This window comes from Hemicordylus capensis, chromosome 11 (assembly GCF_027244095.1).
Source record: "Hemicordylus capensis ecotype Gifberg chromosome 11, rHemCap1.1.pri, whole genome shotgun sequence".
NCBI classification, from domain to species: Eukaryota; Metazoa; Chordata; class Lepidosauria; order Squamata; family Cordylidae; genus Hemicordylus; species Hemicordylus capensis.
Window position 1 is genome coordinate 15,151,104 of NC_069667.1, and position 140,567 is coordinate 15,291,670.

The 140,567-nt window shown below is 52.1% G+C and overlaps 2 protein-coding genes, 1 long non-coding RNA gene and 1 other non-coding gene across 8 annotated transcripts; 2 read left to right on the top strand and 2 right to left on the bottom strand.

Annotated features, from left to right (window-relative positions):
• The first annotated feature begins 9,104 nt into the window (after positions 1-9,104).
• KLF8 (KLF transcription factor 8) lies at positions 9,105-71,509 on the top strand. Of its 5 annotated transcripts, none has more exons than XM_053274323.1 (5): positions 9,105-9,236; positions 60,391-60,958; positions 63,017-63,119; positions 65,588-65,724; positions 68,772-71,509. In XM_053274323.1, exons 2-5 carry the CDS (start codon positions 60,427-60,429, stop codon positions 69,005-69,007), a joined length of 1,008 nt encoding a protein of 335 aa, XP_053130298.1. In that variant the 5' UTR covers positions 9,105-9,236; positions 60,391-60,426; the 3' UTR covers positions 69,008-71,509. The 5 variants fall into 5 exon arrangements, with proteins under 5 accessions (XP_053130298.1, XP_053130299.1, XP_053130296.1 ...); XM_053274324.1 differs by lacking the exon at positions 9,105-9,236 and adding an exon at positions 9,397-9,721; XM_053274321.1 differs by lacking the exon at positions 9,105-9,236 and adding an exon at positions 49,190-49,438.
• TRNAA-GGC (transfer RNA alanine (anticodon GGC)) lies at positions 45,493-45,567 on the top strand. Its single transcript has one exon. It is a non-coding gene; the product is annotated as a tRNA-Ala (tRNA).
• Positions 52,551-58,524, bottom strand: LOC128335685 (uncharacterized). Its single transcript, XR_008311678.1, has 4 exons — positions 58,385-58,524; positions 58,050-58,144; positions 53,258-53,652; positions 52,551-53,023 (listed from the first exon to the last, which is right to left on the bottom strand). It is a non-coding gene; the product is annotated as an uncharacterized LOC128335685 (long non-coding RNA).
• A 3,630-nt stretch (positions 71,510-75,139) lies between the features above and the next one.
• On the bottom strand, positions 75,140-104,133 carry LOC128335308 (Krueppel-like factor 5). Its single transcript, XM_053273328.1, has 4 exons — positions 103,868-104,133; positions 86,870-87,788; positions 85,742-85,801; positions 75,140-79,558 (listed from the first exon to the last, which is right to left on the bottom strand). Exons 1-4 carry the CDS (start codon positions 104,033-104,035, stop codon positions 79,380-79,382), a joined length of 1,326 nt encoding a protein of 441 aa, XP_053129303.1. The 5' UTR covers positions 104,036-104,133; the 3' UTR covers positions 75,140-79,379.
• Positions 104,134-140,567: the final 36,434 nt, after the last annotated feature.

The window sequence follows — 140,567 nt, forward strand, 5'->3', positions numbered from 1 at the left end:
AATGGCAGGGCATGAAAGCAGATCACCTGGGTGCATTTGGGAGGGTGGGCTGCAGAGAAACGCTGGCTCCCCGCAAGCACCTGCATGACACACCCTCTGCAGGGAGGCCGAGGCTGCTGCCCTCACATGGTTAAAGCCATAGCCGTCACCCATTCTCAAATCTGGTTTCAAAAGCACTCTTGCTTCATGCATTTGCTGGGCCTACTCTGGTGCCCCTGAGCATGTGCAGAATGCCTTTCCAGATACAGCTGAGTATCTGGCCGGGCTTCCAGGACGCTTTCCCGATGACACACGACAGCATTGTCACTACTGTCCGCTAAGTGTGCTTCCATTACATACTGCCTGTGTTTCAACATCACTGTCCCTGTGCTGTCAGCAACAGGAGGGAGGGTGGGTTCACATTTCCGGTGCCTTCTTTCGGGTTGTATCCTTGTGTTTTAGTCCTACAACGTTGCATGTGCGTTGCAAATAAATAGTGGCCTTGCACAAGCTATTTACGTTTTCCAAAACAATCCTGCCCAGCAGAAGCATTATACTGGGGCACAGCGTGTCATGGGGAAAGCGCCCAGGAGGCCTCAGTGCCTCTCCAACCAGTGGACATGCATCCCCAGTCCACAGCAGCAGCCACATAGCTAAACCGAAGCAGCTCAGTTGTCAGGATGCCTCCTGGCCTGCCGGGGAGTGCACAGACCCTCAGTGGCTGCCGGCCCCCTCCAGAGCCAAGGCCCACTCTGGCTCTCTGCTTCCCATGACCCTCCTTGGGTCCCGGCAGCTGTGGTGCATCTGGTGTGATCAGCTCTTTGATGGGAAGACTGTCGAGCTACAAAAGGAGGATTCTTGCTGGCCGCTCCCTGGCCCATCCCCCTGTCAGCCTTAAGCCTGGGCTGGGGCAAAGCAAGAGGGTGGATTGCAGCAGGGTGTGGTAGCAGCTGCCGGTCCCCCTCCCTCCCTCCCCTCGCTTAGGGCAGGAGCAAAGGCCAAACCAGAACCCAACCCATTCTCTGGGCCACCCCACCCTCCCAAATACCAGCCTGAGCAGGGAATTTTCCCCTGAGGAGGCCAGAACCCTGGGACGTTGGAGAGGGAGTATTGCAACCAAGGCTGAACTCAACGCCGCCGAGGCCAACCATATCTCCACCCCACCCTCACAGAGGTGCACCTAGGTAATTTGGGAACCTGGACCTAAAGGCCTTTGGAGGCCCTGCTCCCCTGCAAATTAAGTATCATCATGTTCCACTGGGTGACCACGCCACCCGGGACAGGCTAAAGAGGATTCGGTCGGGGCAGGCGTTGTGGAGGCCCTGGACTTCAGCCCCAAAGTCCAGGGGTAAGAGCACCTCTGTACCCTGTGAACCTGCTCAATGTTTAAGGTCTGCATCAGAGGCCCCAGCTCTGGTCGAACGACACCCTCTCTGAATGGTCCTCTTAGAGCGGAACAATCTACCATGGCTCTTTGCATTTGTCTGTTATTGTTTTGTCTCTTGCTGTGCTTGAAGTTTTAAAATAAGGGTGCGCAAACTCAGCTCTCCAGCTGTTATTGAACTACAACTCCCATTTTCTCTACACACACACACTCTCTCTCTCTCTCTGGTGTTGTTCTAAACTGCTTAGAACATCTTGGCTGTTCTACACCCTTTTCATTGTCCACATATTGGGCACTACTTGGAGAGGCTATTCCCACGGTCATCCGAAATCGGGCTAGGGGAGCCCAATTTCGGATGATCGTGGGAGCCACTGGGCTTGCAGCCGAGCCTGGTTGCCGCCTGGTGGTTAACCCACCTAAGTCCCCCTCCCCTTGAACCAGGTTTGCAGAGCGAGCGCTCCGCAAACCCAGTTTTTCTGACCGTGAGTAGCTGCGGTGTGGCTCCGTGCCGCGGCTACCCATGAGTACACCCCCAGAAGGGAGGCGAAAAGCTGCCTCCTGGCTCTGGGGGTCTCTCCAGTATGCCTTGTGCGCTTGCACAGGGCATACTGGAGCTTCCGGGGGCCGTGCAGCCCCTGAACTCCCCAGCTCCTGCTGGCTCCGTCATGGAGCCGGCAATCGTGTGGGCGGCCAAGCTGGACGTCCAGGGCTCCTGCCCTGCTCACGTGCGGGGAGAGCAGGCTTAGCCCGCTGTCCCCGCTTCCCTTCCCAAACCGGGTCTCACTGATCATGAGACCCGGCTCGGAATGTTTTAATAGGAAGGTGGCTTGTAAGTGGTGCTAGCTAAAATACATGCCTCTGCTGAGCTGTCGGTCTGCAGGGTACCTCGGCTTTCCCAGCCCAGCTGCAGAATGCTAACTGGGGTGGGGCCAGGATCCATGTGAAGCCCCTATGAGAGATGCCTGTTCCATGGCTCAGAGCCCTCCTGCGGTGTGTTCCCATTCCTGTTGTAGGAACTGTGGCAGGAAAGGCAGTGCCAAAGCACGCAGCTGGACCGGAAAGTCAAGGCCTGGGTGGGAAGAAGAACTCTGGCATCCATCTAGGTCAGGGGATCCCAACTTTGAAATCTCAGATGTTGGGAACCCTTCGGCCACTGTGGGCAAATGCAGGAGTGAATCCACCTTTTCAGGGGGAAACAAAGACTTTTTGTGCCACATAGTTCTTCTCTGGTCTTCTGAAAAGGCCTCAGGCTTCATCTCCATCTCAGCAAAAAAAAAAAAAAAAAAAGAGCCACCTGAAGCACAGAAGCTACAGAATCCTGGAGCCAGCAAGACCAAGATTTCTTTGCATTGAGTTTGATAAAGATGCTTCATGATATTGGCCGTGGTTAACCAACAGCATCGGTTGTATGAATTGATTAAGAGCATTTTGATGAAAAGGTTGCCCCCAATTTAGTAAGGCAATAGATTTCATTTTTTTAATACTATGTTTAATACAAGTACTTATAAAAACTGCATAAGACAAAGCACCTCCCTCCAGAAGAGGCATTCCCTCCATTGTGTGAAAGAGGGATGCCTCTCCAGCACTGCCAGTGCTGCAAGCTGTGCATCCATCATTTTAAAAATGTGCTCTTACAAAACACTGGCTTTTCCTTGCACGCAAATATGGGCAAATTTAACCAATCTACTGAAACATGGCTCAGAAAGGTTTATTGAATCGGATGACAGATGTGGGGCCAGAAAGGGAAAAGTAACCCACTTGTAGTCACTTTCTCCGTTGCCTTTTGGCCTGTGCCATCTCCAGCCCTCCAAGGCCTCAGTTTTCCTTGCTGCAGAATGGGGTTGAGAACAGGACATGAAAGAAAGTCTCACAGCTGAGAGCTGGTTCGTGGGGAGGAGAGAGGAAGGGAAGGCTCCTCACTATGCTGGTCTCCTTTGCAGCAACAAGGTCTGACACGGCCCTCCAAGGGGCTTTTCCTTCTCCAAGTCAACCATCCCAGCCGCCTCCCTTGCTGGGCAAGTGCTGGTTGTGCTAACCCTGCAAAAACAGCAGCTGGAAATCAATACGAGTCTCTCAGGCTGAGCTGAAGCACCTTGAAGAGCCCATTCTTCTGACAAACTTCCTTGAGAAGAGCAGCTGAGCAAGCAGGAAGTAAGGAGTTGGAGGAGGGAGCCTGCCTGTCCGGCTGGTTCCTCTGCTGTGGCAGATTACAGGCCTTGCAAGGGGTGGCGGAAAATGCGGGAAACACCCAGGCAGCCAAGTGTAACACGTCGACACCACCCTTCTGTCATCCAGGCTCAGGCCAGATCCTATAAAGAGGCCAGATGGGCCCCCAGGGTGGATCCCGGCGTTCTGCGGTCCCAAAGAGTGTGCTAGGGAGGTCGGTGTGGTTCTAGTCCATATTGAGGCCTGGGGGAGGGGAGGCTGGTTGCTACAACTGAGTAAATGTGGCCTTTGGCTCTGTGTGCATCCAGCTCTTTGGTGTGTGCTTACGTAAACCTTTAGCACTGCGCGTGAATGTTTTCTTTTTTTTCTTAAACTCACTGGTTCTGATGATAAAGGAAATTGTGGGCAAGGGAAGCAAAGATTACAGCAGTGAGACAGAAGATGCAGCTGTTCCAGGAACAGGGAGGTGGCGGCAGCTGGGGGCCTCTTGCCTCCAGAAGCTTCAGGCAGGGCCATCGCCATGGGTCAGCAGAGGGCCCTGCCCCACTGCTGCCACTACAGAGCTGGTCTTGTGGTAGCAAGCATGGCTTCTCCCCTTAGCTAAGCAGGGTCCACCCTGGTTGCACATGAATGGGAGACGTGATGTGTGAGCCCTGGAAGAGATTCCCCTAAGGGGACGGAGCCACTCTGGGAAGAGCCTCTAGGTTCCAAGTTCCCTCCCTGGCAGCATCCCCAAGATAGGGCTGAGAGAGATCCCTGCCTGCACCCTTGGAGAAGCCGCTGCCAGTCTGTGAAGACAATACTGAGCTAGATAGACCAAGGGTCTGACTCAGTATATGGCAGCTTCCTATGCACTATCCGGTGGCTGCCCTCTCCATCTTGGGAAGGTGGAGGGGATGAAGGGGAGCTCGGTGGGGGCATCTTGCCCCAAACCCCACCCCAGATCTGGAGCTGGCACTGGAGAGGTCACAAAATACGGAGATCTTGCTTTCTGTAAAGAGTTGGGTTAGCAACTGGCTGGGAGACTTTTGGTGCAAGTGGCCATTCACACATCACGAATGTCTTTGGGGTGTGCGCATATTCATGCAAATAACTGTGCAAGAGTCCATGTCCAAAGTCAACACTGGACTGGACCCCTTGAAAATGTAAGAGTGCCAATCATGTATCCCGCAGCACACACATTGAACATAAGGCATTAATCAGCGTATATGCGAGAGACCAAGGATCATGGGTAGACTGTAGAACAAGGGTTCTCCAACTTGGGTCCCGAGATGTTGTTGCACTACAACTCCCATCGTCCTCAGTAACAATGGCCCGGCCACCCCCCTGTAGATCACTGTAGGAGTAGGACACAAGTTTGAGAGCCTCCTGCTCTACAGAGATCACACAGGTGTTGATTCTTACATGTGAACAGAGCTTGATCTGGGTAACGACAAACGCTACAATTCTGCCTCAAGGGTGCTGGACTCCCCAAAGCAAAGAGCACCGAGAGGACTCCGTGGGGAGCAATGGGGGAGAGCCGAGAGGAGCCATTCTGACAGAGCCAACCACCCCTTTCTCAGAGACACTCAGGGCAAGGACAGTCTGCCAGGACCAAGTGCCCCAGTCCCTGGCTTCCTCCCAGTCCCTGCTGGGCGAGGAGGGCATCCTGCCCTTTCCCAAGCATCTTCTTCTGCATGCGCTGCAGGCAGATATGAAGCCGGGCAGTGGGAGGGTTGGTTTCCATGGGGAAGCTTGGAGCTGCTTCCTCTGGCGTTGCCATGGAGAAGTGGGCAGGATCAGAACGGTGGTGGCCGTGCTGAATGGCATGGGGTAGCAGGTGCTGGGGGAGGGATGATGGGGGAGCAGACCTCACAGTGGGGCTGAGCCCCCCCTCCCACACCCGCCAGTTGGCTGTGCTACTGCCACTCACTGTTTCCTGCCCCGTGTGCCCAGGTGGAGCCGTAGCTCAGTGGAAGAGCATCCTGGACTGCGCGTGCAGAGAAGTCAGGTTTAGTCCCTGGCAGCATCTCCAGGGAGGGCTGGGAAAGACTCCTGCCTGGAATCGTGTTAGGAGGAGCGCTGGTTCTTGTGGCAGCAAGCACAAATTGTCCCCTTTGCTAAGCCTTTGCATTTGAATGGGAGACCACAGGTGTGAGCACTGTGAGATCTTCCCCTGAGGGGATGGAGCTGCTCTGGGGATGAGCACCCACTGCCTGATTGCATGCAGAAGGTTCCCACAGTTCCCTCCCTGGCTGAGAGAGACTCCTGCCTCTCTCAGCACGAAGAAGGCACTGCCAGTCTGTGTAGACCAGCCCGGCTCAACTTAGCTCCCCCCCGCAGCTGTTTTTGGACTACAACTCCCATAATCCCCAGCCACAGTGGCCAGGGATTATGGGGGTGTTAGGCCAACATCTGCAGGAAGGCCCAAGTTGAACAGACAATACTGAGCTAGATGGACCAATGGTCTGACTCGGTAGAAGGCAGCTTCCTATGTTCCTTCCCTCTCCTCCTAGTTGCAGCCCCAACCCTGCCCAGACATTCAAAGAGATCCTGCCTTCTTGCCTACTCCCACAGTGACATGCATGGCGGTGGTCCCATTTCAAACAACAACCCTGCAAAGTTGACCGGGGAAGCAGTGCTTTGACCAGGGATGTGGAGGTGCTTCGCGGGATTCCTGTCCCCCATCCAAAACCAACGCAAAATGATTGCTTGGCTGCATGAGGACAGAAGTCTGCTTGAACCAGGGCTAGGGCCCTCACAGACAACCAGCTGCTGCCCAGATGCTCCTAAGCAGAGCATGGAGGAGAAAACAATCTCCTTTACTATTATTTATTTTATTTAAAATGTTTATATCCCACCCTTCCAGCGCAATACTGCTTGCGATGGCTCACAAGAAGAGTGAAAGAACCCACCATGTAATGTGAGTAAAATAACTAAAAACAGGACCCCATTAAAGCCAAATTTAAAAGCTGAGAATTAAAAACCCACCGGATGTAGTTGTCGATAACACACTAAAAAGCCTCTTTAAAAATGTGGGGTTTCAAATTCTTTTTGAAATCCCTGAGGGAGGGTGCATGGCAAAGCTCTTTTGGGAGGGCATTCCAAAGCTGGAGAGGTCACAGCCGAAAAGACTGTCTCTAATGTGAACCATCTAGTGTGGTGTAGTGGTTAGTATGTTGGTTAGTGTCGACTCAATGTGCGGCAGCTGTGAAAAAGGCCAATTCCATGCTAGGGATCATTAGGAAGGGGGCTGAAAATAAAATGGCTAATATTATCATGCCCTTATACAAAACTATGGTGCGGCCACACCTAGAGTACTGTGCACAATTCTGGTCACCACATCTCAAAAAGGACATTGTAGAACTGGAAAAGGTGCAGAAGAGGGCAACCAGGATGATCAGGGTCTAGAGCACCTTTCTTATGAGGCAAGGCTACAACACCTGGGGCTATTGAGTTTAGAAAAAAGACAACTGCGGAGTGGACATGATAGAGGTCTATAAAATCATGCATGGAGTGGAGAAAGAGGATAGAGAAAAATTCTTCTCCCTTTCACATAAGACACTAGAACCTGGGGTCATCCCATGACACTGATTGCCAGGGAAGTTAGGACCAACATGTGGAAGTACTTTTTTCACACAGCACATCATCAACTTGTGGAATTCTCTACTATGAGATGTTTTGAAAGGGTTTTTAATGGTCAAGACTAGCACCTTGAATCTAGCCCGGAAGCCAACTGGCAACCCACAAAGCTGCTGCAAAGTGACTGGGCACTCACGGACATCTTTGCTGCGGCGTTTTGAACCAGCTGAAGATTCCGAGACATCTTCAAGGCCAGCCCCACAGAGAGGGCACTGCAGTAATCCAATCTGGATGTGACCAAAGCATGAGCGGCAAAGGTCAGGTCCCACTTCTCCAAGTAGGGTCGCAGCTGGCATGTCAGCCACAGCTTGCAAAAGGCACTCTTGCAGCAATCTGACATACTGCACCTGAATATGGAGGTGCCATTCAGTTAATAGCAGTTGAGAGACCTATGTTACATTGCAGGGATGAACTGATTAAATCATGCAGCTGTCTCGGGTTCCCTACAGCGCAATTTCACCTATGTCTCCCATCCTGCCCTGTCCCCGCGTTAATGAAAGCCAGGTTGCCTGCAGGCTGGCCATTCATCTGGTAGAGCTGTGCAAGCTGACATAGCTCTACTGGATGAATGGCCAGCCTGCAAGCAGCATGGCTTTCATTAATGCGGGGGCAGGGTGGGATGGGAGAAACAGGTGCAATGGGACTGCTGGGAAACAGAGACAGCAGCCCCTCATTGGGTGCCCCCTTGACTTGTTAGGACAAGCCATTGCTGAATTTTTATTTATTTATTTATTTAAACACCTTTTGATTAATAAAAAGTATTCTTGGGGGGAGTGTCTTTTATTGTTTGACTTGTTATTTTTGTGGCAGGCTCCATTATATAGAAGAGGTATTCTCCCCAATCCTCACAGATGAGAATGCCTCTTCCGAGGGATGCAGCCTTCTGTGACACATGGATGCATCCCGTAAACAAAATAGAGCAATTTTTACCTTCAAAACTATTCATATGCAGATTCATAGCAAGATTTCTTTAGGTAGAGAATAGTCCTTGGCAATTGTGCAACATTCACACATGATGCATCTCATGCGCTTGCGTGCGTTTCCACGAGGAATGCTGGAATCAAACACTCAAAAGGGTAAAGTGTGTGGTCAAGTCAATTTTGACTCCTGGCTGCCAGAGTCCTGTGGTTGTCTCTGGTAGCATACAGGAGGGGTTTACCATTGCTGCCTCCAGTGCAATCTGAGAAGATGCCTTTCAGCATCTTCTATATCGCTGCTGCCCAACATAGGTGTGTCCCATAGCCTGGGGAACATACCAGCGGGGATTCGAACCGGCCACCTTCTTGTTAGGCAAGCATTTCCCCTCCGCGTCATTCACGAGCCTGAAAAGTTTAAGGGCAGCTCCACCTTTTAAGTGGCAGCTCCGAGCGGGGAACCTGCTAGCCTAACTCCGTTCCCAGCTGCTGCAAACACGTGAAGAGCGCGACACGCGTCTGCTGCTTTGTCCGGGGACGCTTTGGGCGCAGCTAGCCTGGGACAAGACGCGGGTTTTTGCCAACACCGCTCTCCTGCGCCAGATCCCCCACGGCCCGTTTGCTCTGAAGCCGGCCCTGCAGCTGCTTTCAGGGCCGGGGCAGGGAGGCGCCCTCACCTGGCTGGGCGTCACGCCCGCCTTGCTCGAGGGGCTCCACTGGCGAGGCGAGGGAGTCTGCCGAAGGCTGGGGAGGGGGGTGGGGCCGGGCGGGCGGGCGGGCGAGCGCTCCCGGCCCCCTCCCAGTCCAAGAGGCTCGTCGGCGGCCCCTTCTCCAGGCAGCCGGGTGGGGCTTCGCCGCCGCCGCCCACCCCTCGGGCGAGGGCGGCAGCAGGGACCGCGCGGCTCCCTCCCTCGCTCCCTCCCAGCTGGCGCAAGGACCGGCCACTGCAGCTCTCGCAGGCCGCTGCTGATTGACAGCCCGCGGAGAAGCCGCGGCTGGGTGGAGCCGCTGGGTGGGGTCAGGGACTGCCGGGCGGCTCCGGGCGGAGCGGAGGCGAGGCGCGGAGCGGAGAGGAGGCGGAGAAGGCGGCGGCGAGGCAGGACGGAGGAGCCCGGCTGGGGGCGCAGCCCTCCCTCGGTCCGACAGCCGGTCGGGGGTCCCGCGCAGAGACCGTGAGTGCCCCGTCCCCCTCGGCGACAGCCTGGGTGGGTCGCTGCGTGGCTGGCGGAGGAGGCGCCTCCTTCCCCGCCTGCCCAGGAAGCCGAGGGAGGGGGAGAGGGCGAGGGCGGGCGGGCGGGCAGAGCGCTCTCTGGAGGGAGGCGCCGGGGTGTGCCCAGCCTCCACCCTTGGCCTGCAGGGACAGCGATGGCGGGGCGGCGGTTGCCCGCTCCCCGTCCAGGCGCTATCTCGCTCGCCGCCCTAAGGAGGCAGCGTCCGCGCCAGCCTAGCCCCGCCGCCGGCCGGGAGCCTCCTCAGGCGTCTCCAAGCCCCTGACCCCCTCTGGACTCCCGGCGAGGCTGCCTAGTGCCCAGCCACAAAGGCGGCCCCCGCCTCTCCTCCCAGCTCCCGCTCGCGCTTCTGCGCTGTGGATTTGGCGCACCTGACCCGCGCTGGGCGACTGCAGAGAGGCGGCTGGCAAAGTAGCGGCGGACTCGGGGTAGGGGACTCCGGCGTGGGCTGCTGCTGCTGAGGCGCCGCTTCCTGCCTGCGCGCCACTCCCACCCCTGGGGGGCGGGCCGGGCCGCCGGAGCTGCTGCTGCTGCAGAGCTGACAGCTGGGACGTGGAGGAGGGCTGGGGGAGGAAGAAGGGGCGGGCGGGCAGGCAGGCAGGCAGAGGGGGCTCCCGAGGTGGAGCATTCAGGAGTAAGTGCCTCGATCCCCTGTAGCAACTCAGTAGGAGAGGTCGTGCTTTCCTCTTCTTCTTTATAATGCATTGCAGCATTTTTCTGTTTGGGGTCCTAAAAGGCTAAACTCTGGTGAGGAGGCAGTGAGCATGATGAGGCTGTTCTCTTTGTACCCCGGGATATGTGTGTGTGTATATATGTGTGTGTGTCTGGAGTGGGGCTGCTCGATAGTCCGTGGCCTTTGGGCAGGGGGAGACCTCTTGGAAACCAAGGACCCTTCCTGGGCTGTGTGCATCCACTGCTTTCAGGGCCCTTCCCTTCCCTTCCTCTTGCCTGGCCCCATTCCTTGGTCGTGGGCTCAGGGTTTGGCTGCCCTGCTGGATCTCCAGCTCACCAGCTGGGTTGGGTTTGGGGGCCAAGATGTGGCTGAGACATGCTGTGGAAGAGGTCCAGGTTTGGGCTCACAAACCTCAGAATCCACAGATCATTCTGTGTGTGCCTGGAGGTGCTCTTGGGCTCACAAACCTCGGAATCCACAGATCACTCTGTACATGCCTGGAGGTGCTCTTGTTGTCTTGGGTGTGCTTCACACGGCCTATGATGCTGAGTTCAGCCATAAGGGCAAGGCAGCAGCTGTCTCTCTCGCAGGCCTAAGGGTACATTCAGCGAGGAGAAAGAAAGGCGAGCTGAGCTGCTGCAACTCCTGGACCTGTTGGTCTCGCATTCTGCCACTTTCCGGGCCTGCCGGTGGCTGCTTCCTCTGCCTCGGGGTCTCTCCCGGTGCAGTGCCCCTGGCTGTTTGGGTGTGCTGGAATCAGGATACTTTGTGTGTTAGAGCTGCAACCTGGAGATGCTGAAAGTTTGCTCTTAAAGCATCTGAACTTGGTGGAGCATTGGCCAGGACAGGAGCCTACGTAGCAGCTGCCAATGGAGAGCTTTCCTCTTTGGGGAGTGGGGCTGATCACAGCCTTGGTATCAGGTTTGGAGGCAGCCTTTGGCGGTCTGTCTGTGCCAGGCATCTGATCAGCATTGGGGCAAGTCATCAGTTTCCCCTGTCGCTTTTCTTGTGGGGTGGACTCTTCTTTTTTCCCTGCAACCTGTTCCTGTCTCCTGCTTAAGCGTGCCCCAGGGGACTGCCTGCCACTGTGGAGAAAGCTCAGCTGTGACCCCTCTGGCGGCTGTGGTGAGAGCTTCCGCCTCCCCTGTGCCAGGATTTACTACAGTCCAAGGGAACAGGCTGTGGGTTTGGGCCATTCTGGAAAAAGGCGTGCCCAGAGGTACACCTAGATAGTTTTGGAGCCTGGACCTAAAGGCCTTTGGAGGCCCCCTGTTGCAAGTTAAGCATCATTTTCAACATGTAGTTTCTTGAGGGCACAAACTACACCACCCAAGACAGACTAAAGAGGATTTCGGGAGGGGGGCAGGGTGTGTGGAGGCCCCTGGACTTTGGCCCCAAAGTCCAGGGGTAAGAGCACCTCTGCCAGTGGCTAGCAAATCCATGGCTGAGCAAAGCTTCCAGCCTGGAGCCGGTTGATTCTCTGGCTGCTGCCCCAGAGGCTGTTTGGGGGCCCCTTGGAGGTGGCACACGGCTTTGCCGCCTTGCGCCTTGTAGAAAGGCCGCTGTTTCCAGGAGGTTGGGGAGTCCTTGGCCTTAAATCTGTGTATCTGAAGGTTGCCATCTGCGGAGCAGGCTGGGGTTGCTTGGCTGGCTCAGTGGCTTTTGGGATGCTCTCATGTTTTGGCTTCCAGAGACCACCCCTAGGTGGATCACTTGTGGGGTCTGCTTGGCTGAGGAAGTGGCGGAAAGGGAGGAGGTGGCTCTGAACTGCCCCAGTGTCAGAGAGGCTTGCAGAGGAGCCTGTGGTCGGTCTCCGGGGTCAGGAAGGCAGCAGGAGCATTGGGTGACTGGTGTGCCAGGAATTGGAACCCTGCTGGTTTGTTTAGGTACTGCTCTTCATCCTAAGACCCCCGGGCGGTCAACAGCAAAGTGAAAACAATAATAAAGTTTCAATAAAAGCAACATAAAAATAGAACAAACCCAGCTAAGATTAAGAGAGGAGGGGCAACTCCTTGGCCAGAAGCCTGAATAAAAAGGGCATCTTCACTTTCCTCTTAAAGGCTGGCAGAGAAGGAACCATGTGGATCTCAGCTGAGATCGAGTTCTGCAACCTGGGGGCAATCACTGAGAAGGCACATCCCGTATGCTTGACAAAGGGGCCTCAGCAGGTGTCGGCAGGCCCAGCAGAGCCCTCCCAGCAGATCTAGTTAGATGGGTAGAGTCTGGAAAAGATGGGTAGAGTCTGGAAAGTTGGCAACTTAAGGTTTCTTTCTAGAATTCCTGCACTTGGGCATCCTGATGGGAGGAGAGCTGGTTTAGCGATAGCAAGCATGAATTGTTCCCTCTGCTAAGCTGGGTCTCCCTTGGCTTGCGTTTGGATGGGAGACTGCATGTGAGCGCGGTAAGATATTCCCCTTGTGGCAGGGGTGGGCAGCCTTGGATCTCCAGCTGTTGTTGAATGACCACTCCCATCATCAGTGGCTGGGAATGATGGGAGTTGTAGTTCAACAGCTGGAGAGTCAAGGTTGCCTACCCCTGCCTTAGGGGACGGGGCAATAGCTTAGTGGAAGAACATCTGCTTTTCATACAGAAGCGCCCAGATTCAATCCTTTGCAGTCTCTCCAGGTAGGACTGGGGAAGACTGCTGCCTGAAACCTTGGAGAGCTACTGCCAGTCAGTGTAGAAGACAGTGCTGAGCTGGGTGGACCAAGGGCCTGACTCAGTATATGGCAGCTCTCTCTGTTCCTCCAGCGGAGAAATTTGAGACTTCCTCTTTCTGATGCTCTGAACTGTGAAGGTGCTCTTTTGCTGCATGTTCACCGTGTGTCTGTCTGTATTCGGTTTTTAAAAAATAGGTCTGGATTCTGTTTGGAGAATTATTGTATGCCCGTGTAGGCCAGCTGTCACGGAGGTGGGCTACAGCTTCCTTTCGTATTGCTTGGGAAAGGACAGGCCAGTTTCTCTTGGACTTGGTGTTAAGAGAGCCATGGGGTCAGCAGCATCGGAGGCTGTGTACTTCAGCCGGCAAGGCCCTTAGCTAAAAACCCGGGATGAGCCCTGTTGAGTCCAGCCAAACCTCTAGCTGCCTCCCGTGGCCAACCTGCTGGGTGCTTGGTTATGCCCTGGATAAGGGGTGCCTTGGACTTCGGGGTGCTGCAGGAACTTTAAGCTGCCCTCATTTGTCGTTACCAACCCTGGCAGATGAACCGTTGAGCTGAGTTTGTAGCTCCAGCTAGATTTTGGATAACTCCGCAGAGCTGAGGACAGGATGAAAACAATGCTGTGCCCTCTGCTCCTGAGGCCCCGACTTCCCTGCCTAACCCTCTTGGACCGGGGCGTGGCGATTGTTGTTGCCCGAGGGCTAAAACTGCCAGCCTCGGCAAAGGATTTCTTCCAGACTGGGCTGGCTCCTTGTTTACTGTGCAATGCAGGCACCTGCTAGGTAGTGCCTGATTTTGACGTCTCTTAAAAAGGTTTTGGGTTGACTCCTCAGCCGTGACTTTCGGGTGCACTTTCAGTTGCTGGTGGCGGACGGCGGGGGGCAAAGAGACCAAGCGCTGAACCACAAAGTCCCCAGTTCACTTCTCGCCTCGCGTGTGCCGTGAATGGCTGGCCACTTCTGGAAGGCATGAGAGAAAGACAAGGAGTGGTCTGTGTTTAACACTGAAGGATGGGGAATGAATGTGGGAAAGAGAATGATAGTCATGCGGTGGCTCTGTAGAGCCTCCATGTTGAGAGGCAGTATGCCACCAAAGACCATTTGCTGTGGGGTTAACATAACAATGAGGGAGAGCAATGGTGTGCTTTTGGGCTCCTGCATGGCCCCTGTGGGAAGCAGGAGGCTGGACTGGATAGGTTCTCCCTCCCCCATCTTCTGGTCCGATTTGGGAGGGCTGTTCTTTGGTTCCAGTTTACTCGGCCCCTAAGGCCACTCTGCTAGTTATGAGGAAATGTGGGGTTCCCAATCTCTGGAAGCTCCCTTTCAGGGTGGCTTGAGAACTGCATGCGAAGCAGTTTGGAAGCTCGCAAGCACCATATACATGCAAGTTATCCAGGGGCGGCCCTTTCATGAGGCAGGGCGAGGTGGTCTCAGGTGGCAGATCAGGGAGCCTGCAGAGGATTGGAGCAGCTCGTTGGGACCGACGGGACCCTTGGCCAGCTCTGCATGGAGTGCCCCTCCCCACACGCTTAGCAAAGCCTGCAAGAAGCACAAGGAGAGGCGAGGAGGCTTCTGGCACCCCACCCTCCTCCCTACCCTCTGCACCACTTTCGGAGCTAGCAAGCGTCCGTTTTGAAAGGGGGCTGCCCCTCCCCAGGTGTGTGGGGCAAGGCAGCATCCGTTGCCTCACCTCAGGTGCCGCATTTTCTTGTGCCACCCCTGAAATTATCCTTTAATTGGTGGCAATTATCCCCAGCTAGCATTTGGCCTGTGTGATTCCCTCGTGGAAAGGGGCTCTGGGCATATTTCTTGCAAAGCTGGGTGAAGCGTTTGGGGTGTTTGGAGCGGAGCTGGTGTGTGGAGCAGGCTATAAAAGCGTCTGTAGCTGCTTTGATCAAAAAGTGTGTTAAACGGTGCTTTAAACGGTGGTCTTTAGAAAAACAGCAACAAACTAACTGTCTTATTTTGAACAATAGCTGAGTCGAATTCCTTGCTTCCAAGCAGGAGAGAAGTGGGAGAGAGCTGGTAGTGGGATGCCTTGGGGAAGGTGCTTTGCTTGCCACCCAGCTGGGCTTTTAGCCCCTTCTGGCAGTGATGTAGCTGCAAACTCAGAAGTGCAGGCGCTCTCCATGACAGCCCCCATAGCCATGGCCACTCTGACAGCCACACCCCATGCCCATCCCAATGGCCACACCCCTCACATAGACTGATACAGTAATTTGGTGGGTTCTTGTTACAAGAAGCCAAGGAACGTACAGACTCTTGCAGGCTGGCTCAATTTAGGCCCCCCCCCAGCTGTTTTTGGACCACAACTCCCATGATCCTCAACCACAGTGACCATTAGCCAGGGGTTATGGGAGTTGTAGGCCAACATCTGCAGGAGGGCCAAAGTTGAGCAGCCCTGCTCTAGGGCGTGTACTAGAATGCTTGACTGGGTATGCCCACTTAAATGCCCTGGTTCCTGGCCATAGGAATGCATGGAATTTCCAAAGGGCCGATGGCCATTTGGAAATTCAGTGCATTCTGAAGGCTTCCTATGTTCCAAGAATAATGATAAATGGCTGGAATAGCAAGAGCAGTGCATGATTTCCATGTAGAAAGCCAAAGGCTTTGTGTCCCTGCTGAGACCCTGAGGAGGGGGGAGTACTGGGGCTGCGTCCCTGCCCATCCCAGCAGCAACACCCCACTGCCCTCTGGGCCCCTGCAGGAAACATTCACCTCCTAAATGTTGGCTTATGCTGTTGGTGGCAGAGGGGGCCGCCTGTCTGAGTTGAATGGCACCACTTTTCTAGGTTGCCTGTTTCCAGGTCATGCGTTTTGGGCCAGGCTGCCTTTGAAAAGTATCCAGGAATTGCTGTTAGTGCAAATTGCAGCTGTTGACAGGAACTGTTGACAGGAACTGTTGACAGGAACTCATCTTTAGGATGACATGATGTGTTCAGTGAATACAGGAGGGGTTTACCATTGTCATTTCCTGCACAGTAGGTGATGATGCCTTTCAGCATCTTCCTATATCACTGCTGCCCTATATAGGTCTTTCCCATAATCTGGGAAACATACGAGTGGGGATTCGAACCAGCAACTTCTTGCTCCCTAGGCAGGTTACTTCTCTGCGGTGCCATTAGGTGGCTTGTGTTCAATGTAGATACTTCTTTTTGTTTCTGGGCCCAGTTCACAGTGCTGGTTTTAGCCTCTGAGACCCGGAATGGTTTGGAATCCAGATACCTGCTGGTGGAATCCCACCTCCATCTTGGGTATGGTTGGTGGGTCACAAGGCTTTTTTTTGGGGTGTGGTTGGTGGGTCACAAGGCTTTCTTTTCTGGTATCGAAACTGTGGGCCATCTTACCTTGAGAAATCCAGGTAGAAATTCATTCATTTTCTCGCTGAGTGCCCAATATAATATTCTTTAAAATTCAAATTTGCATTCTGGTAATGTTGATTTTTATTTCTACAAAGGGCTCTGATGGCTACTTGCTATTTTTGGTTGGTTTGTTGTTAGATTTTCATACTGCGTTTCATTAAAATAATCCCAAGAATATTTTTAATATTCTTGGTGCTGCCACTTGTTGTGTGGCCTTAAAAAAAAATTATTCCTAAAACTTGTTTTTGTTAATGCTGTGTTTGCTGCCTTGGGGGTTCGACTGAGGATCTGGAAGGGGAGAAATGTACATTTCAGGGGTGGGTGGGGTGGTGGTGGTGGGGTAGCCCTGCACCATAGAGATGACATAGCTGCTTTCTCTCTTTGTGCTTGGTGTTTCTGTAGGCCACTCAGAGGTGCACTTAGGTAATTTTGGAGCCTTGACCTTAAGGCCTTTGGAGATCTTCCCCTCTCCCTAGTTGCAAGTTAAGCATCATCCCCACCACCACACCCCACATCCATTTGACTCATGGGTTCTTGAGGGCACAAACAGCAAGTGAACTCACAAGAGTGTAAGACGGGTGGGGAACCTTGGCCCTCCAGCTGTTTTTGGTGTCGTGGTTAGAGTGCTGGACTAGGACCGGGGAGACCTGGGTTCAAATCCCCGTTCAGCCATGAGACTAGCTGGGTGACTCTGAGCCAGTCACTTCTCTCTCAGCCTAACCTACTTCACAGGGTTGTTGTGAAAGAGAAACTCAAGTATGTAGTACACCATTCTGGGCTCCTTGGAGGAAGAGCAGGATATAAATGTAATCATCATCATCATCATCATGCCCAGCCACAGAGGCCAATAGCTACGGATTATGGGAGTTGTAGGCCAACATCTACAATAGTATAAACATCTACAGTATAAAACAGGTATATTTATACAAATATGCATTAGCAAAAACAGTTCAACACGCAACTTAACATATTTCCATCCCACACATTTCTTTCCCCACTCCCTGCGCAACCCCCCCCCCCGTTTCAAAAGCACCCAGCGCAGGTCACAATCACACTTAACCGCCTGGCGCAGCGTGGGCCAGCAGTGCAGCATGGCGGCCACACCACTCAAGACTAAGAGGGGCCCCAAGGGGTGTGGGGACTTTAGCTCTGAAGTCCAGAGGTAAGAGCTCTTTCAGGTGCCGAGCAAACTCGGACGCGGCTCATCTTCCTGCAGGCTGGCCATTCGTCAGGTAGAGCTCTGCAGCTCTACCTGATGAATGGCCATCCTGCAAGCAGTGTGGCAGGAAAGAGAGGAGCAGCCCAAGCTCCTGGGAAGCAGAGGCAGCTGTGCCTCCTTTGGTGCCCCCTTGCTCATGAAGACAAGCTGTTGCTGCATGGATTTAGTTTTGCTAGAGGTTGCTGCTGCTTCAGTCTGTCTCTTAACTTATGGGATCCAGGCGTCTTCTTTTGTGCACGCCGGCCTTTTCTTAGACATCCCTGCTACCACACGGCTCCTTGCTGAAAATATCCAGATGTCCAAAACAAAAAATTACCAGGTCTGTTTATTTTAAAACAAATGATGCAAACCTGAATGCAGTTGATGCAAAATGTACCCTGAGTGTGAAAGTGGGCGGTCTGAGCATCTGAGTAGCGCCAGCACTGTCCTTCTACTCTTTATAAAGTGCCTGATGCATGCTAGGTGAAGTGTGGACACTCTTCTAAAAGAAAGACCCAAGACCTTGTCTGCAGACTCTCAGCTTTAAAAGGGATACGGCGTTTGGGGTTGGATGTTTTGTATGGGTCTTGCACAGTGTGCAAACGGTCTTACTTAAGCCTTAGGTGATTAGGTTGGTTCTCAGTGTGCGTGCATGCGCGCACACCTGTCAGTTTGCTGAATCCCACCCTACAGAGCCTGCCTTTGCCACCCGGAGTTGCTCTGTAATTATTTAGCAGTTTGACTAGTAGAGATTTCTGAAGGGAGTTGGCTTTCGGTGCGGGGAGAGATCCCTGCAGCATTACAGAGAGGACTCTTCTGTTTGTCTGCCTGGGGCTGTGCTGTGCCCTGTTCTCCTGGCATATCCAGGGCCTCCTGGAAAGGTTCCACAGGAGCTGCTATATAAGAGAAGTCCTCCTTGACGTTGAGGAGTCAGACTTTCAGGACTTGGCTGCCGTCCTTGGCATCTGTGCTGGGTGACCTCCTCGTTTCTGTCCGGTTCAAGGCATGCCAGTTCTATTCTCTGCCTTCAGAAAAGAGGGGAAGGCAAGCTGCTCTGGTCTCTGCATGTCATGGAACAGAGGCTTCCAAAGGGACGGGGCGAGACTCTAGTCCTCATTGAAAGGTTGCTGGGGAGAAACGAAAAACTTTAGGCAGTGTATGATGGAAGGCCAAGAGATCTGAGGGAGAAGAGCAAGGTAGCATTAAAAGTGAGTGCAGACACACCCCTCAGAAGTGGGGCAAGCCCTACATTCTTCTTGATTCTTGGCTGCAGTAACAAGCAGCAGCAAATCAAAGATTGGCTCAACCTCCCCCCACCCCCACCCCCCCGCCAAGGTGGGGAGGGAGGAAGCTCTGCGTGGACGTGACGGTCATTTATTCCTTGCCTTATTTTTCATTTTGAAAAAGTTTTTCTTTTCCCCAATGTTGTGCAAAGCTGCTGCGGGAATTAAGGAGGAAATTCCTTGGGGATGTCACAGGGGGAGGGGGAGCAGCCGGCTCCATGTGCAGACTCCCCCCACCCCGCCCCCCGCCTCAGACTCGCAGAACTGGTTTCTTTAGAGCTCAGCCCAAGGCTGAATGCAGGGAGGGCACCAGAGCCTGGCTGGATGAGGCCAAGGGAGGTCCAGCATCCTGTTACCCCAGAGCCAGCCAGATGGAGCAGAGTTTGAAGGCAACACACACACCCCCCCACTGCTGCACCCCTGCAGCTCCTGACTGGGGCTTCAGTGCAGTGGATGGCCAAGCACTGGAGTACCCTCCCCACTCTCCACGAGAAGCCCAGCTGACCCCCTCTCTCATTCCCTCTACAGATACCCAGCTCTTCTGTACGGTCACGAGGAGAAGAAACATGCATTTTTATGATTCAAGTGGAAGGTGGAATTACCAGGATCACTGGTCCTCTGCTGGACTGGTGCACCCTTGGGAGTGGGGTGTGTGATAGAAATACATGCACACATGGTTGCTGAATTGTCCTGGGCTGACCCGAGTGCTGGATCCCCTTTCGTGTCATGTGTTGGGAGAGGCAAATGCGGCTTCCTCAGGCTGAGCCCTGGGCCCCGGTGATGCCCAGCCTTCCTCTCCGCCTGCTAGTGCTGGTCTCCCCAGGGGCGGGTGTGGAGGTGGGTGCTCCCACTCGGCAGGCTGGACGCTGCCCTTCTCCCAGCCTTGCTGCAGCAGAGCAGCTGCCAGGGCTGGGGGTGGGTGAGTTCCAGGCCGGAGAGACCTTACATTCACTTGGCCCCGGCCTCTGCAGCCGTCACGGGATGCTGGAGGTGGTGCTGAGCATTCGTGGAGGGCTGTGCTGGCTGGCTGGCTGGCTGGCTTTTCCCTCCTGGCCCCACGTAAGCCTCTCCCAGATGGCCAGGGCAAGGTGCAGCACTGCCTGCCGTCACCCCACCTGGGGCTGGGCCAGCCGCTCTCCCAGGCTTGCTCTTGCAGCTTGCGGCTCCTTCCTGCTTGGGTTCCTCCCACAGGCCCAGCCTCCCGCCCTGCACACCTCTGGTCCAGTGGGAGCTGCAGGGCACCCTCGCCTCCTTTGGTCTGCGCCCGGCTGCTGCCTCTCTAGCCCCACAGGCTCCCCCTTTTTGCACCACTGCCCCCAGATCCCCTCTGGGTGCCAGTTCTAGAGCCCTTTCTCTGCGCAGCCCTCCTGCTGGGGATTTGGCCTCCTGCCTTCCTGGCTTGGCAGAGACCTACGGATTTCTGCCTGGTAACCACATCAGATCCCGGCAAGGCCAGGGTTGTGCAAGGCACCCTCTGCCCCTCCCAGCACCGGGCAGGTTAGAGGATGAGCCAAGCAGGCACAATCCACTCCCTCTCTTGGCTTGGCTTCCCTCCCCTCCCGTCTCAGTGATCTTGCAATTGCAGCTGCCTCTTGCTCTGCCAGCCTGGAGTGAGGTAGGGGTGTGTGTGTGTGTGTGTTTGTGTGTGTGTGTGTGTGTGTGTGTGTATGTGGGCTGGGCTGGGCTGGGCTGGGCTGCCGTCCTCAGCCTCCTCCCAGTTCCCCACCAACCTGCTCCCTCCAGATCTCTGCCGCAAGGCGCTCTGGTTATTTATTTGATTTGTAGGCTGCCTTGCACACACAATGCCTCAAGATGGCTAATATTGGGGTGTCCTGGAACAGCATCCCAATAAAGGTGAACACTGCAGAACCCGAGAGGCCAATCCGAAGGCAGAGCAGAACCTCCAAAGGCCCAGGAACTGAGTGGATCGGGCCGCTCTTGGGGTGCCACAGGCGCTCTGCCACTTCTTCCAAGACCCCAAGCACCAGCGCTGCATGGTCAGAATTAAACCCCATCCCCTGACATGGTAGGAGATGATGAGAGGGCCTCTTGGCTGGTACTTGGTTCCGTCTGGAAAACCCGCCCTCCCCTCCCCAAATGATTGCATGCTGCTTGTGTGTGGTGTGGCTGGCCCTCCTGTGCTCCAAGGCCCAACTCTGGTTTCTCTTCTTCTGTTCCTCGAAATCCTCCGCCTTTGCTGATTCTGGTCTCTGTTTCCCCCACAACTGATTCTCACTGTAGAAGACCCTCCTGCCTTCACCTTCCTCCAGGCTGCTGGCTTGGGAGGTTTCCCCACCTCTGCTGAGCTCCCATCCCACCAGTGAGAGAAAATCTGACACCGGAGCTAGCAAGTTGCACAGAGAAGGATTTGGAGCGCTTGGCTTGTCCTGTTGTTGACCCCGCAGTGCAATTCCCTTTTGGGGGGGGACGACAGCATGCACTCACTGCCGGGGGGGGGGGTCCTTTGACAACAGGCCGCCTCTGCGCTTAAAGGGCAAGGCGGGTGTCCTGGGAGAGCTTCAGATGACCAAACATGGCTTTCCATTTGTGAGGCTTCAGTCTCTAGGCCAAGATGGGCGCATTGTCCCTCTTGAGGAGGAGCCCAGGGCTGGCTCTTCCTTTTGGGTTGTGCCTGTATTACTCAAGCTGTGCCTTCTGCTGAGGCCTTCCTGCAGATGTTGCCTGCCTGGGCTGGCTGACCTTCTTGAGGACAGCAGCTCCCTGCCCTGCTGGCTCTGTTAAATCTTCGGAAGCTGCCTCGAATGGCAGGAGCCAGAGATCTTGTGCTACAAAAGTTTGCTCCGCTGCAGACTTGGATGTGTGTTGCTGCCTGTCGCACCGCATCACACTCTCCAACAGTTAAAAAAGAGAGACGAAGATGTATCTTTTTGACACTTTTAATATTTGGAGACCAAGACATTTATTCTCTTTTTCAGCACATTTTAATACCAACCTGTAAATAAGTCTCTGGGTGGTTCTAAAAATCTAAAAACACAGTTAAAACATTAACGCAATTTAAAAAATTTAAAATACAGATAAAAACTTTTAAAATGTAATACTATAAACTAAAAGCACAATTAAGCAGGCATGTTTTCAAATCGTTCTAAAAAATATTCAGAGAAAGGGAGGCATGTTCTAAAGTCCCGGGGCAACTCTAGAAAAGGCCCGATTTTGAGTCGCCACCAATTGAACTGGTGGTCACTACAGCCAGCCCTGCCCTGACGATCTTAGTCAGGCCTACTCAACTTTGGCCTTCCAGTTGTTTTTGGACTACAACTCCCATAATCCCCAGCCACAGAAGTCAATAGCCGGGGATTATGGAAACTGTAGGCCAACATCTGCAGGAGGGCCGAAGTTGAGCAGCCCTGATCTTAGTAGACAGTGGGGTTCATGAAGAAGGCGGCGTTCTCTTACGTAAGGAAGGATGTGACCGTAAAAATGTAGGCATCTGTAGCAGAGAATTATGAAAGTTGATTCTTCTTCTTAGCATTCTGAATGGAATGGAAGAAGCCGTTGGAGGGGCGGAGAGAAAAGCATCCCCTGAAGTTCATGTGATGTTAAAAGAAAGCTGCCCCATCTTCCATGGGCTTCACTAGGCTTCTTTGTCGTTCTTGTTAATCTGACATGAAACAAGCTCACCTGACATGAAACAAGTTGTGCAATTTTGCATGGTTGGATCTTCGTCCTGTCCTCCTTGCAGTGAAAGGGTAAGAGAACAGCAAGCTCCCCTCTTGTGTGTTGTGTGTGTGTTGCGTCTTGATCCTCTGGCCGCTGGCCTGCTGTCCCTGGCGTGCCATTCCCACCTGGGGGAGTGCAGACTCCCGGCCCCCCTCCCCAGCCCCGCTCTTGCCCCTCTCCTTTAAGAGCGGGCCTGCTTCCCTGTGGCGCAAGGAGGCAGAGCAGAGCGGGTGACATGCTTGGAAGGTCACAGCTGTGAGCAGCGAGGGGGTGTGTGCGTGTAGGGGGAAGGTGGGGGGGCTCCCGAGGGCCGCCGCTCTGGAGGTGCTCGGCTTGGGAGGAAGGACAGGCAAGGGGCCCACGGAGGGAGGCTGCCATCCAGGTCTAGGGCTCTTGAGCTGGGCTGTCGGGAGGTGTTCTTATGGCGGTGTGTGTGTGTGTGGGGGGGGCTCCCTGCTTTGTGGGTCGCTTCCCAGAACCCTCTGCTGCTTCTAGGCGCCCCAGTCCAAGGGTGGAGAGGCTCTCTGGGGTCAGGCTGGAGAAGCATGCTGGCAGGGCCCAGCCTGCCTCCTTGTGTGGGGTGCTGCTTTGCACGTGCGTGCTGCTCCCTCCCCTGTGGGGTGCCATGGCCCCCTCCCCCGGCACTGAGGTGGAGAGCTGGAGGGGGCCAGGACAGCGGGCGAGGGCAAGTGTTTGGGTTTGTCCTCCTCCTCCAGCTAAGGTTGCCCTATTTTGGCTTTCCAAATCCGGGTGCCTAATTTGTGTATTATGTACATTGGCTGGAAAATAATTTCTGAGCAGAAGAGTGACGGCACGTTTTGTTCCACAACTCCGCTTCTACAAGGGCTAGAGCTTAGCTTTAAGAAAAAAAGAAAGCTGGAATCCGGGCGAATCTGGGTGGGCTAAGCAATCTGGGTGAGATGCTTAAAATCCGGGTGCAACCCGGAATTCCAGGGGCATGGCAACTCTCCCTCCAGCATCCTCTTGCTCTGCAGGCTCACCCTGCGACAGCCTCTGCACCCAGCCTGGTGGGTGGCCTCCTCTGGCCCATTGGCAGTCCACTAGCGACTCTCCTTTTACGGTGGGGAAATCATCAGCGGCAAGGGAGCTCCGGCTTCCAGGCTGGGGGAGGCTTGCCTCTGGCTGCCATCTCTCCACAACTTGTGTGACCTCTGCCTGGGCAAAAAGGGGGCCGAAGGGGCCCGAGGACGGGCTCTGCTCCAGGGCTCCTTCTCCGTGCCAGTGTTCACTCAGCTGCCCTGGAACATTTGAAACGGGATCTTGAATGTGTTCGTGTCGGCGTTGCCGCCTCATGCGGGCAGCCTCCTGGCCTTCATTTGCACCCTTTCCCGATGCTGCTACTCCTTCTTAGCAGGACTGCCGCTGCAGCAGCATCCGCCCAGCAACGCCCATGGGGGGACCAATTTGAGCACCAGCCCCCAGGGGATGTGCTTGCTGCTGCTGGCCTCTGGCCTGAGAGAGTGTGAGTGTGAGCAGCTGTCACGAGACTAGAGGAGGAGACTGTGGCCTCTGCCTTGGATGGGATCTCTGACCATGTGCAGAGTGTTCTTCCTGTTCTTTCTGGAGAACTTTTAAGCAGGTTTCTTTGAAGGGAGGTAGCAAGTTGGGCTCTGCGGACTTGCCTCTTCAGCCCCCTCTTCTCTGCTGGGCCTCTGAGCTTGAATCGGCTGTCATTGATGGCTTCTCTGTCCCCATAACTTCACGCACACCTCGCCTTCTGGGGTCCTTCCCCTTCACCACTGACTAGTTGGCATTGATCCCCACTCCTGCCCCCTAAGTTGTGCTACAGGCAGCCTCATAGCCTCCCTCGTTCTCTAGGAGCTCTTCCCTCACCAGCAGATCGCTTTCAGCCATGAATATTTCAGACAGGCGAGCAATATCTGAGTGGGCCACCTGGCACATTCCGTATGCTTGCCATGCAAACCAAAAGGAGGCCTGGAAGCTTGCCAGTTCCCTCCTTCCCAATTTCTGTTTTAAAATGAATATAGGGCTATTGCGTATTCATTTTGTGAAATAGCTGTGTGTTGCACAAGTGATTTGCACATGCAGGCATTTCCCAAGCAGTGCATACGATACAGCCAAGCACTTGGAATGATCTGGATGTGGGTCTTGCAGCAAACACACAGAACTTTGTGTGTGTAATGTGGTTCCCACAGATGCCTTGGCTAACAGGGCTTGGTGTCTTATGTCAAGGGTTCCCAACCTGGAGGCCTCCAGATGTTGCTGAACTACAAATCCCATCACCCCAGCTGCAATTAATTGTGGCTGGGGATGATGGGAGTCGTAGTCCAGCAGTATCTGAACATGGCGCTAGCCTATAGCCATGAGGACTAGTAGCCATTCAGAAACCTGACCTCGGTGGATTTGCCTAAGCCCCACTTAAGGCCATCCGAACGGCTGGTCATCAGCACATCCCATGGCACAAAATTGCATTGATATCTCCCTTGGAAAAACCAAATCTTTAGCAATGGATTTATTTGGACAGGCGGCACGCTGAGGAATTCATGAAAAACCGTGTGTTGGATTCCTCTGCATGCCTCCTCAGTCCAAATAAATCTATTGCTAAAGATTTGGCTTTTCCTCCAGTGGAGATATATCTGCCTGTTGGAAAAGGCACCTGACTGGGTTCGGATCTTGCCCTGCAGCAGTCCTGACCAAGTGTAACCCCTTGTTTCCCCTGCAGCGCAGGCGGGTAGCTGGGTTGAGTAGCTCCCTTGCAGGGCGCAAGCTCCGCGTGGCTTAGAATAGCTCCTGGCACCTGGGCGCCCTCCTCCACCCCAGCCTGTCCAAGCCTGGAAACTGGTCATTATATTGTGCATTCTGGGCACAGAGGAGGTGGCTCTGCACCTGGGATGTGGGTGTTAGGGGTGCAACTAGGACCCCCTTGGGACTTCTGCTGAGCTGCTGCTTTTGCATTTAGTTTCCTCTCACCTGCTTCTGGCAAGCGCACCTCCCTCCTTCGACCAAGGGCAAGAGAGGTGCCCATCAGGGATGTGTTTGAAGGGACCCTGCACAATGGAGAACGGATCTCTCTTTGCAGCCCCAGAAAGGCCTGCATTTTAATGGATCCATTTGATTTTAAAATAGCGGCCCTGCCTCTTAATCAAAACTGATTCATGAGACAGTGAACAATTTAAAGAGAGAAATTTAGCCGTTAAAAGAAACCGAATGTGATAAAGTAGTAAAACAGAACAAAACTGGGCACAACAGCATCCTCTTAAAAGCTGAGCAAAAGCCTTTGGCTTCCAGTCCCTTTTGACAAGGCAACAGAGTTGGACCCTGCCTGGTGTGGTGAATGGGTGGAGGGAGGGCAGTCCAGAGACAGGGCACCATCACCGAGAAGGCCCTGCTCTGTGCCCGTTGCTTCGGGAAGTGAAGGCACTAGGCACAGGGCCTCTGAAAGGGATCGGTTTGTGCTCATGTGAGAGGTAGGATCGAGGGCTCCAGAGTAAACACCCCCACGCCTTGGGGCTACTTCAAGTGGACACCACAGCCACTGGCGTTGATGAGCAGGTGCTGGGAGCAGCAGCCACCTGGGCTTGGACCGGGGATCTGCTCCTTCCCTCTATTAGTACTGTAAGAAGAGAAGCGCTTTCAGTCCACTGATCTTTTGTGGGGGAGAGTTGGAAGAAAGAGATCTGAAGAGGGCTTGATCTATTTAAAGGGCAACGTTGTTGTTGTTACATTTATATCCCGCTCTTCCTCCAAGGAGCCCAGAGCGGTGTACTACATACTTGAGTTTCTCTTTCACAACAACCCTGTGAAGTAGGTTAGGCGGAGAGAGAAGTGACTGGCCCAGAGTCACCCAGCTAGTTTCATGGCTGAATGGGGATTTGAACTCGAGTCTCCCCGGTCCTAGTCCAGCCCTCTAACCACTACACCACGCTGGCTCTGGTTGTTGGGGAGGGGGGCACCCTTGTTTTCCTGGAGCAGTGTCCCATCCAGTATTCCAAGTAACAGGGATTCCCAGATGCTGTTGACTACAACTCCCATCATCCTCAGCCAGGCCATCGCAGCTGGGGTGCTGGAGTTGTAGTCAACAACATCCATGTTATAGGGACTGACATGGTCCCATTCCGTTTCTTGGTCAATGTCCCTGAAGTGCCGGCAGCTCTGATGAGAAGGCAGCTCTTCTCCACCGAGGTGGGCTTGGCCTCCTGTCTCTCTTGGGCCGAAAGCGACCAGCTCCCCTCTCCTGCTTCATCTGAGCATCCTTCTGCCTTCCTTGCTACCCCTGCTCCTCTGTCCCCTTGTGGGGTTCCCAAGGAATCGTGCGTTTCCCCTCGCCCAGGCTGCCTTATTGAGGGACCTCAAAATGTGGCTGGTGGTGGGCCTGGCCAGCCCAGCCATTTGGGGCGGGGCGGGGTGAACAGCAGTCTAGCAGATGCTCAGCTGTGCATGCTGGGAGTGAGCGAGCCGGCCCACCCAGGACGAGGCGCCTTGGGAACCTGGCAGGGATTCCAGCTGCCCCGTTGGAAGGAGGCTCTGGTGGGATGGTGAGGCTTGGAGGAAGCCTTTGCAAAGCCCGTCTGCCTTTGCCACGCTGGCCTGTCTGCCCGCCTTCCTCCTGTCCTTTTACGAGGGGCACCTGTGGCGGGGGTGGGATGGGGTCTCTTATGGACCTCGATAGTGGGGGCAAGTGCTTGCAGTGCAAGAGAGCTGGCCTCCTCCCATCTGGAGGGCGTATATGCTGCAGATTTGGGACCCTACAGTGGAGGAATAGATGTGCTCATAATATGTCAAGCACGTTTCTGGCAGCAGTGTTTGCTGCCAGCATCTTGCCTAAGAGTTCCTTCACCCTGGGCTTTCTTAATGGAATGGAGCTCCCATGTACAAGAAGAGTGTACCTCTGAATACTGGATCTTGCTCTCGGACAACTTGGGATGACCACTGCCAGCATGCTTCCCAGAGAGACCTGGCTGGCCGCTCTTGGAAACAGGATGCTGGGTTTGATCTGGTCTAGCAGGGCACTTGCTGTCCTTGAGCAATGGGTGTATTTGCATCATGTCGTGTGTTGTCAGTGGCCGCGTGCAGAATGCAGGTTGCTAGGCTGTTGTGGGTCGGTGTGGGTTTGGAAGCTCCAGCCACATGTGCTTTCACCTGTTGCTGAGTTCTCTTGCCTGCTGCTTCACCAAATTTCGGGTGATGTCAGTGAACTCTTGCCCTGCACTGAGCTGAAGCTGGCGGGCGGGGGAGAGAAGAACGTGGCTACAGAGAAACCATGTAAATTGGATCTGGAGCTGCCTGCCTGTGGCCAGAACCTCCTGTGGATTCATGCAGGGCTCCCTTTGGGCTTGGGAAGTGAGTTTTTTCTTTCCTTTTCCTTTTCTTTTCTTTCGATCATGCTTCAGAAATCATGCTCCTGCTCAGTGGTGCTGATTTGCTCATCCTCTGCTGATGTCTGGGAAGAGAAGTCACAACATGGTGAAAGGTGCTTATTCGCAGGCCGGTGTGATGCCCCCTGCGGAGGCATAGCAGCACAGAAGCCCTGGCAGATTGCACCCCTGCACCCTCTTGAGGCCTCTCGGTTGCCTCAGATGAGCTCTTCCATGCGGAATCATAGAGGCATGCTGGAGGAAGCAGGCCACTGCCTATAAATACATGGGAAGCAAATGTGAACTGAAGGGTGTGTATGATGAGAGAGCAAGGCATGTGCAAATGCTGCTAGGCCTTAGCAGGATGGAGGGAGGAGAGCTGGTCTTGTGGTAGCAAGCATGAATGGGCCCCTTTGCTAAGCAGGGTTTGCCTTCGTTTGCAGTTGGATGGGAGACTACCTGTGAGTGCTGAGAGAGCATCTTCTTGGGGGTTGGAGCCATAGATCAGTGGATTAGGATGCAGAAGGTCCCAGGTGCACTCCTGGGCAGTATCTCCAGGGAGGGCTGGGAGAGACCCGTGCCTGAAACCTTGGAGAGACGCTGCCAGTCAGTGTAGGCAGTACTGAGCTGGATGGACCAATGGTGGAGGAGAACTGGTCTTGTGGTAGCAAGCATGACTTGTCCCCTTAGCTAAGCAGAGTCTGCCCTGGTTGCATCTGAAAGGGAGACTTGATGTGTGAGCACTGTAAGATCTTACCTACAGGGGATGGAGCCACTCTGGGAAGAGCATCTAGGAAGCATCTAGGTTCCACGTTCCCTCCCTGGCAGCATCTGCAAGATAGGGCTGAGAGAGACTCCTGCCTGCAACCTTGGAGAAGCCGTTGCCAGTCTGTGTAGACAATGCTGAGCTAGATGGACCAATGGTCTGATTCTGTATATGGCAGCTTACTATGTCCCTGATGGCCTGACTTGGTTATAGCAGCTTCCTATGTTTCTGTGCTAGGAGGCTGAATTGTCAAGGCCACAGTCTTTAGGGTGTGTGAATATTCACTCGAATCCAGGAGACTCCCTTGCGTTTTGTGTCCTTCCGATTGAGGTGCCATGCTCCTGGACCAAAGGCCTCTGCCCAGCTGTCCTCTCCCCCACCTTTCTCTCCCCCCCCCCCAAGTCTCTCTGCCTTTCTGCACATGAGCGGCTTCTTCCCTTCTCCACAGATGGCGTTGCCAGCTGGAGGGCTCTGCCCACACAGCCAGCCACGTGCCACATGCGGCGGCTCCAGCCCGGTCGTGCAAGGCCTGGCATGCAGAGGCAGCCCTGGGGAGCGCACCCTGCCTGGAGCAGCAGCAGGGCGGTGTTTTTCCACTCTTGGCAGGGGCTGGGCATGGGGTCATGGAGAGGTTGCGAGGAAGGTGGGTGTTGCCACACCTCGGGCTTGACTCCTGCCTGCCTCCGCTTCTGCTTTCCTGGCTTGCCTCTTCCCAGTCCTTCCCCAGGCCAAGACAGCTGAAGCTGGGTGTGGGAGTGGGGAGGGAGAGCAGATTGCTGGCATGCCGCAGGGGAGGGGGGTGGCAGGCAGGCAGGCAGGATGGGTCCAGGACGGAGAGCAAGCAGAGCTCTGCCCTCGCTCGCACCGCGGGCCTGGAGCTTTCCCCTTTCTCCTTTGTGCTTGCAACACAAGAATGGCCAAACTACCCCTTTCCAAGGCTGGTGGGGCAGCAGGAGCATTGGCTGCTGCTTGCCCAGAGCCGAGTGGGGGCCAAAGGGTTTGGGGCCCAAAGGGTTTAGGGCCCAGCTCTGCCTGGACTCCTGCCTGCCCTCCTCTGGGCCGCATGGCCACCTCCTATGCGAGAAGGCTGAAGGGCGCGGTGGTGCCACGAGGTTCTGGGCCTCGGTGAGGGTGGGGAGGGGGGCGTGTCAGCTGGCCCAGGGCGCTGGAGCAACAGGCTCATCTGTTCGCGGTGGTTGGCCGTTCAGCCCCAGGGAAGGGCGAAGTGCGGCCTGATGGCCAAAGCAGCACTTGGGTGGGCTGGAGACCTGGGGCGTGGGTGGAGAGTTGGGATGCCGGCCCTGAGCTGGCTCCAAGGGCAGGGAGGGCCTTGCGCGAAGCACCACACCCCAGGACCAGCCCTTTCTCTGGTCTGTCGTTGAAGCCCCAGGCCTGCCTTCTACGGATATTTTCGTACCTGGGTAGCAGGGCTAGTGCGGGGAAAGGACGGAGGTTTCCTTCTTCTTCCACGCTAGAACTTGGGCTCATTGGGTGCAGCAGATGGGCAGTTAAACTCATGACATTTTCAGACGATGCTGGATAACTTTGTGATAATGAAAGTAGTAAAGAAATTGCACTTTCTCTCCATGCCAGGACTTTGCCTAAGTGTGTATGGGATTCTGCATTGGGCTGGGCCGTTCCCTGGCTTTCTGTTCTAATCTCTCAGCTCTTCTTCCTTCAAAACCCAGATGGTAAGGCAGTTCACACACGTGCTGAGGGTAGAACAAGTATCCTATCCAGCTTTGGGAGCTGAGTGCTGGGTAGGACAGCACCATCCTACCAGCTCACAGACTGTCGCTTCCTCCCCCTCAAAGGTGTTTGCTAGCAGATTGTCAAAAATGGAAGCGTGCACAGCTCCTGAAGCCGAGTAGGATGCTTGTCCTACCCTTTTGGCAATCCATGTGAGCTGCCGGGGTGTTTTTTCAAGGTTCCCCTGACCACTGGGCACACAAGCCCTTCTGGTCCCACAGCTCCATACTGGAGCTCCCAGATTCAGTTGCCGGCATCCCCAGCCAAAGTTCCGCAGGGTGTGACGGGGAATGCCCGAGACTTCAGAGGGCTGCTTCTCTCTGATCAGAGCAGGAAAAGCTGAGTGTGATGGGCACAGTGGTGGGACTCAGAGGCAGTTTTTGTTGTGACCTTGATGCTCCCCCGCCCTGCCAGCCACTGGTCATCCAGCCTCGTGATCTCTTAGATCAGGGGTGGGGAACCTTGGCCCTCCAGGAGTTGTAGTTCAACAACAGCTGGAGGGCCAAGGTTCCCCACCCCTGTCTTAGACAGAGGGGAAGGGAGCAGGTTCTGCTTTGCTATGCTGTTCGTGGGCTACATTCCGCAGCCAGCCAGCAACTGCAACTTGCTTGCTCACCCCACCACCACCACCTGCCCCAGAATACTTTGCCCCTGGCAAAATGAGCGGGGAGGCAGCATGACTGGGAATGTGGCATCTCCTCTCCAGGAGGCAGAGCCGAGCCAAGGCCAGGCCTGCTGTGGGTCTCTTGCTCCCTCTTCCCTGCCGGGCTGCTTCCTCACTAGCTGCCCGCCCCCATCATGGTGTCTTGGAGGTGGCTGTGGAGCATGTCCTTCCGTTGCTGAGCAACAGACAACTTGTACACACCTCTTCCACCATTGCAAAAGTGGCTGATCAGCTGGAAGAAGGTGGAAGTAGCCATGGGGCGGGAGGGGGAGAATGCCCCGCTCCCTTGAGTGCCTCTTGGGCTCATCTCTGCACGGGCAGTGATGGCATGCTCCGCTTCCCTGGTTATCCACCTGACCCCTGCCTCAAAATGTCTCAGGAACTTGGCACTTCAGTTCTATGATCTATTTTAAAAGAAGGCGGATCGGGCAAGTCTGTGCAAGCCCCTCCCTCTCCCAGAGGGCTGCCCCCAGCCCCAAGTTCCCATTGCCTAAGCCTTCTGCCAGCTGATAGCTTTGTGCCTCGGTGCCATGACCTCTGCCCTTCCACTCCCTCTGGGTTTTGGATGGCTAAGCAGAGGTGACAGCCATGCTTAGAATGGGTGGAGCCGAATGGGGTTGGGTCAGGTGATGGTAGTATTCCAGAGTGGGGCGGGCAAGCAACCAGAGCAGGTGGAGGCCTTCAGCAGCGTGTGGAACTCCTTGGCACAGGATTTGGGTTTCCTTTGGTGTGCCCCAATATTTTCCCCATTAAAATCTCCAGACTTGCTTGCCGTAAAGTTGTGCGCTCGAATCGGTGTCGACTCCTGGCAACCACAGAGCCCTGTGGTTGTCCTTGGTACCATACAGGAGGGGTTTACCATTGCCATCTCCCTCACAGTATGAGATGTTGCATTTCAGCACCTTCCTACATTGCTGCTGCCCGATATAAGTGTTTCCCCATATTCTGGGAATTATACCAGCGGGGATTCAAAACGGCAACCTCTTGCTCACAAGGCAACTCCTGGATCAGGGCTGCTCAACTTTGGCCCACCTGCAGATGTTGGCCTTCAACTCCCATAATCCCTGGCTATTGGCCACTGTGGCTGGGGATTATGGGAGTTGTAGGCCAAAAATAGCTGGGGGGAGGGTTGGGCCGAAGTTGAGCAGGCCTGAAATAGATGCTGGCTCCTGGCAACCACAGGCCAGTCCTAGATAGATGGCAGCTCTCCCCCCAAAGTCTGTGGCTTGCCTGTTTCTTTCCCCTCCCTGCTGAAGCCTTCCTTGAGAACAAAAGAGACGGAATGGGGAGAGAGGCCTGCAGAGGACCCTCCATATGAAGGTCTTGCTTCTTCAAGGGCTCCATTGCTGCTCCTCTGCTTAAGAGCATGACTCTGTGACCCCGAATGCAGCCTGCCTGAGCTTCCTAGAGCGGGTGCCTCAGCATTGTTTATGCCACAACATGATGCTCTGCCCCGCAGTAAGCTCCTGTTTGAAGATGCATCCCAACCGAGGGGTGCCTTGCCTTTCTGGTGCTGCAAGCAGGCTGCGTGTGACATTGCGCGCGCCCAGCGCCTGACCTCAGCTCAGCTGGGATCCGGCCTAGTACCAGCTCAGTTGGGTGTATGCGGTTGCCAAGGCAACAGAGCAAGCAGGCTGGCTCCTTGGCCCCTCCCTTGCTCACTGCCTTGAAATAGCATCCGTGCCTGCCTGCCTGCCTGCCTGCCTGGCACCATCTTCTTTCGTGGGCAGGAGAGGGTGAGGCTGAGGTGTGGCCCCAAGGAAATTCCTGCAGGAGGCGGAGGCCTGGAAGTGAGCAGCTGGGCGTGCACCCTTCTCTTCAGCAGCCCAGCAACAGCCTTTGGGTACCTGCAGCTCCCAGCTGGGCTGGGGAGCAGCAGAGCCAGGAGGCCGGGAGGGAAGCCAGTCTGTCATCGTCGGCCTTCCTAGGGTGGGAGGCTGGCGGGAGAGAGCTGCCCGCCCGCCCGCCCGCCCTCCCTCCCTCTGCACGCCTTGCCAAGGCAAGGGAAGGGACTTGCCTTGCCGCAGGCCTTGGTGGGGCTCAGCAGCCGTGTCCCCTGGGTGGGGCGGTTCCTGCCCTGCAGTCTGATTACCAGACGGTATCCAATTAATTCCTAGCCATTTGCAAGCCTTTCCAAAGAGTGCACGCCCTCTTTGACCAGCCAGATTTCCCCAGGCCTTGGAGGTGACAGCCCTGGGTGTGTTGGGGGCTCCTCTCTGTCTGGGGGCCCGAAGCCAAGCCTGCCACTCTGGTGAGGTTGCCACCCCAGGAGGGCAAAGGCTGTGGGCTGCTGCTGCCCCCTCCGCCTTCCCCCCCCCTGAACTTGAGGCTGGCTTCGGAAGAGACAGCCTTAACCTCCTTGACTTTCTTAAAACAAAGTCTTGCGGTCTGGGGATCTTTAAAGGTCTCATTTCATGTCGGCAGGAGATAAGTAAGGCAAGGGGGGAAGTGATCGATCGATGGAAATGAGTTTGTGTGGCTTGAGGGTTCTCTTCAAAGCCTGGGATGCTGAAATGCTGAGCTGTCATTCAAGGAGGAGAAAATCGCTGCAGCTCCAGAATCGAAAGGGCCCCCTCCTGGCAGCGGCTTGACCTTGGTTTGGTCTTCGCAGGGACCTTGTTTTTTCGCCTCCTTGGAAGTTTTCTTTCGGGTTGCTCCCTTTGGCACTCCCCTTCCTTCCCCCTCCCCAGACATGGAATGCTTTTGCTGTCATTTGCCATGTCTCAAGGGCAGGGTTCTCAAACCTGGGTTTCCAGATGCTGTTGGACTACAACTCCCATCATCCACCCCCAGCACAGTACCGCCAGTGACTTTTGCTGGTGTGTATCTTATGTTTCTTTTTAGATTGTGAGCCCTTTGGGGACAGGGAGCCATCTTATTTGTTTATTATTTCTCTGTGTAAACTAGCCTGAGCCATTTTTGGAAGGGTGGTATAGAAATTGAATTAATAATAATAATAATCCACAACCACAGTTGCCAAAGGCTGGGTGTTGTAGTCCAGCAACATCTCAAGTTTGAGAACCCCTGTTCAAGGGGATTCTTGATGCTGCAGCCCTTTTCACCCAGTGGTGGGGCAGCAGTGGGGCAGCCTTGAGTTGCCCCGCAGATTTTCCAAAGACCAGAGTTGTGGCTGAAGTTCTTGCTCCATTTCCCAGGGCTGTCCCACCTCAGCTGCTCCTGTTCCTGCTCTGTTTTGAATTTTGGTGGAGGGCTGCTGGTCCCTCCCCAGTTCCCCCATTTCTCCTCTGCCCTCTTGTTAGGCAAGTAGATCCCACCCTGTTCTTCCCTGGGTGGTGAAATGCCATCAAGTCAAATTTAGGCATTGATGGAGGAGGAATGAAGGGCCTGTGTGTGAGCTGTTGTCAGGCCTTGGTCACAGGCCAGCTGGGAATACCTTGCCAAAAAGTTGCTAGTGTGGGACTGCTGGCGTCATTTGTCAGAGTCCAGCTCTTCCCCAAGGTCTTTGAAAATCAAACCTGAGCAGGCAGGGACCACATCTTCTCTCTAGTGCACATGTATGTAGCATGCGAATGCTAAAGCACCGTTTCATCAGAACTGCTCTTGTGTATTTATCTTCGTGTTTCTGTGCTGTCCTTTGTTGATGACCAGTGTTCCCTCTAACAAGGATTCCCAGATGTTGTGGACTACAGCTTAGGAGAGGAGAGCTGGTCTTGTGGTAGCAAGTATGACTTGTCCTCATAGCTAAGAAGGGTCTAACCTGGTTGCGTATGAAGGGGAGACTAGAAGTGTGAGCACTGTGAGATATTCCCCTCAGGGGATGGAGCCACTCTGGGAAGAGCAAAAGGTTCCAAGTTCCTTCCCTGGCAGCATCTCCAAGAAGGGCTGAGAAAGATTCCTGCCTGCAACCTTGGAGAGGCTGCTGCCAGTCTGTGAAGACATTACTGAGCTAGATGGACCAATGGTCTGACTCAGTATGTGGCAGCTTCCTATGCTCCAGCTCCTATAATCCCTGAGCAAAAACCATTGCAGTTGGGGATTCTGGGAGTTGTAGTCAACAACATCTGGGAATCCCTGTTAGAGGGAACACTCTTGATGACCCTAGTTTTGAATTGTTGATTGCATTAGAGCAGGGGTTCTTAAACTTGAAATCCAACAATATCTGGGGAACCAACTCCCATAATGGGAGCTGAAGAGCCACCTAATGGCACAGCGGAGAAATGACTTGCCTAGCAAGCATGAGGTTGTCGGTTCAAATCCCCTGCTGGTGTGTTTCCCAGACTATGGGAAACACCTATATTGGGCAGCAGCGATATAGGAAGATGCTGAAGGGCATCATCTCATACTGTGCGGGGGGAGGCAATTGTAAACCCCTCCTGTATTCTGCCAAAGAAAACCACATCGCTCTGTGGTTGCTAGCAGTCGACACCGACTCGATGGCACACTTTACTTTAGGGAGCTGAAGTCCCACAACACCTGGCGACCCAGGTTTGAGAATCTCTGCATTGCCGAGCAAACCATGTTTTATTTGGTTTTTTAAAAGGGATCTCTAACTCAAAGAACAAGTATCCTCCTGGCTTTGAAATCAGCAGTGGGCAAAGGAATCCAGAGGAAGCTGATGGGTGCTCTCTACGGCAGCACTGCCAGAGTGGCGTATCGTAGTGGAGTTGGGCTTGGACTTGGGCTTGGGCTAGCCACTACGCCACACAGGAGATGCTGGTCTAGAACTCTCACCATCCCTGAATATTGGCCACCGTGGCTGGGGAATGATGGGGATTTTAGTCCAACAACAGCTGGAGGGGCAGAGTTGTGCAGCTCTGGGCTCAACGATGCCTGCGATTCGTTCTGCATCAAGCACATGGCAAGCTCTGGACTCAAATTTATTTCGCAAAAATTGGGGAAAGCTTCCAGTCCTGATTGGAGACTTTTATAGCCACTTAGCCAGTGTTTGGGAAAGACAAATTACTGTCCTTGTGGTGGATCGGCTGCAAAAGATTCCAGTATTTGCTAGGAGCCAGAAACGGGTCCCTTGTCCCTGCCTCCTTTCCTCTGGCACTGAGCTTTCATCCAGTCCAGGACCAAGACACCCCTTCCATCCTTTCAGATGTGCCAGGCAGCTTCAGCTGGTTCGGGTCTGCATGGCAGCATCCCACAGTACTTCCTGAGTGTGGTGCAACGGCTCGTTCAAAGGACCAGCAGTGCTTACCCTCGGGAACTCAGCAAAGAGGCACCTTTTACAGTGGCAACTCACTTAGAATTTTCAGGGGGAGAGCAACTGTTCCTATCCATCCCCAGCACAGCATCCCTCCAGTGGTGGTTGCTGGTATTTACCTTCTGTTTCCTTTTAGGCTGTGAGCTCTTCTGGGACAGGGGGCTATCTTATTTATTTATATATATTTTTCCCCATGTAAACCGCTTTGAGAACTTTTGTTGAATATTCCTAATTGTATCCGTGTCTCTCAAGGAGACCTTGTTTGTAGGTGGCCTTCCTGGAGAAGCGAGCCACCTCATGGCACAGCGGGAAAGCAACCTGCCTAGAGCAGGTGGCTGTTGGTTCGAATCCCCGCTGGTGTGTTTCTCAGAATATGGGAGACTCCGATATCGGGCAGCAGCAATATAGGAAGGTGCTGAAAGGCATCATCTCATACTGCACAGGAGATGGCAATGGTAAACCCCTCCTGTATTCTACCCAAGACAACCACAGAGCTCTGTGGTTGTCAGGAGTTGACACTGACTCAACGGCATAACCTTTCTTTTCAGCCTGGAGATGCCATCCAGGTTTTTCAAAGTGGTTTTTAAAAGGCCATATTACTTAGTGGCAATTTTCTCCATTCTCCTTCAAAGGATCTCAGGGTGGCAGACATGGTTTCTTCTCTCTCTACCCCCCCCCCCCCGGTAGTTTTTCTCCTCTCCCAACTCCTGTAAAGTGATGAGTGGCCCAAATTGAGCTTCATGGCTGAGGGAAGGTTTGAATCCAGGACCTCTAGTGTGATGCTCTAACCACTGGAGAACTGCTGCCAGACAGTGTAGACAATACTAAGTTAAAGGGAACAAAAGCCAGACTCTGTAGGAGGCAGCTTCTCACAGCTCTGTTGCTTTTGCATCTAGTTTGGCTGTTCTCGCTGCTGCTTCAGGGATTCTTTAGAGGCAAGTTTTACTTCAGTATAGGAGGAAACCCTATCATTTTTTATTTTTAGTAGCAGGCAAGATAACACCTGCACGGACATTCCAAGTGAAAGGAACAAGAATTGGTCTAAAAATAGAAAGATGCTTGACTAGACCACAATATGGAAATCTTGCCTAATAAACCAAAAGCAGATTTTTAAAATTCATAACAAATGGGGGAGCTATATTATAACAGGGTGTGTAGTGCTCTCCTTCCATATTTATAAATGCCAAGTACAGCTTGCAGAAAATAAGGCATGTCATTGGAATACTTTGGTGGGGGGGCATGTAGTGGTGGTGGGGGTGTAGCTTAATCGGTGTCGGAAAACAAGCACATGGAAATGTCTGGTGAGCAGTTAAGCCTCATTTCACATGCTGAAGGTTATGTCTGCATGGCAGATCTAAACCAGGTCCGAGGAGCCCAGAGCAGTGTATGTGGTTTTATGTTTAATCTCAAAACAACCCTGCGAGGTAGATTAGACTGGAAGAGAAGTGGCTAGCCCAGTGTCATTCAGGGGGTTTCATGGCTGAATGGGAATTTGAACTTGGGTTTCCCTAGTCCTAGTCCAACACTCTAACCACTACACCATATTGTCTCTCTCTTAATGGCAGTGCTGTCCCTCTAACAGACCTGGGAATTAGTTCCATGATGGGAGCAGAGTTTATTAATACAGAATTACAGCTACGATTTGGCAGGCGTCCCCTGTCAACTGTAAAAACTACAGTTCCCATAGCCCCTTTAGGAGTTCTATAGTAGTTGATCCAGTTTTGCATGAGTTTTAAATCAGAATGCCCTAGTTCAGAGGTTCTCAGTCTGGGGTCCCCAGATGTTGTTGGACTACAACTCCCATCATCCACAGCAACAATGACCAAATTGTGGCAGGGGGTGATGGGGGTTGTAGTCAACAACATCTGGGGAACCCGGTTGAGAACCTTGCCCTAGTTATTTCTGGCTCTGTTTTCATCGGTGGCCTATTCTGGTTGATGTGTGTGATGATCAAAGGAGGAACTTTGGTTTCAGAGTCACAAAAATCCTCTCCCCCCCCCAAGGCAGGCTGCCAAGATGTTGCTCATGAAAAGGTGACCTACATCAGAGCACTATCCTTTGAATGTACAGAGTCGCAGGAAACTGCAGGAACAGCATTGTGTGTGGGGGGGGGGGGGCGAGAATGCAAGCCTCCAGGGCTGTCAAACGTTGTGGGTGTGGCCATTTTTGCTGCTGCTTTTCTGGTCTCTCTGTAACACCCATGATTCTGCCCCCATTGTTGCTGCTTTCAGGAATAATCAACCATACCTCAAATCCTTCAAAAGCGCTGGCAAAACGCATTACCAGTCACCGTAGAGAGGCAGTCGGCCAGTGATCTGTCTTTTTAAAAAACAAATCTATATGCGGAATGAGTTTTGTTCTGGGTGGTGGTATCAAAGCAATGTGTGTGCACGTGCATTCAGAGTGGGACCTTCCTGATTCAGTCTGAGCAGGATCTAAAATTAACTGAGCGGACATCAAAAAATGTGTGAGCGTGTGCATGCCTTAGAGCAGAGCTGCTCAACTTAGCCCCGCCCCCTGCTGTTTTTGGACTGCAACTCCCATAACCCCCAGCCACAGTGGCCAGTAGGCAGGGATTATGGGAGTTGTAGGCCAACATCTGCAGGAGGGCCGAAGTTGAACAGCCCTGCCTTAGAGGGAATATGACTTGACTAACAAGCCTGAGGTTGCCGGTTCGAATCCCTGCTGGTATGGGAAACACCTATATTGGGCAGCAGTGATAAGTCCAGCCCTCTAACCACTACACCACACTGGCTATAACCTCAAATTTTTGTGGTCCAAACTTCAGCTGCGGAACAAACCTGCTTTGTCTTGAAGATGCATTTCCCAGTTGCTGCTCATTGTTGCATTGTAGTCATCAGTGTGCCTGCTTTGGGTTCAACTAAAGCAGGACTGCGCAACTCTGGCCCTCCAGCTGTTGTTGGACTACAACTCCCATCATCCCCAGCCACAGTGGCCAGTAGTCAGAGATGATGGGAGTCTTAGTCCAACAACAGCTGCAGGGCCAGAGTTGCGCAGCCCTGCTCACAGACAACATCTTGAACTAGGTCAGTAAATTCTGGGTGTTCCACAGTTTTTCAGTGGACATGTTCCATGAGCTGTGAGCGTTGTGCAAAACAGCACTTTTTCGCTAGAAGCCTAGAAAGGAGAACCAATGGATTGGCCTACATGTGCCGCTTCTGGGCTTCCCAAAGGCATCTGGTTGGCCACTTTGGGAAGCAGGAGGCAGCAGGGCTGCTCTTATACTGGGTCCCAAACGGTGCTGTTGCTCAGTGCAAGAGCATCTGCTTTGCATGCAGAAGATCCCAGATTCAGTCCCTGGCAGCATCTCCAGGTAGGGCTGGGAAAGACTCGGAGAAGCCGCTGCCAGTCAGTGTAGACATTACTGAGCTAGATGAACCCAGAGTCTGACTCCGTATGAGGCAGGTTCCTGTGCTGGAGACAAGCTGCTGGCTGCCAACTTGCTTTGCGTGTGTCTTACTCGGGGCAAACCTGGGTGCCCAGATGTTGTTGGACTGCAGCTGCCCCCGTTCCCAGCCACAGTGGCTTTGACCATGGCCGTCTAGTAACATCTGGGCAGCCAGGACTGAGAAGTCTTGGGGGCATGGGGTTAGCTTTTGTCTGTGGGGCTGTGGCTTGAACCTCAGATCCGGAAGGCAGAGAGTTGGGGAAGTTGCCGGGGGTGGCTGCTGAGTCTTTAGAAAGCAAGCGGGGTGGGAAGGGGGAGAGAGCCGCCGCTGGGTCCTGAGAATGGGCCGCCTTGTTCCGTGTGGGCATCTGCCGAGCCCTGCCCTCTGCTCTGCGCCGGAGTGGAGTGGGAAGGGCTGAGCAAGAGTCGCAGGAAGTTCAGTGGGGTTTCGTTCCCAGCGGAAGTGGAGCCTCTGAGTCTGCCCCAGCCCCCTCCGCTCTCATGGGGCTGCGTTTTGAGAAATGAAAACAGGCAGCTCAGCAGGCGGACCGGAAGTGGCTCTGCTGTTGCAAGGAGAGGGAAGCCCACAGCCCCGCCGGCAGCGCACGCCTTCTGCGACTGGAGCTCAGGGTCTGGAGCGGAGCCCATTTTGGCTCTCTGCCCTGACCCTGCGCCGTCACTGTGGCTGGCAAGGCAGCCTGCTTATGCTCAGGGGCACTCTTTTACTTGGCACCCGGTTCTGGAGATTCTGGGGCAGAGTGCTGGCAGAAATGACACTCTGTATTACAGCCCACCCAGGTGTGTGTCAGTGGGGGCGGGGATGGAGGAGGGGGGATCTCTCTCGGCTGCAGGCAGTTGTGGGGGTGGGTGGGGGGTAGGAAGCTGGAGCTCTTGCTTTGCTTCGGGGATTCCATGCTTCCGAAAGGCCTTCCTGGTAGGGGCAAGGAAGCTTCAAGGCTGCCATAGGGACACTAAGGGTCCAAAGCATTTGGGTTCCGGCCTGGCACTGCGTTCCAGTCTGACCTTCCGCACTGCATGTGGCACACTCACCAAATCGAAGGAGCTGGAGCGAGCACAAAGGCAGGCGTCTGGCTGGGCACTGGTGGGCAGAGGGTGTCCGCTCAGAAGAGGAGAGAGGAAGTGTGCTCGTAAGTGGCTTTGGGGGAGCTGTGTGGTGATGTGTCAGCAGCAAGGGTCTAGGGATGCCAGTTCAGTCAGCAGTGGAGGTGCTCTGATTGCATTTGGGTAGGAAGCTGCCTTCTGCTGAGTCAGGCCATTGTTCTATCTAGCCCAGTATTGTCTGCCCAGGCTGGCACCAGCTTCTCCACGGTTGCAGGCAGGAATCTCTCTCAGCCCTATCTTGGAGATGCTGCCTTGGAGGAAACTTCTTCTGCATTCAGGTGCTCTTCCCAGAGCAGCCCCATCCTCTAAGGGGAATATCTTACAGTGCTCATGTGTAGTCTCCCATTCAGATGCAAACCAGGGTGGGCCCTGCTTAGCAAAGGGGGCAATTCATGCTTGCTACCTTGCAATTTAGCCTGATCCCAAATGCAAGCCCCCTGGGGGTGGCTCCTGCCTTGCCCAGGCTCAAAGCAACCCTCCTGTGCTGCATGCCTGAAATGGAGGCTGACCCTCAAAACACAGGCTCTGGTTCATGACGCATTTCTCTGGTGGGCTGGAGGCTCAATTCTGAACTGCATAGGAACATAGGAAGCTGCCATATACTGAGCCAGACCATTGGTCCCTCTAGCTCAGCATTGTCTACACAGACTGGCAGCGGCTTCTCCAAGGTTGCAGGCAGGAATCTCTCTCAGCCATATACTTCATAACTTGTGTGTTTCCAAATCCTTGTGTGTAAATCTTTGTAGATATATCATGTACAAACAACCACTTTGTATATAATTGTGCTTTGGCAACGTACTGTATGCTTTGGTAGTTTGTTGGTTCAATAAAAAAAATCTTGTCCTATTAAAAAAAAATAAAAAAATCTTGTCCTATCTTGGAGATGCTGCCAGGGAGGGAACTTGAAACCTTCTGCTCTTCCCAGAGTGGCTTCATCCCCGGAGGGGAATATCTTGCAGTGCTCACACATCAAGTCTCCCATTCAAATGCAACCAGGGCAGACCCTGCTTAGCTAAGGGGACAAGTCATGCCTGCTACCACAAGACCAGCTCTCCTCTCTGACCACTTGCTAACCACTTTCTTTCTTTGTGTAGGAAACATCTCTGTCTCTTTATGTTTGCTAACTAAGTTGCCCTCAGCACCTGCATATGAAGAAGAGCTCGGGTATAAGAGCCTCCAAGGAGGCTCTGGTGTGGAATGTACCCCTCTGGAATATTTTCCTCCTGTTGGGAAATTTCCTGCAATTTCAGGACCTGTGAAGCAAGTTCCTCGGGCGGGGAGCAGCACACCTTTGTGGGCCACCTGCTGGCTTTCCTGCACAAGTTCTAAACGTGTGTGTTGGTGCAAGAAATTTCCGTGTGGGTTAAGAGGACCCCCCCCCGCCGGCTCGGAGTCTGAGCAGCAAGAAAGAGAACATGAAATAATAATAAACTAGCTGGGCCAGGCGCAGAGCAGCTGTGCCTCTAGTTCTCTGCGCCCGGCTGCCTGCCCCTGCTGCTGTTGCCTCCCTCCCACCCCACCACCCGTTGCTGCCACCACCATTTTCACCTGCCTGCCCCACCTTCTTCCCCCTCCCGCCTGCCAGCATCCACCAGCACTGTCGTTTTCCCAGCCACCTGCCCCCCCCCTGCTGCTGTTTCCTTCCTTCCTTCGCCACCGTTGTTGCCTCCCCAGCTGCAGCACCATCATTTTCCTGGCCGGCCACCACCGCTGTTAACTTCTAGGCCAGCTGGCTGCCGCCGCCATTGTGTTCCCCCCGCCCGTCCCTGTCCTATCCGGTAGCTCTCTAAACTCTCGCAGGAGCTGCCACACATGGGATTCGCCACGGGTTTGCCTTAGCGAATTATATATAAAGAAGATATTTTGTACTTGGTAACAGTTCTTGAATGCTCAAAACACTCCACATGTATTATCATGGTGCAATCCTTTCAAGAGCCCTGTTCCCCCATCTTGCAGCTCACCATGGCAGAGGTCCAATCTGAACTGGGGAAATCCTGATTTGGAGCTCATCCCCTTCGCCGCCACACTATGTAAGAAATAACTTCCCGCACTCTTCTAGGAATATTTTAGAAACTTTCTACCAAAACACCAGCCTGCTTCTGCTTGAATCAGATGGCAAGTGGCACTGGGCATAGAACCTCCAGGTTCCAGTGCAGTCTATCTCCTGTATATCAGTTGCTGGGAGGGGGGCAGCCACCTTCAGGCCCTGCTGGTGGGCTTCTTGAAGGCAGCCAGTTGGCCATTGTAGGTGACAAGGTGCTGGACAAGGGGGGCCCTCTCTGCCTTTGGAAGGTGCACCACTTTGGAGTGAGGAACATGGGGCTGAGGAAAAGCAAATGTAAAGGTGTCTTTTAAAAAAAAACCTCAAAACATTTCTGGAGGATTTAAAGGTGTGCTGCTCCTCTTTCCTATATCCCCATGTGCAATTTCACTTCCTTCCCAACCTCCTCCTGTTTCCCACTGGGGAAGAACAGTTGTCCTGCATTCAGAATCAAAGCCCACAACCCTCTGCTAAACAGTATTCTGGGGCTGGGGGCAGAATGGTTCTGCCACTCCCTCCATTCTACAAAGGCTGGGTGGATTTAGTGCTGGCGGGGGGGGGTGGAGGAAGGAGAGAGCCTGGCTTTTCAGGGGGGGAGGGCCCAGAGCTCAGTGGGGAAGGCCCTGCCTTGCATGCTGAAGGCTGCAGATTCATTCCCTGGAAGCATCTCCAGTTGGCAGACAAAGAGGAGGCCTTTTGGGTAACAAAGTGGGTGCCTAGTGTATCTTTGAAAACTGTGAATGGGCCACATGGTCCCTTGGTTCTGGGGGCGCATACATCCTCCTCTGGGGAATGCATGTAGTGGGGGGGGCTTCATCAAATAGCATGTGGGACTCCTTGCCACTGGATGTAATGGATAGTGACCAGCAGCCTAGCAAGGTTCCTAGCAGATCTGGAGACCTCTAGCAAAGAGATCAGCTTTAGAGACTGTTGGATGGTAAGAAGGGAAAGAAAATCCCATTCCAGATTCTTAGTACCTTTTATATAACCCCTCTAAAAATTGTGCACTATTCCGGTGTTATAGCTAGAGAGAGATGTGGGAGTGGCTGTAGGTTGTGTCTATGGACACTTTGGATGTTCATCCCAGGTGTGGGGGAAGCCGACTGCTCTGGTGGATCTTGCTTGTTTGAAAGACTGCTTTACTTTTTGGCACACAAATCCAAAGGAGGCTGCATAATATTTCATATACACACACAAAATTATGCCATGTTTTTTATTTGTTTCTTAAAATTGTTTTGGTACTGGTGTGAACTTTTCTTTTTATTTTGTGATGGGTTCTTCTGATTTTTGTGTGTGCTTTGAATCTTGGAGAAAAGTGGGATGTAATTTTTATAATAAAGTTCTAATATATAAACCTGCTGCTCTGAAGTATTCCGGGGTAATGGATGAATTATTTTTTTAAATAAAATGCAAAATGGATAAAAGTGGCAGGGGGTAAAATCCTACCCTGCTATACAGCACCGTGCTGGGACAGAGCAAAGCCCAAAGAGCGTGGCTGAGTCCAGCGGCCAGGGGTCCGGGAGGCATGCACTGGTGTCTGGAATGTCTCTCTCCATTTGGGTGTTTTGGCCTGGAACTTGGTTCTGGGATGCTCCAAGCCCCCGCCCTGCACGCGTGAGCCCCGAGTGACATTCGCACACCACCCCCTTGGCACTGGCAGGAAGAACATGCCTGGGTCCCATCCATCTCTCTCCCCACGCTGCAGCTGCCTCCGCCGCCGCCGCCACCTCCGCCTCCACCCTCTGGAGGAGGCCCCAAGGGGTGTGGCGGCTTCTCTGCTGATTGGCCCCGACAAGGGCGGGGGCCAAGCCTGCACGCTCCACACAAGCCAGAATTGCCTGCTGCGGCCTGTGGGCGGAGGTGCACTTTTTAGGGAAGAGGGGCCAGGCAGCAGGGTGGGCCACGCCTTCCATTCTTCCCCAACCCCTGCCCTTTGGGGCTTATGCCCTGGGGGAGCATCTGGCCAGGCCTTCTGTGTCCCAAAGGCAGCCGGATTCCTTGGTGGGGTGGGCTGCCCCACCACTCGCCTCCTGTCCAGGCTGGCTGGGAGAGGCTGACTCCTAGCTTTGTACTGCTGGCCTGACTCCGCTGGCTCCCCACCCCTCCCCTCCCTGCTTCTCTTCTCTCTTCCCTGTGTCCACTTGCCTTGGGCAGATGTCGGCTGCCCCTAAGACTGCTTCGTCAGGACTTGGGGTGGGTTTTGCTCGTTATTTCTCTTGCAATGCACTTGCACAAGATAGGAAGGGGGTCCTGCAAAGGAGGGATGTGCACAGATGTTCCATGCACATCCCTACTGCAAAGCAGAGGGCAAGGCAGCCTCCCCCCCCCTTGGCTAGCCCGGGGTCTTCCCTGCAGGGAGCCCCTTCAAAGGAGGTCCCAGTGGGCACTGATCAAGGCTCAGATTGCCCCAGTGAACTTCCGGCCCAGCCTCGCTGGGCTCTGGCACATCTGGCAGGGTGGGGCTTTCTAACATGCCAAGAGAGCTGCGCAGGGCGAGGCCGTCTGAACATTCCGGCCACCCTGCCTTGCTCACGGCTGGCAAGCAGGCTGCCCTCTCACCACCACCCTGGAGCAAGGGGCGGGCGGGGGCAAAAGGGCCCCTCTGCTCCGGGCTTCCTTGAACACCTGCGGTGGAGGGTGCTCGTGTGGCATCCTAGAGGAAGGCCTGCTGTGGCCCTCCTCGTATGGGGTGTGTTGGGCCGCAGGCCGTGTACGCAACTTGGGCTTCTCCGCAGCAGCGTCAGTTGTGCAAACAGGAAGGGCCACAGAGGGGTGGTGGGAGAGGACACTCATGGCAGGCCGGCAGGCCGAACAGTCTGGACGTGGGTCTTCACCACCACTGAAGGCTGCTGACCGTCTCCCTTCCACCAAATTGCTGGGTCCAGGTAGTTGGTGGGTGGTTAGAATTAGGCTTCCCACCCACCCCCACCACTGAAGCAATCTGTACCTGGCCGAGGCCGCTGAATGTGGATCCCAGGTGGTTTTATGGCAGAACGCATGGATTGTTCCCTTGGCTAAGCAGGGTCCACTCTGGTTTGCATTTGGATGGGTGGCTACATGTGAACACTGCTAAAATATTCCCTTCAGGGGATGGAGCTGTAGCTCAGTGACAGAGCATCTGCTTGGCATGCAGGAGGTCCCAGGTTCAATCCCTGGCAGCATCTCCAGGTAGGGCTGAGAGAGACACCTGCCTGAAACCTTGGAGAAGCCGCTGCCATTCAGTGTAGGTAGACAGTACTTAGCTAGTGGGACCAAGGGTCGGACTCGGTAGAAGACAGCAGCTCTTTGTGTTCCTGTGGAGAAGAGTAGCCCCCATCCCCACCCCGCCTCCTTCTTTGGAAGTACTTGCGTTAAGAAAAAGGATCCCAAAATCTGCTGCTTGATCAGAGGCACCTTTCAGTGGGCCAACAGGTTTGTAATCTGCAATCGGAGGCCTTGCCTGGATGGAATGCTGCAGTCCTCGGAAAGAGCTCCGGCAGCAGCAGCAGCTGGTGTGCAGAGTCTACTCTGCAGAGTCTACTCTAAGCGAAGAGTTCCCTGGGAGAAAACTCTGCAGGTGGGGCTGCAGCACCTTCTTCCAGGTCAAAGGGCAGAGAGGGAGATGCGTGCTGCCCAGCCCTCCTTGCGGCCTGCCCGATGTCCGGTGCGTGCCCCAGCTGCTTGAGCTTCCTCTGCCCAGTGGTGCCAGAGGCCCCACCCGGCTCTACCCACTAAGTAAATCTCCACCAGCTTTTTTTTTCCCCCACAGCAAGAGGAAAGGGAGGAACTGTGCATAAACAGACGCCCAGACAGTTAGAAGCAAGGTTTCGGTGCAGGCGTCCATCCACAGGCTGCCACTGATGGACTTGCTTTCCTTCACGTTTCCTCATCTCCACCACCCGGGGAACTTTTCCTTCCATTTAAACTTCTCCAAAACCACACCTCTTGAGGCCTGTTTAAAAACTTAGGTGGAGGGCCGCTGCGCCCTCGTTCCAGACGCACCAAGCCGGTTAATGGGTTGAGAGCAAATTGGCTGGAGTCGAAAGCAGCCAGCGTCTCCCCGCCTCACTCTGAAGTGGGACGGGAAGCAGGAAGGCAGTAGCGCTCCTCCGAATGAGCTGCCGCTGCCTCTGCTTCCCGGCAGCAGCTCAGGTCGCTCCTCTCTCTGCCCCGCTGCCTGCAGGCTGGTCATCTGTCAGGTAGAGCTATGCAGTTAACTGCACAGCTCTACCTGTCGAATGGCCAGCCTGCAGCAGTGTGGTTCTCGGGCAGGGCGGGAGAGAGAGGAGCAACTCGAGCTGCTACCGGGAAGCAGAGGCAGCTGCGCCTCTTTCGGCACACTCCGTGCCCCCCCCCCGCCGACTCGTTAGGCTGAGTTGCTGCTGCAGCAGGGAATGGAGGGTGGGGTGCCAGTTTGGGTCTGAGCAGAATGGCCTCCTTTGGGAGGAGGACAACCTCGCCCATGTCCAGCAATGGAACACAGGCTCTTTCTCAAACCCATTCTCTTAAGAGTCCGATGCACAAACTCTTCTGTATTCAGACAGAAAGCGTGTGTGCACGTGCACATGCGCAGACACACGTTGGCTGCCACCCCCCCCCCCTCCATATTTGGATACTTTGGGCTGCCTCCTGCAAGCAGGCCTTCTGTGGGTCGTTGGTGCCGCTGCATCCCAGCACAGCTGAGGAGGCCACAAGTGGCCAGCTGGCTTCCTACTCAAGGTTGCAGGAGCGGCTCCAGGCAGAGGCAGCCAGGAGGACAGCTGGGCACCAAAGGACTGAGCAGGGTGTGCAGCTTGCCCCCCAACTGTGGGGAAGAGGGTGTGGCTCAGCTGTGCCCTTGCACAATGATGACCCTGTTGATGGTGCTGCTGCCGGCGTCCTCCACAAGGGCCTGCGTCCAGCTTCACCTGGCGTGGCTCAGTGGCTCTTACGAGGGTTTACCCCAGAACTGAAACGGTGGAGGTTGTTACAGCAGATGTTAGCTGAGCAGGGGTGGGTGGGTTGCTTGCTCCTTGTGAAGCAAATGCCCTCGAAATCTGCATCCAACTCCACATTCCGGGCAATGTGATCCCTCCGTAAGATCATGCCCACTTGTTTCTCATAGACATCGGAGGGGGTGGTGGTGATGATGGGGGGGGCATGTCTCAGGAGCTGCAGTTCTTGAGGCAGGGCTGAGTGACCAGGAATCCTAAACTGTGGCCCAAAGCGGATGCCCCACTGCAGGTGGCTGCTTCTCCTTTGGTTTGCCTTTCCTACATTAACCTCTGTGGCAGGGGTGCTGCTGTAATTGAGCGGATGGGTTCAAAGAACCCAGGCTCCCCCAGCTCCTGAGGCTCCCCCCCAGATCCACCCCTCTCTATTTTCTTCATTATCTCCCTCACTCCAAGGGGCTGCCAGGGAGAGGCGCAAACACAGGCCTTCCCTCACCAGCTACGCCCCTGCTCTGTGGGCCTACGTGCCTGTCCTTTGCCTTCCCAAAGCAGAGAGGTTGGGCCCCTTAAAGATGTCTGGGGCAGGCTCTTAGGTGTGCTGGGCTTGGAACACCACTCAAGGACCCATATTTGCTAAGACAGGCCCAAGCCTGAAATCCAGCTGGGTGCAAGTCTTATCATATTGCAAAGTCGTCTTGAAAACACAGCACTACAAGAAAGTAGGTTGTTCGTCTGCAGAATCTCCTATTTCTCAGCTCTCGGGGATTGGGGCCACTACCCCGTCTTTGCTGCTGGTTAGTGACCTGTTGCATTTGATGTTCTTCAGCAGCCCTCGCCCCTCCCGCCTGGCTGCCCCATGGTGGTCTCCAGCCGCAGTCCAGGAGTGGCCTAGAGGGCCTTGGCAGCTCTTGGGGAGGGGACTCTTCTGGCTGGTGGAACATCAGATGCTACTTTTGCATCGTCCCAACAGAGGTGCTCTTACAGCCAACAGGGCTCTTCACAGCCCCTGCCCCCTCCCCATCCTCTTTAGTCTGTCCCAGGTGGTATGGTCACCTGGCCAAGCACGGTGATGCTTAATTTGCAGGGGAGAGGGGTTTCCAAAGGCCTTTAGGTCCCGGCTCCAAAATGACCTAGGTGCACCTCTGTGCACAAGTCCAGGGCCCTGGCAGCGGCTGCTGCTCTCCCCATGCAACTCACCGGCAGCCGGGCTTTCGGGTCTGGCCTCCCTGCACGGTCCATCTTAGCGATGCCGCCTGCTTGCCCAAGCTGGCTATGCCCAGGCTCGGCGGCATTGCCGTCTGAAAGGCCACGCTGCTGCCCCTCAATAGCAAGGTCCGAAGCCCGGCGTCTCTGTGTGTGTGTGTGTGTGTGTGTGTGTCGGCCAAGAGGGCGGCAGCAGCAGCAGTAGCCGCCCCTGGCATGTGACTTCCGCGCGCCCTTCGGCAGCAAGCACCCCTCCCTCCTTGGGCTTTCGTGTGGGGCCCACCACCACCACCACCAGTCCCCTTTGCCTACTGATGCGGGGAGTCGCCACCCCCATGTGCCAGGATGCGCGCTCTTGTGGAAGGCGGCTGGCGGCTAGCAGCCCTCCGCGGTGCCTGGGGGTGGTCAGAGCCGAAGGGTACCCGGGTGGGACGGGGGAGGAGTGGAAGGCGGGTCGGCAGCAAGGGGCCAGAGGGCAGAGCCCCTCGAGGTGGCTCTGCTGCCGCTTGTCGCAGCCCGGGCGGGAGGGCAGGGCCCCTGTCTGGCGGCGCCCACCTGGTCTGGACTCTGGAGAGCCACCCTGGCCTCTCCTGGCGCCTGCTTGCGCGGGGCTTCTTGGTTTTTCTTCTAGCCGAGCAACCCGGCTGCGGGGCGCCTCACAAGGCCCTGCCCGGCCGGGCCCGCCCAACCGGACCCGCCCCAGGGTGTGGCCGCCAGAGCAGCCAGCGAGTGGAGACAGCGGCGCCGGAGTGCGCAGTCTTGTAGACTGAGACGCCGCTCGCTCCTCGCCCTGCTCGCCGTTGTTGGGCTGCTCAGCCCGGCTGCTTCCTCCGTCTCCGGCGAGTTGTCCTCGTCCTGCTTCGCCCGCCCCGGGATGATCCTCCCAGCGGAAGGGATGAGCGCCGCGCACGGGGCCTGGTTGGTGAGTGACCCAAAGTTGGTCCGTGTGGTGGTCAGGGGCTTTGCTGGAAGCAGCTGCGCCGGGGACAGTGATGGCTGCGGAAGGTGCCTCTGAGCGTGTGCAGAGCGCCTTCCTTTTCTCCAGGCCACCCACTGGGGAGGGGGCGCAAAACTTCATCCGCCGGAGTCCCTCCAGGGTGCCTAGCAACGAAGAGTCGGGGGTGAGGAAGTACGGGCTTGCCTCTCTGAGACCCGGACCGCAAATGCCATGAAGGATCTCCTCGCGTCCTTCCCGAAGGAGAGGAGCAGCAGCAGCCCCAGCTATGGGTTGTCTCCCCACGCTCCTGGGTCCGGCCTGTAGGTAGCGGTGGAGTAAGGGGGCTGAGGGTCCGAGGGTGCCCTCCTCTGGGCCTCGGCTCCTCAGCCCGTTCGGAAGGCTGCTGCGCTCTCAGTCTGGTCTGCTGGGCTTTGTCCACCCCACTGTGAGTGGAGGGCATGTCGGTTGGCCGGGATTAGCCGCAGCAGCTCGTCTCGTATCCAGAGGTAGCGTGCCTCAAAGAAGATGCGTCCTCCTGGAAGCAGAAGCAGTGGGTGAAGCCGGCTACTGCTCTCAGGCTCTGCTTCGGGGTTGCCTCAAAGCATCTGGAAGCAGGCTGGTGGCGGGGCCCTGGCTTGACCCAGCAAGACAGCCGGTGAGGGCGGCAGCAGCTGCGGCGGCGGCGCCGGCAACACCCCCTCCTCTGGCTCTTTGGGATACCCGGGCCTCTCGGGGACCTCCTTGCTGCGGCCAAGCCTCATTGCTGAGACCTGGCAGCAAAGAGCGCGGAGTGAGGAGGGGCGGAGGGAAGAGGCAGCAAAGCCAGACTGCTCTCCCTTCGCAAACCAGTAGCTGGTTTCCGGCCAGCGAATGGACTGCCCGAGCCTGGGGGTGAGGGGCTTGGAGTGGCGCGTGGTCTGCGTTTGGTTTCAGGCAAGCTGTTACCTTCGAGGCAGGCAGTGCTACTCCCGGGAGCCGGTGTCACTACTGTTTGTTTTCGCCCAGAATATGTGAGAGGCTCTGGGGGGTCCCCACGGTGCAATCTGGAGTAAACGAGTCGACAGAGGAATCTGTCCCGGGGCCACAAGGTTCGCTGCCTTCCTGGAGGCGTGAGGACTGACTTGTGGTGTGTATAGACGAGCAGCATTTTGATCGATCAGTATTTTGATCGGCAGTGAAACAGTTAAGTCTGCTGGTGTTTAACTAGTTGGCGTCACAGCGGGTCTGAAGGGAAGGATGAGGTGTTTGGGCAGCCCCTCCCCTCCGCCTCCCTTGCTGGCTGAAGTTGCTTTAAATGCGTCTGCAGACACGTGGGATGGGTCCCTTTCTGGCTTCCCACCTGGCTGCACAGCAGGCTAGGGACTTGGCCAGTGCGTGGCCTCTGGGTACCCCAGTTCTCAGCTGCTGCAAGCTATCCTACCCTGGGAAGCGACAGAGGAGGTCTGACTCTCCCGAAGACCTTGCAACCTGCGGTGGTTTGGCTTGTGAGGCCAGCATGCAAAAGGGCTGCTGTGTCCCTGCCCCCCCCCCCCGCCACTCTTGGGGGTCTAGGGGATGGGATCCACTTGGCTCAACTCTCCCTTCCCGGGCAAAAAGCACAGACGGAGGAGGAGGAAGAGGAGCTGATTCTGGAGCTACGCCTCTTTCTCTGCCTCCTCCCACACAAACAAGCAGCAAACCCGCTGTCCCCATGTACTTTTTTGGCATTCTGCCCCTGGGGCTGCTGGAGGCGGTTCCTGCGTTGGAGTTGCTTGGTTTCTGTGACCTTTGGCACCTGCTGTTGGGAGGCAGAGGGAAAGGGTGTGGGGGAGAAGGGGCTCGTGGCCCTTTGCAGGGCAGCTTAGGTGGGTGTGGATCTTGGGGAGATTGTGGAGTGGGCAGCTTTTATTTCACATCTTGGTGGAGCTTCCCATTGGGGAAATGCAGCCACCCCCACCCCCAACAGTGATGGTGGGGGCGTAGCCCTCCAGGTGGCTGAGATTCCAAGCAGTTGCCAGGATAGACCCTCTGCTAAGCCCTCAAGGCAGGGGGCTTTGTAGCTAGCAAGCACTGAGGTGTGAACATAGGAAGCTGCCATATATTGAGTCAGACCATTGGTCTGTCTAGCTCAGTATTGTTTTCCCAGACTGGCAGCAGCTTCTCCAAGATTGCAGGCAGGAATCTCTCTCTCAGCCCTATCTTGGAGAAGCCAGAGAGGGAATTTGGAACTTTCTGCTCTTCCCAGAGCGGCTCCATCCCCTGAGGGGAATGTCTCCCAGTGCTCACACATCAAGTCTCCCATTCAAATGCAACCAGGGTGGACCCTGCTTAGCTAAGGGGACAAGTCATGCTTGCTACCACAAGACCAGCTCTCCTCTCGTGGACAAGCTTCTTCTCCAAAGGGGGGCAGCCAATGCCAGGTTTGGGGCAACTTGGTGAATCCTTTGTGAGGTGGTGTGGAGAGGCAGATGTTAACTTTTTTGGGACCTCGGCCGTACCTCTCTGGGTTCTCAAGGCCTCTTGTGAGCCTCCAGGAAGGAATTGGTGGGCATGGACAGATCACGGCTATTTGCCTAGGGGGGTCTCTTCTTCCACATACCTTTCTCCAGATGGGTTTCATCTGACCAGTGCTCTCCCATTTTCCAGTTTAAAGATCCTTTTCTTGATCCTGCAATGTACACCTGATCAAGTCCATGGCAGGGGAAGTCAAATGCTGCACATGTGCACATACCCCATGCAATTCAAGCATGGTCTGCTGGCAGTTGGGGGGGAGTTGCAGCTAGGCAGCCTTTGCCCTCCCCCCTTCTTACACATGGAGGTGGTGGGCGGGAGTTGGTGGACTTTGAAGAGGGGGTGCTGTCAGGTGCTACCCTCCAGAGCTGCAACCTGGGGTGTGCTTGAGGCACTCCTGGGCCCAGGTGGGACGGAGCAGCAGGCTGGCTGGGGATGAGGGGGCAGGAGCAGCAGGTGCTATGGGGGAAGAGGAGGAAGTGTGGGGGCCAAGGAGGAGCAGTTGGGTGATATTCGTAGTCACTTGAAGGTTTTCTCTGTGTGTTTTTTTTTAAAAAAATGGGTCTGGCTCCTTTCCAAGGAGCGAGGCAGTGGAGCATCCAATCAGTCCTAATAAAAAGTTTAATTTGAGTGATATGCAAATGAGCAGCAATAAAACAGAAGCATTATAATACAGGCAGTGGAAGGAAAGAGCAATGCAATGCAAAAGTCTTGGCCGTCTGGGCAAGAGGGCATGTTGAGGGTGCTTTGCCCTACTTGTGGGCAGGATTTGAACATGCAAAGCCAAGCCTCCCCCACCCACACAGATACCCCTCTGAGGGACCAGGGACACTGAGAGGGCAGACATTGCTCCCTAAGATCTTAAGCATCTCTATGGCGTTTCAAGAGATGCACTTAGATAGATGCTAGTTAGAGACACAGCAGGCCTTCTCACATCTGGTTGGATTAAAAAAAAATAATCTCGTGCTCATTTTCCCGTTTTCTGCTTTTTTGTACATTGTTTCGTTGAACTTTGTGTCTGCAAGCCACTTCCAGTTCTAAGGAAGGAATTCCTTCTGATTCTAATTCTTCCTTCCAGTTCTGAGGAAGAAAGTAGGAGATACAATTGTAAAATGAATATTTGGCCCAGCCCCTGAAGGCTTTATAGGTTCTAACTGGCCCTTTGAGCAGGGCCAAGAAGTTGCCGGGTCTCTCCAGAGGCCAAGAAACGCAGTCCCCGTGGCTGACCCACCCCCCACCCACCCCCGGCCACCACTGGTAGAAAAATTCTGCACCAGCTGAGCCTTCCAAATGGCTACCAGAGCCAGCCCCTACCTGAGCCCCTTGCAACGTCCCAGCCTTGTGGAAGTGATCGTGGGGTGGCTGGATCCTGAGCATCAAGGAGAGGGGTTGCTGCTGGTCAAAAGTACCCCTGGCTGCTGCTGGCAGCTGGACCTCCAGGGATCCTGTGCTGCTCAGGGGCCCTCCTTAGCAGGGTGGGGTTGTCTCCTCCCCTTCACTGGTCCTCATGGGCAACACAAGGGCTAGTGACCCAGGAATGGCTGCTGTGCTGTCCACATTTCCACAGATGCACCAGGCTTCTGCTGACTCTCCTTAGTCGCAGCTTTTGCTGGTCTGTTTCAGCCCAAGGGCCTTATTCTGCTGGGGTTCCGAGCTATCGGTGAGGCTGCCAATTGAACAGGGGAAGAAGGAAAAACCCAGCTGGCTTTCTAAATGTAAAAAAAAACCACGTTTCTTTTCAGATCAGTTGCTAGAAAAGCAAAACTCAAACTGACAGAGTGAGACTCTTTCCATTTTTAAAGCTGTATACCTTGGGTGAATAGAGCCCCATTAGTATGCTGTGTTCCGCAGTACTCGGGCCATCTGGGTACACAGGTACAGTTATTCACATATGATGTTGAATGCAGGCTCGGTAGTACAGTTCCTGTCTGTGCCTGCATTTGAGAGGACCTGTGCCCAGGTACACTTCGGAAATGAATGGAGGTACAGTCATCCACACATGCAGGCACAACCTAATGTCTGAATATGGCGGAGGTCGCTTTGGTGCTGGGCTCTGCCCTTGCCAGGTCCCCATTGTCAGAGGCAGACACCCAGCAGTGTTGGGGTTTTTTTGGGGTGGGGTGGGGTTCGTGTTTCAGTGACAGAGTGCTTGGTTTGTGTGCAGAAGGTCCTGGACAGAGCAGGACTGGGCCCTTGACAGACAGAGTGCGCTGTCCTGGGCCATGTGGGCCAGCAGTAGTCTGATTCGCACCATGCCAAAGGCTCTAGGTTGAATTGCCAGCAAAAGGATCAGGTGCTGGGAAGGGTGACTTCAGCTGCAGAAGGGAGAGTTACAAACAAACATAGGAAGCTGCCACATACTGAGTCAGACCATTGGTCTGTCTAGCTCAGTACTGTCAACACAGGCTGGCAGCGGCTTCTCCAAGGTGGCAGGCAGGAGACTCTCCCAGCCCTATCTTGCAGATGGCAGGGGTGGAAATTTGAATCTCCTGCATGCAAGCATGCAGATGCTCTTCCCAGAGCAGCCGCAACCCCTGAGGGGGATATCTGACAGGGCTGCTCACACTTCTGGTCTCCCTTTCATATGCAACCAGGGTGGACCCTGCTTAGCTTAAGGGGGCAAGCCATGTTTGCTAGCACAAGGCCAGCTCTCCTCAGGAAGGGGCTCTGTCCGGTGCCGCCTCCTGCCTGCGCTTGGCCACAGTCCCTGGGTGGAAGAAGGGAGTGATGGAGTTGGGGAGCCCACCCATGTCTTGGGATGAAAGGCAGCTTGTGTCCTCTGGGGTGGGGGCTGAAGCAGATGGGAGGGAGGGGCTCAGCTGGAAGGGGGATAGTGTGTGTGTGTGTGTGTCTATGGTGCGGGGGAGGGAAGACTCCCTCCACCAGCAAAGGTTGCTTTAATCCCCCCCCCCTCAAATCTTTGGCTGTCTTTCTGAGCTTGAGAGCCAGACTCGGGCGGGGTGGTGGGAACTGGTACTCTATTGTCCCGGCTCCCTGACCGGGCGGGCGGGAGGGAGGAGGCCGGGTGGGCAGGCAGGCAGGCAGCCAGGGCTGGTCTGTGGGTGGCTGGGCAAGGCGAGGGCCAGAAGGCGGAGGGAGCTGGCCTCACCCCGCCGAAGGAGGGGGCTGGGGCTTTGCTGGGCTGCTTGGAACCGGTCCTGGCTGGGCGTGTCCAGGGAACGCCCATCCAGGCATGTGGGAGAGGCTCTCTGGCAAGGAGGCCTGGGAGGGCAGGGGGTGGGGGCGCTCCCCGGGCCCAGGAGGCCCCGTTCCGGGCTGGGGGTCTTGACCGCGCTCCTCTGCTCCCCCCTCCCCTCTCCGAGCCTCGCACGTGTTCACCGTGGGTGCACATGCGCAGCTACAGAGTGGGCCTGCCCCTCCCCCAGATCTCCTGGGTGCTGGGCCAGGCCGGAGTGGGCCAGCTGGTGGTGCCGCTGATGGCCAGCAGCCGTGAGCCGGGTCAGGGTCAGGGCACTGCACCTCCCGCCCCCCCCCAAGGGGCTGCCTGGTCAAGTGTGAGGCCCCCTTCCTGCCCGAGGACCCCCTGTGGCTGCCGTTCCTGACCCACCTCCTCTCTTGGAAGGCCCCTGCTAAGCGTGGTGAGGACCACAGGCTGAGCAAGACCTCCACTTTCCGGCCACCTGATTGATGATTCATTTCATTTATAGAGCGCCCATCCCAGGACCGTTCAGAGCACTTCACGTCCGAAAGACACAAGGTGAAACATCACATAAAACATAAGATAAAGCACTTAAAGCATTAAGATAAAACTCATTTTAAAAAGCCCTTTAAAGCCAATGTTTATTAAAAGCCTGGTGGTGTGGGGGGGGGGAAGGTGGGAATTTCGGGCTCTTTTGAGGGCCTCCAAAGATGGTGAAGCCACCTAATGGCGCAGCGGGGAAATGACTTGCCTAGCAAGCCAGAGGTTGCCAGTTCGAATCCCTGTTGGTATGATTCCCAGACTGTGGGAAACTCCTATATCGGTCAGCAGCGATGCAGGATCCCAGGTTGCCACCAGATGAACTGGTGGCCCCTGAAGACGGACCTCTCCTGATGGTCTTCGTGAGTGCAGGTGGGGCTCTTGCAGGGCAAGGCGTTCCACTGTTGCGCCCCCCACCCCCACCCCGGGAGCCTCTTCTGTCCTGTCCTGAAGGGGCTCGGGGTCTCTCTCTAGCCGTCCTGCCCTCCATGCAAGGGGGAAAGGAGTTGGAAGGCCTGGTGAGGGGCAGTCACTCCATAGAGTCCGGGCCTGACATAGCTTTGACCCTCTGAGACCAGAGCTGGTCTGGTGGTAGCAAGCATGACTTGTCCCCTTAGCTAAGCAGGGTCTGCCCTGGTTGCATTTGAATGGGAGACCACATGTGAGCGCTGAGGGGATGGAGCCACTCTGGGAAGAGCATCTAGTTTCCTCCCTAGCAGCATCTTCAAGAGAGGGCGGAGAGAGATTCCCGCCTGCAGCCTTGGAGAAGGCTGCTGCCAGTCTGTGAAGACAATACCGGGCTAGATGGGACAATAGTCTGACTCAGTAGAAGGCAGCTTCCTATGAGGGCTTCTGGGCTCCCTTTTTCTGGGGCTCCTCAGAACTGAGCAGCAGCAGCTCATCCTAAGGAGCCGGGTGAGGTGGCGGTGGTGGCAGCAAAGGAGGCACAGCTGCCTCTGCTTCCCAGCAGCCGCTCAGGGGGCTCCTCTCCCTGCCCCACCCGAGAGCTGTGTTGCCTGCAGGCTGGCCATTCATCAGGTAGAGCAGTGCAGTAACCATGCAGCAGCATCTGATGAATGGCCAGCCTGCAGGCAGTGCGGCTTGCAGGTGGGGGAAGAGAGGAGTGACCTGAGCTTTGGCGCACGCACGCCCGCGCACACACACACACTCCCCTACCCCCCCCTGCCCACGGCCCGAGTCTACTCTGCTGGAGATGTTTTGTCTCCCCGATGAGCCCCTGCTATCTCTAATTTTTTTTTTGCCTTGGGTTCAGTCTCATCATGTGGCAGTGAGTTCTGTAGGTTGGGTCCATACCCTGAGATGAGTTGCCTCTTTACTAAACACGGATGCCTGTGGCAGAGAACAGGTCCCCGTTCTGTCCTGCCTCTTTCCTGCAGATCTTGGCTGTGGTTCCTGTCTCTTCACCCCTGCCCCCACTTTCTAAAGCAGAATTGGACCATGCTCTGTGAATAAGAGAGCCTGCCCTGGGAATTCACGTGACAGCCTTGGAGACTCACAGGGGCATAGCTATGATCCAGTGGATGGGTTCAAAGAACCCAGGCCCCCCCCCAGCTCCTGAGGGCCCCCCAGCTCCACCTGGCCCCATTTCCTTCATTATTTCCATCCTTCCGAGGGGCTGCCAGGAAAAGGGGCGGACACGGCCCCCTCTCCCCCCTAGCTACGCCCCTGAGTATAGACTAGGGGTCCTCAGGCTTGAGTCCCCAGATGTTGAGCCTCAACACTCATCATCCCCGGCCACAGTGACCAAAGGCTTTGGATGATGGAAATTGTAGTCCAACATCCGGGAATCCAGAATTGTGAACCTCTGGCCTAGAGCTGGTCTGCCATCTCTGGGAGGTGGAGTTGGGGGGAGAAACGGCAGAGTGTCCCCCCTCCCCCCGCGGCTTGGCCATTTATGTTACGGCTGGGCTGCTTGGATGTCGGTCTGCAACATGAGTGCACTTCTGTTTTTAAAAAAAGGTTATTTCTAACATAACATGTTTAAATAACAGTTGCAATCGAATATAAACCTCAAATGGTAAACAAGTAACATGGATGTTGGGGGGTGTTGGGTGGAATCAATACCAAACAATCATTACCTGCATCGCAGGTGACTCTGACTATAAGATGATGCGTTAAAAGACAAGAGGTTAAATACAGGTTATGCTTGTACTTACCCTGAAAAAAGAGGACTCTGGATCTAAGATGACCCCACCCCCATATTTAACAGGAAATAAATGGGGGGGGAACTCATCTTAAATTCAGCTAAATATGGTAACAATCGAATGGAAGTCAGAGAGAGAGGGACCCAGTTAAGCAGTTGTTCCGGCCATCAGTGGCATGGGGTGGGGGTGGGGAATCCAGGGGTCCCCCCCCCCTCATGTTCCCATGGATTCCAGTGAGTACCTGCAGTTCTGTAGCGGTGCAGGCGAAGCAAAATTCTGGCACCCGTCTGCTGGCCCGTATCTCTTCCAGGGCTGCTGAGGATACCTCCTCCCCACCTGTGCATTTAGCAAAAGAGGGAGGTTGTGGGGGGGGGAGGGAGCGCTTAATTCGGCTCAGCCTTTGTGGCCCCCTTTCCTCCCACGCCCCCTCAGGCCCAGTTAAAATGAACACCTTGAAACCACCTCTTAAGTTGTTTGAGCAGGGCTCCTACCATCCCAGCCAGAATGGCCAAAGGATTATGGGAACTGTAGTCCAACAAGGACGGGGGGGGGGGGTCTGAGGTTGGGAGCCCTTACTCCAGAGGAAAATCGGAAGCAGCAGGAAATGGGAGGCTTGCCCCTGCTCCCCACCCCTCCACGGCTGCAGGGCCGGCTTTGAGGGAGGGGCTGCTGGCCACTCCGGCCTCCCAGCTGGGGAGGGGGCCGTAGGTGCTGACCCTGGGTGGAGCCCAGTGCAGACGGGCCTCCTGTTCCCATGGCAACGCCTTCCTGCGCTGTGGGGAGGGGGTCTCTTTGTCCAGACTTTCCCCTTCCCCCATCTGAAAAGGGCTTGCAAAGGATACCGGAGGTGTCCTGTTGGCTCTGCCCCTCCGACATACTTTCTCCTCTCTGCCCTGGGGTGAGGGGTGGGCTGGCGATGCTTTTTCAGTCCGTGTGTCCCCCCAGCTTTGCGGCTGTGGGGCGCCCTGGGCTGGCCCCTTCCTTGTTGACATTGCTAGGGGATGGTGTCCTCTGGCTGTGCCCAGGGTGCCGGGAGCTGGCCTTTGCCTCGGAGAGCCCTTCTGGGTCGGACCGAAGGTCCGTCAGGGCCAGCATCTGAGAACGCCCCCGTCCTGGTTCTCTCTGTGGTCAGCCAGGAAGCCCACAAGTTGGCTGCGACTCTGAGGTAGACTACCTCTGGATGTGGAGGCTCTGCCTAGCTGTTGAGGCTGATAGCTGCTGATAAATGCATGGAGGATGACCGATCTGTCTTAACTCTCCTCTGAGCTTGTGACCATTGTCATGTCTTGTGGTGTGGAGTTCCATAAACTTAGTCTGATCTTCTGAGCTTGGCGTTCGAGCCTCTGACCGAGACCTTAGAGGAAACAGCTGAAGCTCTTCAGAGGCCCCTGTGCAGTGCCTGCCGCGTGTTCACGTGTGCGTGTGTGTGTGTGTGCGCGCGCTCACTGTTTGCTGCCCTCCAGAGAGGCCTTTTGGGGTCTGGAAGGGGGCAGGGAGGAGCCCCCTTTCCCCAGCTGCTCCTTAACCCCTTCTGTGCTACGCCCCTCTGCCCCTCGTGCAGCAAGAGGGAAGAGCTCCCTGGCCTGGTGGAGAAGGAATCTGCCCTGCTTCATGGTATTTCAAGGAGGCAGCCTCCTTGCTGGGCCTAGGGAGAGAGAGAACACAGCTGGATCGATGCCCCCCTTTCTCTCCCCTCCTACGACGGGGTGTGTGTGTGCTCTTTCAGTTCCTTAGCTGCCGCCTCTTTGTCCTGCAGGCCCCACCTGCTCTTCCTGGGGAGGGAGAGGCTCCATGCCAACCTTCCCTCTGCAGCCGGAAATGCCAGGGTTGCCTCCCAGCGGACGCCCCTGCCCCACCCGCTTCCCGGGCTTGGCTTCTGCTGCTTCCTGTGGGCTTCCTTTCTGCCTGGCCTTTCCCAAGACCCAGAATAGTGCTGGCAAAGGGGCTGGCTGCAGAAGGCGGCTGCTGGGAAAGCGGGTGGTGGTGGTGGGATAAATAAGGCTTTGGATTGATTGTGCACATCCCCCCCCCCCTTGAAGTGGTATAGTCCAGGTAGGGCTGAGCCTTGTGCTCTGTCGGCGAAATCTCCCTCATCCTCATCCTCTAGCTCTTGCCAATGGAGGTGGGTGGGGGGAGAGCAGCAGCTGCCCGAAGTCCAGCCAGCCTCGTCTCTGCTTTGCAACTTAATGGGCATTGACTTCTTCTTTGGTGGCCTGGCAGGACCCTTCCCTTGACCTTCTGCCCAGAGTTGTCCCTTTTCATGATGCATTTTTGCATGCATTATTGTAGTCGTGCCAAGGGGGTGAGGGAATTCCCTACAAGGGGTTGTTAACCCCACTTGCAGAACTGCACTCCCCAGAGTTCCTTGAGAGGGCGGAGCCCCGACAATTAAGCCCTTCTGGATTTGTCGCCTGGAGAGGGCTCTGGGTTCTCCTCCGCCCCTTCAGAGTGGGGCTCGGTGCTCTCAGAGGGCGCCTTCCGGCTCTGCGCCTCTGCGGTCCTCTGGCTCCCTCGTGTGGAGGTCCCGGGTCCTGCTCTGCCCGCTGTGGGTGGCTCACTCCATCCTTCTCCCTTCCTTCCAGGCTGCAGGCTTGGCCCACAGCAGGGCTCTGTCCAAGATGAGTTCCTCGTCGCTGCTGGAGGAGAGCTCCATTGAGCCGCCGGTGCTGCTGAGCGACATCAAGACGGAGCCCCCCGAGGAGCTGCTGGCCAGCGACTGCAACCAGCCCCAAGCCGAGCCGGTCGACCTCTCCCTCAACAAGCCCAAGGCCTCACTGCAGCCTTCCTCCTCCTCCACCTCCTCTTCCTCCTCCTCCTCCGTCCGCTCCTCGCCCATGCTGGCCGTACCCCCCGTCCAGGCCCCCATGGTCTCCATGTCGCCCGCGGGGCTGGGCTCCTCCTCGGCCATCCCTGCCGTGCTCTCTCCGGGCTCCATCCTGGCCTCCACCCAGGGCAGCGGTGGGCAGCAGATCCTCCACGTCATCCACACCATCCCTTCCGTCAACCTCCCCAGCAAGATGGGCAACCTCCAGACGATCCCGGTCGTGGTCCAGTCCCTGCCCGTGGTCTACACCACCATGTCCAGCGACGGCGTCACCGCTGCCATCACCGTGCCGCTAATTGGCGGCGACGGCAAGAACGCCGGCTCTGGTGAGGTTTCTTGGCACTGCTGGGCATCCCAGTGGAGGCATGGGCTTCTTTCCCCCAGATGCGCTGCTGCCCTGAGCTCTGGCATCTCTCCCTCCTTGTCTCTCTGCCTCCTCATCCCAGAGCAGGGCACAGCAAAGCCAAAGGCTCTGAGCTGGCTAGGAACTTGGCTTCTTCCTTGCTTCTGTGTCTGTGTTCTTCACGTAGGAAGTGGGAGGCAGCAGCAGTGGCAGCGGGCACTGAAACGTAATGCTAACTGAACAAAGTGGTGATTCTCTTTATTGAGCAAGGGGAGAGCAACTGGCCCTATCCAACTCCAGCACAGCATCCCTCCAGTGGTTGTTGCTGGGGTTTACCTTATATTTCTTATTTAGATGGTGAGCCCTTTGGGGACAGGGAACCATCTTATTTTTTTATTATTATATGTAAACTGCTTTGGAAACTTTGTTGAAAAGCGGTATATAAACATTATTATTATTATTATTATTGCTACTACTACTACTATAATTTATTTGATTTTTATACTGCCCTTCCAAAAATGGCTCAGGGTGGTTTACACAGAGAAATAATAAACAAGATGGATCCTTGTCCCCAAAGGGCTCACAATCTAAAAGAAACAGAAGATAAACGCCAGCAACAGTCACTGGAGGTATTGTGCTGGGGGTGAATAGGGCCAGTTACTCTCCCCCTGCTAAATAAAGAGAATCACTGCATTAAAAAGGTGCCTCTTTGCCCAGTTAGCAGGGGTATAGTTTCCGTATTCGTATAAAGCTGCCTTCTGCTGAGTCTGAGGAGTGGTGCATCCTAAGCCAGCACTCTCTGCTCTGACTGGCAGCAGATCTTCGGGGTTTCATACAGGGAGGAGTCTTTTCCAGCCTTACCTGGAGATACTGGGATTTGAACCTGGGACATTCTGCATGCAAAGTGAGTGCTATACCCCGGAGTCAGGTGCATGTTACAGGTGCATCTAGCCTGGTACTCTTCCTGGCGCTCTGGTGTCTAGGGTGGGTTACAGGCCTACTTGGGTGGCCCCCCTGATTTCAGGGCTGGGGTCTCCTTGTTGGGGGCAGATCCCTTCCTTTCCCTTGGAGACACGCAAGCAGACTGAGGTGGTAAAAGGGGCTGTGCCACTGCTGACTTCCAGTGGGCTATCCCATTTGGAGTAGAAAACAGGAAGCAAGATGAGCTGGAATGTTTAAGAATATAGGAGGCTGCCATATATTGAGTCAGACCATTGGTCTATCTAGATCAGTATTGTCCACACAGACTGGCAGCGGCTTCTCCAAGGTTGCAGGCAGGAGTCTCTCTCAGCCCTATCTTGGAGATGCTGCCAGGGAGGGAACTTGGAGCCTTCTGCTCTTCCCAGAGTGATTCCATCCCATGAGGGGAATATCTTCCAGTGCTCACTTGTGGTCTCCCATTCAAATGCAACCAGGGCAGACCCTGCTTAGCTAAGGTGACAAGTCATGTTTGCTACCACAAGACCAGCTCTCTTCTCCCCCGATGTGCTAGATTTTGTTCTTGTAGGGCATTTTTTAAAAATATGGGGCAGCTTCATAGAAATACATTTTTTAAAGCCCCTCACCTACAGTCTGAAAGTAGTAAACTACCTAATTTGCTACAGAGGTATAGAGCAAGCCGCGTGCTGCATACTTGGAGTGAGTGGTTTATTTTATTTTGTTTTATTTTTAATTTTACATTTTCTATCCCGTTCTTCCTCCAAGGAGCTCAATGTGGTGTACTAGATACTTAGGTTTCTCCTCACAACAACCCTGTGAAGTAGGTTCGGCTGAGAGAGAAGTGACTGGCCCAGAGTCACCCAGCAAGTCTCATGGCTGAATGGGGATTTGAACTCGGGTCTCCCCGGTCCTAGTCCAGCACTCTACCCACTACACCACGCTGGCTCATTTGTGGGCATGGGGGTCACTCAGAAGTGTAGACTCTGTTAAGACTTCATTTATGTGCCTTGTCCACCTGCTGTTGGGAATGCCTGTGTTCATCTTTCAAGAGTGTGTCTACTTGGTCATACTTTCTCATAGTGGGTTTCAATTTCCTCTGCAGTGAAAGTGGACCCCAGTTCCATGTGCCCCGTTGAGATCAACAGCGACAGTGAGGATAGCACCTCAGAGAGTGGCCCGGCTTCCTTCCCTGACCTGCAGAGAGAGTAAGCCGAGCTGGAATGACACCTTTGCTGTGCACAAATCTAATTTTAGCGGGGGAAAGGCAAACCGATGAGTTGAGGTTTTATGTAGGTTTAAAGAATGTGTAGTGCTATATGGTGGTTTAGGTTTGGAATGTTACCATGGGCAAGAAGGGGTTAAAGCCCATACTGAGAAGGTCCAGCAGAGAAGAGCCCTGCAGCCAAGACTGGGGAACCCCTGGGGGGGGGTGAATGGTAGAGAGGGGTGTGTGTGTGTGTGTGTGTGTGTGAAATCATCACTGGTTAGAAAGCAGTTGGAGCTCAGTTCAGTTGGAACTGAAAGTTTGCTGTGTAAAGGTGTCTGATGTACAGCCTAGTGAAAAGGCTTTGGTGAGGGGGAGAACAAAGTGTGGTCCTGTGTAATGTACACACAAAGAGGATCAGCTTTTGTGAGCTGTGAAGGAAAGCCACTTAAAAACAAAGATGGTTATGAAAGTTGGATGAAGTGTATGAAAAGCTTCTGTAACAGTCAAAGCAACAGTCCTGTAATGAAACTACCCTGCTTTCTAACATAGGAACATAGGAAACTGCCATATACTGAGTCAGACCATTGGTCTATCTAGCTCAGTATTGTCTTCACAGACTGGCAGCGGCTTCTCCAAGGTTGCAGGCAGGAATCTCTCTCCGCCCTATCTGGGAGATGCCAGGGAGGGAATTTGAAACCTTCTGCTCTTCCCAGAGTGGCTCCATCCCCTGAGGGGAATATCTTCCAGGGCTCACATTTCTAGTCTCCCTTTCATATGCAACCAGGGCAGACCCTGCTTAGCTATGGGGACAAGTCATGCTTGCTACCACAAGACCAGCTCTCCTCTGGGCTCTTAATTTGAGCCTTTTGTTGCTTTTGTGAAAATGTGAAAATGATCCAGCCCAACAAAAATGTTTTAAAGGTATCCCAGAACAGAGAATATGATAGGAACATAGGAAGCTGCCATATACTGAGTCAGACCATTGGTCTATCTTGCTCAGTATTATCTTCAGCCTGGCAGAGGCTTCTCCAAGGTTGCAGGCAGGAATCTCTCTCAGCCCTATCTTGGGGATGCTGCCAGGGAAGGAACTTGGAACCTTTTACTCTTCCCAGAGCGGCTCCATCCACTGAGGGGAATATCTTGCAGTGCTCACACATCAAGTCTCCCATTCAGGTGCAACCAGAGCAGACCCTGCTTAGCTAAGGGGACAAGTCATGCTTGGCACTCTCCTCCTGGCACCATCTAAGTAGGGAACGGAGCTAACATCAGCACTCACAATTAACAAACTTCTATTTTATTCATCTCTAAAGCATCTGTGAGTAACTTAGTCTGTACCTCCATGCCTACAGCACTGCAACAGAATACAATTGTGCATTTGGACCTGCCTGAGGCATCTAGTGGGCCACTGTGTGAAACAGGATGCTGGACTAGGTGGGCTTCCTTGGGCCTGATCCAGCAGGGCTGTTCTTATGACCCTGTGAATCCTGTGTAGTCCTAGTAAAGTAAAGTGTGCCGTTGAGTCAGTGTCAACTCCGGGCGACCACAGAGCCATGTGATTTTCTCAGTAGAATACAGGAGGGGTTTACCATTGCCTCCTCCCATGCAGTATGAGAGGATGCCTTTCAGCATCTTCCTCTATCGCTGCTGCCTGATATAGGGGCTTCCTATAGTCTGGGAAACATACCAGTGGGGATTCGAACCAGCAACCTCTGGCTTGCTAGCCAAGTCATTTCCCCATTGCACCAGTAGTCAGACTTTAAATGTGGCAGCGAAATAAAGGAATGCTGAGAGGAATAAAAATGATAAAATAAATTCAAATAAGTGCCTGCTAAAGAACCAGGATTCAGGTCCTCATGGTTAGGGGGGAAAGCGAAGGTGGTATTTGCTGAATGTGCAGAAATGGAAAGCAGTGGAGGGGCCTCCTGTCACCGTCGTCGTCGTCGTCATTATTATTATTATTATTATTATTATTATTATTAATTCAATTTTTTTACCACCCTTCCGAAATGGCTCAGGGCGGTTTACAATTAAAAACAGAAACCATCAAAACCAATAACAATTAAAAACAGAAATATAAATATGAACACCAATTTAAAACATCTTAAAAAACAATTAAACTATCAAAACAGTTTAAAACCCTGAAAACCAGGTTAGCATTAAAACAATTAAAACTAATTAAAACCCTGAAAGGCCAGGACCCTGAAAGGCCATATAACGGGAGTATATTGAGTCAATTTCTGTGCCATGGCAGGCATGTCTATTGCTAACTGCAATTTCAGGAAGCCAGTGACTCCTCCGAGTACCGTGGACCATCTCTTGCTGGGATGGTTTGGGGATGGGGCTTACCCTCAGGGCTGGCCCTGGGGGCGGTGTGGGCCAGCAGCGCACCTTTGCGGGGGTCTGGGAGGAGTGGCTGGTGTTCCAGGGTTGGGGCAGTCTGTGACCCCTTCACTCTTTTCTGGCCAGGCCCTCGGTGGGGCGAATGCCGCGGGCAGAGTCCCCCGACTTGAAGAAGAGGCGGATCCACCAGTGCGACTTCGAAGGCTGCAACAAAGTTTACACAAAAAGCTCACACTTGAAAGCACACCGGAGGATACACACAGGTGAGTCCGGAGTCTTGGGAAGGGGCGCCTCCCCTCACCCCCTCCCTTTCCAAGAGATGGCCTGGCTCTTGGGTGCTCCAGGCGCCTTCATGGTGCAGGCAAGCTGAGGGTTATCTACGGCTCCATTATGCTCTGGACCCATGAATCTGCCTTGGACACTCAGTCCATTTAGCTCATCATAAGCTAATCCAGTCCATAAAAATAACCAGGGCACGGCTGACTTCTTGCCTGTCTTGCTGTTGGGGCCAAAAGGTTAGCTTTTGGAGATGGGACCATTTTTCCTGAAACCTCCTAGGTTTCAGGAAACCTTCTCGCCCCCTGCAAGCCTGTTTGCTTCTCCTCTTTCTGTATCCCCATCCCCACCTCCGGCTTATTTCACTTTCCTAGACTGAACTCAACCAATCAGGGGTGAAAGTGGTGGCCTCATGGGTGCTACATAGCCAGTCAGATTTAGCCGTGTCATTTCATTACTGGGTGCAAATGAAACCCATGGAGAATCAGGGCAGTGCTACATGAGCTGGTCGTGTGAGTGATTGCAAATGCCCCCCCCATTCTTCTGCATTTCTGCCCCCACCCCCGCCACACACAATCATCAAGACTGTGCATGGGAGATGAGCCAGAGTTGGATCCTGCTGGGTTTGCAAAAGCTCTGGGTCAAACTGCCTGCCGAAAGTGTGTTGTGAAAAAAGCATTCCAGCCCTGGAAGTTGCTGGTGGCAGAAGTGAAGCATCCTTGTGAAACTGAAGCGTCCACTAGGTGGCCCTCTTGTGACACAGAAGGCCAAAAAGCATTGCAGGAAGGAACAGCCGAACTTCCAAAGGTTCCTTTGCCAAGTTCCAAAAAGAGATGCAGACGGGGAGACCCTTTTGGGGAGGGGGCAAGGAGGCTGAGGCTGCTCTGTACTTGGGGGGAAGTACATGGGACCCTGACTCCATCAGCCAGAGCCCCCCAGGAAGCTTCCCCTGGACCACCCTTTCCAGGCTGGACAAGCCAAGAGTTTTGCAGGAGCCTTTCCCCTCCTGGCCCAAACCCCCATTGCCCTCCAGGCACAGCAGAGCCAAGCACCTCCTCAGGACCACTGGAGCTCCCTCCCTTTTCCGGTTGGCTGTTCCACTCTCAGCTGCTGCCAGGATGCTTCCGCTGCCAGCTCAGGCGAACCATCCATCCATCCTCCCTCCTGATCCTCCCACACAGGTATCATAGCAACCTGTTCCATCCTCCCAGGCTGGAATCCTCTGGTATCCTAGCAACTCCGCCCCCCTCCTCCAGCCCACACGCCCCCCCATCACCTTTCCTTTCTTTGTGCATGCTTGCTTGGGGGGAAGAGTATCTGAGGGCTCCTTTGGTCTGGCCCTGAGAAGCCAGCAGGAGCCACCAGCTAAATAAAACCTTCCCTGCAGCACCATCTTAGGCATGTTTACTCAGTAAGTCCCACGGAGTGTGCAGAGGATTGCAGCCCTCGTTGCATTTGGGAAGGCTAAACACGTGGAGCATTCTTCTCCCCACGGACTAGGGGGACCTCCTTGCCATGCAGCTCCACCCACGCCCTGCGTAACCAGCTTCGAGGCAGAGCAGGCTTCTTTGTACTCTGGCCTGAACTTGGAAGATAAAATCAGAGGTGGTCGAAGCTACAGTTTGCAGGGGTGGGGCGGGCTCTCCCCCCCACTTCTCAAAACATAGAATAGAGGAAGCTGCCTTCCACCCAGTCAGACCCTTTGTCGGGGGTGGATTCAGCTTTTTGCCACCCGTAGGCAACCAAAGATTTGCTGCCCTGGCTTGAGGAGCTCAGTGGCTATACTGGTAAAAGGGAATCTGGCAAGGATTCTCCTTTACAAGTAAAGGGAACATAGGAAGCTGCTATCGCTCTCAGCCCTATCTTGGAGATGCTGCCAGGGAGGGAACTTGGAAACTTCTGCTCTTCCCAGAGCGGCTCCATCCCCTGAGGGGAAGATCTTACAGGGCTCACACTTCTAGTCTCCCATTCATATGCAAACCAAAATGGGCCCTGTTTAGCTAAGGGGACAAGTCATGCTTGCTACCACAAGACCAGCTCTCCTCTCCTATCAGTGTCTTTCTTTCAGGCTACTAGCACCCTCTCCAGGTGAGGACCCAGCAATCTTGGGAACGTAGGAAACTACCATATACTAAGTCTGACCATTGTTCCAACTAGCTCAATATTGTCTTCACAGACTGGCAGTGGCTTCTCCAAGGTTGCAGGCAGGAATCTCTCTCAGCCCTATCTTGGAGAAGCCAGGGAGGGAACTTGAAACTTTCTGCTCTTCCCAGAAACTTTCTTCATCCCCTGAGGGGAATATCTTGCAGTGCTCACACTTCTAGTCTCCCTTTCATATGCAACCAGGGCAGACCCTGCTTAGCTAAGGGGACAAGTCATGCTTGCTACTACAGGACCAGCTCTTCCCCCCCCGCCCCTGGGGGTGGGTGGGGGAAGAAGCTAAATCTTTTCCCCATGCACAGAGGGCTCTGGAATGGGCCAAAAACAGCCCGACCTGTCATTTGAGAGCCAGGTGGGCCTGTGGGAAGAGCTCTTGCCACCGTCCTTGCCATGCCACCACCATCCTTCCACCATTCTGATGCACCGTGGTGGTTTTTACAAGGTAGAGAAGGGAGATTTAATTTCCCCCAACCCAAGCCCTTGACTTGCACACCACTCTCAAAATTTGCCGCCCCTCAGAATTTGCCGCTGTAGGCAAATGCCTATATTGCTTATGTGCTAATCCCCCCCCCCCCGGTCCATCAGCCTCAGTATTGTCTACAGTACAGACTGGCAGTGCCTTCTTCATGCTTGCAGGCAGGAGTCTCTCTCAGCCCCATCTTGGAGATGCTGCCAGGGAGGGGACTTGGGACCTTCTGCATGCAAGCAGGCAGATGCTCTACCAATGAGCAATGGCCTTATCGGGAAGACTGATACAGACGCAGCGGGAAGCCGCTGCCAGTCTGTGTGGGCAATACTGAGCTAGATGGACCAAGGGTCTGAGTCGGTCTAAGGCAGCTTCCAGTGTTCCTATGAGATTTTTTTTCCTTTCCAGACAAAAGAGACGATTTCTCGGGTTTACTGACCTTCCCCCCGTCTCCCCCTGCAGGAGAGAAGCCCTATAAATGCACCTGGGAAGGCTGCACCTGGAAATTTGCGCGGTCCGACGAGCTGACCCGGCACTTCCGGAAGCACACAGGCATCAAGCCCTTCCGCTGCTCGGACTGTGACCGCAGCTTCTCGCGCTCCGACCACCTGGCCCTGCACCGCCGGAGGCACATCATGATGTGAGGGGGCTGCCCCCACCAGCCACGGAAGGAGGAGAGCGGCTTCCCCAGCGGGCTGGATTCCTGCCTGGCGCTGGCGGCCACAGCGGATGGAGGCCAAGAACCCTCCCGCCCCCAAGACCTTGCCATCTGCCAGACTCTGTGGGAAGAGCCACAGCAGTGTCTGGATTTCCTGCCTTGGCGGTACCTAAGAACATCAGAACAGCCCTGCTGGATCAGGCCCAAGAAGGCCCATGTAGCCCAGCATCCTGTTTCACACAGTGGCCCACCAGCTGGCATCAGGGGCCGCAGGTGTGTGGCCGTCCAGGCCTGATGAATGCCTGGACTGGCACCGATGGCTTCAGGCATAGGGTGGCTGCTGACTCCTCCTTTCTCTGTGTCAGAGTGAAATGCAGCTTCCCAGGATTTCCAGATCTGCCTCTCCATGCAGCAAAGATTGTGGGGCAGCTGGGAGTTGGGAGTTCTCCACATGCGCTTCTTGGCTGCAGCAAAAACAAAACACGAAATCCCTAAAAGTCAGACTTTTGGGGAGGAACCCAGAATGGATTAGGTTTTTAAAAAAAAAAAAAAGTTTTAACGAGCACTGAAACAAAGTCCTATATATGAAATGTTGGCTTGGAATCTGTCGTTCCATCTCTGAATGCTCAGGGTTGGATTTCTTTTGGCACGATTCGCTTATGAATTTTTTTCTAGGAGTCTGTTTTTGACCCCTTGAAGTCTGACGTGAAATGTTGGATACCTTCCCCTGAATCCGGTGACTTCGATACTCTCCCATCAAGAGACATAGGTCATCAAATTGTGCAGAAAAACTCAAGATTCCAAGATAAATTTTTAAAAATGAGAACCATTTTGTTGAGCTTGGGGGTTTGGTTTGGTTTTCTCCAAGGGAGGGGCTATTTTTAATCTGGTTGGATCTCTATGTGGTGAGGCTGATTCCACCCACACCCTGCTGCTCTCTTCCTGTGGGTTTCTGTTGCTCTGGGGTGGCTGGCAACGGAGGAGGGAGGGGGCAACAGAGTTGGGTGGGGCCAAAAACAAGAAAAAAGGGAAAACTTTTGCGGAACATAGAACTGTGACAAAAACTCGATTAGATTTGAGGAGGGTATATGGGAGTTTTTAATTCTGCCTCCAGTTTTGGAGCAGAGAAGATGGACAGACCTTTCCAACTTGGTGACCACCATGTGGATGGCTTAGTGTGTCTTTCTCTCGGCAGAAAGCTGGACCCAGCAGCAGCCTTGAATGGTGGGACTTGAACCCGGGCGTGTGAATGTCCAAGGGGCAGCATTTAATTGATAGACACACATTGCAGGTCTTTAGAACTTGCTTTCTCTTTCCCTGCTCTTGGGAGAGTCAAATATGAACATGGTTTTCCAGAAGCTCCTGTGTGTGTGTGTGTGTGTGTGTGTGTGTGTGTGTGTGTGTGTGTGTGTGTGGTTTGTTTTTTTTTGTCTTCCACACCCCTGTCAAATTCAGATTGGATGAAGCAGCTCTGTTTTGTAGCTGCTGTGTTACAAGGTTAGGCTGGAATGGGATCTGGAGGAACGAAAGGTGGAAAAAAGGAAGGGCCCCTCTGCATAAGTTCGATGCCAATCCCCTGTAAGGAACAGGGAGCAGTGTTGCATGGATGGGGAGGCAGGTATAGGAAGAGAATGTCATTCTTCAGGACGTTGGGCCCTCCTTCACACTCAAGGTTGTGCACACCCCATACTGAAAAGGTGGTCTCTGTGTGTGCCTTCCCCTGTAGAGCATAATTTTGCTTCCTTGTATAAACCTGCTGCTTCTGGTAATGGGGCACAGTAGGATTCTTTGGAAAAAGATATCCCAGCCCCTTTCCACACCCGTTCCCTCTAACAGGGATTCCCAGATGTTGTTGACTACAACTCCTAGAATCCCCAAGCAAATGCCATTGGAGATGGGGATTCTGGGAGTTGTAGTCAACAACGTCTTGCAATCCCTGTTGGAGGGAGCATGGTCCCACACTCCTGGAAGTCCTGCTCAGCTTTCCTTTGAGTTTAGAAATGTCTTGCTGTTGCCCGTTCCCTCTCTTCCCTCCCAACCCTGCCTCCAAACGGTGTGCCTTTGGAGATTAGCGGCTTGTTTTAAGGAGCCAGCTCAGATGGCTCTTCTCTCTTCCCACCCTGCCTGCGGGCTGGCCATTCGTCAGGTAGAGCTGCACAGTGAACCGCACAGTTCTACCTGTTGAATCACCAGCCTGCAGGCAGTGCGGGAAGAGAAAGGAGTAGCCTGAGCTGGCACCAGGAAGAGGCAGCTGCACCTCCTTTGCCGTGACCCTCTGGCTCTCTAGGATGAGCCCCTTCTGGTTGAGTGACACAATCTTGGAAATGGGACATGCCCCACTCTGGTTTTTCTACATTGCCTCCGTGATCCTGTTTCACCTCATATTGTCTTCCCAGACAGGCGGCGGAATTCAGGGGGTCGAGCAAAGTTCTTCTCTAACTATGTTCATGTTTATCCTTTTATTAAAGGCCACCAATGGTGTGATGTATTTTGCCTCCACAACCACCCTGTGAAGTAGGCCAAGGCTGTTCTCATTTTGCGGATGTGGGGCAGGGGGACCTGAGGCCGAGAGGGTTTCTGGGGCTTCTCAGCGAATCCCTGGCAGCAGTGAGGCTGCCACATCTGCTGGCTGTGGCTGGCTCTTTCTCACTTAGCTGGACCAGTGACAATACATAGCCCATTTCTTAAGTGTGAGGATGCATTCCTCTTGATTAAACAGTAGAGAAGATTGCTGAGAAATAGCAGAGAAAACTGTGTACAAGAGAGTTGTACACTGCCCAGAGACGCAGGTTTTGGGCAGTATATAAATATATTGGTTACCACCTAATGGCGCAGTGGGGAAATGACTTGACTAGCAAGCCGGAGATTGCCGGTTTGAATCCCCGCTGGTATGTTTCTCCCAGACTATGGGAAACTTCTATATTGGGCAACAGCAATATAGGAAGATGCTGAAAGGCATCATCTCACACTGTGCGGGAGGAGGCAATGGTCAACCCCTCCTGCGTTCTGCCAAAGACGACCACAGGGCTCTGTGGTCGCCAGGAGTCAACACTGACTCGACACACTTTACCTTTATAAATATGTTAGATAAATAAATAAAACAGTTTAGCATTTTAAAAATCTTCTTGAAGTATGGCCAGTGATGTAGTTGCCCATTCAGAAGTGCAGGCTCTCTCCATGACAGCCCCCATGGCCATGCCCATCCCAACAGCCAGAGAAGCCGACTCGTCACTCTGTCCCTACATGTCCGCTACACCCCTGAGTATGGCTCCCTTACAAGCCATTGCTTTGGCTTCCCCAAGAGCTGGGAAGTCAGTCCAGGAAGATGGCAATGGTGTTTGAGCACAACTCCACCAGTCCTTGTTTCCACAGAAGTGCCTCTGGCTTGATTTAGAAATCACAGTGTTTAAACCACTAATTAAGGATTAAATGGGTAGATCGTGCTGACAAAAGCCTCCAAATGTATTTCTGTCCCCACACACCAGTGTCTGTTCAGGCCGGGTGTTCTTTTTTTTTTCCTGCCAGAAGAGGGTGCTGTGGGATTCACACATGCAGAAGTGTGCCCTGGGGAAAAAGAGTCTGGCGTTTTCTAGGGAGATTTACAGCCACTTTATTGTTTTATTTTATTTATTCTATATACCACCCTCTATAAAATCTCAGGGCGGTTTGCAATTTAAACAAACGGCAACTAAAACCTAAACATCATATAAAACAGATTGAAGTGACCTTAAATTACAGAACTTTGAAGCATCATAAACGAAAAACCGGATGAATCCCCTCTGCGGCTGCCGGAAGGAAAGTGGTTTGTGTGTCCCTCAGTCAGGAACTGGGTTGCCTTGGGGTTCAGCTCTGACCCCCTTGGTCGCCAATGGCGCTGACACTGAGAAGAGCATTTGTTGCTGCTGCCGCCATGGGTCATCACCACTGCCCAGGAGACCAGGGCCCAATTAGAAGGTTTCTCGGGCACGTAAGGCAGGGGCCATAGCATTAAACGAAGCGAGGTAGATTTCTGCTGCACCGGACTGCTGCGATCCGACCAAATCCCCCTGCAAGCAAGAACTGCAATCCAAGCTTTGCGAAGGGCACCAGGAAGTAATGCAGAGAGCAAAGCCAGCTTCAACTGATTGCCAAGGCCTTGGCTGCAACAGACACTGCACTGGTCGGTTTTGAGACGTTTTTAAAATAGAATTGTAGAAATGCGCTCAGAATGGAAGCGGTGCGCTGTTTGTTTTGTGTGTTTAGAAACGGAGTGATCTTCTTTGGCCTTTTGATGAGAAACCCCAGGTTTGGGATGCCTCTGCCTTTCCCCAGAATTCCGCTCTCGGTAGGTCCTCTGGTTAGAGCCGCCTGACAAACGACCTGCTCTGTCTGCCTTTAATCACATCAAGGCTGTAATTAAAGAGCAAATGAAGAGGGTAATTGAGTGCAGCAAGACCGCAAACCCCATCAAACTGGGTGGCTCCACCCACAGGAGTCAGGGTGCCGGCCCCGGCTGGAAATAACCACAGCTTGGGTGGGGGGCAGTGCCTCTGGGGTGCCCTTGGCAGGCTGGGAAATAGCCTCCTGCTGATTAATTTGGCCCCCTGGGAGGCAGCTCAGGTTGCTCCTCTCCCTTGCTGCCTGCAGGCTGGCTATTCATCAGGTGCACAGCTCTACCTGGTGAATGGCTGTTGAGCAGGGTGGGAAAGAGGGGCAACATCCTATCCAAGCTGCCGGGAAGCAGGGGCAGCCTCCGAAGTTCTTGAGGCCTCCTGTTCTGTTCATGGAGTGCTTCGAATTCTTCTCTCAGACCACTAAGTGCTAGTTAACTTAGTCGCTTTCTACAAAGGGATAATTCTCTACTTTCACTCTCATTGTCACTTCATCTAGGAAATGTTGGAGGGGTGGGAGAGTCAGTTGCTGTTCAGAGCTTGGGGAGGGCCCACGATATTCCTCCTGCTTTAAACTGGCTTATTTCCCAGCACAAAAGTGTCCACATTTGTCATATGCAGCTGTTAATTCAATTGCTTGCAGATTTAAAATGGCCCGTTGAGAAGTCCTGAGCGGAATGAGGTGGTTGGATGGGTCCCCAACTGTCAGGGGATGTTTCTGCATGTCAAAAATGTGTAGGGCAGGGGTCCTCAACAACTTTGGGTCCCCAGATGATGTTGGACTACAACTCCCATCACCCCTTGCTACAGTGAACAGAGGATGATGGGAGTTGTAGTCCAACATCATCTGGGGACCCAAAGTTGTCGAGAACAGCAAGTACCTCCCTGAAAGAGCAGGGAATGGTGTTGTTGACCCGTGGTACTATCAGTCAAGTTTTTAATTGGTTCAAAGGTTTGTGGAAAACATGTTTGGAAAGTCGCTTCTGGCTGCAGTCCAAAGCCCTGAGAGCCAGCAGTGCCGGAGGAGCGGGATGGCCGGCTCTGCGGGGCAGACATGGGGGGCACACTGAGCCCCTCCCTTCCCATACCCTGGAAGATGCACAGACGGACTCTTGGGGCACTGATGATACACAGTGGTTTATTTCCGTTTCTTTTTCTGTATATCTAAAAGCTGTACAGGTGGAGTTTAAACTCCTGCAGAGACCCAGAGGGTGAGACACTGGCCATGTCATGTTTATTTTTTTATGTTTATTTTTCAAGGAGGGAGAGGAGATACTCATTCTTGCAAACCCTTCTCCCTAGATACAGAGGGGCGTGGGGCCTTTCCCCCCTGGTCCTGGGTTAGCAGGGTCAGCGGGGTGCTGGGCTGAAGATGGGGCAGTGAATGGGGTGAGGGGTGCGCAGCCTGATCTGGAGAGTCACAGAGCTCTGTGCTGGGCACCAGGGAAACTCCACTGCTCTCCATTCTGCCCGAGGAGTTCTGTGAAATTTGCAAGCTTGCAATAACCTCAGCTGGGTCAATATAACACATTGATTTACCCACTTCGCATTTTCTGTTCACATTCCAGAAACATTAGGGCCTGCTGCAGCCTATGCAATAAGTCCTGCATTTCTTGACCCCTCAAGGGAGAAAGGCACCTAGACAGTAAAATCGGTCTGAAAGCTTTCAGTTGTGGTAAATTGGTGGTGGTTGGGGGTGCTGCTGCTGTAGGAATGGGATTTGGGTCTTTTGAAGGATGAATATCACCTCCTGTCAACACCAAGATTTTATTACAAAACATGAGGAAAATTACACATATATTAAAAGAAGCAGATACAAACCTTGCCCGCACCAGAGGTTCCATTCTGTGTTCATATAACACACACAAACACACATATATAAAGGAAAACATCATTCTTTAAGGCAGGGGGCTCCCAACTTTGCCTTTCCAGATGGTGTTGGACTACACCAACACTAGCTCTTGCAGGGGGTGATGGGAGTTGTAGTCCAGCAACATCTGGGAACCCAGAGTTGGGAACTCTGGCTTTAACATTTGCATATAACATTCTGTACAGCGGACTCTCCTATATACAGAGAGGTCCCCACTACTTTGGGGGGACGCAGAAGCCGCCACAGGAGCATTGTTGAACCCTCAGTGTGTTGTTCTCTACAAAATGGGTCTGGGAAGAGGATAAGCGTTTAGGAATGAGCCTGGAGCCCCAAATGTCGCTCCACAACTGGCAGCCTGCAGGGAAAGAGGTTTAGTGTGGCTGGGCAGAGAAAGACACAACCGTTTGGCTTGGCAGCTGCTCGCACAAGGCAGGCTTTTGCCTCTGAGTAGAGTGTCTGCGTGTGCAGATTTCAAAAGAGCACCAAGAAGACCCTGTTGGCTCAGAGTGACCCCGTCCCCAGCCAGAATCTTGTTTCAATAGGGGCGGCCAGCCTACCCACACTTCCAAGCAAGGCGTGGAGGTTGTGGCCGCCTCTTCCTTCCTGGTGTGACCTGCTGCCCAACCACCATGGCAGGTATTCAGAAGTGGACTGCCGGAGAACTTCCACTGCACTTCTGCACTGCCTATCCCAAATCTTGGTTGCAGGAATGCAAATTCTGCCCCAGAACAGGATTCCAGCAACGGGCTTTGAATCGCTGGCACTTTCCCATTGGGCTGCATGCATGTTTGGGAGCCCTTTTTTGCCACAGGTTGCCAAAACCAAAACCAAAGCCCAAGCCTGAACGGGGTCTCAAAGTAAGGAAATGCTCTCCTGATGTTGGCTATGACTGCAAAGTTTGAAAAGGTGCTTTTAAGAAAGCATCTATTCTCAAGGTTCCCCGGGAGACAGCAATGTGTTAAATCCAAGAGCCCCCATCCGGGCTTTCCCCACTCACCGTTCTGGAGTGTGAGGACCCTGACCTGGGAGGTGACCTTTTCCAGCCAGCTCTTTTCCAGGGAATTGCCACTTTCCAGTGTCCTTCCCACCCAGCCTTGGGTAAGAGAAAGCAAAGGACTGGTTGGCAACCCTTGGAGAGAGAGGAGCTGCCTTATACTGAGTCAGCCCCTTGGTCTATCTAGCTCAGTGTTGTCTACCCACACTGGCAGCAGCTTCTCCAAGGTTGCAGGCTGGAGTCTCTCCCAGCCCTATCTTGGAGATGCTGCCAGGGAGGGAATTTGGAACCTTCTGCATGCAGGTGCTCTTCCCAGAGTGGCCCCATCTTCTAATAGCTCACACAGTCTCCCATTCAAATGCAAACCAGGGTGAACCCTGTTTAGCAAAGGGGAAATCCGTGCTTGCTACCACAAGACCAGATCGCTTCCTTCCCTTTCATGGTAAAGTGTGTATATAGTGGGGATGGGCAAGCCGAGACCTCTGGGCCAGGGTGGCCTTCCCACTTCTGCATGTTCTCATTGCAGCTATGGGGCAGAGGACTAATCAACAGGGCAGGCAGCACACTCAAAAACTGGCCCTGTGGCTGGAAATGGCTTTGGCAGAGAGGGAGATGCTGAAAGGCATCATCTCAGACTGGCAATGGTCAACCCCTCCTGTTTTCTGCCAAAGACCACCACAGGGCTCTGTGGTCGCCAGGAGTCGACACCAACTCAACGGCACACCTTTACCTTTTTCTTTATCTCCCAAGAATAGCTTCAGTCCCAGTTGGCAATTCTATTGCTAGAGGAGATTCCAGCTCAGAGTAGGAAGTTAAACCAAGGTGGTGGCAAGAAATGGGGAAAGCGGACTGGTTTGCACAAACTCAGTACTGGCCAAAGAAACTCTTGGAATGCAAGACTTAAACATGTATCAAAGAAGACGTCAATGTGGTGGAGAGGCTGGAATGAAAAAGAGCAGCCACAGAGCTCTTGTGGGGATTAATCAGGGCGATTAGTCCTTTCCTCCCCATCCTATGGGGTTACCAAAAATTGCCCCCCCCCCAAGTTCTAACTGACCTGGGAGGGAAGCTGTTATTGGCCATAACATTAAAAATTAGCACGTCACAAATAGATACTTCACACCTGTGTTCCCTGAAACACGGCTTCCCAGATGCGGTTGGTTTATTTATTTTAGCATATTTTTAGCATGACTACAACTCCCATAACACCCAGCCAAAGCCCATTGCTGCTGGGGATTATGGGAGTTGTAGTCAACACCATCTGAGAATCCCTGTTACAGGGAGCACTGCTTTCACACTTTCCCCTCCTGCCACCAAGTAAACCCTTGACGTCTGAGAGGACCCATAACTGGGAATGTAAAAACCCACACAACCCTCCAGCCAGGACAACCCAATATTTCTAGAAGCGGATTGAGCAGCACTTGCTTGAGAGGTTCTTTTCAGCTAAGAGACTGGGAACTGGAGGTAACTCACAGGGCCTGGCAGCTGAGAAGAGGTCCCCGGCAGACCATTGGATGGCTCTTAGGTGATGCTCAAACTCTGGGCGAGTATTTCTATATGTACTAAGCAAACAGCATCCAAAAGGGAGCAAGACCCACTGCCTGGGCTGTACTATCTGGCCCAGAAGTGGAGAGACCTAAGCATACCCTGCCCAAGTTCCCACAGGTGAAAATGGTGTCCCAACCCTTCCTGACAGATACAATGAAGGCACAGAGGGAAATGGATTGCAGCCAAAGACACAGGCCCTGCTGGGCTCCCCAGATTCATGGGGTTAGAGCAAGGGCATTGTGTTATGGATGCTCGCACCTGGCTGGGCCTCCCAAGGTGAAGGGGCATGAGCCAACCATGCGCACCTTTGTTTTGGCTACAGTTATGACGATTCCTGCTGGCTGATTTAAAGACACAGCTGGGGCAGCTACCCCTTGTCAAAATCCAAATCAAAGTTCTAGTTCGTCCAGGGCAAGCCCAAGCCCAAGCTTGCCCAGGCTCAGATGGGGGGCCCAACCCCCTAGCCGGCATCACTAGATCCTGGATCAGTTCGTCAAGAGTAGAAATCCATGGAGACATCTGCATGGGGAGTCCTTGTTACTTGTGTGATGGACAAGCATCCTTGCTGCCCTTCCACTTGTACTGATGGCCCACCTGTTTCTGTAATGCCTCTGGACAGAACACCAGCTACGTTTCCATCACCTCCTCGGCAAGGTCAGCAGCAGGTCTTCCGAGGCCATCTGTGAAGTAGTGGGGAAACCAGTCCCACACTAGCAACTAAGAGGGACCGGGACTTGTTTCCAAGATGGCTTTTAGCGTTTGGCAAAATCCACATCAGGCCACTGCAAAAGAGCAGTCCATTGCGAGAGAAGGTTTCTTCTGCTCATGTCAAGAGGGCAGATTCTCAGTGCATTCTGGGAGACCAAGGGGTGCACAGGGTTTGGGGATCAATGCTAGAAATTTCCCTGGTGTGTATGTTGCTTTTTCCTTCTCCATCCAAACTGGTTCTCATGGAGAGATGAGAATCCAAGGCTGCAATGCAGGCACCTTCAGGAATACCCGACAAAGGACGTGAAGTAATGCCACCTCTTTCCGTCCACGTGGAAAGTCTGATGGGTCACACAAGGAGCTGCCTGTGGGGGTGTCTTGCTGAGCCAGATCATGGCTACTGGTGTGCCCCATTCGCTGACTTGAACCAGCCTGATCTTTCAAGCCCTTAGAAGTTCCAAGGGATTCTGGGAACCCCCAAGTGGTCACAGAACAAAAGTCCAGCCAGTGGCCATACATCCCAGGGTTGCAATTCTGCAGCCACAAGCCCGGTTATTCCCAAGGAGATGCAGGATGCCAGGGAAGCCCAAGAGTTTGCAAGCAGCAGGAGCCCCACCTCCTGGGCATCAGTGGTCCATGTTCTGGAGAGCAAGCAGCAGCTCCCGGTGGTATAAAGGAGGGGTCCCAACCCCCTAACCCACGTATCTTTCCCAGATGCGGCTTCATCTCTATCTCAGGTCTGTATTCAGACTGCTTGAGGTGTCAGCAAAGCCAAGGCTGATGGCAGACCTGTGGCCATTTTGATCACGGTGCAGCTAGGGGGTGACTATGTACAGAGGGACGCCCCCGGCCGGAGGAAGAAGCACCTTCAGTTCTGATGCCTCTTCATGTGCAGGGCCAGGTGGTCGGAACGGGAGAAGCAGCGCCCGCACGCCACGCACTTGAAAGGCTTGGCCCCCGTGTGCTTGCGGTAGTGCCGGGTCAATTCGTCGGAGCGGGCGAAGCGCCAGTCACAGCCCTCCCACGTGCACTTGTAGGGCTTCTCCCCTAGGAGAGACGGGGAGAGAGCTGTTAGAGCATCCACACGGGTAGGCAGGCAACCCCACCCCCCGCCATACTTCTCCCAGGGTGGATTCAGACATCGTCAGGACAGTGAAATAGTAGGGAAAGAAAACCTCTCCTGTTAGGAAAGGAACGGTTGTGCCGTGGAGTCGGTGTCGACTCCTGGCGACCACAGAGCCCTGTGGTTTTCTTAGTAGAATACAGGAGGGGTTGACCATTGCCATCTCCCGCACAGTATGAGATGAGATGATGCCTATCAGCATCTTCCTATATCGCTGCTGCCCGATATAGGTGTTTCCCATAGTCTGGGAAACATACCAGCAGGGATTCAAACCGGCAATCTCTTGCTCCCTGGGCAAGTTACTGAGCTTGAATTGTCTACACCAGGCCTGCTCAACTTAGGCCCCCCAGCTGTTTTTGGACTACAACTCCCATAACCCCCCCCCGCCACAGTGGCCAATAAAGGTAGAGTGTGCCATCAAATCAATGTCGACTCCTGGCAACCACAGAGCCCTGTGGTTGTCTTTGGTAGAATACAGGAAGGGTTTACCATTGCCATCTCCTGCACAATATAAGATGATGCCTTTCAGCACCTACCTATATTGCTGCTGCCCAATATAGGAGTTTCCCATATTCTGGGGAACACACCAGCAGGGATTCGAACCAACAGCCTCCTGCTCTCTAGGCAAGTTGCTTTCTCGCTGACCCATTAGGTGGCACTCTCCTGTTAGAATGACTGCTTATTCTTCTAACAGCTCAGGACAACAGAATGTTGGAGATAAAGCTTCCAATTGCATCAACTCTTAGTGCTTGCAACCCTACTGACCACTAGGAGCATTAGCGGTAGAGAAGCTAATAAGGGAACCCCTTCTCTGACCATGTTTTTTCTATTCTGATTCCCCTTTGTTAGACTGATATTCTCAGGTTTCATTCTCTCACCTGGGAGACAGACTTCCTCCTCCTTTCTCTCTAGGCCCAAGGCTTATCTCTCTCTGTGATGTATTTCCCAAATAAACTACTTTACTTAGAACTTTAACTCCGTGTCGCCAGAGAATATTAATTAGCAGGGCTCTCCTTACTTCTGCTGCAGGTGTGGTGCTGGTGGTAATCTCCCCTCGGAGCTTTAACACAGAAATCATGGATGGACAGCAACGCATAACTCAGCAGCATGGATTTTTAAACTGCTGCATTCTGGATCTAAGAAGCGGTCAGGCTGAGACAGGGATAGCAATTGGGAGCAAGAGGCAAGTACCATATTTACCCGAACACAAGGCAACTCTGCATTTAAGATGAGCCCCTTTAAAAACAGAAGTTAAATATAGGTATCCTGGGAGTTATTCACACATGGCTTCATGCTGTGGGGTAAATGTTGAGCGAAGCCACTTTGAATTACTTTGAATGACTTGCAGCATTGTGGGAAGCAGCCCCTCCCATCTGCTCTCGGGTTTTGTTTTGAAACTAGTTCACATGGCATGCTTCTGTGTTTTTCTTCTAGCCAATCAGGGCGGGGGGGGGGGGCGCGGTGCGATGCGATTTCTAAAGCCTATACCTGCATTTCTAAAGAGAGTATCCTCTTCTCATGCTAATGATTCTACATTAGTGCTCTCTCCCTATTTGCTCCGGCATTTTCAGAATAAGTCGCTTAAAACCAGCATTTTAAAAACCCGGAAATACACCGAGATAAGCTAGTATTCGGAAGACAAAGCCTGATTTGTGTGTGGAGTGCTTCCAAGGATCTCGAAGGGACTTCAGGGTAGGTTTGGTTGGTGTGTGAATGCACACACTCTCTTCCGGAGGAGATTCAGGGTAACAGCCCTGTCTATAAAAGCTTCCAAAAAAAAGTAGAGGGAGAAGGCAGGGAACATCTGCCTTCCTCGAAATAAGTCTCTGTTAACTTCCACCAGATCTCATCAGGCACTCCTTTCCAATCCTTTCTGCCTGAAGGGCCAAGAACATTTCTGGAAAGAATAAGGTTGGCAGTCAAAGGGCGGCATAGAGATAGATAGATAGATGGATGGATGGATGGATGGATGGATGAAGGAAGGAAGGAAGGAAGGACGGAAGGAAGGCGGGCAGGCAGGCAGGCAGGCGGGCAGGCTGTCGGGTCCTATGCCATCCCATTTGGTGCTGACAAAGCAGCAGCTTAACTCAGAGGGGAAGAGCTCTTTGCTACACTCCATGGCAAGAGCAACGAGAGCAGAGCAGCCTTGCCATGCCCAGCAGCAGCAGCAGCAGCAGCAGCCCAGAGCTGTTGTGTGGTCTGCCTGCTTGGGTGTGGCTTTCCTAGCAACACTTGAACAAGCAGGCAGCATTCACAAAAGTGCCGACTCCCTGACCCCAAATATTTGCAGATCGTCTGGTGGTTCTACCCAAAAGGGAGGCCGTGGCTGGGAAAGGGCCCTGGCTGCTGAGCAGGCTGCATTCCATCTCTCTCTTCCAAAGAACTGGACCAAATCTTTCTAGTTGTTCCTAATGGCTGCCACTTGCATCTCCCCAACCACCATGCAAGGGAAGCCCACCCACACCCAGCTCCATCCATGCACCCTCCATGCACCCTCCATGCTGACCCAGTGCTGCTGTATTTATTCACACTTTGCCTTTTCAACCCACCCTCCCCTCCAGGACGGTTCTCCCCTTTGATCCTCACAAGAGCTGGGCTGAGAAATGCCGGACTCGCCCGCAGTCACCCAGGGAGGACATGGTTGAGGGCCAGACTAGCCATGAAATGCACGCTCACAAGTCCATCTCTTTTTGAGAACTACTGTGGCAGCAGATCTGGATCAGGGGGGATTTCACCCTTTCCCCCCACACTGTTATTCTGATGAGGATCACCCCCCCCCCAAATGCTAGTGGAGCTGAGAGGGAAACTGCTATGTGCACAAACAGAGTGTTTTACTTGATCCTTCAAGGGGGGAGATTTGCACTCAGGGTTTTCCATTCCAAGCCAGGGACCATGCCCCACCCCACACAGGCTCCACCTAGCACAGTGGATGTGCAATCCCCACGAATGGGTGTTCCTCCTTAGAACATGGGTGCGATGTTCCCCCTCAGAAACATTGCCTGCCACCTGTCGGACAGGCCCGTGTGGAACGGCACGTTCACACACACACACACACACACACACACACACACACACACACACACACACGTACAGCCAGGCAGGTGCAAAGCAAGTCTCTGCCCGGATCCGACCAGAACAAGGAAGCACACCTTGGCCTTGAGTAGGGAAGCTGGAGTTTTACAACTCCATTAAAGCGGAATTCCAGCTCGATTTATGACCCACCTGTTGAGCACTTTACAGCCCCCTCAGGATCACAGCGGCTGGTGAAGAGCTGCCTCTGCGGGTTATTTTTTGGTGTCAAGACAAAGGCGAGCTTTGCCTCACTCAGCTGGTGCCATTGTCCCGGGGAGGGTCACTCTCTCCACTCCAAACAATGGCCACGCTGCTTTCCAGGATGGAAACCAAGCCCTTGCCATTGTCCCCTGGAATGGCTCCTTCTCCCAGGGCAACACGGCAGGGCAGCCACAGACAATGGGGCCAACTGCCGTCCCAGGCTCCAGTGGCAGCAGAGTTATGCGTTTCATCTCGCAAGGCCACTGGAGCAAGAGACGGGACCTCCTGGAGATGAAGGATGATGCCGGCACTTAGAACAACGGAGCCAGTAGGGACGGACCGTCTGGTCCAGCTCCTTGCAGAGGGGAAGGAAAGCCCAGGAAAGGGCCCCCCGGTGGCTCTTGCGGGAGGGGAGGGGAGGGGAGGGATCGGTCAAGGCCCCCTGGCAGCAGCCCTCTCTCAGGGCAAGCCCCCAGGTTCTTGGTGCCAACCCCCAGCCGAGAAGTGCAGAGCTCTGGATATAACTTGAGATGCACAGGCTGATCATTCACCAGGACGGGAAAGAATTCGGAATGGGGGAGAGAGAGAGAGAGAGAGAGAGAGAGAGAGAGAGAGAGAGAGAGAGAGCAAAGTAAGGCAAGGCAAAGGCTTGCCCGCTTGCTCCTCCCCCCACCCCGTGCCCCTCACTCCCCCTCCAGGGAGGAGAGCACATGAGCAAACAGGGGCCAGCAAGTCAGTCATGTGAGTGGCCTCCAAGAACTGGTGTCCTAGACAACTGCCTAGGTCTGCCTACTGGACGGGCCGGCTCTGTTCGTGGAGCCACCAAGAGGGCTGCTGCCTGCCACAGGATCTGCTTGCACAGAGGCCCACCTCACCCTTCAGGAACCAAGGATCCCCCCTCCAGGCCCTTACCCAAGGACCTGCCACCTGGTGGCTAGCGGGGCTGATCTCTCTGCAGATCAGGAAGCGAAGGAGGAGGACATGGGCAGGTTGCTGAGCTCCAGAACGCAGGAGGGGCTCTCAAGACGCCTCTCAGCCCAGTGGGCACAAAGCCAAGCCAGAGCAGCCATTCCTGGGCTGTGGTGTGTTGTTGAAGAGAAAAGCAAACCCAAGGCCATTCTTAATTGGGCACGGTGAAGTGCAAGGCTGCTATAAACCGGATTTATGAGGGAACAAAGAAGCCAGAACTCGGCTGGCATCTGATAAAGAGCCAGAGCAAAACCAGCTGGCCAAGGGAGCTGTGCCATTCTTTGGAGAGGAACGCTTCCGGACTTGGAACATGGCTGGGCCATGGGACAGTTCTCAGGCTGGGGCCCAGGACCTTGACAGCAGGGCTGCCTGCCGACAGCAAGAGACCTGCCATACCATGGAGCTGTTGAGTTTTCAGACCCACACACCATCACCTCTGCAGGCCACTGTCTCCTGCGTCCATTGAGAAAAGACCAGAGAGGCCCCAGTTGACCAGCCTTCCTTCCTTCCTTCCTTCCTTCCTTCCTTCCTTCCTTCCTTCCTTCCTCTCACAGAATCAACAGCGACCTTCCTCTTTTATCTATCTATATCTATAGACTCAAAGGGATTTGCTCCTCGCACCTGCTTCTGGTTTGGACGGCCCAGAGAAAGACAAGGACGCCACACCTGCTCAACGGCATCAGAGAGGCAGGCTGGTCTTGGCCCTGCCTGGATCAGGCCTGCTTGGCCCCCACGCTGGGGATTCAGCAGGCAGCTGTGGGCAGAACAAAGGCTGCCAGGCAGTAGCGGCTGGTCCTCGCGGTTGGTCCTTCCCCCGGCTAGGGGGGCAACCAAGGTGGCAGCCGCGGTTGCTCCTCTCTCTCCTGCCCCGCCTGAGAGCCGTGTTGCCTGCAGGCTGGTGGCCGTGCATCAGGTAGAGCTCAGCTGCGCAGTGAACCATGCAGCTCTACCTGATGAATGCCCAGTCTGCAGGCAGTGCAGGAGAGACAGGAGCAACCTGAGCTGCCTCCTTGGTTGCCCCCGCTGGCTCGCTAAGACCAGCCGCTACTGATGCCAGGACCCCTTTTGAATGTCTGCAGGAGTGAAGTAACCATCAAACAACTTTAGCTACCTGCACTCTGGCTGCCTCACTGACTCGTTCATGGCACTTATCGGCCAGAGCTTCCTGGTCTTCTGCTGCCTCCACCCCGTGGAACACCACAGTTCTGCGCGGGGACAAGAGCCCTTGCACAGAGATGCCACTCCTTCGCATGTATAATGGTCAAAACATTTCACACACACAATTCTTCCCACAGCCCTGCTAGGTAGGCCACGATTTCTGCCCCCGCATTGTGTGTGTGGAGCTTAGAGGCTTCTTTTAGGCTCCTCCTCAAGGAAGGTTGTGCCGTCAAGTTGGTGCTGACTCCTGGCATCCATAGAGCCCTGTGGTTTTCTTGGCAGAAGACAGGAAGGGTTTCCCATTGCAGCCCTGGGTTAAGGCTCTAAACGAGGTGTGGGTAACCCAGGCTATCTAGCTGTTGTTGGGACTACAACTCCCATCATCCCCAGCCACAATTTACTGAGTTGTAGTCAAACAAGAGTTGGACAGCCAAGGTTGCCTACCCCTGCTTTAAACTGTAGAACAATAACTGACCAAAGAATCATTGGAAGGTATCAACTAAGACACAATTTTTGATATTAAGAATGTTTTGGAAATTGCAGGGAGGGGTGTTTTTAGGAACCATGCAAGATCCCCCCCCAAAAAAACCCCATACATTTCCCTTTTGGAGACTTTGATTTGGGGGGGGGGACCATTACATTTTGTGGAGCAAGGTTTTCCTTAAAAGCAGATTTTCACCCGATAGTAACCCTAAGCATCCACGTACCTGTGTGAGTCCTCTGATGTGCCTTCAGGTGTGAACTTTTGGTGTAAACCTTTGTGCAACCTGTGCGAAGACAAAAGGATGAAGCTCTCAGATACAAAGTGATTCCTTCTAGCACAGGTAAATACACCAAGTCGGAGGTGAGTGATAATCAAGGGAAAGACTCTTGGTTGACCTAACCAATTCTGCATTCCAGAGTTCCTAGACAACAAGCCTGCAACTTCTATGTCAGCGGGGCCGATCCTGCTCTCAGTCAGCATAAAAGGCAGCCTTTTCCAGCTGCCAAGTTCCAAGCTAGCTGAGCGCTACCAAATGCTCAGGGCATGCCCGCTCTACACACTTGAGAATGATCTAAGCGATCCTTACTCTCCAGCACATCACAGAATAAAAACAGACACGCGCCTGGAACATCCTTTCTCTCATGTCAAGGATCATGGCCCAAGTAGGCCTGCACATAGCTAATGGCTTTACCACTCCATGTCCTAAATGCTCTTTCCAGTTCACTTACTCTGCAGTAGTCTGTCCTTCTCTGTTTTAAAAGCCAGGGTCTCTGTTCTTTAGGTTAAAGGTACGTTGGAACCATATAATTTATAGCACTGCGATGCTTTGAAATGTCAGACATGCCGAAAGCAATTTCTACAGCCAAGATAGGAACACAGGAAGCTGCCTCATACTGGGTCAGACCATTGGTCCATCTAGCTCAGTATTGTCTTCACAGACTGGCAGCGTCTTCTCCAAGGTTGCAGGCAGGAGTCTCTCTCAGCCCTATCTGGAGATGCTGCCAGGGAGGGAACTTGGAACCTTCTGCTCTTCCTAGAGCAGCCCCATCCCCTAAAGCAGGGATTCTCAATGTTGGGTCCCCAGATGTTATTGGACTTCATCTCCCATAATCGGCAACCAAAGGCCACTGGGGCTGGGGATTATGGGAGCTGAAGTCCAATAACATCTGGGGACCCATCGTTGAGAATCCCTGCCCTAAAAGTTCTACTGCTCACACATGTAGTCTCCCATTCAAATGCAAACCAGGGTGGACCTGCTTAGCAAAAGCACGATAATTCAGGCTTGCTACCACAGGACCAGCTCTCCTCCCGAGATGCTGCTCTCCAGCCACAATGGTTTGCATGGCCTTACCAGGGTAATCACAGTGGTGAATCCGCCTCTTCTCCAGCTCTGGGTTGTTCCTCCGGTTGTATTTGGGGGTCTGCAGGATGACGTGCCCTTGGGCCAGCGTCCCGAGGCCATTGGGAAGCGGGGGCATCTGGCCCAGTGGGGCCGGTTTCAGTCCAAAAGGAGCCTTGTACGGCGGCGGAGGCGGCGAGAGGGTGTTGATGAGTTCGGGCTGGTTCTCGGGGCTGCCGGGCTGTGAGTTGGGGGGCGAAGGGGGCAGGCTCACCCCTGGGACAGGGTAGAATTGCCCTGGCATAGGGAAGTTGCCTTGTTCTGGGGGCCCCACTTGGAACGGCTTGGTTGGCCCTCCTGGCCGGATGGGCCTGGGCATGGCTCTGGAATCCAGCACGCTGCTGGTGTTGGTCGCCATGGTGACACCACTCATGGTGCTGATGGCCGTGGCCCCGCAAGTGGAGTGGGCCAGGGTGGTCATCTCCCCGTCGCCGCTGCCCACGGGCAGCTGGTAGAGCAGGCTCGGCTGGGGGCCTGAAGACAGAGGGATGTCGGAAGGCATCTCTTGCTTGACGAAGATATTGCTGGCCGCCACCGACTGGGGCATGCTGAAGACGCTGGTGAAGTCTGGCAGGGTCTGGGTGACCCCAGCGCTGGAGGAGCAGGGCTGGGCAAAGCTGGTGCCGGGCTCCATTTTGATCTGGGGAAAGGGGGCGAGCGGCTTAGCGGGCCGGTAGAGCCCCGTGCGCAGGTGGGTGGAGTCCTGCAGGATCACGTTGATATTCACACTGTAGGGGCCCGCCGCCAGGGGCTTCTCGGCGGAGAAAAACTCATCCACCACCGACGCGCTCTCCCGGCGGTACTTCTTGTCTGGCACCATGGGTGCAGGGGGCGCTTGGCCGGAGAGGTACTTGTCCATTTCGGATCGGGCCTAAAGAGGGCGCAGAAAAAAGAATGACTGTTTCCTTCCTTAACTGATTCAAATGTGTCTAGCCCATCACATCAAAAACCTTTCTCGTGGGTGATAACACAAGAAAAGAGCATAGAAACAAACCCAGCAGAAGTCAAACCCTCCAATCAAGACTCCAAAAAAGTCAGCTGCATCCATTGCTGGAGGCAGATGGCCTTAAAGCAGTGGTGCACATGCTGGTAACCTCCCGGCTTGACTACTGTAGCCCCTCTATGTGGGGCTGCCTTTGTATGTAGTCCGGAAACTACAATTGGTACAGAATGCGGCAGGCAGATTAGTTTCTGGGATAACCCGAAGGGACCACATAACACTGATTTTAAAAGAACTACATGGGCTGCCAATATGTTTCTGAGCGAAATGCAAAGTGCTGGGTATTACCAATAAAGCCCTCAACAGCTTGGGCCCAGGGTACTGAAGACAGGGCCTTCTCTGTGGCTGCCCCGGGGCTTTGGAATATGCTCCCTGCCGAAGTGAGAGCGTTTCCTTCTCTGTTTGCTTTTAGGAAGACCCTCAAGACGCACCTGTTTTCTCAGGTTTTTAACTGAATTAATTTTAAACTATTTAATCTGTTTTTATTTTCTGAGATTGTTTTTATTTATCTTGTGAAATTTTGAATTTTCATTTTGTTTTATACTTGTGTTTTAATTCTGTACACTGCCTCCCCACTCTCTCTCTCTATATATATATCTCTCAGGTGGTATACAAATATGATAGAAAAATAAAACAAACAAACAGCAGTCACACACACAGAATTTGATGACACACAGAATTAAAAGGCCTGAAGAGATGAAAACAATTTTATCTGGCACCTAAAATTCCTGAGAGTAAGCATCGCAGGACACATGGACCTGGGAAGAGCACTCCAAAAATGGGGTGCCACCACAAACAAGGCATATCCTCAGTTACTGCCCACCTAACGTCAGCAAGAGGCTTCCCCAGATTTCAGGGCACGGTCAGTTTCATACAGGACTGGACTAAGGCAGTTCAATGAGCTCTCCACTCTCAGACACCAGGAAGTTTTTCACAGGGGGCTTTAAAGGCCCTTTACTTTGCATCTCCTCTGGAATGGAAGGGGTGCGTTCACATATCCGCCAGATTTACCCCAAAGTCCCTGCAAGTTATCAGGGAGCAGTTTACACACAATTCGGGTTTTTCATTGTGTGTTATAGTGTAGCCTGATTTATATCTGAGGTTAAACAAAAAATCCACTTTTTGTCTCAGTTTTTTGGGATAACTTTGAGTTTGCAGTAAAGCCTCCCCGTAAACTCACAGTAAAGCTTGCTGTGTGCAAAAGTCCCTGCAGCAAAGGGCCACCTTTGCACAGGGTTCCGTGGATCCTTCAGGAGGGCTGCCCATTGTAACTCATTATTTAAACTGATGTGATTTAGGACCCATTTGCAAATGAAACGATGCAGGTGGAAAAGAAGCTGTTTGCATAAAGTGTAAAATGGAACGGGGCTAAAATAAAGAAGTACTCCAGAAAGGCTTCTCCTTTCTTGCACTCAAATGCAAAAGGTGCTGAATCTGCACTCAAGTGAAGGGCTTTGGCTGTAGTTGTGGATGTGTACATGCCTGCAGAGAGAGAATCCACCAAAGGGACAGGGCATGATCTGAGAGTGGGGTGGCCACCTTTTGCCTCTGCCTGCAAATTGCATGCAAAAGCTGTGCTGGTTGAGCAGGCAATGCCCCTCGTTTGTGGTGGACTCTGCGTCAAACACCACCACCAGCCTTGCTTGTGAAGACACCTCTTCTTCCTATCTCGGGGTGGGAGGGGAGGCCGCTCTGCTGGCGGCACACATGCTGCTCTCCTTCCTTCCTGCTTTCCACTCGGTGGCCTTCCAGGCAGTTATTTTTAAACTCAGGAGCAAATCCCTGCTAGGCAGTACCAGGGAACTACCTCCGGCTTCAAATGCCGGGCATACCTGAGCGATGAAACGGGCCCCGCTTGCTCAGGCATGGAGGCGAAAGCAAGCAGCAGCCTTCAGAGAGACTGGCCAGTGGAACATCCCTCCTCTCTGGACTCCACTAACCGAGAGGACAAGGGCCTCTCAGAGGCCTTTCGTACCCTGTTGGGTATGCAGGGCATGTTCTCAGCTCAGGAGATGCAACCCCCGCCCTCCTCCACACTGCCTCTTGTTGTGCCCACCACCTTGATTTCATCCGTTGCTTTCTTCAAAATGTTGCTCTGAGTTATGCAGGCTGAGGAGGGGGCTGCTGTGATCCCCCTCGAAGGAGCACAGAGGACTGAGTGAGTGGAGGGAAACGTCTTCCCTCAGGACAGAGGGAAGTTGCCTGCTGACCTCTGGTCCTGCTTGGCTGTGGAAGCACTGTGGGTCTCCACAAGTATCTTGAATCAGGAGGCTGTTCGATGCCTTGGACAGGCTTTATTGATTGTGTTGTGTGTGTGACTAAACGAACCATGACAGCACAGTGGCTGACCACGCCAGGAACTCCTGCTGACAACACCCCTGGAGGACCCCCTGGACCTGGAGAAGACCCTCCGCTGTCAAGGACCCACGCCCAGAGGCTGCAATTGGCAGAAGAAGACTGGCACGGCCCTGCCGGCCACAAGCAAGGTGAGGCTGGGTTCTGTCCTTCCCTTGGACCTTTTGGACATTCCTCTCACTGAACTCTTTTAATCGGACTCTACCCAAACCCTTAGGAACTTGTGTACAATGCTATATTCTCTCCCATTACAACCACACATTTGTTAGTACGCGGCCGTGTTTTACCGGGAAATTCTATTCACTGTTGCTTTTGTAAACCATATGTTAAACATTCTCTAATAAAAGTCAATCCGCTTGTGATGTTTCTATTGTGACATCTTCCTAGCACCTAGGGCGGTTTTGAACTGTAGCTATAAATACCTAAACAAAATGACTTTATGCAATCAGGGTCCAATCAAGGGCGTGGCAAGGTTGGAGTGGGCCCTGGGACAAGAAGTGAAGATGCCCCCTGGCCTGCCTCTGGCTTTGCTGCAGAGGAACTGTAAGGACATGGTGAAAAACAACACATTCTCAGCATGCCCTATTGAAAGTCAGCACTCCACACAAAAATAGCATCACACACTAGGGATGTGCAAGTCAATTCGAGCTGATTTGAGAGATCTGAATTTGAACTGAATCACCCTTTAAAAGAGCAATTAGATTTGAATTTGAATCAAATTTTCAAAATTAGATTCTAATTAGAGTCAGGGGCCATTTGGCACCTTTAACCCCGCCCCCAAGTGGTTTTAAAAGGTGCCAAAAGGTTTGTTTAGAATTCGAACCGAATTTTTGAAATTTGATTTGAATTCAATTCAAATTTGAATTGAATAAAAATGTGATTCATGCACATCCCTATCACACACTCCCCATGCAAGTAGTCTCTCTCTCTCTCTCTCTCTCTCTCTCTCTCTCTCTCTCTCTCTCTCTCTCTCACACACACACACACACACACACACACACACACACCAGACACACACACACACACACACACACACCAGTGTCCTCCTAGAGAGTACTGGTCTTGCTTGAAACCAAGACGAGCCCTCGGATCACCTGTCCCCTGCCAACTGGGCAAAGAAGCACTTTTAAAAATGGTGATTCTTTTCTATTTAGCAGGGGGAGAGCAACTGGTCCTGTCCAACCCCAGCACAGCATCCCTCCAGTGGCTGTTGCTGGTCTCTACCTTATGTTTGTTTTTAGACTGTGAGCCCTTTGGAGACACAGGGAGCCACAGATCTGGGAATTTAAACTCAGATCTGAACTGATCACATAGAAAACAGTGGGTGAGAGTTCCATTTTTGACATGCAAAGGGACATGCGGGTAAGGAGTGCCATACCCTCCCCCACCAATGTTCCCCGCTGCCACTACGCCAACCTCAGCCCAGATCACTTTTCTAGCAGCCAGGCTTGCTTGCTTTATTTATTTTATTATTATATTTGTAAGGTAAAGTGTGCCGTTAAGTCGATTTCGACTCCTGGCGACCACAGAGCCCTGTGGGTTTTTTGGTAGGATACAGGAGGGATTTACCATCGCCTCCTCCCGCGCAGAATGAGAGGATGCCTTTCAGCATCTTCCTATATCGCCACTGCCTGATATAGTACCAGTGGGGATTCAAACTGGCAACCTCCTGCTTGTTAGTCAAGCATGTACACCGTCCCAAACTTCCATCTCTGGGAGGTTTACGGCAACAAAAAACAAAACGGAGATGAAAACCTTAAAACAATTTAAAACCACAAATCTAGTGTAAAAGCTTGAGTGAATAAACGTGTCTTTAGAGACTTTCTAAAAGTTGTCAGAGATGGGGAGGCTCTGCCAGCAAGAGCCCATCCCAGAGTCTCAGGGGGCCACAACAGAGAAGGCCCGTCCCTGTATAGCCAGCAGTTGAGCTGGTGGCTACTGGTGACAAACCTCTCTGGATGATCTCAGTGGGTGGTGGGGCTGATAGTGAAGAAGATGTTCTCTCAGATACCCCGGCTGGAAAACAAAGTGCTTGGGGCAGTGGGGGGGTCAGGGGGAAGAGAAGGCAGAGAGGCTGCATGGAGGGAAGGGTTAGGCGCAAGGAGAGTCAGCAATCCTCAACCACTCACCTATTTTGCTCAGTAAATTGGGCTGCCCATTCCTAGCCTTGCTTTCCATAGAGGTGTGGGACAGATTCTGATTTAAACAGGTAGACCAGCAGATGTCGCATAACCCCTGCTAACTGGGCAAAGAGGCATCTTTTAAATGTGGTGATTCTCTATATTTAGGAGGGGGAGAGTAACTGGCCCTCTCCACCCCCAGCACAGCATCCCTCCTGTGGCTGTTGCTGGTGTCTATCTTGTGTTTCTTTTTAGATTGTGAGCCCTTTGGGGACAGGGGTCCATCTTATTTATTTATTATTTCTCTGTGTAAACTGCCCTGAGTCATTTTTGAAAGGGCTGTATAGAAATTGAATTATCATCATCATCATCATCATCATCATCATCATCATCATTAATAACAACAACATTTATATCCCACTCATCCTCCAAGGAGCCCAGAGCGGTGTACATGGTTATGTTTCTCCTCACCAAAACTCTGTGAGGTAGGTTAGGCTGAGAGAGATGTGACTGGGCCGGAGTCACCCAGCAAGTCTCATGGCTGAATGGGGATTCGAATTTGGGTCTTCACTCTAACCCAGGACTGCTCACCTGGGGATAAATGATTGTGGCAACCATTGATAGCATGGCGGAGGGGTGGTCTCAGGTCTGCAGCTGCAGGAGGAGTGCAGAATTAACTGCAAGCCTTCAGTGACCCAGGAGAGAACCGAGGTCATGAACTATCTCCAGGTGAGAGGGATTACTTGCTTATATCCAGAGGGCCGCCACAGAAGTCCACGTCAAACTGAAGGACCATCTATGTTTCCAAGAGCAGACAGTCCGCATCTTCTAGGAAGCCCACAAGTGGAGCAGGAAGGAAGTTTTATTTCTCCAGCATCTGGTGTTCTAAGGCAAACTGCTTCTGAAGGTGGAGTTTCCATTCCTAACTACCATGACTAAGAAGAACCTCAGGAGAACCCCTGCTGGATCTGACCAAAAGCCCATTGAGTACAGCCTCTGCTTCTCACAGTGGCCAACCAGACGCCTCCGGGAAGCCCACAGGCAGGAAGTGGCCCTTTCCTGCTGTTCCCCGGCATTTAATGGTGTCCAAAGGTAGACTGCTTCTGAGCCTGGAGGTTCCATACAGCCTTTGCGATCATTGATATTGCTGTCCTCAGCTTGCCTCAGGCTTTTCTTGCGACTGGATGGACAGAGGACAACCAAGAGGCTGATCGTAAGCAAAGCCGGACAAGAAACAAAAGGGTTGCCTTAGGCTGCTACTTAACCCAGTTTTCAGATCTGCCTGCTCCCTCTGCCACAACCTATTTTAGCACTGGCTAGATCAAAAAGCAGGGTAATTCCTAGGATAATTGCTCATGGATATTCTGAAGGCAGCCCAGGGGTCCAGGAGCTTTCCCAGAGAGCAGGTTTTACTGCAAGGCTTTACTGCAAATTTGCCCCCCCCCCAAACGATGCAAACAGTGGATTTTAAAACCATGGATATAAACCAGGCTAAGTTCTAACGCACAATGAAAAACCCGAATCATGTGTGAAGTGCTCCCTGATAGCTTGCAGGGGCTTTGGGATAAACTTGGCCGATATGTGAAGGCATACCCTCCATTCCGGAGGAGATGCGAACTAGAAGCCAGGTGTGGAGAACGTCCAAGTGGTTCTCCTCCTCCTCTCTTATAGAGGCCTCAGAGCAGGGAGAGATTTGGCTCTGCTTCCTGAAACGTCTTCCTTTGGATTGCCTCCGTTCTCTTGGGGGAGGGTCTTCTTCCACTTTGTTTCTGGTCTTAGGGCCGAGAATGACAGGACACGGAGTTAATGCCTTGTCCCAAGACTCTCTCTGTCCAAACATTCCTAATGGATTATCCCATATAACTGGAGATCATCATGGCCTTTGATCGTTCCCGATTATGGCAAGCCGTGAGCAGATAGCAGGAGGGACCAAGGTACGCCATGCTTGGGTGGGGGGGGGGACGGGGTATGAAGGACAAAGAGGCGGATGCAAAGCAGATCCAAACAATGCAAGAGAGCCCCGCACCCCCGCTCTCTCTCTTTGGAAGAAGTATGATTTCATATGCCAAAACACAAAAAAACCCAAAACACTGCACCAAACCCCAACCCGAAAACCAAATACCAGAGTTGTGGAGGGAAAGCACAGATTAAAAGCTCTATCAAGCTCTTTGGCTGCATTCTTTCCAAAGATATCATGGTTGGTTGTGTGTGGGTTTTTTGTTTGTTTTTTTAAATAGAACATAGTTATATATATGTGTTTGGCTCAATGTCAGTCTTTATTGTCTTTCTAGTAAAATATTGACCAAGGTAAATATTTGCTTCTCTGATCATTCAGTCTTGGTATTGACCTCAGCCAGTTTCTGTTTGTGGCTGTTCTCTTTCTTCCAGAACTCTCTGAGGATAAGAGTCCCAAGGAAAGGGGAGGCAGCACAGCCTGACGGAGGAACTTCAACAACCAAAATATCTCTCTGCTTCTCCCACAAACACAACAGGGCAACATGCAAGAACACCCCTGGGTCCCCCAGCTTCCTCTGAAGATGGCAGAAGAGCCTGGCAGTAGGGAACTGGGCAGCCCACAGGCCCAATCTGGCTTGTAAAGGGCTGCCATGTGGGTCACCACTCACCATGTGGGTCACCACTAAGCCTTTCAAGAGGCTTAGGGGCAGAGGCGTAACTAGGGAAAATGGCGCCCGGGGCAAGCACTGAAATGGCGCCCCCCCCCACCGCCCCCCCCCCCACATACTACATTATACTTAGGTTTTTCCTCACAAGCGCCCGCCGCCGCCAAGCCAGGCCACTGACTGGCTGCCAGGCGCCAGCAAAGCAATGGGGGGGGGGCGCAGGCAGTGTGGAAGGGACCGCTCGTGGGGAAGGGGGCACCGACGCGCTCCCTTGACTGCTGCAGCGCTGCTGCACTGAGCAGGAAACATTTGTATTAACAAAAATTTAAATTTTTTTTAATAAACTTGGTCATGGCGGCGCCCCCCATGTGACCAGAAAAGATGGCGCTCGGGGCACATGCCCCCCCTGCCCCCCCTATAGTTACGCCTCTGCTTAGGGGAGTCTCTCAGTCCTTGCCAATTCCTCCCAGCTGGTTGAAGGAGGAGCTGTCGCAGATGTCCCCGATCTTGTGTAAATGCAGCCTCGTTCTTTCCTCTTGAAAGCTGCTATCTATGCCCACCACAAGATTACTGTGGTAATCTGGCAGGGATGACTCCAAGGGGTAGCAAGAGGTAGTGGGTGTCCGTGCTCCCCCCCGTAATATTTCCCACTTCTCCATCCACCCAACTGGAACTTGACAGTCATCCTATATGATGACCCCATCGCTTGAATTAATTATTTCCCAAGGCATTCGTTGTTTAAAGATGCCTTATTAATTCACTCCTCTACCCCAGAACCAGCAGCAGAAGCCAGTGCAATCTTTAAAACCAGGTTTGTGGAGCGCTCGCTGGTTTTAGGGGAGGGGTACTTAGGTGGGTTACCTGCCTAGGAACCACCCGGCTCGCAGCCGAGCCCAGGCGGTTCACACGATGGGGCGAAATCGGGTTAGCCTCCACTAGCCTGATTTCACCCCATCGTGTGAATAGCTTCACTGTCTCCTGCCAGGAATCTGGCCCATTTTCTGAATGAGTTTGAAAATGTCAAGCAAGCTTCACTGATTGATTGATTGATTGATTAAGTGCCATCAAGTCAGTGTCAAGTAATGGTGACCACATTACTAAGTTTCATTACCAAGATAAATAAACTAACAACACCAATCACCTTACCTCTAAGAAAATCCTCGCTCCCTAACAGTGTTCTTTGCCACACCTTTGCTCCCCCAAACTAGTTGTTCTACAGTTGTCCCTGCAATCTGGATCAATCTCCTCCCAGCCCAAGAGGGATCCCAGGTCCAAAGGGTGGGTGGGTGGTCAGTTCTGACGCTCACTGGCGTTTGTGACTTTTCCTCTCCCGAGAAGCAGCTCTTGGTTTTCTAAATAAGTATCTTCTCTTTAGCTTCGTTCGAAGCTGCATGTCATTGATCCCCTGGGGCAGGGATTCTCAATCTCGCAATACGGTTGGACTACAATATCCATCATCCCCAGCCACAACAATGGCTGAAGGCCACTATGGCTGGGGATGAAGGGAGTTGTAGTCCAACCACATTTAGAGAACCACATTTGAGAACCGCTGCACTAGGAAATAAGCAACGAGAACAGCTTGGGGAGCCAAATGTATCCCTCTTTCTTCCAAGTTGCAGAACCTCTTGCCAGTTTCCTGGCCAGTGATGCCAGCAGGATGTTAGTGGCAGAGTGTGCTGCTCTGTCTACTCCTTTTGAAAAGGCCCTGCAAAATCTGATCCTGAAGGCCAATGCGGATTCCTCTCCCTCTCCTCCTCCTCCTCCTCCTCCTCCAAACATAGGAAGCTGCCTTCTACCGAGTCAGACCACTGGTCCATCTAGCTCAGTATTGTCTACACAGACTGGCAGCAGCTTCTCCAAGGTTACAAGCAGGCATCTCTCTCAGCCCTATCTTGGAGAAGCTGCCAGGGAGGGAACCTGGAACCTAGATGCTCTTCCCAGAGCAGCTCCATCCCCTAAGGGGAATATCTTCCAGTGCTCACACTTCAAGTCTCTCATTCAAATGCAACCAGAGTGGACCCTGCTTTGCTAAGGGAACAAGTCATGCTTGCTACCACAAGACCAGCTCTCTTCTCTTCCTCCTCCTCCTCCTCCTCCTCCTCCTCTTCTCTGTTGCAGCATCTGGGAAATGGTGTCTGCTGCTCATGAGCAATGCCAGGGGTGCTACTGCCATCCAATAGTTGTCCATAAGCACTGTGTATCGCCAGAGTCCACAATTACAAGCATCACTAGCATGCTTCAGAATCACTCCTCTGCAAAGCGAGAAAAGAAGCATTTTGGGTCTCCCACAACAACAGAGTATCAAGTGGGCTACTTTTAGGGAAAATGCTAATATTCCCTCCTCCTCCTCCTCCTCCTCTTCTTCACTGAAAACATACGTGGAGATGTTCTTGGAAGCGTGTGTCCACAGAGGGACAGAAACGAATCCCAGAATGATATGGGAAACCCTTCCTGTGAGTGACCACAGAGGCTCCGGATCACCCAACCAAATTGCCAGGTTATCTGTTCCGTCACCTCCTTCTACCTATAATCTCTCTCATCAAAGGATTTTGTGGGGGGCAGTTTTGCATCTTTCACAACAAAAGGACTATTTGCATACATGTAGATTAATTGCTCTGTTAGACAATGAACTGTTCTTGCCATGATCATCATGGCTGTTCTTGTGTGGGGCTGCTCCCCTGCTTATCACCCGGTGAGGAAGTCTGCCTTTTTCTGGCGTGGAAGGTGCTGCTAACTTGCGCCCGCAATGGCTACGTGTTCCTTTCTTCATGAACGTGGTTGGAACCTGAGATTTCTGTACATGATCTCATCCTCACTGGCACCCGCCCAGGAACTGCTGATCCCATCACGGCAATGCATACATATGTGCACACACACAGCTCAATGGGACAAAGGCCGCCGGAAACCCAAGTGGATGGGTTGTGCAATGTGGTTTTTGTCACGGAGAGGGGTGACGAACAGAATTGGTTGGGGCTTCTGTTGGCACAAGGAGGGCGCTGACACGGCCATTCAAGTGCCCCAACACAACCAAATGACATCCTGTCCCCCCCCCGCCCAGGGCCAGAGCATCACTTGCGGGGGGAGCAAGCCGGATATTGTGTGCTCAAAATGTCCTGGTATTTATTGAGTAGCTCTGTTTACAAGGAAACAACACACGGGCATTTGGATGGCTTCTTGCCAACACGGTTTTTCAGTCGAATTGACATGAAATGGAATTTCTCTTAGTGAACTGTATCAGATATAATAACTGAAAAGGTCGCTTTGTTAGTCCTTCTCAGTGGGGCATGTCTGCTAAGCTGACTGTGCCCATGGTGGGGCTCTTTCAACGGTCGTTGGCAGTATGGATCTCACCAGCCGATATCCTTCTTGTAAGATTGTGCTCCTCTGCATGACCTTTGGCCTGAACAAAGCCATCTCTGACGCACCTGTGCAAGGGACTGTTCCTGGACTCCGTTTTGCCTGGGAAGATTTTCTCTGGGGAGGACAAACTGCTGAGGTCACAGAGCCGTCATGCGTTCCTTGCCGTGGTGAATCAGACACTGCCCCCCAGAAGCTCTGGCTAAGCGTCATTAGGGAGGGACTGTGTCTGGGGGTCAGGAAGATCACCAGCTTTGTGTGCCGAAGAAGCTCCAGGTCCGTTCTCCGGCTTCTCTAGGCCTCTCAGATCACAAGTGATGGGAAAGAGAACTCTCTGCCTGAGATCATGGAGAGCAACTGCCAGTCAGGACTGGGTGAGGTAGATGGGCAGCCCAAGCTGGTGCAGCAAGGTGCTAGGAGCATGTTGTCAGAGAAGGGGGAGCACTGGGGGGGGATGCCAATCAGAGGTTGGCGAAGGCCGCTGGACAGGGCCTGAGGTCAGCAAGTGCAGGAGACGTGTGGGGTGCCCATTGTCCCCTTCCTAGCCACTGCCTGAGACAGCCACCTCAATGAGTCTCATGAGTGGTCTGGCCATATAGATGGACCCAAGGCTTGTCTTCAGAAGAGGCTGCTTTCTCTGCTTGTTCCATGGCTGTAGAGGGCACATCTCAGCACCAGAGCCCAGTGAAAAATCCCGACCTTCCCATTGTATCTCTTTGAAGAACCAATTGTCTCACTCTGTGTGCAGGTTGGTGGGGGGGACTGAATTTGCATCTAGTACTGAAGCTCAAATTGGCCAGATCTCACTCCCTCTAACCAAAGCTTGGAAGCATTAATATTTGGGGTGCAGGTGATGTATAACTGTGGAGATCTGTCTAATCATCCGGATAATGTGATGTGCAGCTGAGCGGGGGTGGGGGGGAGTGCTTCCTAGCTTGGATATGTCTGTTTGAAAGGGAATGTTTCGAAAATCTGTTGGCAGGCCAAAAGACGCCATTTGGGCGAGGTTGGCTTACGACTGTATTATGAATCTCTTGTTTACTTAGCAGGAGTCACGGAGGCCAATTTGACTCTGCCTGCCACTGGAGGGGATGCAAATATCCCCCATGCCCTCTCTTTGGTGGAAAATAGGAAATCTCTCTGCAGAGCTGCCTGTGGGATGCAAAGATATTACCGGTGGGAGAGGGGGCGGAAGGGGGCCGAGGCCTTAGAAGCCACAGTCCCGAGTGGAGCCCTAGCAATCTCCTTCAGAAACAATCCAAGGGGAATCCAAAGTGAATATATCAATATAGTTAGACCTTGGGATTGTATAGATAACAAACATTACTACCTACAATTCATAAGTACAAATAGACAGATCTCTTCCACATCTAAGAGTACAAAACATGATTTAAAACTATATTAAGACATTTATACAAAAATATGTATTTAAATTCCATAAAAGTAGTTTGCCACTGGCAAAATGCTAAATGGATGCCTTCTAAGGTATGAAATTTAAATAAATTTATTTTATTTATTTTTATTTATTTACATTTTATATCCCGCTCTTCCTTCAAGGAGCCCAGAGTGGTGTGCTGCATACTTAAGTTCCTCCTCACAACAACCCTGTGAAGTAGGTTAGGCTGAGAGAGAAGTGACTGACCCAGAGTCACCCAGCTAGTCTCATGGCTGAATGGGGAGTTGAACCGGGATCTCCCCGGTCGTAGTCCAGCATTCTAACCACTACACCATGCTGGCTCTCTTCTGGATAGTTCTGTATATATGTATTAATATAGGCTTTAATCATTTTCTTAATCAGATGTGGAAGACATATAATCTATATGTATGTATGCATTGTATGTAGCATTATTTATTATCTTTGTAATCTCCTTCAGAAACCAAAGGGTCTCAGAGTTCTTTGGGGGAAGCTAGGATGGTTCATATTCAGTGTCTCCCTCCCACAGACTTTCCTATCCAGTCCCCCAGAATCCTCTGCTGTGGAGCAGTTTTCTGCTCCCCTGATTGAGTTGGTGGCCACCAGCTGCCATCTTCTGCCCTCCTGTCTTGTGTCGAGGGAGGAAACATCGAAATTCTGAACTGCATGGAATGATGAAAGAACACAGGGCAGAGAGAAAAGTGGAGACACTTCCCATGCCATTGCAAGACCCCTGCTCTGCAGCTGACCCAGACTTAGCTAAATCCAGGCTTCCTTCCACACTGTAACAAAGCCACAGAGATGCTCCTGAGGAAACTGACAGAAGTGGTGGAACCTCTAGGGAATGCATGATTTCTCTGCTGTTCTAGTCACCTCTGCCTTCTTCGTGGGTTCCTAATGAAATGCCAACTCTGCAAGAGCTGAGCTGAGCTTGCTCGATCAAAGCCAAGTTCCTCTGAGACACAATGCCGCTCCCCAGCCAGCTCTGCAACTCCTTTTGCAAGCTGGCTTCTTGCAAGACCTTCTGATGGCTGAAAAGGTCTTGCAAGCAGACCTCATGTTTAGATTGGGAAAAGGGGTGGAGGCATCGAGACTGGAGGGAGGCACCTGAATCAATACTGTGTGAGTTTCAAAAGCAAGAAGACATGTACAACGGCAAGTTGGAGCCAGGAGATGAATTTGCCCCAGTCAGACTCCAAGAGACACCTTAGTGCACTCTGGAACAGCAGATCCAGCAGCCAGATTCCCAAGTTGCTTTGCTTGGCAGATAAAGTGAACTCCTCACTTTAGAGATCAAAGGAGCCAGTGAATCCAGGGCCAGGATCTTGACCTTGAAAAATGTGCCTGATTTTGCATTCCAGGAAATGCCAAGCAGAAGGCACAGGGCAGGTGGAAGTTCTCATTGCCAGCGCCGCTTCCAGAGAATGCCATGGCCTTAGCTCTGTCTCTGTCATCCTCACCACATGACTCCCACCTCCCTTGAGCCCCTTTTGGAATCAAGTGTGGGTCAGGATTTGTCTGCATTCATGGTCAGTTTGGTTTCTGCTTCCAGCTCCTTCAGCTGGGATCTGATGGGTTTTATGCCAAGAGGGGGTTTGCAGCAGGAATAACTGACTGGCAGGCTGTGTGATGGAAGGTCAAAGGACTATATGGTGGTCTAAACACACCTGAACATTACAGCCCCCACAGTGGTCAGCTCTTTCCCTTTCTCCACTACAGGAGAAGGCAGCCAAGAGCCAAGTGGTGAAGCAACTCCTCAGTTATTTGTTCCAGGGTCCTTGGTGGGAATGCCAACTTGGATTCATGAACTCTATAGATCCCTGCAATCTGCTCCTTTCTGAAGGTCCATAACAAACCAGTCACTTGCCAGCTCAGATTATGGCCTCCTTTCTCTCCATTTCCACAGCACTCCATGCTAAGTGGGCCTGAAATGTTTTCTCCATCCCGCTAACAAGATGGCGCTGAGAAGATCTGCACTTCAGGTTAATCATTAGCCACGGCGCTGTATCAACTTAGCAAGAGAAGATGGAGGGAGATGTGGAGACGGCCAGCGGCAAAGCACAGAATTCACACAAGAACCCCCATCTCCGACGACACACTTTGCAAACCTGGACAAGAATTTCACCCTGTTGAGGTCAATGTGATCCTTGCTGTTATCCAAAAAGAAAAGGAATCGCTGGGGTGAATTTGATGCCAAATCTAATGGCATGACCACTGGAGAAGGTTGCCCTTGGAGTGGATTTGCGTCAGGTGGTTTCCATTCCTTCCTGGAGCACCTCTTCCCTGAAATGCCATCATGGAGGGAAATGGCTTCTCAAGGGAGGCTCCTGTTGATTTGCAGAGCGAACCCCCGGGCAACCTGCTTGTGGCCAGCTTCACTAAATGCAGAAGCTCAGGATGAGCACATGAGCCGAGGTCCTTCTTAGCCACTCGGCTGGGTGGGCAAGCCCAGTCTAGGCTAGGTATAGAAGGAGATCTCTGTTCTGGGCACAGCCAGGGTGGGAAAGCACAGAGAAAGAGGAGCGGTACACACACAGCAGCCAAAACACGCCAGATAGTATCTGCCACCTTGTGGCAAACCTTTCCTGGGCAGTGGGCTCAGGGGATTCCTTCCCTTCCGCAACACTTTTTGTGTTTAAAGAGGTGAGCAAATAGCCTGCGACATGTGGTGATGAGCCCCATGAGCACGTGGTAACAGGTGCAGGTGGAGTGGCTTAAAGAGGTCCCCACATGTTGGCCGTGACATGAACAATGGCCCCAAAACTTATCGGTCTGCAAGAAAGCTTCCTGGGGACCTGGGTGACCTCAGGGGGAACTTGTCCTCTGCAGCATGAGCTGGTGCCACAGTTGGAGACAGAAGGCAAATGCAGATCAGCTCAGAGAGTGGCCAGGCTTGGGACGTCTGTGTGCCCACACTCTGGCCTGACACTCAGCATCGTTTCTGTTCAGGTTGGAGAGAACCCACCTCCCACCCAGGAAAGGGCATCCTATTCTGCTTTGTCCCCTCAGGTGCCCTGGATTTCAACTGGAAAAGACAAAACTAACCAGAGATCCAGCCCATGCTAGAGCACTGAGCCCCTCAGGAGAGTTGCAGGCCGGCCGCCAAAATGTTGTAACCTGGCTTGGATTTTGTCTGATCAAGAGTGAGGCTGCCGACGGGCTTCCTTCCCTGCAATTTCTCCCATCCAAATGGATAAAAGTTCTCCCATCCAAAGCACCTCTCTGTCCTGTCCAAGTGCAGCAACACAACCCTGGGCTGCCTGCTTATCCAGTTCTTTATCTCTCTTGTTGCTGCTCACGAGGAGCCGCAGAGCTGGAGAATTTCAAGGAGAATTCCATTCGGCTGACGGGAAAACACAAGAGCCCTGAGAAGAGGAATGGCACGCAATCCAGGGGCCTTCGGAGCAACCGTTCTCCTTTGGCTCGGAAGCAGCCCCCAGGCATCTGGCCAGAGCACCTTCCTTTTCAGAAAGAAGCCAGCCCTGCCCAAACTGTGCTCAATATGCACTGAACAAAACAACCGACGCAGGCGTGGGGCAGCCACCTTTCCCAGCTCACAGTTGGTCCCGTTTGTTCCTTCTGACCCTGCCCAAAACATGCCAGTGCTACCAGAAACTTTACATCAAGAAGTGACTTCAACACAGCTGAAACCAAAAGGCACATTTCTCAAAAGTATTGTCCTCGCTCTTTTAAAAGCACACCCAAGGGTCTGTTTAAGGAACTTGGTTCTGTCCATTAAAAGTCGCCCCAATCAGCCACTCTCATGCGGAGAGCAATTGCCATTTTGTTGTGGGCCAGATCCTGACCTGGCAGGAGTCACATGCAGCAGCAACTTCAGCAAGCTGCGTGAATGCACCTCAGCTGAAAACTGAATTTAACTGTATTCCCTCCCACATTCAGCACACACACACATTTTGCCTACAGTGAAAGGATGCATTACCTTTTCAAACTTTTCTATAACGTATCTCATCAAACCTCCCAGCTGAAAAGACAATGTTGTCGAATCTCTTAAACGGAAAGCTCTCTAGACCATCCAAACCTCGGCCTTCTTTTGCAGGGTGCATCCTGGAGTGCTTCGCTTACCTGTGCCAATTCGTGCTGATTCTCCAGGATCCGTATTGGGGGCTTGATGTCTTCAAAGACCGCCGTCTCTTCGGTCGGCTCCCGGGACATTGTGACTGGCTTGAGCAGAGTCAACGCCGTGTTTTCGTCAGAAATTGGGGTGCTCAAGACAGGCCCGCCACTACTCATCCCGCCTGTGTCCTCCCACTCCCACCGTGCTGAGTTGCGAAACACAAATCAGAGAAGAAAAACAAGTTTTAGGGCAATGTAGCAAGCAGGCACTCCGAAGCCCGCCTGCCTGCTGCTAATCTTGAGGAATCCAGGTGCTCTGCAGCCTTAAGAATCCCAATCTGCTACAGAAAAACTTCACCTGTCCTGAAGTGGGAGGCACTCTAACCTGGCAAATGTCTGTGACAGGCCTGCAGAGCCAATCCGAAGGAAGCTCCTGCAGCCCCGGCCAATGGAGGAACCAAATCCCTCTTCCTTAAGGCAACACAAGATCAAAAGAATGAGGAGCTCAAGCAGGCAGGCTCCTGGGGCTGAGGCCACCAGTCATGCTACAGGTAGAAGGGAAGGGAAGGAAGAAGCCAGCTGCCCTGTTTCATCAAGCAAGTCGCTTCTGGGACAAAAGGCTGAGCCACAAGCATGCCGGAGTGCGTGGCCCCCCGGCTTATCTGGGCCATCTTGCTGCCGCTTACATAGGTCTGGCTGGTCCTTCCTGACACATGTGGTTTCGCTACAGTGAATGAGTCCTTCTGAATGGCTGCCGGGTCTCACTGGTATCTGCCCTCTAGCAAATCCATGAATCATGGTTATTTCCATTTTGAAAATGGGAAGCCCTGCCTGAGCACTAGCAACATGCTCAAGACAGAGGCAGAGATGGGGCTCAAACTGAACAGCCCCAGGACCACACTGGATCACCAGTGGCAGGCCTTTTTTTTTTTTTTTTAACCACACTGGCACACAGGAGTTGCCCAATAAGCAGGTGGCTGTCAAGGAACTCCCAGAAGGTTGCCTGTCTGTCTACCTATCTTAACACTTATTAATTACACCCTTTGCTACAACAGCACCAGCTTAGGAGAACGCCAGCTTCGTAGTTCCACAGAATCACTTAGCAAGAAGCATGAACAGAGAAATAAATGAGAGGGGGCTTGTTTCCTCAATTAAAAAAACATTCCTATCAGATGCCAAGTCAAAAACCAAGTTCATGAATGGTCAATATCAGAGCAGTGGGTGGAGCGAGGGGAGGGCCAAAGGCCAGGGAAGGAATAAATATTTATGAATTACTTGATAGAATTAGGCGCTGTACAAAAAGAGAAGAGTGCCAATTACATGCCAGAGTAGTACTACTGAGAAGCGAGCATCTGTGTGGAGTAGGGGAGGTCCTTGTTTCAAATCCAGCCAGACTGGATGGAGTAGCAGGACAGCCCCATTTCACTTGGGTGAAGTTCTGGCTCTTGGTGCTGGCCGCTCCCAAGCCTGTCCCACACATTGTCCGCAGAGTCAACACCAGGCCTGCTCAGCTTTGGCCCTCCAGCTGTTTTTGGCCTACAACTCCCCTAATCCCCAGCCACAGTGGCCAATAGCCATGCATTATGGGAGTTGTAGGCCAACATCTGCAGGAGGGCCAGAGTTGAGCAGGCCTGGTCTACACAGTCCAAGGTCAACTGGGAAGTTTCAGGTAGACTTTGCTTGTCTGCTACTTTCAAAAACACCTTCCCCTCTCCCTGTTGTATTAAATGTGAACTTTGTTGCCCCATCGGCACAGCATCTCGCTAGCACCGGAGGCAGATTTGCGCAGGGAATAAGCAAAGAACCCAAAGGAGGAAGAAGTCTCTGCAGACATCATAGCCTTGGCTTGGCATGTCCATCCTTTTCGTGCCTTTGAGAATGGACAAAGTAGAGGGGGAAGCCAAGGCAGGACACCTGAGCAGGTAGCAAGAGTCACGCTGGAGCAGCACAAAATGGATCCGGGGTTTTTCCCTGTGTCCAAGTGGGGCTTTGGAAGTGGCACAAGCACAGCTTCCTGGGGCAGTGGCTGCTAAAGGAAAGAGGCACTGCTAACTGAGCAAAGAGGCACCTTTTGAAAGTGGTGATTCTTTAGCATTGAGCAGGGGGAGCATAATTGGCCCTCTCCATCCCCAGCATTGGCTGTTGCTGGTGTCTACCTTGTGTTTCTTTTTTCAAGATTGTGAGCCCTTTGGGGACAGGGAGACATTTTATTTACTTATTTATATCTATGTAAACCTCTTTGGGAACTTCTGTTGAAAAGCGGTATATAAATATTCGTCGTATTCGCTGTGTTCGCATTCAAACGAACCTGCACCAAAAATTCTCCTCGAAACTATTCTCTGCAAAATTGCCGTGGGGAAATATTCTCGGTGTCCGCATTTGCCATCCACTGACTTTGCAGCAGCAGAGTTCAGCATTTGAGAGTAGCTGACGAAACAGCGCAGAGATCTGGCAAGAGCACCTGCCCTCCCCCCCACCCGCCCCGGTTGACAGCCCAGAGGCAAGAGGGGTGTGTGGAGAAGGGAAGGATCAGCATCTGTCCAGCAGGCCTTGCTCCTCAAAATCCAGCTCCATTCACAAAGCAGCTCTTCAAGAGATAAGAACATAAGAACAGCCCTGCTGGATCAGGCCCAAGAAGGCCCATCTAGCTCAGCATCCTGTTTCACACAGTGGCCCACCAGATGCCTCTGGGGAGCCCACAGGCAAGATGTGAAGGCACGCCCTCTCTCCTGCTGTGTTGCTCCCCTGGGACTTTTACACACAGCAGGTTTTACCACGAGTTTATGGGGAAGCTTTACTGTGAACTCAAAGTTGTCCAACCCCCCCCGCAAATAGTGGATCCCCCCCCCGGCAGTGGTGCTCTTACCCCTGGACTTCCGGGCCCAAGTCCCGGGCCTCCACACCCCCTGGGGCCCCCCAAATCCTTTATAGGTGTAGAAACATTAAAAATGTGTTAAAAATACTGGCTGGGTGGGGTGGGTGGGGGCCCTCCAAAAGCTTTTAGGTCCAGGCTCCAAAATTACCTAGATGCACTTCTGCACCCTGGATATAAATCAGGCCACACTCTGAGCAGTGAACAACCCGAATTGTGTGTGAACTGCTCCCTGATCACTCACAGGGACTTCGGGGTAAATCTAGCGGATATGCGAACGCACCCCCTCCATTCTGGAGGACATGTGAGTTAAAGGGCTTCAAAAGCCCCGTGTGAAAAGCTTCCTGCAACGGGTATTGAGAGGCATCTTGCCGCTGAGGCCGGAGCTGGCCTGTAGCCCTCAGGATATAGGAGCCATTGACTAGTAGCCATTGATAGACCTGCCCTCCATGAATGTATCTAAGCCCCTCTTAAAGCCACCCAGGCTGCTGGCAATCAGCACATCTTGTGGCAGAGAATTCCGCAGGTCGATCGTGCATATGGTGACCACTCCGTATCTTGGCTCTGCAGTGCCCCTGTGTGCCTGTGGACAGCAGGACGTTGATGGGATGCATGAGGGCAGCCAGTGTCTCAGGGAAGCGTCGTGCAGCAGCCCAAGGCAGGGGGCAGAGCACGATATCTTGTCAGCCCATCCATCCATCAGGACAAACCAAAGAAGGGATCCGCACAGCCATTGCGAGGTGATGTCTGAAGAACCACTATCGCCTGCCTGCCCCGTCACTTTGCATTCTCATTGTTGGAAAGCCTGTGAAACTCCAAAGCGTGCACACACAACTATGCCAGTAGAAGCTGTCCGAGCAACAGAAGACGGCCGGCTTCACATCTTCTGCCTCTCTTTGACAACCCCAGATGCCTATTGCTGATAGAATCAAGGCCGTTCCTTTGCAAGCGAATCTGGAGGCAGATAAGACGGTTGCCCGTTGCTTGGCTTTTACTGCTGAAATCAGAAGATCCTTTTTGCTGGGAAATCATTTACAGAGTCAGTACGGAGCTGAAGGAGAGGGCTCAATCTGAAGTGAAGTGCCAAAACCAATAGCTGGCTGGAAATTCCCACAGAGATCTGGAAAAGGCAAACACTGAAAAGCCCATTATGCCACTCAACATGATGTCAGCTATTCTGCCCCAGTCCCAGAGAGCGATGCCAGCCCCCCATTCTCCAAGGGGCCGTTTCATAGTCTGAAGGCCTTCAGCTAAGAGAGGCCTCGGGTGGGACATTAGGCCACCCCACCCACATACACCATCACCACTATGCAAATAAGGAGTTCTCCAACCTTTGCAGAATCGCAGGACCAAAGAAAGAAATGGCTTCCCCCCTTTTTGTAGCCTGAATGCGGAAATGCCACCCCATTCATTCACCAGCTCTACCCATATATCAGCCCTGGCAGTTTGAACAAACAAAGAATATTTTTATACCGCTTTTCGACAAAAGTTCCCAAAGCGGTTTACATAGAGAAAACAATAATAAAGATGGATCCCTGTTCCCAAAGGGCACACATTCTAAAAAAACAACAACCCCAAAACTTAAAGGTAGATATCAGCAGCGGCCACTGGAGGGATGCTGTGCTGGGGTTGGATAAGGCCAGTTGCTCTCCCACTGCTAAATACAAGGTGCCTCTTTGCTCAGTTATCAGGGTGAAGCCTTTTCTCCACTCTTTTATGTCTGGATATTTGAATAGGTCTTTGTTGTACTGAAAAGTTACACAGACAGATAATATTTAACAAGAAGAGAGCTCTCTCTCTCTATCTGTTCGTCTGTATTTGTGTTGTCATCCAGAACTCCAAGGCTCACAGAGATCCCTGCCAGGTCTTTCTCAGGCACAGAAAAAGAGTAGCAGGGCTTGTCTCTTCTTTGTGAATCTTGGCATTCAACAAACCCTCCTCTGGTGCTCCCTCCCGAGATAGGACCCCCTCTGCTCCAGTCTCACTACGCCATCCTATACTTCATATATGGACATCCAGACACCCTTTCTGAGCCAGTACACTCACGCTGGGAATGTATTCTCAACTGGAAAATAGAAGACCATAGAAACACGTCCATCTGAGCTGCCAGGGCTGGAGGGTGGCAGCAAAGCAACAGTGTGTTGGGGTGGGAGAGGGAGGGGTGCAAGCCAGACTGCCGCCCCCCCATTAAGGAGGTGGGGGGGAGACCTTTCTGAAGCAGAGGGGGCATTAGCCTGCTGGGCTGTCCTGGAGGTCTTTCGATCATGCTTTCCCACTGAGAACCACATCAGATGTCCCTCAACACCTTCTGCGATGCTCAAAAGGCTGACAGATGTTGGTGGCGATGTCGCCAAGGCTGCCAGTATGTGCAGATGAGCAGGGATGGGCACCTGGGCTGAACACAAGCAAGTGGCAACACTTAGCCGCTAGGAGAAAACCACTTCGCAGAGGACAGATGTTGCCGGCATTCAGGAAGCCTGATGGAATGTCATTGAAACATGGGGAGGAAGAGGAGGGAGAAGGTCTTGTGGTAAGAGAGGAGAGCTGGTCTTGTGGTAGCCACCATGAAGTGTCCCCTTTGCTAAGCAGGGTCTGCCCTGGTTTGCATTTGGATGGGAGACTACACATGTGCGCACTGTAAGATAGTCCCTTTAGAGGATGGGGAAGAGCACTATGTCCATGACACTCCTTGCTCTACACATGCCTTGTGGCTGTATGTTGTCTCCAGCATTTAGAGGTAATATGCCTCTGAAGAGCAATTGCTGGGAAGAGGGCTGATTGCCTACATGTCCTGCTTCTGGGCTTCCCATGGGACATCATGGCTGTTAGCAACGCCGTGCCTGGTCCAGCAGGGCTTTTGTTTGTTTGTTGTTAAATTTTTATGCCGCCTTTCATTAAAACAACCTCAAGGTGATTTACAAAACAATATAAGACTATAAAATTACACCATAATATAAAACTGGAATATAAACATATAAATCTAATTAAAAGTTTTGAAAACATTTTATGTTCTCAGAGGCACTCTTTTGCATCCTGTGGTCCATGACGGAGCCTTGCATTGGAAACAGATTCTGCACTGGATCCTGTCTTTGACTACACATGGGCCCCAGGCACGGGGCCAGATTCCACGATCCTTATTACACAACTAGACAACCCTCCAGGTCTGAGCATGTTTGGGAGGCCAGTTTCTGCTCCTTGGATGACTGAACACTGGCAGGCGAAGGAGAGAGAGAGTTGGGGATGGAGAAGTATCTGCGGAGGAAGCAAATGAGGTGTGCTCTGATCCTTCCATAAATGGATTTGAATATGATGCAAAATGTTTTGCTCGGATGGAGGGGAGACGGGACATGAGCGGGCCTGATGTGAAGAAGCCACAGGACATCCCTGAAGCTGGTGTCTGTCTCTGGAGGTGGAAATTTTTCCTCATATTGGTGTCAATGGCAGGGAAAAGGTTGAAGAATTTCAGTGGGGTTGGAGGAGGGATGGGGAGATAATTTTAAGAAAATTAGCATGAAACTAAAGGCAACTGTGGATTTTTCTCAAGTTTCAAGTCCAACGATCCGAAGCAGAGAAGCAAGAGACATGCACAGCAACTTTTCCCAGGACTTGTAACGGTTGTTCCAAGCCGGGTTTTCATTGTAATTGCTTGCTTGTCTTTAAAACTGTTGAACATGACAGAAAACGAGTTGACAATGCAAGTTCAGTTCAGCTCCAGCAGGCTCAAAATTATGAGGGGAAACTACTCCAATCGTTTCTTCCCCTCCATCTTGGGAGGCTGTTACTATGGATGATCTGGCTGCATGCGCTTGTGTGGGAGTCCTGATGCTTTCCCCCCAAGAAGCCTTCCAGCCGCCGCTGCTTCTTCCTCAGAGGAGGAGGAGGCGGCCGGCCACTTTGGTGGAGAGAGGGGAAGCCCTGCGAGAACCAGCCTAGGCAAATGGAGGCAGAATTCAGAGGAACAGGCCACGGCTGCGAAAGGACCAAGGTGGCAGCAGCATCCCAAACCGATCAGCACTTTGCTCAACGGCAGCTGCAGCAAGCGAACAGTTAACCATTTTGCGTGTGTGTGTCCCTGTGTGAGCACGCAAGTCTGTGTGTGTGTGTGTGTGTGTCATGTTGCTGGAATGTGCCTGCCTATTATCCCTTTCACCTCTGGCCTCCTCTGCAAGGGGTGTTTGCTGAGCAGCTTTCTCATGGAAACCATTCTTTAAAAGCAATGAAGCTGCAAAACACTTTGGGTAATAACGTTTGCCTTGGCAGGATCTCTTGACAACAACTGGCAGGCTGGGCTGCGGAGGGAGGGGTCAGGGACGCCCCGGCGTCTCACTGCGCTGGAGGCCTGGAGCCAAAGTGGTGATTTTGAATCAATGCAACATTCAACACACATAAGAACATAAAGACCAGCCCTGCTAGATTAGGCCCAAGGAAGCCCATCTAGTCCAGCATCCTGTTTCACACAGTGGCCCACCAGGTGACTCTGAGAAGCCCACAGGCAAGAGGTGAGGGCACGCCCTCTCTCCTGCTGTTGCTCCCCTGCAACAGGTATCAAGAGGCATCGTGCCTCTGCGTCTGGAGGTGGCCCTATAGCCCTCCAACTAGTAGCCGTTGATAGAGCTACCCTCCATGAAGTTATCCAAACCCCTCTTAAAGCAACCCAGGTTGTTGGCTGTCATCACACCTTGTGGCAGAGAATTCCACAAGTTGATTATGCGTTGTGTGAAAAAGTACTTCCATTTGTTGGCCCTGAATTTCCTGGCAATCAATTTTATGGGATGACCCCTGATTCTAGTGTTACACGAGAGGGAGAAAAATTTCTCTCTATCCACTTTCTCCACTCCATGGCTGATTTTATAGACCTCTATCATGTCTCCCTGCAGTCGTCTTTTCCCTAAACTAAAAAGCCCCAGGTGTTGTAGTCACACACACCACTTTCTGCACTTGCCCTTCTTCTCCCCACTCCTAGGAGCACTGTTAGTTTGCCCCCCCCCCGCATCTTTGACCCTGAGATATCCCCACCCACCCCCGCAAAAAACACAGCCCCTCTGGCTCTGTGTGAATTTGTCCCCTGGCCTCCCCCAACACTCCCGTGAACAAGCCCTTCCGTTCCTAGTCCCTGCATGAAATACCCCCTTATCCAAACCAACCCTCAGGAAGGGGCTGTCTGCACCGTGTCATCAAGCTGTACAGCTGTGGCTGAATTAGCTGGTCTGTAGCCCCTGCAAATAGCAAGTAGGCAGGCCCAGTGGTCACCATCAGACCTTTGGAAGAGCCCTGCTGGATCCGGCTAAGGCAGGCCCAGCATCCTGCTGCTTCCCACACTACAGTCATCAGCCAGATGCCTCCAGGAAGACAGCAGCCTGCTCCTTCCCCACTGTGCCACCAGCCACCAGCAAATGGTGTTCAGAGGTAGACTGTGCTGAACATGGAGGCCCCATATAACCACTGATGGAATTCTCTCCTCCAGAAGTTTGTTCATTTCCTTCTTCAAGTCATCCAGCCAAGTGGCCATCATGAAATCTTGAAGCAGACAATTCCATATGTGCATCATGGTTTGTGTGAAGAAGGGCTTCCTTTGGTCTGTGTCCTGAATCTGCTGTCAGTCCTTTTCACTCGGTGGCTCTAGGCCAGGTCTGCTTAACTTTGCCCCCCCCCCCAGCTGTTTTTGGACTACAACTCCCATAATCTCCAGCCACAGTAGCCAATAGCCAGGGATTATGGGAGTTGTAGGCCAACATCTGCAGGAAGGCCAAAGTTGAGCAGCCCTGCTCTAGGCCTATTCACATGTTATGTCCAACACTCGTACAACAAGAGTAGACTGTACACCGGTACAGTCATTCACATGTTATGCTGAATGCAGGTACAGAAGTCCACTTCCAATCTGCACCATGCATTTGAAAGGCCTGTATCCAAGTTCACTTTTAAGATGAACACAGGCATTTGTTTAATTGGATGTATTGAGATGTTTAAGATATTGTTAAAATCAATAAAAACTTAATGCAAAAAAAAAAGATGAACACAGGCATTCACACAAACAGCTATACGAGTGTAGAGACATCTGTACACTTGTACAGCATAATGTCTGAATCAGGCTTTTGAGTTCTAGTGCCAGGAGAAAAACTTCTCTCCCTCTCCACTTTCTCCACACCATGCACAGATGTACAAATCATGCCACCCACTTCTATTTTTTGCCTACGCTTGAAAAATGACACAGAACCTGAACTTTGTAACCTTCCTTTGTGATGAAGGAGAACAGGGCAGGCCTGCCTTCCAACTGAATTGGGTACGACCAAGAAGACTCTGGAAGCCAGAAATAGTGGCCCCACTTCCCTGGGGCATCCCAGCCCCCTGCAAGGCGGCCAGCGGAAGAGGCAGCAAGGAAGGGAGGCAGCTCAGGTGGGCGGAGTCAGGGAAGCTCACCTGCAGCTTCGGCCTCTGACTTCCTCTCCAGCAGTTGGAGTCACCTTTTCCACAGTGGCAGCAATCAGGCCTCCGCGTTCCCTTGCGATAGCAACAAGAACCTTCGTGTTTGCAGATCGGTCCCAGCGCCAGGCCGGTGAATCAGGGACAGGGCCCGCCTGGCAGCAGGAAGTAGCTGCAATTCAGCCCGGGCCGAGAGCGTGGGCACGATGCCTCTGCTTCCTTGCCTCTGGCCTCCTCCCACCTGCCAATGGCTTTCCCCGCTCTGGAGAGAACAAGACATCATTGAACGCTGTGCCTTTCCCCATAACAAGAGACTTGTCCTTCCTGACACCTGTCCCCTTAGCAAGAGAACAAGACAAGAACTGACCCTTTCCTCATAACATCTAGAGTGGGTGGGAGAGGCACAACTCAAAATGCTCCAGTGGACCAGAACCAACCATGACTTCTTGTTCTGGGGCCAAGATCCATTTTCAGTGCATTCATTATTACATTATTACATTATATCTTATTATTAATTATTACATTATATGGTCTGTGATTATTTAATCTGTTGTGTGTTTTTATCTCATGTTTTAATGTTGTGTTGTTTAATGCCCAGAGAATATCATCATCATCATCATCATCATCATCATGATTATTTCTTGTTTGCACAGTCAGACAGGTGTTATTGACTGGTTTGTCTTATCCAGACATCGAGTCCTTCCCAAGGACCTGGGATGGCTGAATTTTATTGCCAATGTTGTTGCTGTTGTTATAGATATCGTTGCAGAATATAGGCTGTTCCCAGTAAAGCTGCTTTTTGTAATTGGCTGATGGTGATTTCTGTGGCCCCTATGGTGTTGAGGTGCTCTTCAAGGTCTTTTGGAACTGCACCCAGGGCACCAATGACCACTGGGATTATTTGGGTCTTTTTCTGCCACGGCCTTTCAATTTCAATTTGTAGATCTTTGTATTTGGTGATTTTTTCTATTTCTTTTTCTTCTATTCTGCTGTCCCCTGGTATTGCTATGTCAATTATTTTAACTTGTTTTTCTTTCTTCTTGACTACAGTTATATCTGGTGTATTGTGTGGCAGACATTTGTCTGTTTGTAGTCGGAAGTCCCATAATATTGTCAATTCTGAGACTGGCTGCTGTACCCGTTGTCATTAGTTTAGTCTTCTTTACATTTAGTCATAGTCCAATTTTTTCACTGTGCTCCTTGACTTTCATTACTAGAGCCTGCAGAACATCTACATTCTCAGCTATCAGAGTGGTTTCCAGGGCTGGTGCCAGACTATTTTGCGCCCTAGGCAAGGCTAAGTACTTGCACCCCACTCCCCAAGAAATCAACTTCAATTTACAAAAACAGATGTTTTGTAGAAAAAATGAAAAGCACAAAACTTGAAACTGCTAAACTTATTTTAAATTGCAAGAATAGGTAATATATCATTTTTTGATTATCTTTCTCAAACACAAAAGAAAATATTTTGGCACACAAGTCGATTTTGATTGATTTGATACACTCTGCACCCCTCTGAGGTCTGCGCCCTAGGCGGCTGCCTAGTTAGGCCAATGGTAGCACCGGCCCTGATGTTGTCATCAGCGTAGCACCGGTTATTGATGCTTCTTCCTCCAACTTTAAAACCACGCTCATCTTCTTCCAATCCAGCTTCTCTCTGTACAGCATATGTTCTGTATGCTCTGTATACTTATATATGTCTATATAAGTTGAATAAATAAGGAGAAAGTATATAGCCTTGTCTTACTCCTTGGCCGATCTGGAACCAGTCTGTTTCACTATGTTCCGTCTGGACTGTGGCTTCCTGTTCTGTGTATAGGTTTCTCATGAGAACAATGAGGTGTTCTGGGACCACCATTTTCCTAAGGATAATCCACAACTTGACATGGTCAATGCAATCAAAGGCTTTTCTGTAGTCAATAAAGCACATATTGACTTCTTTTTGGTATTCTTTGGCTTTCTCAATTATCCAGCGTGCATCAGCAATGATGTCTCTGGTTCCTCGGCCTTTTCTGAAACCAGCTTGAACATCCGGCATTTCCCTTTCCACGTAGGGCTCTTATCTGCATCAGATGATCTTCTTGAGCATTATTTTGCTAGCATGTGAAAATAAGGATATTGTGCGATGGTTTGTGCAATCTGTAAAGTCTCAATGTCTCAGTGCCGCTCTGCTGCCACAATGAGGCAGCATAGCAAGACTTGTGGGGGGCTGGGATCTTACATTTCCCTTAATTCAGGCATGCCTGGATCATGTGAAGACAGCTGAGAAGGCTTCTGACCATGTGCAGAATACCTTCACCTGTGGGGAAATACAACCTCACCCACCTAGGAATAGATACAGGGGCTTCCAGGCCAGCTTGAACTCCAGAATCTCTGGCAGGAAAAGAGTTAAGAGTTACCCTCCATGAGACTGCTTTTCCATTAAAACAAAGAACAAAAAACTCCCATGCCTGGACTTCATTACACCGGCATGTAATGTGGTTGCTTGAAGACAGGGATTTGCAGAATTGAATGCTGAAGAAGTTACATCACACACTATGTGTGTCACACGTAATCTGTTCAGAAGCCCTTAACTATCCCAAATGCAAGAACTCCAGAAGGGTGACCATGTGTCTGTTGCAAAAAAGTAACCCAGAACACTTGGCAAACAGGCACCTTTTAAGGTGGTGATTCTCTTTATTTAGCAGGGGGAGAGTAACTAGCCCCCTCCACCCCCAGCACTGAACCCCTCTAGTGACTGTTGCTGGTGTCTATCTTATGTTTCTTTTAGATTGTGAGCCCTTTGGGGACAGGGATCCATCTTATTTATTTATTATTTCTCTGTATAAACCACCCTGAGCCATTTTTGGAAGGGAGGTACAGAAATAAAATAAATAATAAATAATAATATTTTTAAAAGAAACCAAGAATCTTGTGCTACCTAGAAGACTCTCCGATTCCTTATCTTGGATGAAGTTCATCCATAGGTCACAAAAGCTTACATAATACATTTGCTAGTCTTTAGACTAAGACAGGGGTTCTCAGACCTGGGTCTCCAGATGATGTTAGACTACAACTCCCATCATCCCCAGCCACATGATGGGGGTTGTGGTCCAACATCATCTGGGGACCCAGGTCTGAGAACCCCTGGACTCTTGGGGTGTTTTGTTTTTTTTAATTATATCCTTTCTAAGAACAATTCTCTCAGATGGAAATAAGCAACTGGTCCTTTTCATTAATATCACAGAGTAGGGGTTCCCAACCCTGGGTTCCCAAATATTGTTGGACTACAGCTTCCATCATCCCCTTCAGCCATCATGGCTGAGAATGATGGGAGGTGTAGTCCAACAACATCTAGGAACCCAGGGAAACCCTGTCATAGATCATGGGCTGTTACTGAAACATTTGAAAAAGCGTGGCTGGCTTTGAGTGACTGCTCTTCTACTTGTTCCTGGCAGGGCAGTCCCAAGGAGGGGCTGATGCCTGCCAGGGGTCCCCCCCCCCAAAAAAATTGTCCACCCCCTGCCACAAAGTCTCTTGGAGAGTTCATGCAGCCAGCCAGATGTCACACCACTGGTACTTTTTTCTCTTTGTGGGTAGTGGATTCTTCCCTTCCTCTGTATGTTATTGGGAATGCTCTCGCCTATAGCCTGCACACAGTTCAGGGTGTGTGTGTCCCGTCCCCCCACCACTTTGACATTTGTGGAAAGTGGAAAAGATGATGGTGCTGAGAATCATCCCGCAATGCAAAGCTGGGACCAGCCTACACTGTGGAGTGTGGAGGAGAGTTTTCTTTGGTCTGTCCTGAATCTGCTGTGCAAGAGGCTTTCCCCAGTGAATTGTGCCCCAAACACATCCGAACAGTTCAGACCTTTTTACAGAACATGCAGTTACAGGGAGAGGGGTGGATCCTGAAGTCAGCCACCATGAACCAACCTTCCCTTTCTCCTATTTGGGGCAAAAGTGTCTGTATTCTAACTCTGTTGTAGAATTCCATCATAAAATGTGTATGTTTTCATCTCACTCTGCAAATGGTAACATTCCCGAATGCTTACAAATCCAGAACACACTTGCAAAATGGTTGGAGATCAGAGTTCTCAGGAGCTCTGCCAGTGAGCAAGTAACCTCCAGGATTTGTCTAAGTGGGAAACCAAACCAGAGCTCAGAGTTGCTGGGTACTTTGCGGTCGACATAATATGCACTGTTGGCGGGTATGAGTAATAGGAGCAGCTTCCATCAACGGCTCCAGCTCTGGTGCTGCCTTCATTGTTTTCCACTGATGTCAGCATTCCAGCAATACAAAGCAGACAAGATTACACAGAGGAGGAGGAGGAGGAGGAGGAGGAGGAGGAGGAGGAGGCTAATCCAGGTAGCAATTAAACCAGTGGTTATGGGCATGGTTACTTGCCAGCTACAGCAGATTCCTGTAGGGAGAACAGACTCATTTCAGCACTGAAATTCGGAGGGGCTCACTCACCCTGTCCTGAAAGCCCACAACCTCTGAATATCATGCGTGTGACGACTGGTCATGGCTACTCAGTGCAGATAAGCGAGCACTCTGCAGATGCCCAGGAGTACCTCGAGCAGCATTATTATTGGCTGTTTGGGCCAGCTGTTACGAAGCAATTTATATGTGTCGTCAGCAAAGAATCATGTGGGAGTAAAAGGCAAAATGTGGTCTGCCTGGGATCTTGTGGCAACCTTCTAGCACTGTGAGTGAAGCTTTTCCTGATCACTTTCTCTCTATGCCAGGAAAAGATTCACCTGCTAGATGCCTGTGGACCAGGCTGCTATTAATGTTTTAATGTTAACTGCTCTGAGCTGTTTTTGGAAGGGTGGTATAGAAATCGAATAAATACATAAATAAATATGAAAGGTATAGACACAGGGTCATGGGGTGGGGGTGACAGGGCAGAGGAGGGAAGAGATCCATAGATTTTGAAAAATCACATTTGGTTTTTATGAAATCTATCAGACCTGGGTTCCAGTTGCCCTATTTTTAGGTACAGCTCCCAGCCCCACCAATTTTCCATACATATATTAAAGTTATCATCAGAATGTTTGGATGGGGGGTGGGAACTATCCCAAATCCAGTTTGCCCTCTTCACTGTAAATGTACCTATTTTTAATTGCAATGAAGTGTGCGTGTGTGGTGTGTGTGTGTGTGTGTGTGTGTATGTAAAAGAGACCAAGAGAGCACAGCAGTGCTTTCTTCTTACAGCTGACTGCCTAGCTTTAAAACGGGCCCCTGTGGTCCCCAACCCACAACGATTCCTCCCCCTCTCAGCTCCCTCTCAGCACAGAGGAGGGCCTCAGCCAAGGTGAGGGAAGAGACGCTGAGAGGGAAGGGAAGGGACCCCTCCCTCGGCTCAGCCTGCAGAAACATGCTTGCTTGATTTCTTCACCCGTTACCATGGTAAATATTTTTGCTCTGTTGCCACCCTCTGAGTGACAGCTGTTCTCAAGCTCTCTGTGCAAGATGGTTGCACAACCTCACATTAATGGGTACATTTCAGAGTCTTGTGCAGAAGACAAAGGCAGTCTTATGCCCTCTAGCCAATTATACCTGCTAACTCTGCCCCTAGTTACCAAGGGGTGTCTGTCCCCTAATTTTTGCTATCCAAACAGATAGCACCAGTGGCGCTTTTTGGACTGGACTTCTGGGCAGAGGTCCAGTCCCCAGCAGGCCTAGGGGCAGGGGTGTAACTATAATAGGGCAAGGGGAGACAGTTGTCTGGGGGCCCACTGCCTCGGGCCCCCCCCCAAGGCAAGTCACATGACTGACTCCCCAGGCCACACACCCGCCCGGGCTTCCTTCAGTTACATTCATCCTCCGAAACTGATGTGATTGTTAAGACCTGGAGCTACCAGAACAGCATGTCTTTCTCTAGTACCGTTAAATGACTTGCATCGTCCACAAGTTACAAACCTTTAAAAAAATAATTTAGGATGATGTTCTCTGGGCCCACTCCATCCTTGCTATGCCCCTGCCTACGGGGCCTCCAAAAGCTGATTGGCCCACTAATTTAAGTGGCAGGATTGTCTATGCAAAATGTGGTGTCTCTCTGCAAGTCAGTGGGTAGTATCTTATTCAGAATCAACAACAACAACAATAGTAGTAGCAATAATAGTAGTAGTACATACTACTCATGTATGAGCACTGTAACATATTCCCCTTAAGGGTATGGAGCCGCTCTGGGAAGAGCATCTGAGGTTCCAAGTTCCTTCCCTGGCAGCATCTCCAAGAGAGGGCTGAGAGAGATTCCTGACTGCAGTCTTGGAGAAGGAGAACTGTTCTAAGGAGGAGAGCTGGTCTTGTGGTAGCAAGCATGACTTGTCCCCTTAACTAAGCAAGGTCCACCCTGGTTGCATATGAATGGGAGGCTAGAAGTGTGAGCACTATAAGATCTTCCCCTCAGGGGATGGAGCCGCTCTGGGAAGAGCATCTAGGTTCCAAGTTCCCTCCCTGGCAGCATCTCCAGGATAGGGCTGAGAAAGACTCCTGCCTGCAACCTTGGAGAAACCGTTGCCAGTCTGGGTAGACCATAGTGAGCGAGATGGATCGGTAGTCTGACTCAGTATACAGTATGTCAGTTTCCTATGTTCCTATCTTGATATTTTCATAAGTCACCTTCTGCATCCTGTTAAAAGTGGAAAAGCAGGATGGAAATCCATGTTTAAATACACAAGCACCTTCCTGTTTTCCTGTCCGATACATTGGAGATACATCTACTCTCTTTGCACGAGCAGAGTTCCAGCAGAAAAAACCACCCCATGGCTTAGAAGTGGCAGCGTGCGATGAAGTAGGAGTGGGGAGATGAAATTGAAAGTGTGTGTGGGGGGGAGAGAAGATAGGGGAAGGGGAAAGGGTGGCTGTGAGGAAAGGCAGAACATTTGCGAGAGGAGGGCAAAAAGGAACCGGAAGAAAATAAGAGGGAAATGAAAGGAGAGAGGAAAGGAGTCAGACAATCCCAAGGCTTTTGCTCTGAGATGGTCTCAGGTCAAGTCACAAAGGAAGGCCAGTGGTTCTGTCCTGATCTTATCCAGGTGGTGTAGCACACAGCTAACTGCCTCTCATAGGAACATAGGAAGCTGCCATATCCTGAGTCAGACCATTGGTCCTTCTAGCTCAGTATTGGCTACACAGACTGGCAGCGGCTTCCCAAGGTTGAAGGCAGGAGTCTCTCTCAGCCCTATCTTGGAGATGCTGCCAGGGAGGGAACTTGGAACCTTCTGCATGCAGATCCTCTTCCCAGAATGGCTCCATCCCCTGAGGGGAAGATCTTGCAGTGCTCACACATCAAGTCTCCCTTTCATATGCAACCAGGGTGGACCCTGCCTAGCGAAAGGGACAGGTCATGCTTGCTACCACAAGACCAGCTCTCCTTACTCTCTCTCTCAGACAGTCTGACAGGAGTTCATGAAAGAAGGTAGCTTTGTTGGGTCCAGTCCCGGGGTAGTGCACCCCTATTGAAATAATAACCCATCAGGGTGCTCCTTGGGCGTTTCTCCCCCAGCCCTGCCTGCATGCAACCCTCCTCTGTGTTTGCTACTGTTCACCTGCAGCGAACCTGGCTCCTCTGATCAGGCCTGTGCCAAGCATTCGGTGTCTGCTCGGTGAAGCCAGGCGTGTCAGGTGAGACCAGCCCTTTGCCGGGGGCACCCTGGAACGTCTTGCAGAGTCGGGGCTTCAGTCCAAAGCCCAGAGGAAGAAAGCGTGGAGCTCCTGGAGCCAGACATGTTAAAAATAGACATGCAACAGGGAGGCGCCTGGCAAGCAGGGCCAATTTAGCTGGAAAGTCTTCTCCCAGAGGGCTCTTGCGATTTCCCCTCACTGGGAGCAGGCCGACCATTGCAGAATTCAAACAGTGATCATCTTACTTAGTGGTGCTAGGCCTCAGTTAGGGGAGTGGGGGCAAGGATAATTCTATGCTGACGCCCACCCGTCTAACGGAAGGAAAATACTTCACTCCTAATAGCTGGTAGAAATTAGGACAAATTGTTTGCATAACTTTGCAAAACACTGATTGCCAAAAAATTGGTTACAGGATGAGATGGTAGAGATGAAGAGAGAGGAGGAACTGTGGACAACTAAGAGAGGTCTTGAGATGCACCCACCTCCCTGTGAACGCTGACCAATGTGTCGTGCCTCAGTGCCAGACTGAAGATGGGGGCAGCTGCAGGTACTTATGGCTGAGGAAGTGCCACTTTGTCCATGCACAGGAGTGCTCTTCTTTGTAGCCAGACTACAGAGGCATGGGGAACCCATCCCAGTTGCTGTGGGATTCTGGTTTCAGGGCTTCAGACTGGGATCATTCTAGATCCCAATAGGGACACAATCCCCACTGCATGCAAAGGAGCAGCACCATTTCCTTGTGACATGGCCTGAATGCTTCTTTGAGGTGCTCAGCTCCTCTTGCACAGAGTGTCTGCCAGCAGAGCAGAGAGTAAACAGGGACTGTCCATCAGGACTCAGACCCCAAGGAGGTCTCCTCCAGGGATGTGAAAGAGCAGGTACCCTGCCGTGGTCCTGGCAGAATCAGGGACCCCTCAGAGGCCCCACTCCTGGGGCACAGCCAGAGCTTGCCTGTCCTGAGGACATCCCATCTAAGGAAGGAGAAATATCAGAGGATCCAATCAGATCCCTTACCTGTTTCCAGAACTCCCTCAGTCGCTCCTGGGACCCCAAGTCCAGAATCAGCAGAGAAATGCCTGTTTGATCATTCAAGGCCTTTCTATGCACCTACGAGGGGACCAGGACAGATCAGGACCCAGCTCAGATCCAGGAATGCACCTGGATCTGCACCCACCACTATAAAAGTTCTTCAGTCTCTCCACAGAGCGAGCCCCACACAGAGCTGGCTCCAGCACCCCATGCCTGCCCTTGGGACTGAGCCTTGTTTGGCCTTCTCCCAGGGATGGGCGCTACCGATAGCTGCTCACCAGGCCTGCAAACGTGCATGTTGGGAGGGAATATGGAGGGCCTTGGGGCTGACAGCATAAGCTGGCCAGCCTTACCTGAGCAGTGCTGCTGGGAGGGTGATAGCTTTGGAGCCTGACTGCTGATCTTACTGCTGCAGGGAGAGATTTCTATCTCCAGCAAGCTCTTAATCTCCCCTTCAGTAGTCAGTATGCAAAAAGGGTGTGAAAGTGGGTTCAGGCTGTGCCCGGCAGGTGCTCTTGCTAAAAGTAGACGTTGGAACAGGTGGCAGGCAGGCTGTGCATCCAGAGCAAAACATTTCGGTTTTATGCAGTCATTTTTGGAGCTCTCCCACTCACAGCCCAAGTGTGCTATTGAACCAAGGCAGTTGGAAGGGGCAGGTAGGCAGCAGCTAATAGAGAAGAGCTGGGGTGGAGGTTGAGAGCAATGTTGGTGGGGTGGGGTCCTGTTTCTTCTGGGATCCATTGGCATTGCTTTTTGAATCTCAGCTGACTTCAGGCCAACCAGCACAATCTGGCTCACTTGCTCTCCTTGAACATAAAAAAAAGAATCATTGAGATAGTATCTGTGTCCAACTGGAAAGCCCAAGAGATCATTTCAAAATTGCCGATGAAATGGGAGAAATATAGATGAATGTTGCCAGTTTCGTGTTTTAATTAGAAGATGAAGGATCATGTCGTAATTTTGCCAGCGTCTGACCAGTCTTTTGTTCCTGCCAGACGCATTTCGACTATACCAAGTCTTCTTCAGTGGCAATTGTCTTCTATTAGTCTCCACTCAATGTAAGTACTAAACTGCTGTTGGCTTCTCTCAACTGGCTGATTACAACATGATACTTCATCTTCTAATTAAAACATGATACTGGGAACATCCATCTATACTTCTCCCATTTCATTGGCAATTTTGAAATGAACTATTGGACTGTCCAGCTGGACACAGATACTATCTCAATGATCATTTTGTATTAGTGACTGAGCCAGTGTGGTGTAGTGGTTAGAGTGTTGGACTAGAACCAGGAAAACCTGAGTTCAATTCCCCACTCACCCATGAAACTCACTGAGGCTATTCTCAAGATGGAGGGAAACCAGGCTAAAGAAGCCCAGCCTGGTTTTCCCCCATTGTGAGAGCCAGCGGGTGAGCCCAGTGGTTCTCTGGTGGCTAGCCCACCAAAGTAGCCCTCCCCTTGGGCCCAGGTTAGCAGAGCGAGCACTCTGCTAACCTGGGTTTTCTGATCGTGTGCCGCCACGAGGAGACCCCCACTGGGAGGCTGCTGGTTCGGAGGTCTCTCCAGGATGCTCTGAGCACTCACACAGGGCAACCTGCAACTTCTGGGGGCCACGCAGGTCTCTGATCCCCGCTGCCCCATCAGCAACATGACAGCCGGCAGCCATGTGGGCACCCGATCTGGCTGCCCAGCTACGAGTGGCTTCTCGTCTGAGGAGATCCAGCACTTCACACTGATCGTGGGAAGCACCTCACTGGGTGACTCTGGGCTAGTCATATATCTCTCAGCCTAAGCTACCTCACAGGGTTGTTGTGAGGCTAAACATAACCATTATATCCCATTATATCTGGGATATAAATGTAATAAATAATAAATTAGTTTTATTGAGACATATAGATAGATGTTTATTGATTCAGATTTGTTATATCTTGCATAGTTGGACAGTTCCCCCCCCCCTCCAAACCATACAGTTTTATTACTATTATATTAAAATATTTGTATATAGTATTTGGATTCTTTTTTGATGTTCTGATATATTGTTAGATCCAAACAGGGTTTTCTTTTCTTTCATTTGCTCTCCTGCAACATCCTCTGAACCCAGACTGCCCTTTTTCAGAGTTCTCCATAAGGCGAACTGTGTGCCATTTTTTGGTGCTTCTGTCACTTCTGTGTTGACACGCGACCCACACCCTTTGTTCTTCTTCCAGCACTTGATGTTCTTCCTTCCACTCTCTTGCAAAATAATCCACCTTTTATTTCTGCATTCATTGCAAAAGGTGGGACATTCCTGGGGCCTCTTCCTGGCATCACAGTGTCTTGTTTTGTCAAGTGGCTCTCTCCATCTTTCTCTTGCTGCTCTCGTCCGCCTTCTTCTCCTAGTACAGGGATTCTCAAGCTTGGGCCCCCAGAGGTGGTGGGCTACAGCTCCCATCATCCCCGGCCACAGTGGCCTTTGGCTGGGATGATGAGAGTTGTAGTCCTAGAATGTCCTGTGACTTTCAGAACTGTCCATCCTATCCCTTGATTTATTCTGCTGATTCCTGGATAAGGGCCAGTTGACAAGTTACATCAACAACAACAACAACAACAACAACAACAACTTGGTTTGTTAGCCGCCCCATAACAAATCGTTCTCATTCGCTCTTTCTTTCCTAGCACAGGAGTGGCCTACTATGAGAGCAAAGGAAAGCATGAACGAACTAAGCGCATGCAGATCTCAATTGCAGTGATCAATCACAATGATCAATTGCGATCTCAATCGCTTATTCGGCATGCGACTTTACTGCAACTTTACATTGGGAGGGTGGATGTGCATTCATGTATCGGACAGATTTACCCCAAAGTCCATGCGATATTTCAGAGAGCACGTCACACATGATTCGGGTTTCCCTCTCTGTATTGGAACCTAGCCCAATTTATGTCTGGGGTAAAAAATAAAAAAAATCCTCTTTTTGCGGTTGAGTATCCCAAACTCACAGTAAAGCCTCATAGTAAATCCACGGTAAATCTTGTTGTCTGAAAAGCCTCTTGGTCTATGAACTGCACAGGCACGCCTGTGCAGTTGGGAAGCGATGCCGGGCCAGACAGCAGGCCTCGGCGTCGCTCTGCACTCGGCGATCCGCCGCCGCCCGCCACCACCGCGCTCACTCCCACGCCACCACAAGCCATGGGGCACACGATCCGCCGCCGCCCGCCACCACCGTGAGATCCAGGGGGGGATCAGGGGGTCATGGCACTTTTTGGCGCCCCCCCACGTGACCCACCAAAGTGGCACCCAGGGCACGTGCCCTGCCTGCCCCCCTATAGCTACGCGTCTGGTCATTGCAAACAATACTGAGCTGGATGGACCAATGGTCTCATGGTATAAGGAGCTTCCTATGTTTCTATGTCTGTAACTGAGATCTAAAAGCTTCTAGTAAATATCCAATGCATGAAAAGACTGCTCCAAAGGCATGTGTGACTAAGAGATGTCTTAGCCTGCATACAGATGTGGCTTCTATCAGAAGTTCCTTTCTGAAATGGATACCTTTGGTGGTGTTTAAGCCATCAAGTTCTCACTTCTGCTGAATGGCATGCTTGCAATTCCACACATTAAAGGAGGTGAGTCAAATAGTGGAGAAACGTCACCCATTTTCCAGAAGCTTTTCTCCCTTTTTACTTTTTCATGCTTCTAGAACAGGGGTGGGGAACCTTGGCCCTCCAGCTGTTTTTGAACTACAACTCCCACCATCCCCAGCCACACAGGCCAATAGCCAGGGATTATGGGAGTTGTAGGCCATCATCTTCAGGAAGGCCAAAGTCGAGCAGCCCTGGTCTAGAGCCATTCTTGTATCTTACGCTGTGCCTTGTGCATAAATGCAAAACATGTCCCATGTTTGAAAGGAAAACAATTCTAAAGCAAAACCACCTCGAGCTTTAGATTCTCCTGCCTGAGTTTCTGCAAAATTCCCCATTAGGCTGCTGTTAAATCCTGGGTGTTTAGAAAAACAGGGTGTGGAGCATTGAACGGACTCCAGAAGTCACGTTCGCCACGATTTCTTTTGGACTGATACAGAACATTCCAGGCTCACAGGTGCCACTGGTTGTCCTTTTTCTCTCAATTACAGGTTTAACTCTGAAATTCCTGGCAGCTTCTGAATAGGGACAGCTGGATTCAGGGCTCAGGGTGACTGACAGTTCCACCAGGGCATGCAAGGGCAGAAGCTCTGAAGGCTGCAGGAAGACACTTGCCCTCAGAGCGCCACACCCATGCTCCAAGGCTCTTCCTGCTGACTCAATAGCAGTTCACTGAACTTGAAGGAGATCACAGAGCAAAAGGACAAGGTGCCATGGGTCTCAAATATGGGGAGCCTGGACAACCAGAAGGCGTGTTCTTACTCTCTGCAGCTGTGGCTGGTCAGCTGCCTGTCCTTTGGTGCCACCAGTGTCCACAGCAGGGGCGTAACTATAATAGGGCAAGGGGAGACAGTTGTCTGGAGGACCACTGTCTTGGGGGGCCCCCCAGAGGCAAGTCACATGACTGACACCCCCAGCCGCGCACCCGCCCTAATAATTTAGGATGATGTTCTATTGTGGCACATAGGTTATAGATAGATAGAGATAGAGATAGAGATAGAGATAGAGATAGAGATAAATTTTACTATGCTTTTTGTTACCACTATTCAGCCTCATTTAAGATTTCTTTACTTCATGAGCTGAGCTTCAGTGTGTGAGGGAATTTTGAAATCTTATATCTGGGCCCACTCCAACCTTGCTACACCCCTGGTCCATAGCGTGGTTCTGCAGCTTCCAGTGGAGCAGTTGTCAGGTGGCCCAAGAGAACCAATCATTTCCCACCTGGCCCTATAAAGGCCTGGCTCAGTGCTTACTTTACCTTCGCCAGAGTTGCCAGAACCTAAGGGGTATACTCGTGGGTCAAATGGGCCGTAAGCCAGAATTTGGCTTATTAAAAGCCAAATCTGGCCACCTAGCTTCAGACGACCAGCCCTAAAAGAGGGATGACATTCTGAAATGGTCATTCTTGGAGTCTTCCAAGTCCTGCTTGCTATTGAACTTGATTCTACACACACACACACACACACACACACCGCCAAATCTGGATGCAAACCTGAGCAAAGGATTGAAGTGATGCAGGGTGGGGTGGTGGTGGGGAGAAGGAAGAAACAATGGCAGAAGATGGTATGGAGTGGGAGGTGAAGATGGGCTATTCCCAGAACTTGCTGCCTTCTTCTTCCATCGCCAAAGCTCAGGTGCAAATATTTTTTTGCAATAAGCTGTCAGATGCTGGAGCAGTCCATTGACTCTCTTGCTCTCTTTCAGACTTGACTCTCTTGCTCATGGATTCAGAAACCTTCTCCTTTTTCCATTCAAAAATATTCCAAAAAGAAGAAGGATCGAAATAGTTTAAAAGAAACTCTGTTCAGTTTTTTGAAATGCAAAAGCACTGGGAGAGGAAGAGTTGGGGAGTGGAAGTGTCAGCAGAGCCACCTGTTGAGGCTGCTCTCTCTGTAATTTGGCTAATTCTAACTAACCAATTAGGAGGCCAACTGAGGAGAGACAACCTAGACTGCAGAAAAAACAAGTTCAACAGGTGTGCACAGTGAGATTGGTTGCAGCCCTTCCACTAGGGGCATACACGTTCTATTTTGAGTGCTCTCCAGTGAGAAGGTCTCCAGCACAGGCCCTCTTGAAGGAGATGAGAAGAAGGGTGCAAGAGCTGTGCTCTTCACTGGGGTTTGCATGGGAGACTTTTCCCACTGGAAAGCGGCATGCCCAAGCCCAAGAGAATTCAGACACCTCAGGAATGATTCATGAGTAACAACTGGAGCAAAGTTTACTTACAAAACTGTTTCCCCCCTTGAATAGCTGATGATCAGAGATGGAGCTGAAGCTTTGCCAGTCACTCGCCATGAGTCACTCAGCCGGGTTTCCCTTCTTTCCCCCATGTCGCAATCTCTTTCCTCATCACACCCACCACTTCAAATGGAAGTAGAGCCAACTCTTTCCATCAGGGGGGAACACGATGTGCCAAGTGTCGGTGACTGACCAGGAGAGGGATCTTGGGGTCGTGGTGGGCATGTTGTTGAAAGTGTCGACTCAATGTGTGGCAGCTGTGAAAAAGGGCAATTCCATGCTAGGGATCATTAGGAAGGGGATTGAAAATAAAACTGCTAATATTATAATGCCCTTATACAAAACTATGGTGTGGCCACACCTGGAGTACTGCGTACAATTCTGGTCACCACATCTCAAAAAGGACATTGTAGAACTGGAAAAGGTGCAGAAGAGGGCAACCAAGACGATCAGGGGCCTAGAGCACCTTTCTTATGAGGCAAGGCTACAGCATCTGGGGCTCTTTAGTTTAGAAAAATGACGACTGTGGGGAGACATGATAGAGGTCTATAAAATCAGGAATGGTGTGGAGAAAGTGGATAGAGAGAAATTCTTCTCCCTCTCACATAACATTAGAACCAGGGGTCATTCCGTGAAATTGATTGCCAGGAAGTCTAGGACCAACAAACAGAAGTACTTTTTCACACAACGCATAATCCACTTGTAGAATTCTCTGCCACGAGATGTGGTGACAGCCAACAACCTGGATGGCTTTAAGAGGGGTTTGGGTAACTTCATGGAGGAGAGGTCTATCAACGGCTACTAGTTGGAGGGCTAAAGGCCACCTCCAGCCTCAAAGGCAGGATGCCTCTGAATACCAGTTGCAGGGGAGTAACAGCAGGAGAGATGGGGTGCCCTCAACTCTGTGTGAAATAGGATGCTGGACTAGATGGGCCTTGGGCCTGATCCAGCAGGGCTGTTCTTATGTTCTTATGTTAAGTGGCTGTGGCTATACCTGAGTAGCTACTCGGCAGTCTGGAGCCTGGCCCCATCCCATTTTCAGATTCTGTTTCCACTTTCCAGGAGAGGCACTCTATCGGCCTGCTTGATCACTGCTGAATGTTGTCCTCTTCTAACGCACTGATGGCCGTTGCTGCCCATTTGAATGCTCCAGTGAAGAGATGTGGGAGGCCAAAGTTGGCAGCTGATCAGGGGAAAGGAATGGCCTGATGAGGTGTTTTGTTTTGTTTTACTTTTAGGCCAGTTCCCCTGCCCCACCATTATTATTTTTTAAAAAGCCAAGGACAAGATAAATAGCGGACGCTGCCTTCTAATGACTGAGTCGGGCTCCACCACAGAGCAGTTATGGCCCCTTTCTCTCAAATATGGAACCCCAGGGGCATAGGAAGTTTGGCTGCCACCGCTGCCTTTGAGACCCTCCAGTGACCACCGCCTACTTCTGGGAGAAGGAGGCATGAGGTGCTTCTGATTTGATTCCAGCATCGAGACCTGGAAGCACTGCCTGCCATCACCCAGTCCCAACCTGCAAGCGGTTCCTTCACCAGCTGGGCATTCTGAAGTGGGCAAGGGGGAGCCCTGGGCAGCCCCCAGACATCAGCGGCCCAGGGATAGTTGTCCCCCCCCCTTCAATGGCGGCTATCTGTGGTGTTTTTGGTTAACCCATTCCTTGATCCAGGCCAGCTTTTGAATGGGGCTTCCGGTACTTGTAATCCAGTCCTGGTGCTTACAAACAGCCAGCAGCAAGAGCACAGGAAAAGCAGTCTGCCCTGGCCACTCTGTACATCAGATCTATGTCACTAAACTAGTCATAACCCTGATGCCATTTCATCTTGTCCTTGCATACCATGACAGCTCTTTCCTCTGGATTCTACACTGTGCTGTTGTGGAACACTTCACCAATCTGCACGCCATCCTTCCAAGCGGCCATGCAAATCTTCTTTATAGCATTCCAAGTCCAGCCTGAGTGTCGCTGAGGCAAGCCCTAAGATGCTGCTGTGTGTCTTTAAATCCCAGACAGTTTGGCTCCTGTCAGAGCTGCACTTTCTCGGTCCTCCCCCGCCCACCAGCCTTCCCCGCCGTGCCCCTCCCCTGGGCTCACCTTGTGTCACCCCTCTCGCTCTCTCTCTTCTTGGGTGAGAGCCTCTCAGGAAGCATGGGTAGCTGCAGCCCCTCCAGCCAGGGCTGTGCCTTCTCGGAGGGCCCCCAGAGCAGCTCCCACGTCAGCTGGGTGATGAATCGGCAATTCCAAACCTGACTTTTGGGTCTCTTGTTGCAAGTATCGTGTATTTTTGTTCCAGAAACCAAAATGCTGTGTGAAAGCAGAAAGAACAGGTTGGGGTGGTGTCTGGGGCATGCCTGGACCTGTGGAACTACAGTACGTATTGATTCCAAACAGGCCCCAGAGAGATCATTGGGGGTGGGGGCGAGCGAAGGTTCTTGAAGGTGGTGGGGTGGAATCACAGCAGAGCAGCCAGAACCTACAGCCTCGAGTTAATTGCATTCAAAACTGAAATGAAACAAAATTTCACCACAATTTCAAAGTCAGTACCTAATGTTAAATTGTTGAATTGTTTTAAGTTTTTGTATATGTTTTAACTTGTTTTATGCAATTGTTAACCGCCCAGAGAAGAAAGTTTGGGGCAGTGTACAAATTTGACAAATAGATAATAAATAAATAATGCTTGTCAAGAATCTCAGGGCCTCTACATTCCTTCCAATGTTTTGCAGAGGAAAAATGCACATTTCACACACAGCGAGTCTCAGTCCCTGCAATTCTTCTCCTTCCTTCCTTGCGTCACTTCCAGTCAGGCTGAAGGTGGGATTCACAGGCAGGTGAATAATTTTTTTAAAAAAAATTTATTAGCTGCCTCAGTGTGGTGTAGTGGTTAGAGCATTGGACTAGGATTGGGGAGACCCAAGTTCAAATCCCCATTCAGCCATGAAACTCACTGGGTGATTCTGGGCCAGTGATGTTTCTCAGATTAACCTACCTCACAGGGTTGTTGTGAGGATAAACATAAGCATGTACTCTGGGCTCCTTGGAGGAAACGTGGGATATAAATGTTTTTTAAAAAGAAAAACAAATTGTTCTCTGGGTGGTTCTCACAACACAACATTAAAAAACACCCAATAAAAACACATAAAACGTGACAAACAAATCACGATACAAAATACAATAGTAAACATTTGTAAAACTCGTACATAGAGCTGAAGCTGTGTAAAGATGTTTCCCGGAGCAGAGGGTTCTCAAGCTGTGGTAAGTCCAGGACCATCAGCAGCAGACAGACACCCTTTGGAGTCCCCCTTTGCCAGTGGGGTGCTTGTGGGGCTGCCAGCTGTAACCGAAGCTCTTCCTGGAGATTCCACCCTCCACTTATATCTTGTACACTATTTTTCACAGCAAGGCCATTAAAATTTCCAGGATTGCAATCAAGAACCTCTTGGCAATTGATGCCAATTTCTGGAGGATTGGCCGCTGTACGTTCTTGGCCTGAACCACCATGTCATCCCACCCACCTTCGTTCCCTTTCCTCTGAGAAATCTCATGATACCAGATCATATTTATCAGGTTGACACCCGTCTCCGAAACAAGGTGCCTGAAAGGTGCAGGCTGAAGCCAGGTGAAATCTTGGCACACTTCCAAAAGTTTGCCTGGAGAAGAGGGAGGGGGATCTTTGTGCAAGCAGCCAACAACCTTCCCCCTCGACTCTGGGTGCCTCGTCACCAATTATAAATGGAGGTCCGTCCCCCTCTCTGTGCAGACTGTCTGTCTGCCGCAGCTAGAGTCTGATATGTGTCTTCAGTAGGACCTGCACACAAAAAAGAGACTGACAGCTGAACTCAGGTTGAAACATAGGAAGCTGCTTTATGCTGAGTCAGTCCCTTGGTCCATCTAGCTCTGTATTGTCTACACAGACTGGCAGCAGCTTCTCCAAGGTTGCAGGCAGGAGTATCTCTCTCGGCCCTAGCTTGGAGATGCTGCCAGGGAGGGAACTTGGGACCTAGATGCTCTTCCCAGAGTGGCTCCATCTCCTGAAGGGAATATCTTACAGTGCTCATAAATCAAGTCTCCCATTCATATGCAACCAGTGTGGACCCTGCTTAGCTAAGGGGACAAATCATGCTTGCTACCGCAAGACCATACCTTCTGAGTGTGATGCAGGTGCTCTACCTCTGAGCTCTGGGCTTCTCCAAGCTAAGCAGGCCACCTTGCACCAAATCAAACCTTGGGTCCATCTAGCTCAGTACTGCCTATACTGACTGACAGCAACTCAGAGCTCCAAACAGAGAAGAATCTTTCCTAGCCCTACCCAGAGGTTTTACAGACAGGGCTTCCCCACCTCCAATCCACTCCTGATTGGAGTGTGCCAGTCCACATATTCGCTGGCTTTAACCTGACCTCCCTGTGGGCTATCAGGGACCAGGACAGACAGGGCTTTTTTTTCAAGGGAGGCTGCAAATTTTGGCTTAGCCCGAGTTATGTCTGGGAGTAAAAAAAATTCCTCTATTTCCAGCAGCTTTGCGAATGGTCCATCTATCTAATCCCTCAAATTAAAATGCCTTGAATCTGCTGCAAAGCATATTCACTCTTCAGATACCCCAAGGTATCTTCCCTGCCCTGCATGTTCTGCCTCATACTGCTGGGGCTTTAGGAGGAGATCCTATGATAAGAGGCTGCTGGAGGCTTTCTGTTAGAGAGCTCAAGAGGGGAGATTTCTTTATCTGACCCAGCTAGAGGGGAAGGAGCACTGCTAATTAATATTGTCTGGAGACATGGCGTTAAAGTTCCAAATCAAGTAGTTTATTTGGGAAATCCATCAGGGAGATAGTTGAAGCCTACATGCCTTGCTGCTAGCTACAAACAGGAAGAGGGGAGGGGGAAGAAGGAAGTCTCTCTCTCCAGCTGAGAGAATGAAACCTATCAGTCTACCAAAAGGGGAAATAGAGTAAAGAAAGCATATTTAGAGAGGGGATTCCCTTGCTCTACCCCTAATACCCCTAGTGGTCAATAGGGTTGCTGGTGCTAAGAGTCAATGCCATCAGGAGCTGCATCTCCAACACCCCTTCTCATCATCTCATGCACCGATCTACGACTTGTGCACCCATCTTCCCACTGATCATGCACCCAATGCCTCTTGAAGAATCTGCAACCAGTCTCTTGGTAGCAGCTTGGTCAGCCCATCTGCTGTCATGTCTTGAGTCGGGCAGTACTTCAGCTTAACTAGCCCATTCTCTTGTGCCTCATGGAAATACTGGTGCTTTGTGTCTATGTGCTTTGCTCAAGACATGGTCCTTTCCATCAGAGGGAGTTGGATGCACCCTTGGTTGTCTTCAAACATCTCACTTGGCTTTGGCTCATCGATTCTAAAGCTTAACAGTAACTTGTGTAGCCATGTGGCTTCTTGATATGCTTGGCCAGCTGATATGTACTTCGCTTCTGTGGATGAAAGTGCAACAATTGACTGCTTCCAGCTAGTCTCCATAGAAAGACAGGTGTCTGCTTGTAGACTTGCAACCAGTTCTGTCTTCAGCCCGATCCACGTCCATGTATCTCACCTAGTCTGGGGTGGCTGCTCGCTGGTATCACAAGTGATCAACTTGCATCTTTCTTGCTGCTGCTATGCTGAGAAGTACTCTTATTGAAGTATGCTTCATGACAGGTGCAAATGTCTCGTCATAGGCTTCACAATATTTTTGAGCGTATCCCTTGACCACTGATCTGGCTTTGTAGTGCTCAGTGTCTCCTTTTGCATTGTATTTGGTTTTGAAGCCATTTGCATCCTACTGACTTTTTTTCAGTGGGTAGTTCCACAAGTGCCCAAGTTTTGTTTTTGCATAGAGGTTCTATCTCCTCTTCTGCCACTTTTCTCCAATTATTAGCTTCTGTGAGCAATAATCCAAAATACTGTATTTACCCGAACAGAAGATGATTCTGAATTTCATACAACCTCCTAAATAAAATAAGTTAAATTGTAATTTTTATATCTGTATTTACCTGAAAGGAACAGGATTCTGAATTTAAGATTACCACCCCCACCCCCCATTTCTAACATCAAAGAACTTGGAAAAAACCTAGTCTTGGATTCAAGTATATATGGTATACTTCTTACTTATTTTGTGTGTGTGTGTGTGTGTGTGTGTGTAAGCTGCTTTGGGTAGCACCTTAAGTAGCGCAGTAGGGAAATGCTTGACTAACAAGCAGAAGGTTGCCTGTTCAAATCCCCACTGGTACTATATCAGGCAGCAGTGATATAGGAAGATGCTGAAAGGCATCATCTCATACTGCATGGGAGGAGCCAATGGTAAACCCCTCTTGTATTCTACCAAAGAAAACCACAGGGCTCTGTGGACGCCAGGAGTCGAAATCGACTCGACAGCACACTTTACCTTGAAGCTGCTTTGAGGACTGTTGTTGATATATTCATAGTAGTTCATAGTAGAGGTAGTATTTCAAAGTCGGGGGATCAACTTTTGCAGGATGTGACAGGACGGTCTGCACATTAATGGTGCCTTAAATCCTGTGCACAAACATTTGCTTTCATGTTCAATGGAGACAAGACTCATTGTCGTGCATGCTCAGAGCTGTGGCTTCTAGAGACCCCAAGGAGGGAGCTGAGCCCTGACAGATGGCAGTGAGCTCCCATAGTCAAAGTCTGAGCAATTCTGCTGATGCTTCATCCGGCAGAAATAGGAACTAGAAATTGGGATGTGGGCAGAGATCACAAAGTGGGAGACTGGGGTGGAGGAGGGATCATGGAGTAAGGGGGGGGCAGAAATGGCAATGCTCTGCCCTTTCCCCGTTGGCTGTATTGATCTTCAACAAGACATATGAGCCTTTTCTGAAAAGTTGTGGCTCTGGAAGATTATGTGTGCATGTGTGTGTTGGGGAACAATGCAGCCCTGGATAATTGCTCCCTTCCCTGCCCACACAATGTGTTGTCATCTGTCACTGCTGCTTCACCATTCCCCAACCCCAATGGTACCTGCTGGGAAAAATGTCCTTGTGAATGGAACAGGTATGAGTGCCGCCCCCCCCCCAACCCGGCCCCGCATCCTGCTGTGGGTAGATGTATATGACAGTGTCTCTGGCCCTTTTACTCCGGGTGCCCTTTTACTCTTTGTGCCCTCTAGACCACAAAGAGGGCAAAGCAGCATTTATCTTCTGCTGGGGGGCATAGGGACATAGGAAGCTGCCTTATACTGAGTCAGACCATTGGTCCATCTAGCTCAGTATTGTCTGCACAATCTGGCAGCAGCTTCCGCAAGGTTGCAGGCAGGAATCTCTCTCCGCCCTGCCTTGGAGATGCTGCCAGAGAGGGAAATTGGAACCTTCTGCTCTTCCCAGAGCAGCCCCATCCCCTGAGGGGAATATCTCATACATGTAGTCTCCCATTCAAATGCAAACCAGGGCAGTCCCTGCTTAGCAAATGGGACAATTCATGCTTGTTGCCACAAGGCCAGCAGTGGAGGTCCAGGCCCTTCCCAGGACAACCAGAGCTACACCTGGCAGGGCAGCCAGTGAGCCCAAGAGTCTCTCTTTGGCCGGCATCATCCATTCCCAACCCAAGGCGGAGCGCATTGGGGGACCCTGCTTCTGCCTTGGCCTGTGTCCCATCCCTGCCTGGGGCTTCCCAGCTGGCGCCATCACATGGGGCTCAAGCAGGGGCAGGGCAGTTAAAGTTAACGATTATCCAGTGGGGCTTTTTAATTGGGGCAATAAAGACTCCTGAAATGGGGGGCGGGGAGGAGAAAGCCGCCTTTATTTGGAGACAGCGCCAGCCATGGGGCACCAGCCCCCCTCCGCCTGGCCCCCACCCCAGGTGCTTAAGCAAGATTAATGTTTAAGTAATAGACAATAAACAGCATATTGTCGTTTTGGCCGAGTGCCCGATTGCTGCTATCTGCAAGGAGGGAGTGGGTCTTGGCCCCCATGGCCAGGAGCCACTGAAAAAGCACCCAGAAACTGGGGTGGGGGGGGGGCAGGAGCACATCGCGTGGATTGCTCTGGCAAGCCAGGAGTCTGGAGCAGGGAAGTCTAAGAGCCGCGCGGGTACAAAGGGTATGTTCACAGCACAGGTAACGTCCGTGATCAAAGTGAGAGGGGACGAACCTCAGCATGGCAGGACAACCCCGGGTCCAGATCTGCCCACGCAGCTGCACGGAACCCTGAGGTGCTCCTCCCAGGATCATTTGCCGTTTACTTGTGGGTTTCCTTCCTGGAGGTCTCCTGCAAAAGCAAGAGGGAAGCAAGACGCGGTGCGGCCGATTCTCTTTTGCAGAAGACGCTGTAAGGCAGTTCGGCCGGGTGGCCCTCTCCTCCAGCCTCTTCTGCAAGGCGGCCCTTCTTGGACTGCACATACTTGCTCCATTAGCATCACCAAAGTCTACTGGGTTGCTCTTGCAGTCCAAAAGGGCCTTCTTCACCCAACACAGAAGTAGTGTGTGATGGAATTCACTGCAGGATGCCGTGATGATGAGCCAGCAGCCCAGATGCTTTAGAAGGGGATTAGATCAATTCATGGAAGGGTGTGTGTGTCTCTCTCTCTCTCAGTGACTTTCATACCCCCTCTGACAGTCACTGGTTATGGTGATGATGTAAAAGTAATAATGTTCTGTAGAGGCAATCTACCTCCAAATATATAGAAACATAAAGGAACACAGGAAGCTGCCTTCTACCGAGTCTGACCATTGGTCCGTCTAGCTCAGTATTGTCTACACTGACTGGGAGCGGCTCTCCGTGGTTCCAGGCAGAAGTCTCTTCCGGCCCTACCTGGGGATGCTGCCAGGGAGTGAACCTGGGACCTTCTGCATGCTGAGCAGGTGTCGTACCACTGAGCTACAACGCCGCCACCACCGCCCAGTGGCATGAGCGAAAGGCCTCATCAAAGGGGAGGCCTCCACTCTGGTGACAAAGCCAGAGAAGTTCGGCAGCCAACGTCCAGGCTTGGACTGCCAGTAGGGTTGCCATATTCAAGCTTCCTAAATCCAGGTGGCCTAATTTGCATATTATGCATATTATGCAGCAACTAATTTGCATTTTTATTTATCTGACGGATTTGTATACTTTCCCTTCCTTCTATGCCCTCCTATGTAATTGAATCCAGAGTAAAATCTGGGCAATCCGGGCAGTGCATTTTGAAACCTATGTAAATCCGGGTAGAATTAGCAGCCTGGTGGAGGAGCCAACTCTAAATTCTTGAGCTACTCTAAATTCCGGAGGACATGGCAAGCTGAACTGCCAGCCATTTCCAGCAAGCCTCCATGGACCATGGCTAACTCCAGCCTTCAGAACTCACACTCCCATCCCACTATAGCATGCAGCCGCAGGCCAAAGTGTGGGTCCCCTTTCTAGTAACTGAAGCACACACACACATCTCGCCTAAGAGCCTCCTAATCCCACCTAAGCCGTTGCCAGGGAGACCCAGCCAGCAGTATTACCTGCTGTCACAGGGGATGAGAGGCCCAGAGGCCGCTGAACCGGTTCCTCTCTCCTGCTGCACAAAGTCCTTTCACTTTTCAGATCAGACTCTCCGCTCAACAGGGATTGTCTCCTTTTTGCTTGGGCTGGGGTGGGGAACATAAACAGTCCTGAAAGCAGCTGGCCCTCTGCTTGGGGAGGGTGGGGGTGGGCCCTTTCCTTTGTGTCCGACCCCAAAGGGGATGGAATGCTGCTTTGGCAAGCCAGCCCAATCAGTAGCTTTCAGCCTTGAAAAGCATCCCCCAGGGTGGCTGATGCTCCTTTTTTGCAACGAGATGGGACCAAATTCTCTACAGGTTGGTGGGCACACACTGGGTCACTTCCCCAACAAACTCAGTTCTCCAAGAGCCTCTCTTCCTTCCTTCCTTCCTTCCTTTTCCTTTCTTTCTCTCTCCCCCGCCTCCCTCTTTTTCTTTCTCTCCCTCCTTCCCTCTCTTCCTCTCCCTCCTCCCATCCTCCATCTTTCTCTTTCTTTTTTCTCACTTCCTTCCTTTTCCTTTTCCTTTCTCTCTCTCTCCCCCTCCTCCCTCTTTTTCTCTCTCCCCTCTCTTCCCTTCCCTCCTTCCACCCTCCATATTTCTTTTTTCTTCCTTCCTTTTCCTTTTCCTTTCTTTCTCTCTCCCCCTCCTCCCTCTTTTTCTTTCTCTCCCTCCTGCCCTCTCTTCCTCTCCCTCCTCCCATCCTCCATCTTTCTTTCTTTTTTCTTCCTTCCTTCCTTTTCCTTTTCCTTTCTTTCTCTCTCCCCCTCCTCCCTCTTTTTCTCTCTCCCTCCTTCCCTCTCTTCCCCTCCCTCCTTCCATCCTCCATCTTTCTCTTCCTTCCTTCCTTTCTCTCTCCCCCTCCTCCCTCTTTTTCTTTCTTTCTTTCTCTCCCTCCTTCCCTCTCTTCCCCTCCCTCCTTCCATCCTCCATCTTTCCCTTCCTTCCTTCCTTCCTTCCTTCCTTGGCTTCCTCAGCTTCCAAACCTGTATTTAGTGGGAGTGGGGCATCAAACGGGCGCACCCCGATCTTCACATAGGTAGGTGGGCCCTCGCTTTCCTCTTGCCTTGCCTTGCCTTGCCTCTCCTGCTGTGCCCTAACAGCCACGCTTTCTTCCCCACACACCCACCATTTCCATACAGCTGCAGACTCTTCTGAAGGAGCCTTTTCCTGTGACCCCGGCCAGCCAGGGCAGAGGTTCTGCTGGCAAGAAAAGCAGCCATGCCTGGTTGTGTGAAGCCGCTGCAGACCCCTGGATGATGCACCTCACGTTGCAGGTTGCAGGGGCTGACGCGGAGCCAGGAATGCTCCCATGAAACAGGAAAAACCACAACGCGATTGTTCTGTGGAATCCACCACACGAACAGTGTGTCCTGACAAGAATGTGTCCACAACAGGAGGAGGGTGGAGTTTCCTCCCCTCTGCAGAGTGCCAGGGCTGGCTGAGCTTCTGCACATTCAAAGGTGGAAGTCTAGACTGGCCTTTGCAGATAACAGAGGCCAGGGCCTTTGCTTTCTCAGAGGCCAGGGCCTTTCCATGTCGTCGCTCCACCCACGCTCCAGGCACAATCTTAGTGCAGCCTCCTGTAAGTAAAGGAGTCCTACATTATCAGCAATATGCTAGCCCTTGTAACATGCAGCAACACACAAAACCTCTGCACGATGGCGGGCGGTCTCTACACATGCATACGTACAGTTAGTAATGCCTTGTGTTCAATCTGGGTGTGGCAGTACATATGATCTATATGTGGGGGGTGTCCAGTTTCTGTGGTTGCCTTTTTCAATAAACACAGGCAGAGTCACAAAACCAGGTACACATCGACAGACACAAGCGTGGGTGGAACTTGGAGTGGGAAAGGTGAACCTTGATGCTTGGTCACTTTTTAAAAATCCTGCAGGTGTGGTCTCCTCGGCAAAGCTGTGTAACGGCAGTGTGAGAGAAAACGTTAAACTTTCAAAAAACAAATACATGTGGGCTCTCACTCACTCTCTGGTTCCAAAATGGTGGGATTTGTCTGAGTGAGCAGTGTGGTGTTTTTGGTTAATCCATTCCTTGATCCAGGCCAGCTTTTGAATGGGGCTTTAGTTACTTGTATTCCAGTCCTGGTGTAGAGGCGGGGCTAACAAACAGCCAGCAGCAAGAGCCCTGAAAAGTAGCCTGCACTTGCTCTCTCTGTACATAATGAAGCTATCCCCATGATCCGTTAACCTCGTACTTTTGCTCATGTGCTGCGGTGGTGCATGGCGACACACGAGTAAACCTCTGACCAGGAGGCTGCAGCCAGCCTCCCGGCCTCGGGGGTCTCTCCAGAATGGAAAGCCACATAGCCTCCGATCCCCACAGCCACCACTGGCTCCATGATGGAGCCGGTAGTTGTGTGGGTGGCCGATCTGGCCACCTAGGGCTGGAGGCATGATCGTTTGCAGGGAGAGAGGGCTAAGCCCGCTTTCCCTGCAGAAACTGGTAAGGCACTTCATACGAATTGTGTGAAACACCTCAATATCTATTTCAATAAACCATTAATATTCCTGATTCAAGTCCACAGTCTTGTCCTTGCATACCACAACTCTTCCCTCTGGATTCTACAAGAATGAGGCACATCACTGTTTTCAATTAGCCTCTTTATTTCATCTGTAGATTAATTTAGCCCAATTGTTAACTGGAAAAGTGCAAGTAATTGCTTGCAATTGGCTCTATTCCACATGTACACTGACGTCACACTACACTGAATAAGGAAGTGTCCTGACTAACTCCAAACGCATTCTAGCATTTCAAAAGCGTTCAGAGTGTTATATTGATTTATTTTACAGTAATATCCGGGGTGTACACTTCTTAGTTCAAGGCTAATGGAACCTCCATGTTCAGAGGCAGTCTAGCTCTTAATATCAGTTTCTAGGTATCAAAGCAGGAGTGGGCTGTAAAGCCCTGCTCGTGAGCATCCCATTGGCTAGTCACTGTATGAAACTGGTTGCTGGACCAGACAGATTGTTAGTTTGATCTAGCAGGGTTCTTATTAATTGATTGATTGATTGATTGATTGATTGATTGATTACTTTTCTATACCACCAGAAACAAAGTGTCTCCTGGTGGTTTTCAGAAAAATAAAACAATGAAACCTCAGATTAAAACCAAACAATTAAAACCACTTAAAACGATATAAAAACAATCAACAACCATAGAACCTACCTCTAGATGATCAAAGGCTTGGTTAAACAAGTGTGTCTTGAGAGCTCTTTTAAAGGCCCCCAGAGATGATGAAGCTTGTCAAACAACAGGGAGTTCATTCCAGTCTCAGGACAGCTATGGAAAAGGCCCAACCTTGAGTCGCCACCAGATGAGTTGGTGGCAACTGCAGACAGACCTTTTCACAAGATCTTAATAAGCTGAGGGGATCCTGGAGATTTGTCACTCTTATGGTATTTTTACCGTAAGATTTTACACTCTTATTACAGCTGTAGGCTGG

Bases quoted from the DNA above. Each gene is read 5' to 3' on its own strand.
- LOC128335308 (XM_053273328.1), bottom strand. From the start codon at position 104,035: ATGAGTAGTGGCGGGCCTGTCTTGAGCACCCCAATTTCTGACGAAAAC. The intron at 85,802-86,869 runs GTAAGGCCATGC...GTCTTCGCACAG, and splicing joins TCACCACTGTGATTACCCTG to GTTGCACAAAGGTTTACACC. The intron at 79,559-85,741 runs GTACGTGGATGC...CGTCTCTCCTAG, and splicing joins ACATCAGAGGACTCACACAG to GGGAGAAGCCCTACAAGTGC.
- KLF8 (XM_053274321.1), top strand. From the start codon at position 49,391: ATGATCCTCCCAGCGGAAGGGATGAGCGCCGCGCACGGGGCCTGGTTG. The intron at 60,959-63,016 runs GTGAGGTTTCTT...TTTCCTCTGCAG, and splicing joins CGGCAAGAACGCCGGCTCTG to TGAAAGTGGACCCCAGTTCC. The intron at 63,120-65,587 runs GTAAGCCGAGCT...TTTTCTGGCCAG, and splicing joins TTCCCTGACCTGCAGAGAGA to GCCCTCGGTGGGGCGAATGC.